This window comes from Mizuhopecten yessoensis, unplaced genomic scaffold (genome assembly GCF_002113885.1).
Source record: "Mizuhopecten yessoensis strain PY_sf001 unplaced genomic scaffold, ASM211388v2 scaffold6211, whole genome shotgun sequence".
Classification (NCBI taxonomy): Eukaryota; Metazoa; Mollusca; class Bivalvia; order Pectinida; family Pectinidae; genus Mizuhopecten; species Mizuhopecten yessoensis.
In genome coordinates, this window is record NW_018406436.1 from 662082 (window position 1) to 806260 (window position 144179).

Genomic DNA, 144179 nt, shown 5'->3' on the forward strand with positions numbered 1-144179 from the left:
ATTGAAAACTAGATATATATATGAATTGACTAGAACAATGTTTATGATCAATGTCTGTATTATGCAATGTGTGACACTATGGGTTTACCCAATAGTTAACTTAATTAATTAATGTGATAAATTTATGTTAGATTCATCCTATATTTGGATTGTAAGTCGTGCGCTAGTCGGGGTCAGTATTGGGTTAGGTAGCAGTAGCCTAAAGGGTATATGTAATACTTAGAGTAATTATAGTCACATATGTATGTACCAAATGTCTATGATGACAGGTTTATAGGTATGAGGACAGATGATAGCTGTGGGCAATGAGATAACATAGGTACTGGAAAACGTATTTAACAGTGTGCATCCCATATTCAGGGAGTCGGGCATCAGCCATGAAAGGAACAGGTCAATTTGGACCCAGGTTCAGACAGACAGAGTATGGGCTGTGTGGCCATGGTTCGGCACAGGCCTAGTTACTTAGCTCGAAGTCAGAGACACAACGTGAAGTATTACCATACGTAGGTGAAATGTTGTAACCACCTGTACATGTACTTGTAATGTGATTGTTGATGAACGTCTATGAATAAACACTACTATTATCAACCGTACGTGTGTTTACGGCTGCTGTGTTACAAATGTCTGTATACGTACTATGCAGTACCCAATAAACTTCAAAACTTTCAACATTGTATCTAACTGGGGTTTTTTCTTTTCACAACATAGTGTATTAACAATTAGAAATGGATTTCAGTTATCACTGACAAGACTCAGAAGTCTTAAAGACCAGCGGGGATTATTATGCCCCTAGCACAGCATGGTCATTTTTAAAACAATACATGATCTTTGATTCCGGAGTTGGGTTTCTTCTCCTTTGTGCTCCTTCTAGGTTGACTGTTCTGACCATGACGTTGCCTGATATTGGTTCGGGTTGGCACAATCTGTGGTGACAGGTTGGACTTTTCCTGTTTCCTTTCAGGCGACTCTGGTGATTCCACGGACGGCCACGGAATCTCCTCTTCAATAGATTCCGTGACATCCGGATACACTTTTCCTTTGAGACGCTCAGTTACTTTTTTCATCCGCAATGAGTTCCTGGTCACGTGCCCCGTAACCGTTGACATCGGACCCTTTTTTATAAATCACTGTCGCGGGTTTCGGCGAAAGTTTATTTCCTTTGTCGTCATATCTGACTAGCACCGTATCACCAACAGATATATCCTTACTGTTGTTACAATTCCTTTCATCAGCGTAAGATTTCATAGCAAATTTCTGGTCACTATCCCTTTCTCTCACAGAGACATCTGTCGCTAATGTTTTCAACAGTTCATAGTTGTGCATACTGGGAAGTTTTGTTTTGGTTCGCGACAAAAGATCAGACGGTAAGGCATTTTCCCTGTAGTGACGTGTGGCGTGGCATGATACTGACGTAGAAATTTGTATATTTCCTGTTTCCAATTCCTGTTTTCAAGGGTAGCAGCGCGTACAACTTTCATGAGTGGCTTATTGAAATCTTCAGCCTGAGCATTGACCCTAGGCCCCCGTGGAGTCACTCCTGTCATCAAACCCCATGCTTTCAGCATACCGCCGGAACTGTTCATAGTTGAAGGGACTTCCGTTGTCACTCTTCACTATCTTAGGTGTTCCAAACAAACTAAGTACCTTATCAAGTACCGGAATTGTCACGTTCGCCGACAGAGAGCGTGTTATCTCTACTACCGGGTATCGTGAGTATTCGTCTATGATGACCAATAAATACTCCCCTGTTGGCAATGGTCCACAGAAATCCATACTAATGTTCTCCCAAGGTCCTGTGGGAAGTCCGATATTTTCAGTGATTCCATGCTTTTCTTTTCCGTTGTAAGGATTTGACAGGCCATACAATCCTTAAATACTGTCTCCACCCTGGCATCAATTACAGGGAACCACACCTTTGATCAAAGGAATGTCTTGGTTTTAGCGATCCCCTGGTGCCCTTCATGTGCAAGACTTATTGCTGTCTCTCAACATGACAGGTATCACAGTTCTTGTATCCCTCAGTAGAATATTGTCAGAGTGTACCGTCAGTTCATCCCAGACTGCCCTTAATGCTGTCAACTCTTCCATGTCATACTTATCATCAGATCTCAGCTGTTTCATTTCATACCACCTCCCTGTCCTAGTATATTCTATAGCCTTTTGAAGAGTGGGACTTCCAAGAGTTGCTTCCCTTATCTGATCCAGTGATATAGCCTTTGGTACAGCCTCAGTCATGATGACGTTTACAAACTCCTCAGCTATCTTCTGTTCCTGTGAACTTTGTTTCAGAGGTCTGTCTTTTAGTGGATGTCTGGACATGTAATCACCTATATTGCTATCACCAGGCTCATACGTTATTGAAAACTTATAGGGTTGTAACCGTAGATTCCATCGCTCAATCCGGAGACTTGGCAGCTTGGTCTTTTGCTAGATGTTCTCAAGTGGTTTATGATCAGTGATCGCAGTGAAATTTGACAGTCCTCGTAGATATAGGTCAAAGTGTTCTCACGCCCACACAACTGCAAGCGCTTCTCGCTCTATCTGACTGTATCGCGACGCAACTGAAGTAAGAGCGCGACTCGCGTAACACACTATTTTATCCTGTACTAATACCGTTCCAAATCCAAATGGGCTGGAATCCACTCGGACCTCCACTGACTTGTCTGGATCATAATATGCCATGACTGTGTCGCTAGATAGGCTACGTTTCAGTTCAACAAAAGCTTTCTCGTGCTTCTCATTCCAAGTCCATGGTGCATATTTGTGTGTAAGCTCTCTCAGTGGTTCACATATATCAGCATATCCTTTAACGAATCTTGCACAATAATTCGCCATCCCCCTGAAGCTCCGCAGCTCCTTAACATTATGAGGTTCCTCAACTTCATCTACGGTTCTCACTTTCTCAGTGTTGGGTGAAATATCCTGTGCTCCAATTACCACACCAAAGAATGTTATTTTGTCCTTTCTGAATTTTGGACCATTTAAAGTTGGACCACTGTCACGCAGCCTTTGAAGTACTTTCTGTAGAGCTATATCATGCTCCTTCCTGTTCCGACCATACACAAGAATATCGTCTGAGATGTTCCGTGCCCCTTCAATGTTCCGTATGGCTTCCTGAAATAGCTCAGAGGCTGAAGATATATGTACCGAAATTGAGCCTCTTATATCTGTATATTTCCATGTGGGTGTTGAATGTTGTGATGTACCGTGACTCGGGCTCCAGCTTAAGTTGATAATAGCCACTACGCATATCCAATTGACTGAATACTTCTAAACCATTCAAATCCACAATGAGCTCTTCAATAGTAGGTAGAGTGTGTTGTTCCCTATATATGGCTTTGTTGACCTCCCTCATATCTATGCATAATCTATGCATCAGGATTCCTTTTGGGGGGCACATCTGGGTCTATGTGAAGCTTGACTTGTCGGTTTCGAAGCTTTTCTATCCCTTTAAATAGATATGGGAACTTACGTTCCACGTTCTCTAGCTCCTGGCGAACCTGATTCACTTTTATTTTAATCACCGACATATTGCTGGCTGTAGGGTAACCCATGATAGAGCCAAGATTCTTTCCTTTCACAACATAGAACTCTATAATGTCAAACTCTGACTTGGTATCGACATGTAAATTACAAGTCCCATTACTTTGAGAGTACCACTGTTACCATATGGAACTAGTCGTCCCTGGTTCTTAGTCTTCATCAGAGCGGGTCGTCCTATACAGTTATAGTCTGATTCGTCGAGAATGTTGACAGAGGATCCACTATCCACAAGGAGCTTAAGTTGTCTCCCCTCTGTGTTTACATTTATGAATGGCCCTTTTACAGCATAGACATGTTCATCGTTACCTGCTAGATTCACCCCATAGCAGTAACTATCATCACTGTCCTCCTTTGTCTCAGTGTCCACAGCGTTTGCTTTCCTTTTATACCTGTTTTCATTTGTCCCTTTTTCCTTGGACTCCTTTTACATTTTACGTAAGTGACCCTTCGTCTTACACCCGTGACACTCACGACCTCTTGCTGGACATGGACCATCTCTTTGTAGAAACTTACCTCCACAATTCCTAAACGAATTGTTACTGTTTTGGCGTTGTTGTCCTCTGCATCGATATCCTCCTCGAGTATTACCATTATTTTGTCGGCCTCCTCTTGACTGCCGAGACACATAATTTACCGACTGTCCTTCCATTGCCTGAGCTTGCGTATCGGAGAGTTCCATTGCTTTGCTGAGCTTGATAATATCCTCCAACCTTTTTTCCGGTTCCCTCAGTGCTCTTCTCCTGAGTTGATTTGAACGGCAATGTTGAATTAATTGTGATAAAATTTCTTCGTTTAATTCAGCGAAGTCAGTCTCTTGCCACTGTACGTAATTCATTTACAGATTCATCTAAGGATTGTCCCTCCTTTTGTTTACACGACCAAAATTTGTAGATTTCCATTTGTGTATTTTTCCTAGAAGGGAAATAATCTTCAAGCAGTTTTTTGGTATCCGCGTAGGACGTTCCTGTTGCAGGGGTTTTCTCCGCAAGGTGTACATCATATACTGTCTCACCAACATAATGCAGCAGCAATGCCCGTTTTTCTGTCATCATCATCCGTATCGTCAATTTCCATTGCTACGAACAGATTTTCCAAACGACCAGTCCATCGGTCCAACTTCGCTATCGAATGCCGGAAATATTGGCAAACGTTCCATGATCCCGTCCTCGTCGCCAATGTGATGTTATGTCGTGTATAGTGTGGATGGCATGGATAGATCAGCGAACACATATATATTAGCCATGGCACTACTCTGTATTTATTCTCACTTCCGGTTACATACATATTACGGATTGACATAATCTATAGGAATTCCATTAACGGAACGATACCACAAAAGGTATTTCCTGCTCGTCATGTGACATCTGTCACGAGTCTTTGTGTAAAATCCAAGAGAGTATTACGGTCAACTAGGATGAAATGAATAAGTCTTATTTATGTTGGTTTCTGAACCCTTTTAAGTTAGATAACAATGATGTTTTGAACAAACGTAGACTCACAACAAAGATTGAAGCCTTTCACATGAAATTACCCTAGCTAAGCAGTTTAGTTAGGAAAATGTGGACGAACAAATCAGACAACTGGACTGCCAACAACAATAAAATAGGAGCAGGTAAAATGTATTATCATGTGCTTAAACAAAAGGTAGCGAACCAATTGTACACGGGATAAAAAAAAATCATCTGGAGATGTGAAAACAACTGTTAATGGTCCAATAGGACGTGCTAAGACATAGTGGCATGCATATTATACAGGGGTAGATAATGAGAACAGTATAACGAAACGATATGGTATGTTTGGTAACCCGTTAGAGAACCATTAAGTATGTAATTTCACAACATGACGTTAAGCCACAAAATGAACAACATTACGATTCACAACGTATTAATGTGTACAAACAGCAATTAAGAGGAAATAAAACCTACAAGAATAAACATAAAGGTTTGTTTACAAGTCGGCAAGCGACGGGAAAACAGGATCACATGACAAATAAGAGACCGCAAAACATGTCAGGTCTGTTTGTAATGAACCCCTATAAACTCTTAACACGTGCCGCCGGACGAGCCGAGTTTTGTTTAACTCGATTTGAATGTTGGCATGACATCAAGACAACGCGGGAACACTTTTTCATCAGGAGAAGAAACTTTATCACTCCTATTTTTTTAAAAAGAAATGAACGCTAACGTTTGAAAACAAATGATATCGATTTAACGCTGCACTGGTTACTGAATTAAGCACTACCTGTACCATGCTCTCTAACGGCGCGACGTGACAACAAACAGGTCAGAGAGGAGTCGACGGATGACCTTTGTTTGACACCTGTCACTGTTAATTTGCATCGAGCACGTGACTTCTCTACTTCAATACCCTTTGACAAAATTTAAAAGATAAAATTAATCTGATTTCATGCATTGTGCCTGCACAGCACTCAATCCACGCGCATTGCACCGCTGCTTTCTATCTATTATCAACGAATTCAAGTTTGATTGACAAATTCAATTTTAATTGACACTATTTGATTTTAATTGACAAATTCAATTTTAATTGACACTATTTGCTCTGTTTGAAGTGCTTCCCAGCATTTGTTGTCAAATTCATTTCTCATTGTGAATTTTATTGGTTTTAAGACGTCTTTCAATGTCGTTTATTGACTGATAATGTGTTGCTTTTGACCTTAATTTCTTTAATTATTGCAGAGACATGAATGCGTTTGCCATATCTGGAATTAATTTGTCATTAATTGAAGTGCCATGTAAGAGAATAACTTAAGAATTAAACGTCCTATATCAATAGTTACATGTCCTGCATAGTAAAAGAGGAGTCTTTTCATATTGTAGTAAAATTGTTCAATGTTTTATTTATACATGGGGGCTAGTGTACAATCCAGTTTTGTGGTAAAATTTAAAATGTGTCATATTGACAATCACGTTTACAACTTCGGGAAATTCGGACAAAATCTTGTTACAAGCATTATTCGATGCACAATACGTATGAGTAAATTCACTAACAGGAGGCCCAAACATGTGTTTGTATTATAGGTGATTGCTAACTACCTTCGGAAATGGGCCTGGACCTAATAATAGTCCGAACCTAATCTAAACCTGGACCTGATAATAGTCCGACCCTCATCTAAACCTGGACCTGATAATAGTCCGACCCTCATTTAAAATCGTTTACATTTCTCCTATTACACGTCTTTTGTATCCAGTTAAGCGTCCTTTTAACATCAAATGTTATAAAAAGGTTGTATGATGTGTTCGTGAATGCTGGAGCGGGTATGCTGTTGTATTTCCCGCTTTGCAAGAGCGTGGATCTGATGCCGACTTTATAGTGCCACCTTACCATGCTGTGCCGACTTTATAGTGCTACCTTACCATGCTGTGCTGACTTTTGAGTGCTACCTTACCGTGGCGTGAACACTTTAGAGTACCATCTTACCATGACGTGAACACTTTAGAGTGCCATCTTACCATGCCGTGAACACGTTTGAGTGCTACCTTACCATGCTGTGCTGACTTTTGAGTGCTACCTTACCATGCCGTGAACACTTTAGAGTGCCATCTTACCATGCCGTGAACACTTTAGAGTGCTACCTAACCATGACGTGAACACTTTAGAGTGCTACCTTACCATGGCGTGCCGACTTTTGAGTGCCACTTTACCATGCCGTGCCGACTTAACAGTGCCGCCATACAATGCCGTGCCGATTTTAGGGTACCACCTTACCATGGCGTGCCGACTTTTAAATGCTACCTTACAATGCCGTGCCGACTTTAGGGTACCACCTTACCATGGCATGCCGACTTTAGAGTGCCATCTCACCATGACAAAGGCAAAACGGGTCATTAACGTTTACTATATATAACGGAACGTCTAGCAGAGAGCAGCAAGTACCATTTTTTTATTAGGCTTGTTTCCGTCAGGGGAGATATCTCAACCGTCATACACTCTCGGACGAACGCTTAATACCAAAGCAAATCGCAAGGTATTGCTAAGAAAGGCGTTAGTAAACAGAAAAGTAGTAAGGAATGAGAGAAATGTGAAAATCCCATTTTTTGCAATGGTTGCAACAGATGAATTCTGATCATATTATGTCCTCGATAAGAGGGCGAAAAAGCATATCTCCAATTCTGTACGGGGCTTCGCCATTAACTGCCACTCATGATAGCTGTCGATACCAGCAGGGATAATCTTTTCTGCATACTCGACTAGCAGGGGCGCCTCTTATTTTGTAATCTTAACAAATGAGGTACATTGACCATCTACATGTTACTTCCCACAGTTCATGAAGACAGGATTTCCAAAATCAGCAAACTGTTCACAGCGTTCGACTTTCAAGTAGGTTAAAAACAGGATCCCAGCTTGACACAAAAACATACCAATAGCTGACGAGACGAACTAACAAGATGAAAGGCACCATAACCCACCAGACAAAGCAATCCGCCCATTAATATTTAATCACAATAATCGTTATACCAGATCAGTTGTTTTGCCCGTATTTTGTTATGGACACATTACATGAAATAATGTCCACTGCCAGCGTGATTTAGTCGTCAGTTAAAGTATGAAATACACACAGAGGCACGATGTATTACGAATATTACGAAATTACTTTGGCTAAACGGTCCCAGCTTCATTATTTAATTATAGGCCAATATGGTTGTTGATAACCTACATATTCCCATTAAAGCATTTTTACAGGACGTGTAATTGACTCATATGTAATAATCCCGAAAAACGCTTGTGTTCTTCCTAATTTATTTGTACTTGAATATCGATAAAATGGAGGACATTTCACTTGAATCGCATCATCCTCCTATCAAATATACTTTAATCCAAACCATTTGGTAATAATGTTAGCCATGGATAGGTTCGTGTAATCTGGTGCTGTCACATCCAATTAACACCGAATTTGTTATATCTTATAATGGTACGGCCATACTCTTCCACACAACGCAAAGATAGTGTTCATAGTCCTAATACGATCAGACAGCTCTAGGTATCAAACTTTTACATATGAGATATCTCTGTTTTGAGATGGCAGTGCTAGTCAGAAATATAGAACGGAAAGGAATTGAAAGAGACAGAGTCCGGGGAATCAGCTTAAATTTGCGAGCTTGCACGATATATGTACTAATTTGTGCGAGCTAACACAGAACATGGTGTACTTAGTGAGAGTTAGCATGATCAATTAGTGCTTTGCAAGAGTTAACACGATACATGTAGTATTTTGTGAGAGTAAGCACGATACAAATAGTACTTAGAGTAATCACGATACAATTAGTACTTAGAGTAAGCACGATACAGTTAGTACTAAGTGAGAGCCAACACGATAACTGTAGTACTTTGTTAGAGATAGCAGGATACAAGTAGTTCTTAGTGAGAGCTTACACGATAACTGTAGTACTTTTTTAGAGTAAGCACAATACAAGTAGTACTTAGTGAGATTTAGAACGATAACTGTAGTACTTTGTTAGAGTTAGCGCGATACAAGTAGTTCTTAGTGAGAGCTTACACGATAACTGTAGTACTTTGTTAGAGTAAGCACAATACAAGTAGTACTTAGTGAGAGTTAGAACGATAACTGTAGTACTTTGTTAGAGTTAGCACGATACAAGTAGTTCTTAGTGAGAGCTTACACGATAACTGTAGTACTTTGTTAGAGTAAGCACGATACAAGTAGGACTTAGTGAGAGCTAACATGATAACTGCAGTAATTTGTTAGAGTAAGCACGATACAAGTGGTACTTAGTGAGAGCTAACACGATACCTGTAGTACTTTGTTAGAGTAAGCACGATACAAGTAGTACTTAGTGAGAGTTAGAACGATAACTGCAGTACTTTGTTAGAGTAAGCACAATACAAATAGTACTTTGTGAGAGCTAACACGATAACTGTAGTACTTTAATTTGTTGCCAGCTAGTTCAGTTTACACCTGGGAGGAAATGAAGCATAATACATCGTGTTTAAAATTGCAGAGGTTATTTTCAGATCGACGTTAGGCATCATGGTAAACTCGTGACCAGTCTATACTATATGAACTTACCCCGTTTTCACGACGAAAGTAAAGGTAACTTATGCCTGCTACGATAAATGATAACAGTTTGAAATATACGGTAGAAACTAGATTGCTAGATTGTCAGCTAATTAGATGAAAGAAGTACTTGGCGAACTCCTGTTTCCCATTACATTTGATTTATCTAAATGACTTCTCACACGGTGTCAGTACGTGGTAAATTCACGAGCTACTACTAATCTACCAGTGTTATAGGTTTTTACTTCACGTTTGTGTACGTCTGTATAGAATTTCGATATGTTGGAAGTCAAGGTTTTTTTCTGCTTAGATACATCAATGCCAATTTCATTTCAGTAATAATTACCATAACTTTAGTATGCATATACAATACCTACACCCATCTTTGTAGCCCAAAAACAAAAGATTCAAATATCCCTACCTCCCTACCGTGACGTAACCTATATCTCGATGACAGAGCCATGGAGTGATTTCCCTTCCTCTTCCTTTTATGGCGCCTGCTGCATGCTGACGCCCGGAGCTTGCTCCAATTCAAAACTTTGTTTTGTCGGTTTGGTTTGAGTGTCAACTCATATTTTTGCGCAGTTTGTGTGCCTTTTACCCATCTGCCCTTATTGATATAACTAATTGTTGTTGAAAATTATTTTTGTGCCTTTTACGGCCGGTTATTTTACTCCACGTGTGCCGGTGGTGTGCCACGGTCCGCCATTATCGTGGGTTAATTTCCGACCTCTGTTTATTTCGGTGACGGTTGTTTGTTTCGGCAAACGTTATTTATTTTAACCGTTTTCTGATTTATATTACGGGTGAAATTCTTTCTACGTTGCGTACTTTGTACTATCGTATTTTATCCTTATTTTCCCGTTTTATCTGCTTGTAAATTTTTTGTTTACGTTCGCTTTGGAGGGTATGTCTCGGTCGGGACAGCGACGAGGTAGTGCTCATGGGTGTTCCCATTTCTTTGTGGAACGGGACCCTCATGATGCCTGTCCCAGGTGTCGTCCTTGCAGTGAGGTTTCGCCTTGTGAACTTTGTTCACAGTCAAAATCTCAGGGCAAGGACTTCATTGTTCCAAAGCTACCCTCAACTTACCGTAAGACAGATTCGTCTGTTTCTTCCGGTAAGCGAGGGAAGCAGAGAGGTAGGGGTCGTGCCACCAGCTCTCTGGGGTCTGGTGGTACTGTCTCTGTTCCTGTCTCGGGGGGTCTTGCTTCGGCAAGTCCCTCTCGTGAGCAGGGGGTGGCCCTTCCTGTCCAGGAACTCCCTGGAGTAGGGGAGGGGCAGCCTGACCCTGGCTTGGCACAGCCAAGGGTCGAATTGGCCGGGAACGCCCGTAAGCTTTCGCGCTTGCCTTCGGGTAGGGACTACCGGCCGCCGGTCACTGACTCTGTCAGTGATCCCGGCATTCCAGGTGGTGCTGTCGTTGGGGACAGTCTTGGTGCCGGGCCTGTTCTTTCGGGTTCAGGTCCTGGTGTGACAACAGACTTTCTTTCGGGATTGTCTGTGTCTACCGGGATTAGTGACGCGCAGCTCACTAATCCCGGCATCAATGCTGGTCAGGCATACCCTCCCGGTCAGTTACCCGGACCCGGTCCTATTAGGTCCGGTCCCGAGTTTCATTCTTCTGGGAACCTGGGGGGTTTCCCCCCAGGGGTTGGGTTTGCTGGACAGGGGGCCGGTTTCCGGCCTCCGTTTTCCCCTGGCTTAGGGTATACGGGTGCCTGCGGGCAACCATCCTTGGGCCGCCCTTACCAGCCTGCGGATGGTTTTGGGTTGCGGCAGCATCCCGGCAGTTACGGGCTTAGCCCGTACATGTCCGGGTTTCCACCTGGAGGGAGTGGCGGTCCACCTTCGCCCTTTGGGCAAGTTGGCCAGCCCCAGTCTCAGGCAGGCCAGTTTGGCCAGTTCTGGGGTCACTCCCAGCCCGCGGGACCTTTCCCCTATCCTCCGGGATATGGGTTTAACCCCATGGCATTTCCGTCATGGAATCCTTGGGGTTTGGTCTCTCCCTCGCGGAGACGTGTTAGCANAGCGCTGGCAGCTTTACAGGTGTCATCCCTCGTCAATGTCTTGTTGGCTAGGCGGTTTTCAGTTTTGAAAAATCGCCCGGTCGATGAGCCTTACCGTTCCAGACTGTTGACTGCCCCCTTCTCAGGGTCCACTCTTTTTGGAGGGGCCCTTCCTTCTGTTCAGAAGGATTTGAAGGAGGACTCGGTCGCCTCTGCACTTCTGGTGAAGAGGATTCAGGCTGAGAAGGCCAGTACCTCGCAGGGGTCAGCGCCTCCTAAGAAGAAGGCTAAACCTTCGGCTTCGCAGTCCTCTGCGCAGCCCAAGTATAAGCCTCCCTTCAAGGGCAACAAATGGAAGGGTAAGAAGGGTAAGAACCCTCCTGGGAGTAAGAAGAAGGGTTCCTGACTCTCTTCTTCCCTCCTTGGTCGTGTCAGACGACGAGTTTGGCCGGGAGGACTGCAGTCCTCTCGGCTCAAGCTTAGGTCCTTCTCCCGCAGGATTAGGCTTCGGGTCAGCAGACGATTCTCTTGCCTGGCAAGGTCTCGATCTGCCTCGACCAGATCTTCCTGTGGGGGGTCGTCTTTCTGCTTTCCTTCCAGAGTGGAAGGAAATTACGGAAGACGCATGGACCTTGTCTGTGATCAAGGAGGGGTTAGGCATTCCGCTAGTGCGGGATCCGCCCTTAGCGTCAGAGCCAATCTTTTTTCCTCCACCGGGGGATCCGGAAAAGGCTCTGGCGCTCCAGGAGGAAGTAAGGACCATGCTTTCCAAGGGCGCGGTCGAGGAGGTTCCTATGTCGGGATGCACTCCCGGGTTCTACTCCAGAATGTTTCTGGTTCGGAAGAAGTCCGGGGCGTGGCGTCCCATCATAGATCTAAGTGCCTTCAACAAGCACGTAGATTCTCCTCACTTCAAGATGGAGACTCCTCGGGGTATTATCGCCTCCGTGAGAGAGGGAATGTGGGCGACTTCAGTAGATCTAAAGGACGCCTACTTCCACATCCCCATCAAGAAGTCGGCACGGAAGTACCTCCGTTTTACTTGCAACGGAAAGGTCTTCCAGTTCCGGGCCATGCCGTTCGGGCTCACGACTGCACCTTTGGTTTTCACCAAGCTGCTGCAGGTGGTCGTGGGATTCCTGCACTCTCGAGGAATAGATGTTCACATCTATTTCGACGACTCCCTCATGCTCCACCTAGTGAGAGAGTCTCTGGTACAGGTCACCCGGTTGGTTCTGAAACTCTTACTCAAGGTCGGCTTCATTCCTTCCAGAGAAAAGTCGGAGGTTTCCCCATCTCAGGATTTTGTTTTTCTGGGGAACCGTTTCAATACGGTTCAGGGCATCGCCCTTCCACCGATGGAGAAGTTCGAGAAGGCCAGGGCTTTTGCTCTGACCTTTATCGGCCGGTCTCAAGTCCAGGTACGTTGGTTTCTCAGTTTTCTGGGATATCTCAACGCCCTGGCCGATGTGGTCCCCTTAGGGAGACTTCACATCAGGCCTCTCCAGATGTTTCTCCTTGCCAACTGGGTCCCTTCTTCAAGGGATTGGGAAGCCTTGCTTCCTCTGAACCAGTCGGTCAAGGAGTACGCACGCTGGTGGACTCATCAGGACAATGTTCTCCGAGGGGTTCCTTTGTCCAAGCCAGTTCCCACTATGACCCTGTACACGGATGCATCCATGACAGGGTGGGGAGCTTATCTCGACGGGCGTTGCCAGTCGGGGGAGTGGTCTGGGGAACAGCTCTCGGAGCACAGCAATGTGCTCGAGATGAGGGCTGTTCTGTTGGCTCTGCAGTCTTTTCGGGAGATCCTGCATTCCAAGGTGGTTTGTGTGGCTACGGACAACACTACGGTTGTCGCGTATCTGGAGAGACAGGGGGGAACCAGGTCTCACACCCTGTGTGCCCTCGCTATCCGCATTCTGCTTCTATGTCAGGAAATGCAGTTGACAATTTGTGTCAAGCATCTGCCAGGCAGGTTGAATGTTCTGGCGGATACTCTTTCCAGGCGCCGCCAGCCGGTTTTGACAGAGTGGCAACTGAATCCCTCGATTTTCGTGGGAATTTGTCAGGTGTGGGACAGGCCTCACATAGACCTGTTCGCCACTTCACTGAACAATCAGTTGCCAACGTTTGTCTCTCCGGTACCAGATCCAAGGGCTTGGGCCGTGGACGCTCTGTCTCTGGATTGGGAGGGAATGCATGCATATGCATTCCCACCCTTCAACATGGTGGGCAGGGTGCTGCAGAAGTTTCGGGAGCATCAGTGTTCCCTCCTCCTGATAGCGCCCCTGTGGCCGAGGCAGCCTTGGTTTCCGGAGCTTTTGTCGCTTCTGGTGGAAGAGCCCCTGGCTCTTCCTCTCAGAGCGAACCTCCTTCGCCAGCCTCGTTCCAGGACGATGCACTCTCGTCCGGAGATCCTCCACCTTCACGCGTGGAAGCTATCTCAGGAGGCCTCGCTCAGGCGGGCTTTTCTAGGGACGTGTCAGATCGCATCGCTCGATCAATTAGGGCTTCCTCATCTGCCGTCTACCAGTCACGATGGAAGATTTACTGTGATTGGTGTGTCGGCAGGAAGGTTGATCCGATCAAGGCTACTGTCCAGGTGATTGCGGACTTCCTTCTTTGGCTGTTTAGGGACCGCAATCTTGCCCCTGGCACTATCGCTGGTTATCGCACGGCCATTGCTAGTGTTCTCTCTGTTCATGGTAGGTCGGAGGTAGGCTCGTCCTCCTCTCTTTCTGCCTTGATTAGGGGGTTTGGGTTGGACAGGCCTAGGGTCCGGCAGTTGGCTCCGCAGTGGAATTTGCCACTGGTGCTCGAATCGCTGATGCGGGCACCTTATGAGCCTTTAGCGTCTGCCTCCTTGAAGTTTGTTACTTACAAGGTGGTATTCCTTGTTGCCCTGGCCTCAGGTCGAAGGAGGAGTGAGATTCATGCCTTGTCTTCTCACCCCTCTTGCCTCCGATGGTCCAGGAATTACTCTGCCGTTACCCTTCTCACTGATCCTGCCTTTATGGCTAAGAATCAGGTTCCTGGCTTCTCGCCCGATCCGATTAAGATTCCGTCTTTGACTGCCTTCGTTGGAGCTGAGGAACGGGATAGGTTGCTCTGTCCCTGTCGGGCGCTTAGGTTTTACCTCGATAAAACCAGGGGGGGGCGAGGTCCTCGATCTCGTCTGTTTTTGCCCATTAAGCAGGGTCAACAGGATATCTCTTCTCAGTCAGTGTCTAGATGGATCTGTCAGGTCATCAAGTACGGTTACGACCACTCGGATGATCAGGTTCGGGCGTTGTATAAGGTGAGAGCTCATGAGATCAGGGCCCTTGCTGCGTCATGGGCCCTCCTCAATGGGTCCCCCTTTCAGGAGGTCATGTCCGCAGCTTTCTGGCGCGGACAGACTACCTTCACGGATTTTTATCTCCGGTCCTTGGCCTCTCATTCTGATGGATTGTATTCCCTTGGACCGGTGGTGGTTGCACAGTCTGTGGCTGTTCCTCCACAGTAATTCAGTGATTTTAAATAGTATGCTATCAGGCACCACGGTGGTACACCTGCTCGTTTCACGGGGAGGTTTTCCATTTTTTAATTACTTTCGGGGCTTTATTAGGGGGGTTCCTTGAACCTTTTCCCTACCTTGAGCATGTCTCGAGTTTGTTCCGTCAGCCTGGTCTGCCTGGATTCGAAGCCTCCACTACGGTAAGACGAATTCGCATACTAAAGTTATGGTAATTATTACTGAAATGAAATTGAGGTTTTTGAAGTAAAACCAATTTTCATGATGTAATACTTACCATAACTTTATGGAGTCCCACCCTGTATTCCTCCCCTTGCCTCCTCATCCTGGCTGCCTTTAGGCTCCATAAAAGGGGGTTTGAGGAAGGGAGATCACTCCGTGGCTCTGTCATCGAGATATAGGTTACGTCACGGTAGGGAGGTAGGGATATTTGAATCTTTTGTTTTTGGGCTACAAAGATGGGTGTAGGTATTGTATATGCATACTAAAGTTATGGTAAGTATTACATCATGAAAATTGGTTTTACTTCAAAAACCTCAAGCTATCTATTCAAAAGCGCAGTTTTGAAAATCTAATATTCTTATTCAGAAAAAAAAAATGTCTGACAGTGTCGAAAATATCCCAAAATTCTTAAAAATCATACATCTACCTTCATTCAACGTATACGTAGATACCGTAGGCCAGTGTACGACAATATCCTTGACCTTGTCCTCACAAGCATGAGTGTACATCGGAAGACCCGACGACATCATACACCTTTCAAACACTGTTAGCAATAAGGAGTCCTAGTTGCACTACGTGTCTATATCTAACAGTAAAATGTTCCCATTGTTTCGATAACCCAAATTCTTAATAGGTGCCTCCTTTATGTTAGTATTAACGTGGACAATCAGACCCCGATGTTGGCCGAAACTTGTAATTGAAATTGATTCTGGAACAAAAAGAATTATTTGCTCTTGCCAAAAGTTGAAAATTTGTAACTTTATAACAGGTTTGTACACACTTTTCATTCCCTTATCCGCTGTATTCTACACATATTTGGGAACGTAAATGAACGTAACACTGATACACACACAGGTGACTGTACCTTTAAATGTTGGTATTATATACAATAATTCAAAAATGAATTTCACTGCATCATACAGCTGTTTCGTCCTACTATTGAATTCATCGGTGATGTTAGGGCCAAAATGTTGGAGAAACAGTCACTTGTTGTGACGTGACTACAAACGATATATCCTAAGCTCTATTGGTAGAACACATGACTAGTTCTATGTGTTCGATCCCTGGCGGCGGTGCCTAGACGTCGGTTGCGTTGGCGTATGGCAATATTCTTGACCTTGTCCTCACAAGCACGAGACCCGACGACAGGGTTTTTCGAAGGGCTGGTTAAAAATATGTACATTTCTTACAGATAGGTAATACCGTTATATTCTAGTTAGCTAAATTTAGGATAACCTTGATTGAAGTCTCAAACAACAAACGTCAAACCTATGGCCATTTTTCACCTTTTGGTTGTTCCCTAATCATTTTCTTTTTGTTTGTGACTAAAAAAAAAAAAAAAAAAAAATGTTATGTCAATGCTAAATTCATAAACAAATTTAATTTTGATAACATTGTCTGTCCTGTTCAGTCAGTCGGGTGACAGGTGACTTGTATAAATGTATTGACACACATATAAGTCGTGTACAATTAGAAAATTTGTCAAAGAAAAAATAAAACATTTCTTTATATAAAACAGTATTGAAGACCATGTTGCAGGCAAAATATACGAACATTAAATTAAATTAGAGCACCGATTCCCAACGGCATTTGTATTTCATTACTTTCCAGAGGTTCTCCTGAAGATCTGTGACACAGCGAAATGCTATGGGAATCGATCTCCGAATAAGCCGGGAAACAACAAAAGGCTTTGGGAATCAGTCTCCTTGAGAATTTTCAATTTTCGTATCATACACCAGGGGCCAGAGGGGTTAAGTTAGCACCCCATGCTGCCAAAGTGTGCCTCATTTTATCATAAGTATGGACCTTCTAGAACATATTTCAGTTGGCCACCCCTCTGGGAAATCCACCGGGGATTTTTTGTGGGGTCATATATAACCTTACCTTGGCAAATAAATGTGATTTTGAATAAAGGGGGTAGGGGTCCAGAAAGTGTCCATCATCATCATATGAAAAATCCGATGGTATATATAGATCATGTATGCATCACTTAAAATTTTGGTATATAAAGTTTACAGTTTGCCCTCCACTCTAAAGGTCAAATCAAGGTCTAAGGTCAAATAACCTTTTATTAGGTTAGTGTAGTAGACATTATCTCTTGAGGTTAGTGACATAATTATTGAAGTGTATAGAATTAATGGTATAACTCTCAATGAATTGTTTTGTTTGAGTAGTTGCATATTATTAATTTTATACTTTGGATTTGTTGCTTTTTTTGTAGTATTCCTAATGTAGACGTAGATTTGATATTTGTTACTAATAATGAACTGAGGAAAATATTGTAGAATCAAGTTATATCCTTGATGTTACAGTTAATGTGTACTGCTGTGTACAATATCACCAGAATAATGTTCATATCTACTAGGTGACTCCAAAACTTTGATTTTATGAATAAGTTTGGAAAGTAAAACTGTGATATTTGTTACTATTAATGAACTGAAGAAATTTTGTAGAATCAAGTTATGTCCTTGATGTTACAGTAAAAGTGTACTGCTGTGTACAATATCACCAGAATAATGTTCGTATCTACTAGGTGACTCCAAAACTTTGATTTTATGAATAAGTTTGGAAAGTAAAACTGTGATGGAAAGCGTACTTACGTATGTTTCATAATGTAATGTGTAACAGGCAACTTTGGTCAGATTTGAAGAAAAGCTTCAAATGCAGTTCAGTGTGTTATAGAATGAGACTTTTTATATGACACAAACATGGTCCACTAGCTGTATTATTATGCCTCGTCTATATAACAGCAGATTTGATTGGATCATGTTGATTACATGACTTTAAAATAAAATATTTTGTTTCCCTCTCATTATAGTTTCCCCTGGTCATATTTCCTACATTTGGGGCCTCTATTATCCCTGAGTTTTTGATTGATTAAAACAGAAAAATCAATGATTTATATTATTATTTTGTAAATTAGTATATGTATTCCTGATCAATTATGTTTCCCTCAAGCTCTGCTGTTATTTATCTAAGGGAAACAAAGATTCATGTTTCCCTATATCAAAATGGAAAGAAATGTGCCGAATTTGATTTTCTTGTAAAATATACTTGCCAACTCTCCCTATTTTGGAGGGAGACCCAATTCGGACACTAAAATTGAGCATTTTCAACCACTGCATTTGCTATTCCTATTTTCTAAGCTCTGATGATTTCATTTGAAAGAACGGCTCTAGAGATGTCATTTTAAAAAGTTGTTTTCATTTAGGGTGTACATACACGCATTTTAGTTATGCTTTTAATTCTGAGCATGCATTTTCCATGATTTTTTTTTATTATGTTGGTAAAATTATGCTTTACACATGAATAAATTGACTGTGACCTTGTTTCCATTAACTGAGAGTTTTTTGAGAAAAGAACATTTGTGTCTAAATTTCACATGATGAACATACACAGAAACGATTACAATTAACTCCCTTGCTGAAGTATGAAAATGGGTATTTGAGTATAATGATACTCCATGTTGCTGTAATCAGGGATAATTTAAAGTCATTGCAGTGCTATATATGGTTTTGATTTTTAAATCTATTGTCTACTAAACATAGTGCTAATAATTAGAGACAGACAGTGAGATTGAGGATGTTTGATAGGGTGCTTGTAGTTACATTTATAGTACACACATATTTTCTATGTTTACAAAGCAATTTATCGTCAAGTGTAAAATAGGTTCTGCTGTTAAGGGCACAAAAATATAAGAATGAGTAGTTAGTTCAAAGTTCACTTGCATATTTCATTTTGGAACAAAAAACAAGGATGGCATATATTTGATATGCAGCTTATTATAATAGTTATTATTACTGAAGGAATCAAATGTCAAATTTAGTTCTTAAATCTATGATATTTTCCTGGATTTCTTTTCACTTTACAATTTGCCAAAACAAGACCGATTGTATAAACAAATTGATAGTAGTTTCCATTTTATTGTGAGTTTTGACTTTGTTTAATTTCTACAATTTATACTGCATCAGGAAAACTCCTTAAACTGTTAGTGAATAGTAGTTTCACATTAACAGTTTAGGTATTACTAAGTAAAGAAATCATAATCACTCGACACATATTCACAAAAAGTAGTTTTAAATATTTGTGTCATGAACAGACATGGTTTGTTTTTGTGTAGATGGGATACCTTTTGACGTTTGTGATAGTGAAATAATAAATGGATGTGTATTAATTAGAGAGGAAACATGTTGATCCTTTGTGTTTGTCTTTACTTTATTTCCTTCTTTAAGTATCGATTATTTGGATAGACGATCATGGTTTATCTTTTTGTATGCCATCATTTGTCATGCGGTAAAGAAATAATATAACAGTTATTTGGATTTGATAATGTCTGCCTCATAATCCATACGACCTCCAACAAATGTTCTTGCAATGCATCAGTGTTGTTGTATACGTAGTTATTTATGCATTGAGATATCAGATCACTGAATAATTAGTACACGGTTTATCCTATATCATAATTACATGTGAAGGGCTAAATTTACACTAGGCGAATATAGATTTTATCAGTGTAGGGCAAAAATTCCCAGTATATAATATTACTTCATTTTGGAAGTTAATATTCACACCATTGAATACAAAATAACTTATCACCATTCTGGTATGAACACATTCACAGATCCTGATAAAAAGGACATTATCCGTCCTGGACATAATGTATTAGGAACAATTTAGGACAATAATATTAAACAAAAATTAGATTCTCATGTTTGACTTTTGAATTTTGACCTTTGACCTTGATATGATCTTGGCAGTAGCGTCAAACAAAAATGTATAACTTTTGAAAGTATGGCCAATGCATACTCAACATATAACTACCATCCATTAATGGGACGAATGACTATAACATAAGTTACACCCATTTTTGCACCCCTACCCCCAGAATCTGTAATTCCATTCTATATAACAATATGCATAACAAAGTGGCCACCATTTCCCCACTCACTAAATTACAAGGAAATACTTCTACAAAATATTGATATGTTACCCATGGCACCAATGAAACAAGTTATTTGATCAATTTCTGTATTTTTGTTGAATGTACAATAAAGAATTAAGAGTGACTCGGAAAAAAACCGATACCTTTTACTGTTATTTGACCTTTGTCTTTGATTTGACCTTTAGAATGGAATTCAAACTGTAAACGTTATATACAGGATACAATCTGTTGTAGTTAGGTTGTTAAAAAAACATATGCATTTACTGTACAGCTCGGTTGTCTCACAACCTGAAAGGATGCAATGCCACACATGTTTGACATACTGTGATACAATGCCACACGTGCTTGACATATTGTGATACAATGCCACACGTGTTTGACATACTCGGATACAATGCCACACGTTTTTGACATACTGTGATACAATGCCACACGAGTTTGACATACTGTGATACAATGCCACACGAGTTTGACATACTGTGATACAATGCCACGCGTGTTTGACATACTTGGATACAATGCCACACACGTTTGACATACTGTGATACAATGCCACGCGTGTTTGACATACTTGGATACAATGCCACACACGTTTGACATACTGTGATACAATGCCACGCGTGTTTGACATACTTGGATACAATGCCACACGTGTTTGACATAATGTGATACAATGCCACACATGTTTGACACACTTGGATACAATGCCACACATGTTTGTCATACTGTGATACAATGCCACACATGTTTGACACACTGTGATACAATGCCACACATGTTTGACCTACTGTGATACAATGCCACACGTGTTTGACATAATGTGATACAATGCCACACGTGTTTGACATATTGTGAGACAATGCCACACATGTTTGACATACTGTGTTACAATGCCACACATGTTTGACATACTGCGATACAATGCCACACATGTTTGACATACTTTGATACAATGCCCCACATGTTTGACATACTGTGATACAATGCAACACATGTTTGACATACTGTGATACAACGCCACACATGTTTGACATACTGTGATAGAATGCCACACATGTTTGACATACTGTGCTACAATGCCACACGTGTTTGACATATTGTGATACAATACCACACGTGTTTGACATACTGTGATACAATACCACACGTGTTTGACATACTGTGATACAATGACACACATGTTTGACATACTGTTACTGAGGTCAGTTATTCCCACTGATCCTAAATAGTCAATATATCTCCGATCAGTCCTGGATACAATGCCACACGTGTTTGACATATTGTGATACAATGCAACACGTGTTTGACATACTTGGATACAATGCCACACACGTTTGACATACTGTGATACAATGCCACACAGGTTTGACATACTTGGATACAATGCCACCCATGTTTGACATACTGTGATACAATGCTACACATGTTTGACATACTGTGATACGATGCCACACATGTTTGACATACTGTGATACACTGCCACACATGTTTGACATACTGTGATAACATGCCACACATGTTTGACATACTTGGATAGAATGCCACACATGTTTGACATACTGTGCTACAATGCCACACGTGTTTGACATATTGTGAGACAATGCCACACATGTTTGACATACTTGGATAGAATGCCACACATGTTTGACATACTGTGCTACAATGCCACACGTGTTTGACATATTGTGAGACAATGCCACACATGTTTGACATACTGTGTTACAATGCCACACATGTTTGACATACTTGGATAGAATGCCACACATGTTTGACATACTGTGCTACAATGCCACACGTGTTTGACATATTGTGAGACAATGCCACACATGTTTGACATACTGCGATACAATGCCACACATGTTTGACATACTGCGATACAATGCCACACATGTTTGACATACTGGGATACAATGCCACACATGTTTGACATACTGTGATACAATGCCACACATGTTTGACATACTGTTACTGAGGTCAGTTATTCCCACTGATCCTAAATAGTCAATATATCTCCGATCAGTCCTGGAGGACGTCTCAGATGTACTTTTTTCTTATAATACAGTGTGCTATATTTCTTATCTCAAAAAACTCTCATCCACTGTTTTTCTACCCAGGTCATTTAGTGGAACATTTCCATGAGATGTTAACAAAGATGACAAGAAAGGACACGTTTGGGACCCATAGACGTGTTTGTTCTGTGAAGTAGGTCAAGCCATACACGGGTTTTCTCCCAGCTCTCTCGTGTTCGCCTTCAAACATTGTTGACATTATCTTGTTCTGTCTTTATTTGTGAATTTAATTGGAAGGTTTCATTTAAAAAAAAACTCTTAAATAGCTTTCATGGGCACAATACTCACATTTGTACGTGATGACGTTTGAGTAAGTGGAGGACAGGCTAGTAGTGAGAAAGGCTCAGTGGGAAGTTTGTCGTTAATTACAGCTGTGGGATTGTGCGATGCTTCGTTACGACAAACTGTACCGTATATGTTTGTGTTATCCGTCTGTCAATAACAATGTTGGTATGCCAAATACAAGATATAAAAATAAATGTGGAGAACGAAGGATTGAATCTCGGAAAAAAAGAAGCATTGGTTTATTATCAAGTTAGAACAAGTTGATGCTTGTTGATTTCGAGATAGCTTTTGACTCTGTTTCATGACCTGTCATATATGAAGTACTCAGATTTGTTAACTTTGGAGACAGCATTATAATTGGATCAAAACATTTAATAATCAAACCTAATCTGCAGTCATACAAAATGGCTTCCTATCAAACTGTATCCCTATCAAAAGCGGCTGTCGTCAAGGGGACCCGGTTTCATCTTATCTTTTCTTACTTGTGGCTGAAATCTTGGCTATACTGGAAAAAAAGTTTTATTCTAGATGGTTCTGAGAAATCATTCACCGAGGCTTTGGAAACTTTAGAAAAGTATGCTTTAATATCAGGCATGAAAGTAAACACAGACAAAACACAAGTTATATGGATAGGCTCAAAGAAATTTAGTGCAGATGTTTATCACCATCGATGGAAACTGAAATGGAATGGAACTTCAAAAACAAAATAACTGAGATAGAATTAATGTTAAAACAATGGTCTAGAAGAAATATCACTCCTATAGGAAGAATGGTAGTTCTTAAATCTCTCATAATCCCCAAAATAACACATATTTTCATTGCAATACCTAACCCGAGCAAAAACACAATTCAGTACTTAAACACTTCATTTTTCAAATTCATATGGCAGTCAAACACAGAAAAAATTAAAAGACAAACTCTAGTGAAACATTATAAAGACGGAGGATTAAAAATTATTGACTTAGATAAATTTATTACTAGCCTCAAATCAATTTCGATTAGACGGCATCTCACAGCAAAAACAAAAGAATGGATTAATTTGTTTAAAGCGGAAATAACTTGCACACACAATATATCACAATTCAATGTAGACCACTTTAAACTTCAAAACAACCAATAAATTCTGGAAAGATGTTCTTGAAGCTTGGGTAACCATCACAGAAAACAATCCTCCCAAATAACTTACACATTTTCAAGAATCAACACAATGGTATAACCCAAATATTTTAATAAAGAATTCCTCTTTCTTCTATTAAGACATGCATGTCAAAGGAGTAAAATTTGTAAATGACATTCTGCAAAATGATAACACTTTTCTCTCATTTAAAGAATTCAAACAGAAATATACTATACACTCAAACAACTTTCTCCAATATAGAAGCATCTGTGAATCAATAACAAAAGCTGCACATACACTGAATATAGACTTAACAAAATCAGAGAATTACCACCCCAGACCCTTCATTCCATTTCACCTACAAATAATAGTAAAATCCATCAAGGGAAGTACAGAATGTAAACCACACTATTGAATAAACAAAATACATATAAAAATACAGCAGAGCAACAATGGAAATCAGATGATAGATTTAGTGCAATTAATTTTAACCAAATATATCAATTACCCTTCCAAACCACAAAAATAACAAAACTCCAATAGTTCCAATATAAAATCCTGAACCGGATTATTACCACTTATTCGTAGTTAAAAACAATTGGTATTAAAGACCCTGATACTTGTTCACTCTGTAGAGCACACCCATACAAAATAGAACACTTATTTTGGAATTGCATCAGCACCCAACACTTATGGGGAAATCTTAGAAGATGGATTCATAATAAACTTGGTAAAAATATTGACCTTGATATAAGTACAATTCTATTCGGGGTCACAGGTTACATACACTAAATACAACATATTCTGTAATTAAAAAAAAAAGGAAATCTCTCAATAATAGGATTGAAAGTAAACCTAACTCAAACATTTACATACGAATTGACCTTGTTACAAAAAAACATGCAAATCCAAACATTCAACAAAACTTGGAACTTAAGTCCAAAAAAAATTTGAAAAAAATTTGAAAACCAAAGCCAAGTGAATGAACCTCAAACAGTTGGTCACCCATATACCCTTAAGAATTACACTAATTAAATATTGTTGACTTTTTTATATGTTTGTGTAGCCCTTTATACACATTAATATATACATGTGCTAATAACTTGCAAATATACATTGTGCTGTATACACCCAAAAAGGGTATAATGTACCCTGTTGAAATGTTTCAACTTCTAAAACATTGACCTCCCTAGATTGTGAGAAGTTACATGTATGTATTTGTTGAGTATAGTACATGTCTATATATATATATGTGAATATGGGGCAAAGAAGTAATTCCAACAGTGTGGACAAGTTTAGGTTGTCAAATTTTCGGAGCGATCCGCTCCTTTTTCAAGACACAGTGAAACAGAACAGTTACATGTACATATTATGCATATTCGGAACTAGTATAGAATTAGAAGTAAAGTATTATTTATTCTTGAAATTATTATTTTCAGACTATTTTTAATTTACCTTTATATTTTCGCCGATGGGCGTGGTCAATATTTGTGTCATTTAGTAGAGCGTATGAATTTATTCTCACTAGAATTCTTGTTTATATATTTAGAAATGGAGAACGTACCATTATAGTGTAAACCACATTTATATATTATTGCGTACGCCATTGTCCAGTTGGACCGCGCCTTTGAGAAGGAGGAGTCTCCATCTCAAGTAAACAAACCGTCAAAAACGCGAACACGTGGCCGGAGCCTGGTCGCAAAACGGCGCAAAATATAACAAAACGCTAAATTAAAAGCGTAGGAGGAAGAGGGCAAAGACGACTGCTTTTCAGCAGCAGGCTGCCCCTCCGACTTCCGCTCCGGCAGAACGTCGGAAATCTTCCTTCCGCGGTAGGGGTTCCCATAGGGGTCGAGGCAAAGCCAAATTTTCCAGAGGTAGGAAGGGTTCCTGACTCTTCCTTGCCCTTGCGAACTCCTTGTCCACTGTCTGTCGCCGCTCCCACGCCCTTGGGCGCGGGAGGCTCCGCCGATGTGGTTTGGGAAGGGCTAGATTGGCCCCTTCCGGACTTGCTAGTAGGCGGTCGGCTGTCCCATTTCGTTCCTCAGTGGAAAGAAATCACATCAGGCAGTTGGGCCCTAGGGGTTGTGTCCAAGGGTCTCTGCATCCCGCTTCTTCGGGATCCACCTCTGGCGCGAGAGCCTATCTTTTTCCCTTCTCCTTCCGATCCGGGAAAGGTGGAGGCTCTCAGGTCAGAGGTTCAGGCCATGATCGCGAAGGGCGCGATCGAGGAACTTTCACCGGACCAGTGGTCTCCAGGGTTTTACTCCCGGGTCTTCCTCGTGAAGAAGAAGTCCGGTGCCTGGAGGCCTATTATCGACCTCAGTACGTTCAACACGTATGTCGATTCCCCGCACTTCCAGATGGAAACGCCACGGCGCATCATTGCGTCAGTGCGTCCAGGGATGTGGGCTACGTCCATCGATCTGAAGGATGCTTACTTTCACATCCCGGTCAGGAGGTCGGCCAGGAAGTTCCTCAGGTTCACTTTCGAGCAGAAGGTTTACCAGTTTCGCGCTATGCCCTTCGGCCTCACTACGGCCCCCTTGGTTTTCACCAAGTTGTTGCAGGTAGTAGTGGGGCACCTCCACAGTCTCGGGGTAGATGCACACATCTACTTCGACGACTCCCTGTTGCTCCAAGTGGATCCAGTTATCCTGTCCCGGAGCACGAGGTCGGTTCTGGGCGTTCTGTGCCGCCTAGGGTTCATCCCTTCCAGGGAGAAGTCGGAGGTTCTCCCCTCTCAAGATTTTGTTTTCCTCGGTTATCGGTTCAGAACCGATCTGGGGTTTGTCCTTCCACCAGTGTCCAAGTTCGAGAAGGCCTCTCTGTTGGTCTCCGTTCTGGTCGGTGTGGAGCGAATTCAGGTCCGATGGTTCCTTCGGTTCCTCGGTTACCTGAATTCATTGGCGGATGTGGTTCCCTTGGGTCGGCTTCACATCCGTCCGCTCCAGCTGTTCCTTCTGTCAGTTTGGTCTCCGGCGTCTCGACAGTGGGATGTGTACATTCCTCTGCCGGAGTCGGTGAAGGAATCAGCTCGTTGGTGGACTCTCAAGAGCAATGTCTTGGCAGGAGTTCCTCTGGTTCGGGCATCTCCTGCTATGACCCTTTACACCGACGCGTCCATGACCGGTTGGGGTGCATACCTTTCCGGTCAGACGTCGGCGGGGGTGTGGTCAGGGGAACAGCTTTCAGAACACATCAATGTTCTGGAAATGCGTGCTGTTCTGTTGGCCCTTCGGGGTCTTCGACCCTCCCTGCAGGGCAAGGCCATTTGTCTGGCGACAGACAACTCCACTGTGGTGGCTTATCTGCAGCGCCAGGGGGGCACCCGTTCCCCGGCTCTGTGTGCTTTATCCACCCAGGTCCTGTTGCTGTGTCAGGAGATCAGTCTCGATCTCACGGTGAGGCACCTTCCAGGTCGTCTGAATGTTCTGGCCGACACTCTGTCTCGGTCTCGGAGCCCGGTTCTCACCGAATGGACCCTCAAGCGTTCGGTGTTCCGGTCTCTTTGCCTGGTTTGGGACAGACCCCATGTGGATCTGTTCGCCACGGCCCTGAACTTTCGGCTCCCTACGTTTGTGTCTCCGGTTCCAGACCCTATGGCCTTGGCGGTGGATGCTCTATCCCAGGACTGGTCGGGAATGTACGCGTATGCGTTTCCTCCCTTCAATCTGGTGGGCAGGGGGTTGGAGAAGATTCTTCTACACCCTTGTACTGTGTTGCTGGTTGCACCGCTCTGGCCTCGACAACCTTGGTTTCCTCTGTTGCTTCGGCTGTCGGTGGACTTCCCACGCGGCATCCCACCCCTGTGGGATCTGCTGTCTCAACCGAGGTCCCGGCAGTTCTACTCGGGACCAGAGCGGCTCCACCTTCACGGTTGGATGCTTTCTCGGGAAGGCTCACTCAGACGGGCTTTTCTCGAGATGTTGCCACTCGCATCGCAGGATCACTTAGACCTTCGTCTTCCGCCGTCTACCAATTTCGATGGTCCGCCTTCGGTGATTGGTGTGTCGGACGGTCGATTGATCCAGTCTCTGCCTCTGTTCCCGTTGTAGCCGACTTTCTTTTGTCTCTGTTCCGGGACAAAGGTCTGTCTCCGGGAACTATTGCAGGCTATCGTTCAGCCATTGCTAGTGTGCTGGCTATGGTAGCAAGTCTGTGGGCTCGGACGCTTCATTGTCTGCTCTCATTAGGGGCTTCTACGTTGAGAAGCCTCGTTCACGGCAATTGGTCCCTAGGTGGAATTTAGCACTTGTTCTAGATTCCTTGTTCAGGGCGCCATTCGAGCCCCTCCAGTCGACGGATCAGAAGTTTCTTACTTTCAAGACTGTGTTCTTGATAGCCTTTGCTTCCGGTCGCCGCAGAAGCGAGATTCATGCTTTCAGCAGATCTCTTTCTTGCCTTCGTTTTTCGGCTGGCCATTCTTCGGTCTCAGTGACCACTGATCCCTCCTTTTTAGCTAAGAACCAGGTTCCCGGTTTCACCCCAGGGCTTGTGGTTATCCCTTCTTTGGCTTCAACTCTGGATGGGGATTGTCCTGATCGCCTGCTCTGCCCAGTTCGGGCCTTGCGTTACTACTTGGCCAGAACAGAGGGGGGGGCGGGACACTCGTCTCGGCTGTTCCAGTCTCTCCAGCCCGGTCGCTCTGATATCTCTGCAGCGACCATCTCACGCTGGATTGTTCAGACTGTTCGAGCTGCGTATGAGTCGGCAGGGGATCAGTCCTTGCGGGTGTCAGGGGTTAGGGCTCATGAGGTTCGCGCTTTAGCTACTTCGTGGGCCTTATTTAATGGTTCTTCTTACGCTGAGGTCATGACAGCTGCTGTTTGGAGGGGTCATTCTACGTTTACGGAGTTCTATCTCCGATCTTTGTCGGGACAGTCTGACGGATTGTATTCTTTGGGCCCTCTTGTGGCTGCCCAGTCCGTTGTCTGTCCTCCCTCTTCTTTTGCATAAGCCTCATTATGTCTTCTCCGCGTGATCCGGAACGCTGGTCGTAATCAGGCTTTGTGTCACAAAAGGAAAGGGTATTTTGAATTTTTCCTCCGGGGGTATGGGTCCTATTGTTGGAACCCTTCATCGCTCCACGGAGACACCACTGCGGTAAGTCGAATTCGCATTATAATGACTGTGGTAACGTATTTTGAAATAGAATTGAGGTTTCTCTTGTGAAACCAATTTCTATTATAAATACTTACCACAGTCATTAGGTGAGTTCCCTCCCAGCCTCCCCTTGTCTCCTTGGCTCTCACTTTTTTGGGCTTTGGAATTATGAAGTGGGAAGCATGGCTTCGTGTCTTAAATCACGTGCGTGAATACTGCCGTCTGATTGGTGGGTTTCCCAGGGGTTCCCCATGGGGGGAAAAATTCTTTATTTACGTATGTAAAGAGCCAAGTAAGGTTGGAATATGCATTATAATGACTGTGGTAAGNGGGGATTCTTAATTTACGTATGTAAAGAGCCAAGTAAGTTTGGAATATGCCAAGACCACCCGGCCGATCGGAGGAGGTAGGTTCTGCGCCGGCTATGTGCTCCTCTGTCGATGGTGGTGATTCTGCCTCCAGAGGACCAAGTCCGCCTGTGCGCCCCCCACCAGTGGCAGTCTATGACTGCCACTTCCACCTGGATGCTCTGTTAGCGAAAGGCAGGGCAACCTCCTTCGCTGACTTAGCAGCTCAGGAGGAAGGTGGGGACGTAGTCCTTCTGGGCGGGGTGGCCAATTATGCCTATCCCGACAGCTGGTCTAGGCGCCAGGGCCAGATGGCTGGTGACCCAAGCGTCAAGGTGGCCATTGGCCTGCACCCTCATAAAGTGGGGAGGGGACGCCCCCTGATGGCTTTCCTGCAGCAGCTGCGGGACCCGGCCTGTACAGCTTTAGGGGAGGTAGGCATCGAACTGACCTCCAATTGTAGCTGTGCGGGCCGGTGTCCCAAACCTGCAGAATGCTGGCAGCAGGTCACCAGGGATCAGGTCACCACCTTGACCCCTGTCCTGCAAGGGGCTGTGGTTGAGGGTGGTGGCCGACCGGTGATTATTCACTGCAAAGATGGGGGCAGTGGCCGGGCAGCGCAGAAGGCCCTCGGATGTTTCCGAAGGGTGCCAGGGGCCTCCACGCTGGCGGTGCATTGGCACTGTTTCACTGGGTCTGTGGAGGATATTGAGGCTTGGCGGCAGCTGCTTCCGAACCTCCATATCGGGGTGACGGTTCTATCCCTAAGAGCCCCCTCCACGCGACTGGCCCTGGGAGGCATTGACCCTAGCAGATTACTGCTGAGTCGGATGCCCCCTACTTGGTGCCTACGGGAGCCGGGGTTGGAATCAACAGCCCCTGGCTCCTAAGGCACACTCTGGAGGAATTGGCCTCGCTCATGGGGGATAACTTGTACCTCCTGGCGAGCCAACTTAATGCCAATGCCAGGGGGTTCTACTCTTTCGAGTAAGGGACCTCCTGGCATAGCCAACTGTCGCCACCAGTAGTGTGGCACACCTGTAGTGTGGGGAGGGATTACTTCCCCACCAGCTTACTCCCGAACTCCGTGCAAGCAACCTTTCAGCACGTCAGAACTACGGTTGTAGTAAGGGGAGTGGGATACTCTCCTCCTTAACTCCAAACTCAAAGTGGGGGGCACTGAAGTAGCCCCCAGATTCGTCTGTGGCATTCACAGGCAGGGGAGGTTAAGCTTCCCTATTATCTTCCAAAACCAAGCCATCCTACATTGTTATACAAATTGGAAGGGCATTCTTTCCTTGGCCATTTTATTGACTCCCTGGGTCCCTATTGTGATAAGACAGCTCCCTTTATCAGTAGTTGGTAGGATAACACCTTAAATGGGGCCGTCTACAGGCAGCATGCCCATCAATGCAATTTGCAAAAAAACACTGTCGGATTGACCATCAGTGTTACCACATACCCCATAGCTGATATTGGGCCATGTCAAGGGGAGACTATTCTCATACTTATCAAGGCACGGGGTGACTGTGCCTATTGTGTGGATTATATCCATAGCCGTGGTGTTCCTTGGGGAGATAAGCCCAGCAAGACTAGAAGCTGTGGTTATTGAGGCCTAATTCAAACACTGGCCTCCATCACCATCCTCATCTCCAAATGGGTACGGTAGGACTGTACTTAACAAATTGTTACTTAAGGAGTTACTAAACAACTACTCGCTCAATTCTAGAAGGCGACAATGTGTTATCTACTTAAAGGGGTTCCGACCTTCACAAAATACTGTTCACTTAAGGGGGGATCTGACCTTCATAAAATACTGTTCACTTAAGGGGGGATCTGACCTTCACAAAACACTGTTTATTTAAGGGGGGTTTTGACCTCTCCATTAATCCACCTCTGGAGGGCCGACATCCGTCTGGCCGACTTAACGCGCCGGAATCGAGGGAACTTGCAGCCTGGCCCGGTAAATCGGTGGACCAGGTGGTGTTCGGTCCCAAAGAACACCACAAGATGGAGAGACTGCTGCGTCTCTCCATCCAGATTCTGTCGTATATAGACTACCTGACGGTTTGTCTATATAGGGTATCCGACCTGCCTGAGGGTCGGATTACCGAGACAGAGCAGGCCGACATCCAGGACAGAGTGACCTCTGCCCTGAACGGGGCATTGAGAGCGCTGGCAGCTTTACAGGTGTCATCCCTCGTCAATGTCTTGTTGGCTAGGCGGTTTTCAGTTTTGAAAAATCGCCCGGTCGATGAGCCTTACCGTTCCAGACTGTTGACTGCTCCCTTCTCAGGATCCACTCTTTTTGGAGGGGCCCTTCCTTCTGTTCAGAAGGATTTGAAGGAGGACTCGGTCGCCTCTGCACTTCTGGTGAAGAGGATTCAGGCTGAGAAGGCCAGTACCTCGCAGGGGTCAGCGCCTCCTAAGAAGAAGGCTAAACCTTCGGCTTCGCAGTTCTCTGCGCAGCCCAAGTATAAGCCTCCCTTCAAGGGCAACAAATGGAAGGGAGACGGGAGACTCTTCTGACGGAGTATCCTCTACATCATCTTGGTAAGGGTCTTTAGCAAAGTACACGCGTAGCCGAATAAGCCTGTAGAATGTGTCCATGTCTTCGATCAGCTCCGCATTGTTGGTGCTTTTGGGGATCGGACAAAAATTAAGACCCTTAGTAAGAAGAGCATGCTCTGGTTCTGTAAGGGGATGGTTTGATAGGTTGACGACTGTATTACTTACTCGTAGTGGTCTTGACAGTTTGGTATTAACGTCGGAACCTTCTCCCTCTTGTCTTTTTAACTGTGCGACGTGAGTTGATGTCAGTTTCCGGGAGATTGTGAAGCCCATCGCGGTGGAGTTTTTCATTTGTGTATGTCTAAGAGGTGTACGTTTGATGTTTTCGAAATGTTGAATCTTCTGAAGGTAGATGTTTCTATCATTCTCGGGTGTAACTGAAGTCAGGTGTTTTAAATTAAAGTTTACTATTACAAATGCCTTGAAGAAGATGTAGAAGTTTAGTTTGACAGACAAGTTTGATGTGGTCAAAGCGTGCAGTAGCAGATTCAGACATAAGACCAACATTGGGCGTGCACTTGAATCGTAAACCTTGGGGTACAATATTGTCCTGGATGTACGAGTTGTAGTTGCTAAGATGGTGCTGCAAGGTAACAACTCTCTGGGCTCCTCTTTTTGCTTTGTTGTAGATGGTTACTGGATCCATAGTAGTAAAATGAGAAGATATGTATATTATACATGAACATGTATAGCTCTGTATGCGAGTATATGTTTATAAACATGTGTATGTGTAACAGTGTACAAACGTGTGCATATCAGCATATAATACAAACAAGTTCTTACTAAGTAAAAAGATTTTTATTGTTTTCCTCTGTTTATATGTCAAATTGTAAACTTGTACAAGTATAACATATGACAATACCAAATTGTGTACTGTAACTATGATATATCACAATTCCAGTTTTTATACTGTATACATGTACCTATAATGTATTACAATGCCAAATTGTATACTGGATAATTTTAACTATAACATATATATCACAAAGCCAAATTGTGTACTGTTCAAGTATCATGTATCAAAATGCCAAATTTACTGTATAAGTATAACATCTCACAATTCAATTGTATAATTTATAACTATAACATATCACCCGGCCAAATTGTTTACTATATACCTATAACATATCGCAATGCCAAATAATATTATGTACAAGTAAAACATCTCACAATGCAAAATTATTTACTGTATAAGAATATTATATATCAATGTCAAATTGTATAGTGTATACCTTTAATGACTAATATCCTTACAGCATACAAGCGCATCTGCGTGTGTGTGTATGTGTGTGCATGTGTGTGGGTATGTATATATATATGTGCGTACATCCGTTTGTGCGTGCATGTTGGGATGTTTATGTATGTATGCATGTATGTAAATATGTATTCATGTATGTTATATATGTATGTATGTAAGTATGTATGTTATGTATGTATGTATGTATGTATGTATGTATGTATGTATGTATGTATGTATGTATGTATGTATGTATGTATGTATGTATGTATGTATGTATGTATGTTATATATGTATGATAAGTATGAGTGCATGAATGCATGCATGTTTGTGTTCATGTTTATGTACACATGTAACTGTAATACTATGTATTACGACAAAATGTGTATGTTTTTGTCTATGAAAAAAAAAAGTTAGAACATAGAGCTTTTAGTATCTTGACAGGGAACACAGATTTGTATATACCATTAATAATCATTTAGAAAGTATATGTTACATTGTAGGGTAAAAACAAGTAAACATATAATAGCTTCTATAGGAGTTGTAATGTCAAGTTGTTGACAGAATGGACTTCAGTGTCATGAAAATCAGACATTTAAATTCGATAAATACTGAAGCAGCTAGCTTTTATAAAATATTTTGTCTTTGTCTTATATATAGTTGATCACCTGCATACTCATTTAGTCAACATCGTCTTTTAAATCGTCATCTGGTTTTTTCGGAAGCTCCACAATCCACAGATACACTTTCAATTCCATTCATCCAGCTCGTTGACATTCCAATTGCATCATGGCCTGATGTGCTTAGCCGCTACACAACCGCTGTTTATCGGTCAGCTACCTTCGCTAACACGGACTGACTTTTTGTAACTAAAATATTTCACATGGTATTTTTGTTTTAAGTTAAGATCTATTGTCAATTTTAAAGATAATCAATACTGGTATGTATATTAAATGATTTAAAATGTGCAAAGTGGAATTGTTACCTAACTCTCTATATGAAAAGTAACAAAACAAGTTTGACTTTATTCATAGTGAAAATAGGGTTATTCATATACAGCCATGAATTAGTCAAAACTATTTTCATTTGAAGCTCCCGAACTAACACACGTTTCCTTAGCAAAGAACGCGTCCAAGCATGTATTTGATCTCGAGTAAAGCGCTTTGCGAACACTGACGTCGTTTTGTTTGCGAGCAGACGTTTCCGAAGATGGCTGTCGCTCAAAGAGAACGTTCTCAAGAAATATCAGATTTGGCCTAGGGTTTACTGGAATTAGTTGAAAACAGTTATTCTTGTAATACCAAAAAATGTGATTAAGGCAGCGGTAAGAATTCTAACGGCAAATTGCGATGCGAAGGAATCTTTATTCTTGGACTTCGAAATATTTGTAACTAACAAAACAGTTAATTCATGCCCTTTCAGTCAATACGGCCTTGGGGAATAGTTCACCAGGTTGGTCCCAACACCTCGAGAAAACACCATTAACATCGTATCATCTTTCCCGCGAAAAAAGCTGTTCAATTAATGATGTTTCCAGGACGGCGTATTTCTTTTTTATGTGAAAAATTAGGTTGCATTTCCATTTTCTTAAACGCATCGGAAGACCCGGCAATAACTAGGTGAGCGTTTATGATACGAGAACACTGATTTTTCTGTAACTGGAGCCAACTGACCGAAAGATGAGCAATACCCCCGGGTCTATTTCACCCTCTCTCGTGGCAGTGTATTTAGGAACTACGTATGTTGGAGTGCAACGCCTACTAGAAATTCATTCGCTGAGTCTGTCCACGGTAAAAGACGTAAATATTTGCCTTCTATGGAAAAAAAAAGATGGATTTAACTTTTTCCCGTTCGTGCTCCACACATCGCCGGCTATGTCGGTATAGCCGTGTTTCTCTGTATATGTATGGGGATCTGTGTTTACTACTGTTACAAGACAAACAAAAACCCTACATTGGAGAACAATTTCTTTGGGAACCGACGTCTTGTACTACTGCCTGTAGCAATGTCCTTTTTCGTGACATTTTCATAAAATGACTTCATATGACATTTGCTGTTTCGTGGGTGTAAAACCTAAGCAACAAAGCAAACAAGATATATTTAGTAAAAGATATTTAATCGATTTTGTTCTTACGTCACGAAACTGTCGTTTGTTTATTTCATTTTGAATATAGTAGTGCCAAATGCTGAATGTATATCCAGTAAAGCGATATTTAAATATTTCTATTTGTTAGGATTTTGGTAATTTTTCGTTTCTATTGTTTTCCAATATTTTTTCTTTTAATTTGGCACATTTATTTTTTTGAAGATTTTACTGTTCAATTAATATCTCTATGTCGATAGCATCCTAGGGGAAAATTACATAAAGCCTACACTACCAGATCACAAAACATATGAAAAAAGTATCCTTACCACCGAAAAAAAAAACTTCATTGGTCTTGATGTAGCATACAAGATAATAATACAAAAGTAATCTGGGTTTTTTCTAATTGTCCACCAGATGGGACTTTCAATGTTTGGAGCGTGTGGAGGACTGTTGGCAGGACTCTTCTTCCTTGGCGGAATGATACCGAAAGCAAACTGGATAGTGAATATGATCGGAATATCAGATTCGTTATCAGATTATATATAAAGAGTTATAAGTTTCGCACATTCAGGCGCGTCTACAATGTAAAATACATACAATTATTTGCATCACAATATCTATATAGAGTACATTTCAATTGAGGAATTGGAAAAGAGTGTTATAACGTGAAGTATATGTAGTTTTTTTAATATCCAAGGCAAAAAAAACAGGGATGACAGGTAAATGTGGTATTATTCAGCTAGATACTGAAGTTACTCTACCGGGTGTTTGTTTCTCACGAAATCTATAAGATACCATAATAGGGCTTCCCTTGGTTCAACGATATGCTTGTTCTGTATGTTCTGTAAGTTAACCTTTACTGTTTATTGGTGATATTAATGAATTGATACACTTGTGGTACATCGGTTTGCTTTTTTGACATTATCGGCGCCGTGTTGGCTCTTGTGTTCAACTTGTGGATTACGGTAGGGTCACAAATATACGGAGCGAAAACAGTAACATTAACACAGAACCCTACGGGTGACTGTTTCAACAACAACCTCACGACTACAATGAGCGAATCGTCGATGTACATTTTTAACACTATAATGTATACCACTCCATACGATGTAACACGACACTCAAGTATGTCACCAAATAGTCCAGTCACGTAAGAGCTAATATTGCACTCCATTCAAAATAGTGACAAGCTATTCAATCAATATTGTCATACCGTTGGCTTGCCTATATCAATCCAATATTTCTCTGATATCATTTAAGAACTATAAATCGTAGCCATTACCTATCTACAAAATATATAAACAGAATATGTCAAATGTTAACCCAATAAGAAAATATAGACTAATATCAAAGTCTGATGAGTAACAACGGCAGTACGGCCAAATACAGGCACTGGGTCGGAACGAGCAAGTGATGGCGGGGTACACAGTACGTGAGGGTACCCATTTATACTTCTTATTTGTTTTTAGAGCATCTTTTTCCTACAATTACCATTCAATAAATGTCCTTATCTTTCATTGTTATTTCGTCGGTATCAACAGCGCGTGCAATTATCATTTTAGTTGAATTATGATATCTTCGAAATTTATGCTTTCCGTGTACCAGAAACCGAACACGCAATCGTAAACGTCAATTTATGAAAATAGATAAGAGCGTTTTGATTGTTTCTTCAGTTCAAGAACGTTTTTGTCACGATCTCGTAAATTTGAGTCATTCATTTATTTGAACATTAATTTGAACAATATGTTTCAATGTTTAGGAGGCACGTAAAAGCAGGTATAGATTAGTTCATAAGCCAGTCACATTCATCGTAATGTTTGTTATATCAATGTTATGAACACGGAATGGTTAAAAAACAAAATAAAAAATACATTTTTTGTTCAACCAACCTACTGACCTGCGTCCACTCCTCTCTATAATGACGTGCGCATGACAGGAATGGGGATAAAACGCCAGAGAAGTCTAACCAAGTTTTGGCTGACCCCACCCACCAAAACGTCCGCAGTCGAGGCGAGTACATGTACCATGTTCGACACGTCACAGGGTCTGTACGTTTGTCAAGTGGTGGCAGATGCCAATAATTCTTTATTTAGTAAGATTTTGTGAATTCTGGGAACGATGCGTACCATAATTTGTGTGTAGATAGCTGTGGTGGCGTGAACTTTAACGGTGGCCTAACACATCCTCATGACTACTCGCACGTACACGTCCAACCGGTTACGGGGCTCACGTACCCAACACCCGTGCATAGCATTATACAGCCATGTGCGAGTGCGCCGTTTACACATGGACAATACAAACTATAAACTTGAATTTTCTTCTTTTAGATTTAAAGGGCCAAAAGGGCCCACATGTTTAGTGAACTGGCCATATGTCAAAACATGCGTCAATGACATGTTTTTGTACCACCTTTTTCATAAATTCTTACTTTGTTACCTTCCTGTAACATTATTCATTAATTATTTGATCAAATTTGTATTGGTATATTGGTATACATATAGTTGAAGGGGGAAAAATAGTGGATTTTTAACATTTTCAAAACTAGGCTTTCGCCAAAAATATTAAAAAAAATTGGTATAAGTTTTGTCCACCATTTTTTTTTACTTAAAAAATAGCTTCAATATGTGTTCTATCACAAGGTAAAATTTGAAAAGAATAGTTATCCGGGAAAATAGTTTTCGAACAACTTTAACGCTAATGGTGCAAAATGTTGGATTTGAGAAAAGTGTCTCCAGTTCACAAAAAAAAACACCTTAAAAAAGGGGTAATGCACAGCATAGTTACATAATTATTTGATCATAATAAGGTGTATATATAGTTTGATGTTAAATTTAGAAAACATTGTAATTCTATCATGCAGAAATAGCCTGAACAATATGTTTTTTCTTTATTTTTTATCAAATCCGAATATTTGTTGTGTTTTTCCAGCATTTAAATAATACTTGTCAATGAATATACTTAAATAATATTTGATTGCAAAATTGTTCTCATAGAGCATGAGAAAAATCAAGCCGTCACATCAACAAGTTCAGCTTATCAATGTATTAACCCTCAATAAGCCAATGTCTCTTTATTTTGCAAGTCAAAATCCAAATGTGTTATCAATAGTTGTTTAATAGGGACTAAAATAATAACTATATTGGTCTTTGTTGAACACTTGTTAACATATTAAGTAATTACACATATGAGTAAAACCTGGTGTCATTCCTCATTGTGCCTGCACATGTATTATTCAAATGAATAAAGGCCAAAAGGGCACCCTTGCTAATGTCTACATTTTATATTTAATATGTATAATAAGGCTGGTACTAAATTATTGAACACCTGAATATTGAAATACCATATACCTTAGGCATAGCTGACAACAAAAGACATAGTCAACTAGTGTATAGGTAAATGTAGTTCATATAACACATGTTATGCAGACCTATTATTTCATGGCAGAAACACAGTTTCCTTTTAGGGTCACCCAAACCAGGCAGTTTAATGGATAGAGAGTAGACAACTAGTTTACCATACACAAATATCGGCAACTTTGCTTACTTACAAAATATTATATATATATTTTTTTTTTATGTGAATATTTCCAACACTGTTGCGTTATGGCCTTTTACCAGGTATGGCCTTTTCCATAGCATATATAACATTAATTAATACTAAATTACCTCTACCTATTATAACATGTATATAATATTTTGTCATATTCACATAAAACATCATTATTTTCAAGTTAGTGTAGATTTATGTAAGTACACACTACCTATGTTCATAATGCTAGAAAACTATTTTTTCTAATTAGATTTATTCTGAAATTACTTGTGTGTATAGAGGATACATATAACCTATTTTCCAAATGGTTGTAAATGGTGGACAAAGGTTATGACATAATGGTTTGATGACTTAAACTTCAAAATTGTGATTTGATTAATTGAAAAATACTTATAATGATATATGATAATTATTGATGTGGAAATGAAGTAACAAATGTCTTCAAAACATCTGAGAGAAAATATGTCTCAAAATGTAGACAAGGGGTAACTTTGCGGTACTTGAAGATATGTAGTGTAAGAAAGTTAATTACAGGCTCTGTGGACCTTTAACATTTCACAACTGGAAAAGGAATGACATATTCAGGTATGTTTTAGTGTACTCTAAAATACTGCAAAATTTTAAAACAAATCGGAGGGTAGGTGGTTTTTGGAATCCCACCTTTGAAGAGTTTGAACAAAATCTAAACACTATGAGAACTGAGATACAAAACATCAAATCGAAAGTTGAAAAACAAGTCGAAATAATAGCCACAGATGAAGAACACCACCACATCACTGATGAAAGAGTCCAGTCTCTTGAACATCGACATTTTGAAATAGAAAGGGAGAATGGTGACTTAAAGGAAATTTTTCTAAAATTACAAACCCAACCGATGAGCCACAATTTGATTGAGGAAGAGGTTTTGAGAAACATTTTGAAGGAGCACCTAGAGATAGAAACGGACATCCAATTCCAATTGTTTTGGCATAAATTGATAACAAACAATAATAAAATAGCCAGCTATATGTTCAGAATAATGCTGCAAATCAATGAAGAGGGGTATAATCTTGAATAGATACATTCTGTGAAAACAATTTTAAATAATATAGGTACGAATTTTGTATGGACATTTTAACAGGTATATACAATGGAAAGACATCAATGGATTTTTTTAGTACAACAAAAACTTAAAGACCAATATCTCCAAAAATGGTATGCTGATATAGAAAATAGCAGCAGAGGTCAAACCTATTCCTTATTTAAATCAAAGTTTTGTCCCGAACCCTATTTACTGAAACTTAATAAAAAGGAACGCATACTAATGTACAGATTTAGAACTGAAAACTTTTAAATCCCAAGCTAGGAGGTGGATTGGAATACCTAGGGAAGAGATAATATGTAGTCTATGTCTTGAATCTGTTGGGGATGAATTCCATTACTTGTTAAAATGTCCAAACAACTCAGTTAGTGTATGAAGGGAAACATTTATTCCAGGATACTATACACGTAATCCTACGTTTTATAAAATGAAAGGTATGTTTAATATATGTCATGTTAAATTGTATAAAAATATTTGTATATTCCTTACTTCAATATTACAAAAGTAGAAATTGTATTATAATTTCTACATATTTATGTTAATGTGTATCACTGTTGCATTGTGTAATGTATGGCAGGTTTAAGGATGTACTCTTCTGAGGTTTCAGTCACGTTCAAGTCTCGTTTTGATCTGGTGTAACGGGTTTTTGTAATATTTAACAAATCATGATAGGTTTAATAGCAAACACACATCTGAAAAACATGTCAAAAAACTAGATGTCTGTTGTGTGTAGAACAATCTTTACAAGAATTTGAAAAAAATGACCAATTTGGCGGCCATTTTGAAAAAGTGTATTTATGTGAATTTCTTGCGCTTCACAAAGGGCAAAATTTCACCTTTTTTTACACTAGATTGATCACTTAAATTGTCATTGTGTCACCATTTTTAAATGTAGCAGGTTCAATTTTGCTGTACAACTTTATAATGTTCAATATGATTAAAATAATATGCAAAAAAGTGGAAAGTTATATATTATTGGTATTTTTTTTTACATATTAGGGTAACTGAAGCACTTTTGATTTTTGACCCCGAAAAAGGTGAAAAATAACGCATATAATAATGGGACAAAAAAAGAAGCACACCGACCCCCCCCCATTTTTGTGGCTGTTTTAGAAAGAGAAACACATTTTCTTTTTATTCATTGAATACTAAAAAAAGTTTAATACAGGAATTTTTTATATCAAACGTTTAATCTGCAAAAAAAATGGTGAAAAAATGTGCATTTTTTCATTAAAAAAACAGGGGTAGGGGTAACTAAAATCGCATTTCTGAGTAAAATGAATAAAATTAAGAAATTTTACTTCCATAATTTAAAAGAAAATAATATTTTTATCAATTCTACAAACATTCATACTTATCTGATAACACACTTGGAAGAAATTGTATGAATTTGTTCTGCAAATGGTCAAAACCCGAAAATTCAGCTAAAATCACCTAATGTGTTAAATTGGTATCTTTGACCGATCATAGCACAAAAACGAACACATGGACATATAATTGTTTTTGCATTTTCTACTATGCCATTATCTCCTTTTTCCAAAAATCAATATAAGAAAAAAAGTTTAATACAGGAAATTTTTGACTTCTCAGAGGTGTACATCCTTAAGTAAGTTATAAAGCAAGGTAAAAATATCAATTAAATATTATACTAACTATTTATTATATGTATACACTTGTATAAGATACACTATGTATTTTTGTAACATAGTGATCATAATGGTATTATGTAATGATGACCTGTTAAACACTTAACGTGTGTCCGAGTGTATAAATAGAACATTGAGCCCTAGACGAGGACACTTAAAACAATAGGTACCGCGCTTAAACTACCGCATGTCTTTCATTTTGTTCTGTGGTTTTCTCAGTTTCAGCTTTTGTTTTTTTTGTATCGTCTTAGATTTGAATTCCTTGTGTAGGGTATTCGGAATGTTGTATTTTTGGTAAATAATGATATAAAATGGAATATGAGTTTATGTAAAATTGGTATGAAATTAATAAAGAACATTCAAATGACAAATTCAAACGGCTTGATGTTTATTTGATACAATGTCTTATGGACCCTGCCATTGATTGTTATTATCTAGTCAAAGCTGCTAGACTATATATATAAAATATATGTCTATGATATATATAGAATCTATAAATATATATTCGCGTGTTTATATTTTGGCTTTAATTTACTCAACACGAAAAACCCGAACATTTCCACATCGTGAAAAGGTGGGGTCAACATTTGGCCCCCACTTTGATTTATTTTTTATTTTGTAGGCATAAGTAGATACATAAAAATGATCAATAACTGCATAAATAATTATTCATTATTACTACTGATAACCGTTGTGGACCTCCTTGCATAACAACAGGTTGAGTGACGGGGGTATCCTAACAAAATGACCGATAAATATCACAGGCGAATGTTCTTTTGAAAATTAATTATGATTGTGTACAGTGTATAAAATTACTATTATTTTGATACTAAATATGTCATATTGGTATACATGAAGTAAGCGTAGTGATACTTTTAATTAGAAAAACATGCAAATTTTTCACAAAATTTTAAATATAACTAACACTGTCAACTTGCCTTTATATAGTTAAAATGGTAGTCTATATTTTAAACATCTTTAAAAACTGCCTATATGTGTATTCTGTCTACAGAATCATTTGTATGCAATATCAAAACCGGTAAAGTACTTTTTTAGCATGCCAAACATGATCAATGCCCAATTTCACATAACCTTGAAGATTTGACTATCAATGTTTATTATGATAAATACCGATACATTTTCTGTTTATGTATCATACCAAAACACTTTATTATATTACGCATGTTTTAAAGTTATGTGCAGCAGTAATAACTCATGAATATGTATTCTGTCATAGTAAACTTTCCTCTGGAGAACTACTTAAGGTTGAGATTGTGTTATAGACAAAGCTATGTGCAATTATCTAAATATAATAAAATAATCTTAATAATAAAAATTATAGACACTTTAGTATACCCCCGCAACGAAGTGAGGGGTGAGTGGGTGGGGAGTATACTGGAATCAGCTTGTCGATCCGTCTATCTGTCAACTCATGCTAAAGTAGTGAACCAATTTCAACACAAGTTTCCAGATACGATAATGGCAACTAACACCTGAAAAGTTATGCATCAGGGTATTATTTTTTCATTCTGACCTTTTTTTTTACAACGTTATGGCCCTGTGTTGAAAAATCCTTGTCCGGACATGTCCTCCAAAACTAAGGGGTCAATTTCAACGAAAGTTTTCCAATATGGTAACTGCCCCCTGTCATTGTGCATCCAAGTAGTATGTTTTCATGTCGACCTTTTAAAAAGGAGTTATGGCGCTTTCTTGAAAAAAAACTTTGTCTGCCTCATAAACTTTTGGGCCAATTTCAATGAAAATTTGAAGATATGTCAATTATCCCCTGATGTCGTGCATCAAATTAGCATTTTTTTCGTTTCAACCCTTTTTAAGGAGTTATGGCTTTCTGTAAAAATCTTTGTCTTCACAACTCTTCTTTAACTACTAGAACGATTTCAGCAAAACTAGGTAATCTAGGCTAACAAGATTTGGAATGAAAGTATGGTTTGGCAATGGGAGGGAGTGCAAGAAGTATGTCAGTGACATATATACATAAAAAAATTACTGGTGGGAGACCATGGATTAAGCTTAAGCTTACAGTTCTGGTTTATATAGGAGCGGTGGTATTAGTTAATCTTTGGCTTACAGTTCTAGTTAGTATTTGTTTTGCCTTTTGCCCTTTCATTTAACAAAATATGAAGGGGTATTACACTATTTTAAATCGTTAACTCCAAACAAATAAAGCAAGGAAAGATATCCTTGTCTGACTCCCCATACAATTCTTTTTATTTCAGCACATTTGATTTTTGTGACCTTGAACGAAGGTCAAGGTTATTAACGTTTGCAACACTTGAACTCATTTACATGAACAACCTTCTTGCCAAATATCAAGACCGTAGGACCTTTAGTCATGAGGAAACACAAGTTAAAGGAAATGTGGAAAGAAAGCTGTTTTTCTTTTTTTGAACCAAAAGTGTTATATGACAAATTTACCGGTTGTCATTTTTTTTTGAAATTCCTGATGTTGAAAGATATTATTGGTAGCCAACTCTTCAGCAAGTACGAATAATAGACTAGTTTTAAAAGTATATAAATTAACGTGTCAAAAATGGAAATTTTCTCATTAGAAATGAAATTTCACATACTTTTCTGCTTAAATCTTAAATAAAAATAATTCTGCTTAAATCTTAAATAAAAAGAACAATCCTTTATTGAAATAGTGTAATATTCGGTATCAAAATAACAGTTTAAATACGTTGCACATGATGATGATGATATAATTTTATAGTAATTGTGTCATTTAAATGCTCTGTGAGGAATTGTATTACTGCACCTTTAACACCTACACAGGTGTAAGTCAATGAGGTCCCATTTATCATCGAATGAACTCTGAAATTTACTGTTCCTAATTTAAGCTTCCTATACCTATACCTTTTTGGATTTATCTTGTTTTGAAATTTCAAGCGGTGGCCGACGCTTATGTTAAATCTCCATAGGCGTTGACCCTACCTTTCTACTTTTACAGTATTCGTGTTGAAAAAGCATATTTTACCTGATATCAAACTAAAGTATTTCAACTAGGATCATATGTATCAATTAGTGTATTTCAAACGTTCTCTTACCATAACAGTGATTGGTACAAATGTTCCTCTCGAGGTACCGCTGTAGTTATACAGAAAGCATTGTACACAATAACAATTAATTTCGCATATTTTACCTGATATCAAACCAAACTATTTCAACTAGGATCATATGTATCAATTAGTGTATTTCGAACGTTCTCTTACCATAACAGTGTTTGGTACAAATGTTCCTTTCGAGATACCGATGCAGTCATAAAGAAAGCATAGTACACAATTACAAATAATTTCTGCTTCTAACTACCTTTCATTCCCTAACGCCTTGCTTGGCAACTCCTCATTTTTGGCTTTTTATGTTGAACGTTTGCCCATGAGAGGAAGGCAATTGGTTCTGTCCCAAGGCCGGGACATACCAAAGACCTTATAGTCCCTGCTTAACGTTCAGTATTTTCAATATATAAATTCTAGGCTATTTGTATTGGAAAGAAAACCCATGAAACAATATAATCTTTTAGCATTGATTGGGTAGAGATTTTATGTCAAGACTGTGTCAAGCTTTTAGGTGTAGCTATTGATTTCCTTCTTAACTTTGATGTACATATCTCTCGTTTATGTAGGAATGCATTCAAGCAATAAGCAGTTTTAAAAAGATTGGGTAGTCATCTTACAAAGAAAGGAAAGATTCCTATTTTTAAGTCTTTTATCCTATCTAATTTTAATTACTGTCCTTTGGCTTGGCACTTTTGTAACCTGACAAACACGAGAAAGATGGAGAAGATCCAAGAGAGGGCTCTATGTTTTATTGAAAATTACTACACGTCATCAGTTTTAGAAATTTTGAAAAGAAACAAGCTTGATTTTTTACATATTGCTCGTTTATAAAATATGGCCATAGAAACTTTCAAGATTATAAATGGCACTTCGCTATCATTTTTACATGATCCTATTGAACAAAGAAATGTTTTATATAATTTTAGAAGAGAGGACATTGAAGATTCCAAGGGTGAATACCACAATGTATGGCAAGAGATCGTTTAGATTTGAGGCGGCCCGGTTGTGGAACAGTCTGCCAATCGAGTACAGAAAGATAGAGGACTACCAGACTTTTCGTCCGCACCTTGGATGGCCAACTATGCTCTTGTACAATTTGCAGAAACACATAAGTGATATTCACCTCAGTAATTTATCTTTCATGATAATATTTCTACTGTATATGTGATATGCTATGTAATGGGTAAATTTGTGTCTCTCTTCCTTTTAAGTATTCTGTGAGTTTGTTGTTAAATTACTTAATATGTGTATGCCTATGTTTGTCGCAAGAATAACAGTGCAAATGTTATTTTGTTTGTAATATGCGACGGTAAATAAAATTTCTTGAATCTTGACCAACATACGCTGCCTCCAGCACACATACAACACACATTGAGGGACGTCCATAAATGACCTTAGCTGTTGATAGGACGTTAAACCATATTCAACCAACCATCCTCAACTTGCAAGCATAATCATATCACCACATCAGAGGCGGCGGCCTGCAATTTGGAACCGAAATAAAGTTTGTGATGTACACAGCAAAGTTTTCCAAACATTTAATAACGTTAAATGTTTAATGTTAATATAACATTAAGCGCAGCAGTAGTGTGAATTAGTCAAGTCTAAGGCGGCCTATGAGCGACAATTTGCATTCAATATTCACACCAACAGAGCGAGCTGCTCCTATATTATCTTTTTCACTAATGTTCAACAAAATAGAACGAAATCCTAGTCCGATTAGTCTCTTACCAGGAAGCCAGTCATCTTTGATATTAAAAAAAAAAAAAAGACTATTACAAATCACGAAGAAGGGAAACTCCCAAGTTTGATGGGCAACTTTATGATAAGCAGTAAGATAAAACCTGCATGCCCCCTCCACCTCGATGTGCATACCGACTAACTGTCGTTGCTAAGCTCACGAACTGAGCCAATATTCTATTATGTTGCTGTCTGGTTTAATTTCATACACTCTTCATCAGAAGCACGGCTTGTCATTATAAATTACAAGGAGTCCGGGTTTTCTGCGACAGTAACGTGAAATTTTCAAAATTAACCATGCGGAAGTTCCTCCAAGATTGTTTCTACGGGACTATCACGGAAGTTAGCAATACTGCCAACTCATCACATTTGAACATGATATAATTTTCGTCAAAATTCGTTTTTTCAGCTAGGCATATAGTAATAAAAAAACCAGTATACAAACTAAGGTGTTGCAAGGGTCAAAACTCTGTAACCAAGATAAATGCCTATCCATTGCACATTTAAATGAAAAGTAGTGATTGGTTGTACGCTAACATGTAGTGGGAAAGTAAGAATATTTATTGTGATTATTGTATTAGGAAAATCCGTAAAAGCAGTATTGTCTCTGCTTCGTTAAGGGATACAGTAATTGGTTTGATGCTTGTGTACTGACACTGTAAACCGAGTCCTTGATCCGAGCTGATAAACCAATAGAACAGGTAAATACATGTGTTTCCGCCCACTGCCATGCATGTAAGAAAAAATCTGCCTCTGTTATTATTTTTATTAAGTATGGAAAGACTAATGACACTTTACCGCTTTGAACATGCCCGTATCCATACCTCGTCATACTCCCGTAGGGTATACCTTAAAAGTACTGTCACGCGCTTGATGTGGACAGGGAATTATCTCCCACCACTACCCACAGAAAGTCAAGCCAAGGTGTAACTAATGTTCAATTTCTTAACAGTGTAACAAAGGCATTTCAGTGCGTTTCTCACCAAATTACATCACTTCAGGTTTGGTGGAAGAATTGGCATGCTGTGTCCCTATAGCGACTAATGCGGGGACCGCTGAAGAATCGTAGCTTTTATTCTGTCTTTTGCTTTGGGTCATTAAATAAACCATACTTGATATGCACACCATGCAATACTTTTCTGTCTTTCTGTGATATTCTTTCTGTTGTGTCCCACTAGGCACCCGTATACATATGACCTTAGCTGTGAGGAGAATGTTAAACCCCACACAAACCCTATATATTATCGTGAACTGGGGATGAGTTGATCCCTACATTTGTGTGTGATCAATTAATGCTAGTGGTGTCTTAATACGTTGTGTTTGTTTGTTAATAATTCTTCCCTTTCACACACATTCTTAATTCTTTTGAATAAATAACAACGCAACTTAAAGTGTATTTTAACGTTTAATCGAGACATGTGCACAATATAAACTCTTAGAATGTGATCACAAATATAACATTTCCATCATTCCTTCAATAGATACTGTACAAAGCAATATTTCATGTTATTAACATGTTGACCAATAGCTAACACTTATAGTTTAAACGGACTGATTGGACTGATAATTCCTCGAAACATCATTATAACGTAGTAGTAACGTCCACAGGCAGGCAATCCACGTACACATTTGCTTTCATTCATCGGCATCACACAATTCAACAATCATCGTCTCACAAAGCTGCCTTATAGATTAATCAACTGATTATGTTATCTGTCAACATAGCACCGACACATCTTGTAATCACAACAGGTCGTGTATTACAATATCACGACAGTCTACCGTCACTGTGTCACCTCCAGGTGATAAGGTTAAATATCCATATGCTGAGCAAAAACTTATTTTTATTTCAGATAACTGTTTATTGGTAATTAAATAATAAATGATGTATGAATTATATTTCTTGTAATTTTTTTCGGAAAGCAGTACATTATGAAATGTATGTTGAACTGTTTTTTTATATGTACGTCTTTCCCGTGAAAAGAAGTGCACAGGTCGGAATGTAATACCACAAGGAACGAGTACTCTCCAACTGTTGTAATAATGACTCAAGTGTTAATGAAGATATAACAGCAATACGGAACTTAATTCTACACAGTAATCTGTCTTAATAACAATATTCAATATAACATAATCTCATAAAATCAGGGAAAATAACGATAATTACTAGACAAGAATAAGTTAATGAAATTAACTGCAAATGATTTGGATGGAAAACGTCTGGGAAACCTCAGGCCAGGCCTTGTTCATCTCGCAGGTTAAAAAAGAATTTCTTACTTCCACCTATGTATATGAATACAGAACCGATTTCTAAAAAACCTTGAAACTGTATTTGACAAATAAAAACTGTGTTACACATGCCTGTTGGTTCCAGTATTGCTATTAGTTTATGCAGTTTTCGCTCACAGGATCTGTTACAAGTTTATTTTGAATTTGGGCCAATATTTCTGATGCTATGCTGATTTACTGGCAGAGTTCTCTTGGGCTCGTTTACTAAAGTTTACGATGTTGTCTATTGCCTTCATGAGTCCATCTCCCGTCACAGCGCATGTGCATTGTATGGTACATAGCCTACCAGTGACGTCATACAGTCCGAGTCCATCAAGCAATGCTCTTTCCGTTAACACATCTGTAAAATAAGCATAAGTTAGAGTTTATTTAGGTGGCTTCATAAATACTGATAGATACCTACTGACACACTATCAAACAGTAAGTATTATGTTAAATAAAAAACAATTATTTCCCATACAAGGGAGGGAAGCACATCCATTGTCCAATTATCGCAACGTTTGACACATCGTACTGTTAACTTGTTCAGTATTAAAATGTTCTAATAGTGTATTCTGTGAACCTTTTCCTCGACCCATCATCACATAAGTTGACGTTTTATTATGAAGGTATCTACATAAAAAGCTATATAATTTAAAAAAAAAGAATAAAGCTGTACCAATATTGTGGGTGTTACGTCATCACTTGCTGTGTAATAGAAATACGATAGAAATGTACTGCCCACTTACACCGAAAACACCATATTCATTTTATATGGTTATAACTTTGCAACATATGGCATTTTTTAAGACGACTTATCTTGTAAAATAATAGATAAAACAAAAGAAAACAACGAGTGCGTTTTTGTTTTATTGTAACATCCAGTTAACTAGGTTAATATGATAGCATTACATATGCACTCTATTCGTACAGAGATTGTTTAGGTTCTACTCCCTGACACATAACCTATAGCGGCCTTGTCATCCGGGTTCTAAGGAACATACTAAATGGTGGAGTCTTCCTGAGACGGCAAGGAACAACGTTTACTTCTCTATTCTTAATATAGAGACAGTAACAAAAAGCCCTGTATCGGGATTAGTAACATCATTAGTTTATATTAAATCGCAACTAGACAATACACACCGGCTAATGGCTCGCGCTGTTTATGGCCGGTCCCGTCTGAAACCCTATTACGGTTTATGCCTTTTTCTATCAGTAGCTGAAGTTTTTCATTGACACAGATCCAGTGTGGCTAATAAACAGTCGGAATACTCTAAATACAAGAGGCGTAGAATTGATGATTTGTCTCCCTGTTTTGTGTACTGACAATTAAATGGAACTTTTCTTATCTGTGTTTTTGTACAGTTGCTTGTTTGTAATTCATTCTAGGCTTGAATGGAACTTTTCACACATTACCAGAGATAGAAATGGCGAAAATCATTCCATGTCTGATAAAAAATAAACAGTAGGATACCCTGTCCAGTAACGCCTGTTTGAGTATACTTATAAATATTTCGGGGCAAAATGTTGGTTTGGTTGAAGTGACAAGTTTGATAATCAATATTAATATAAACAAAGCTTTGTTTTCAGCTCTACATCAAACTGATATTTTATAAAACTTCATCGATTTTTGTGTTGTTCGTTATTAATCAATTCAGAGTGATCGTACGACTAACATTTTGGTTAAGCTTAAATTAGATTCTTTTTCGCCGATGTCTGTCCGTCTATCAGGAGAACGAAGGACGCCCATCTGTAATCAATCACGTTCTATTCTTCAAGATTTTCTTCTTTGTTTTCCTTATGTAAAGGTCAGCAAGTCAAGGAAGCCAGTCGTGGACTTGGACCGTTTATGACCGTTTGTATTTATGAAACTGACGTGGTTCGTGGAAAGTCAGATACTGGTAATTGTAATTTGGTTGGAAATTCGCTAGGGACTGACACGGTAAATGAAAGATATTTTTTAGACTGCCATTCTGCCATTCTGTTGACCGCTTCAGTTTTAAAAACTGCGTTGCTTTACTCAAGAAGTGAGATGGGGTGCGGTATGACACGAGTATTTAATGACAACATTGCGTCTATAAAATTGTCACTACATTTTATGTTACAAAGAAGTATCAAAATCTTACCATTTAACGACTAAGCTTACATGATGAGATCTGGCAGAGAACTGGCACGATACTGCCCAACGTTCGATAGTTCTTTACGATATGATCTAGTAAAGTTGCGTGGTAATCTGGACCCTTTCGCGTATTCGGTTCAATCGGTTTGTCTATTTATAAATGTAACATTTTCGGGTATGAATCCTGGATGACTTGCAACTGTTTATATAGGCCTTGCAGAACATAAACGAACACCCCTGGTCCAACCGGTTCAACCGTTTGGATCGCGATAAACGAATGCGGACCTGATGTTCCTGTTGGTATCGATGAGACACGGAGCCACCACCCAAAGTACACCTTAAAACGACAGAGCTGCCTACCTAGTGCTGACCATAGCTAGTGTACGACCAGGGACATCTGCTCATTCACATGTTGCGCCAAACCATGAGATCAAAAAAGCTCAGAAAAAACTGAAGAGCATCAACATTGGAGGAATCAACAACACGCCAGGACAGATCGCGTATTGTAATGACCATCTTCGATATAATGGTGACCCAAGTTGAAAGACGACAACTTGTAAAAAAAATAGCAATGTTTGTTTCAGAAGCTATTCTACTTAAACGGCGAAAGGATGGTTATAAACTGTATTATGTACCAGCAGCTTTAATAAAACATGACATGCTACATGCGCGAAAACCATTGTCTTCATAGTTACGACTTGTTTTGATTAGAAGAGATACACCAGCATCACGACTACCATACCGATGATGACGCCATGTCCTTGTTGTACAGCTGGAGTAACAATGTAGCCATCGGTGATTGCACAAACAGACTGAATTAAGATTCAGTCATAGCTCATATCTAAGTCCACGATACGTAGTGAACTATTGTACCGAGCGACGGCTTAGGATAATAATATGCAACATAAAAGTCGTAATCGGATTTATCGTCACTAACTTTGTTGTGTAGGAGCGTGGCCATGTTCCTGCATCTTGGCTGTACATGAGTTGTGATGAGGGGGACCTCCACTAGAGCAGACTATTCCTGTACGTATTGGTGGTGGACAAAATGTAGTCCGCTCTCATACCGTGTTCCTTAGCAACATTGATTTTATTGTACACAATACCCTTTCCGCACGGTATTTTTTTCCTTGCTAATTCTCTGCCCTTCAGTGCTGCAATGTTAAATGCGCGTTAGAACTTTACTTATGGACAGATAAAGCATGTAGGTGCCCGGGAAACACACCAGCTTTGAACTAACGGAAACACCTACCAATGTACAGCACTGTGGTATTTAACACCACACATAGTTTTAGAAATCTAATTGTAAAACTACATGTATTTCAAATATGGCAAAACATACAACCACAGTAGCGCAATACAGACCGACGGAATCACAACATAATTATATCGGGCACAGTATAGCTAATTACTTAATACCTTCAATATGTGTGTATTTTTAATAAAAACAAGTAACACAGGATTTAAATGTCCAATAGGTTTTTCAACAATAATCATGACAATTTCCTGAAAAAGACTGACATGTGTACAAATCTATGTAGGAAAGGGAAACCTGTCATGATCTTTACTGGAGCTCGCCCAACTAAGTTTTAACCACAACAACCTTAATAATTAGAGGAAATAGCAGAGCACATGAAGTTCACATCCCCGGAGGGGCCACAGAAGTTCGTTCTCACGCTATGAAACCCCTATCGTAAAGACAACACCACATCCGTAATACATTGCCGCTATCAAGACATTTCATTTTTTTTCCATTTGACATTTTGCTGTTACATTTCAAGCGCATGGACTATGTGTAACCATGAATTACTGTGAGAACGATACCACAGTTTAATCGACGTTTATACTTGGTAGTGTAGTGTCCTTACTTTCAATTCAGATGCGGGTAACGATCATACTTAATTGGTGTATAGAAATTCAGACCAATTACCCATTTATTTAATTGTTTTAGTAGCGTACAGTACTGTCAGGGAATAACATTACATATCAAGTAGCCCATCTGTTTCTGTGTTTCAAAAATATCTTATACCATATTATCTCTATATGTTATAGCAGAAAAATGTTAACCACAATTAAATTTTGGAAATTGAAATTTGAAAAAGATATTGAACATAGCTTAAAAGCAAGCTCAAGTTAAAGAAATTAACATTCATAGTTTTTTAAAGAGAGAAGTTTCTATTACAAATTAAATAGCAATATTAGTTTATAACTACCTGATCAAAACGGGGTATTTTATGGATGAAAAAACACTTTCTCGTACTAAAGACAATAAAGCTTCAAAATTGGCCAGTAGGCCTGTTTTTGAGCCAATTTAAAAGGTCAAAGAGAAGGATACATGTTCAGCAAGTCATTTTTCTGTAAGATATTTACGCACATAACAGAATCGAAAATTAAATAGGTTTTTAGTTGAATGTGCACTTAAAAAGATCTCCTAACCAGTCGAGATGACCAACTTTTATTTTAAAGCTACATCGGTCATGTATGAGAATTTATTAAGAATAGCGTATTTTAATCAGACATTTACCAATATTGCTATTGATTTTAGCTTAGTGTATTTTCAATCTTTAACAAGAGGCCTATGGGCCTTAACGGTCACCTGATATATTTATACAGAGAGTTGATTTTGTTTTTAACATGAACAGACATATTATTCAAGGTGACAAAAAAAACAATAAAACCACCCTATTCACTATCTAGCATACAGATTTAAGACTGAAAAGTATTTAAAACAAGCACCTCAGATTCTAAACAAGGAAAATGAATAAAGTTTAGCACACTGACTCCTTTGGGTCCCACCCTATAGCCCTTGGGGGTAGGACTGGCTCAAAATTTTCAAAGTATCAAACTGTCAACTCAGGGTTATAATTCAAATCAAGTTATAAACATGTAATATTCAAAGTATCATTTGCCATTAAAAACCATAATAAATGTTCCCCCCCCCCTTCTTCACCAGGGGGTAAACGTGAGACCCTAGGGTCATATACCTTAAGACCCTTCCATCTATGAAGAGTGTTTGATTCTACCATATCTGGGTCTTGAGAAGAAGATTTTTGAAATTTCAGTCAATTCGACCCTTTTTGGCCCCACCCATCAACCCCAGGAGGTCAGTCAGGGCTCATATGTGCATACCATCAAACTGCTATCCAATACTGATAATGTTAACCTAAATTGAATTACTTTTAATGGAAATTAAACAAATGTTGGTCCAAAATGTGATTTCCCTATATAAACTATAGTAAAGTTTGCCCCTCCCCGAGGGTAAACGTGAGACCCCAGAGTCACAATTCACAATTGTGGTAAAGCACCTTAAGACCCTTCCATCTATGAAGAGTATTTCATTCTACCATATCTGGGCCTTGAGAAGAACTTTTTTGAAATTTTAGTCAATTTGACCCTTTTTGGCCCCGCCCCTCAGGCCCCTGGAGGCTGGGGACCAAATCAGCCACTATTTTTGTTGACCTTTGGCCATGGAAGGTTTCTGCAAAATTTAATTTCAAGAAGTCGAAAATGTAAATTGTTTACGGACGCACGACGGACGACGGCGGACAAAAGGCGATCGCAATAGGTCACTTGAGACGTTGTCTCAGGTGACCTAAAAATGCATCAAAAACAAATATTTTTAATGTGAGATAACTTTAAGCCATATTGGTAATTCCTTTATTTGGTCAATACGGTGAACCCTATTTGGCAAGTCTATGTTGTACATTGGTTGGTTTTTTCCTTACCAAATAACCAAAACGATATAGATATTACTCTTCAAAGTTGGTCAAAAAAGTGGTTTTGATTATTTCCCTGACTTGTTTCTTTTGGCCGAAGGTTGATTGTGATACACCTTTCTCTGCTATAATGTAGATAATAACCATTTTAAATAAAAGAATAAATAAACGAACAAACAAAATAAATCTGGTTACAATTTGTTTGATATTTGGGCAATTTCCCGGGTAGAATGACAGGCTCACTTTCTAAACCAATACGCATAATAATAAGTGTTTTACCACGGAGTACCAATCCGCTCTAACGAAGCTACCGATCGTAGTCATGATATTTCAGTGCCGGCAAAGATCAAAGATATGTTTACTCTGCTTAGATCGTTTGTGACAGAAAACATATCAAAACTCTTTGACAGAAAACAACATGTAGGGAGCAACAAGAAGTAAGGAACACACTACCGGCGCCACATTTAGTCAGGAAACACGTGTGTTCATGAACTTTCCTTCAGAAACATCCGGTTTCGTCCCAGGCTTTGGGCAATGGTTTATGATTTCCTTTACTTTCTTGTCTGTATCGCTTACAATATACCCTTTCTCAAACGGTCGCCTGCCGGGATGTTACTTATAAGTAATCATGTTGTATCAAGTCTTTTACTGATACTCATACATGTAGTCTGTACTACTTTATTTCCTTCATTCAGGCATTGACGTGTTCAATAGGTACGTGATGAACTGTGTTCAGATAATAGCATTGTTACCAGTACATGTAACAGCGTATATTACAGTCGCTGATAATCGGCATATAAATACTACCATGGGGATCCATTATGTAGTTTGATTTGACGACAGAAACACCATATCTCTTTACAATACAAGTATGTATCTTTAAAAGAACGGATCTATCAATATGTGAGTTGTCAGGAATCCAGCATCAACGACTGTTCCTCAGCTTGTATCATACAGCTCTACCAAGTGAACTTACTTTTTAATTTACATCGTACACGATTGATTCACAAATCAAGGGAGATAATCAGAGAAAACAAATGGCGAACATTTGTCGACTAGTAGATGTTATAGTGATACTGTACGGAGTCCGTGATAATTTGATATGGACACACTTATCAGGAGCCTTCCCGATAGTGCAGAGATCCATTCCCAGTGAAGGCATATCGCCATTCCCTCTGTCTTGTTCAATTTACTAGTAAGAGGTAATTGGAATTGTAGTTCATGGTCATCGCTGCCATTAACGATAGTGTCTTGGCCGAATAGGTTGGGGTGAGCACTCCTATACCACGCGATCTTAGACATCTTCTATTAGTTCACTATCAGTTTTACTATCAAAGTCATCTTGCACACTAGAATATTGGCAATGTACTGTATCATGGGGATCTATTGTCCATTTCAATTACAAATCCATGCGTACGTAGCAAAATGAGAAAAAGATTATTTCTGAACGTTAAACGGGCGACAGGGAACAATTACAGTGCTTCATGTAGAGTGACAACTGTAGCATCGACCTTCTGATACTGCATCGGGCTAACTGCACGCGATGGTTACTGAATAATCAACTTTAAAGTTTAAAATGATTGCATTCCCTCAACAATCTGCAAGAAACATGTGTATATGTACACTAAAAACCGTTTGTGGATACGGCTGCTTGGGTTGAGGCGACCCGGATTTAGTCTAACCCTCGAGCTCCCTTTGGAAACTTTCATTTTAGATATTTCATTAATTAAACAAAACAAATATGTATACACATATTCCACTTACAGTTACAGTAATGTATTTTACCAGACGTAAATCAGTATTATATGAGCGTAGTTATTGTACTCGTAGTTATCATCGTGGCTAATACTTTGGTTCTATTTAGATCTCTGCTCTGCATATTGAAAATAGGATTTCCTGTCTATTTTTAGTTTGCTGTGTTTTACCTAGTCTAGTATATATATAAACAGCCACAGACCGTTTACAAATGGTTCTATATATAGATGTAATCTGACAATACAACATATTACGAATTATGTTAATACTCCTATATGTCCCCTACCAGAAGCACGACATTGTCACGTCTGGCCAGTGTAGGAAAACTTGCAAACGACTTAAATGGGAATAGTTTTTCCTTATTTTGAATTTATTTTGCTAAAAAAAATGTTCTGCACTTTTAAAATAACGGCAGGTTACTGAGGAAATGATGAAGAAAAATGGCATTTTAATGGTTCTATTACGAAATTGTTATAAGCTGTTGAACATAATCGCATAGAAACAATGTTATGGCTTTGCACTACATTTGGTTTTTCATCCAAATGTTTCTCTCATCTATCAAACTCTAAATGTTTGCGTAAAGTCTAGAGTCAGTTATAGATATTGTATTAATACTATTTTTGTGACGTGGTTTGATAAACTTATATATTGTTATTTTAAGCATATTTTCACAAATTGATTGCAAGCTAGTATTTAATACGTTATCCTCACTTTTAGATAGTTTCATGGGAGAGATTGATTATTGTTGCGATTTAAGAGAGCCAGTTATGTGTCCTCCTAGCCTACGAGGAAAGTTATCACCGTCAATAACAAATTCATCTTAGTCATTCCCAGTTTTGTTTAGTGTGTCCAGATTGATTGTAGAAAAGATGTCTAGTGCAGGGACTCCCTGTCTACCTTAACAAATATATTTCCGAGTAATTGTTGATTGAGAAGTATATAATAGAAAAGTCGATACCCTCTAGATTGGGTCATGAGCAAATAAAACGCTTCTTTGAAAACATCTGTCAAGCATTTTCTGGAAGTATTTAACAATTGCATACCAATTTTCTAGTTCAGAAAAGAATCTAATATTCTATAAAATGTTTCCACAAATTAAATTTGAATACAAATATCAATAGCAGCAATATCCATTTCTCCGACATTTGTATCGTTGCAGTTGTCATTTTATATATAAGATATTATATCAAAATGATTTTATTAACTGTTTTGTCCTTTTTATTTTCTGAATAATTGCGGTTTTGTTTTCACATCCCCTGGGAAAACAGCCTCAATATCAGTTTTTAAATTAACTTAAGCGGCTGATGCATACACATAGAGTTCAAATATTCCAAACGCATTGTTATTTATTTTCCAGTCCTGTGTACGGAGTATGTGTTGCAGATAATTGAATAATCAATTAAATCTTAATTCCGAACTGTCTGCAAGCAGTAATTTAAACCAATCAATCTGATTTATTAATTCACTCGAAGAGTGCAGTCTTGCAATTTTGTCTAAGTTATAGACATGATTGAAGCCGTTGAGATTCCCTCTACTGCTAATCTATGTAAAGAGGAGTATTTTGAAATAAAATCACTTGTTTCTATACAGTTTCTTACGTTGTTGATCTCTACCAGTCTGCAGAATTTGTTGCCAAAATAAAATATTTAAATCATTGAAGTATCTAACCCATCAAACTATATCTACGCATTTTGTTGACAAATAAAACAAGTAAAACCTCCATCCTTACACACGATAACAATGAGTTATGCTCTGTCACTATCAGTCTGTATGATACTTCTGTACATATGCCCTTTCTGAAATATATGAAACATTGGATTCTGTTACTCAGACGAACTGGGGTTTAAATTCGCACAACACTTTAGATAGTCAGGACTTTAGCTAATCTAGCTCTGTTGTCGCTCATAATTGGTTCTGCTAAATAGTATCGGAGGGACAACAAGTTTGACAGATTTATGTTTTGAAATGCTTTGCCTTTATGTAATATAAGCACTAAATAGAGGTTATTTGAGATTTTTCCTTTCATATCGGCTATGTGTTGGACATTATATGTTTCCTACCCCTGATCAGCTACAAGTTAATTACACTTGGATCATCAATCAATCATTGAGTCAGGATTGTCACTTTTATATATCATGACTTGTGATAACCGGACAACGGACCCGCCAGGAACACCCTCCGAGACAACATTCATCCTGAGGGAAGTTTTAACGTGTCTGCTATTCGAACGAACAACGCCGGAAAATCGTCATATTGGCAGGGCTGCATCCCCGTAGATTGCGACATTTATATCTATGTGATATTTCAACTGTCATATTTGATATAAAGAACAGGACATGCGTCTCGTAGGGTATGTGCGTCAATGTGACTATTGCCATGATTGAACTTCATATGAGCAGGATCTAATATCCTCGTGAAAATGACTTGCATATTGATAAGTTTCCCGTAATATATTTATTGTAAAACAACTATTGTCATAAAACAAAAGAAATGCGTCTTACAAATAGCATAGTTCGGTCCCTTGGTTAGTATTGAGAACATGCAGTAAAAATGAATCTGGATATGAAAGCACGTCAGCTTTTGCAATATCAGAAAAATCATTGAATTGTTTTTTACAGCTTCCGCTGGCCAAAAATCACCTGTTTGGCTTAATATTCCCCTCGCCTTCCGGTAAGAAAATATGAAATTTAAACTGATCCTTGGAACATATGGTACTTGCATAAACTCTATTTACAGTAACTCTGGTAATAGGTTTCCTCAGATAAATGTCGCAGTGTAAGCCGTTACTAGTGTTTCGGACATTATCGGATGACGTGCAATCAAGCAGCTACATGACAACTGCCCCAACTTGACTATCTTGTATATCTATAAGCACGCTGTCGTCCAAGCAAATGTTTATCTTATGGCCAAACAATCGGGATCTAGTTGAAGAACCAGAGACAAGAAGAGGAATAATGCATGTTGTTATCTAAAGGGTATATAGATTCTATATCAAAATTATACAATTACCTCATTACTATAACATTGGAGCAATGTATTTGGTATATTTTACAGCAGTTTAGACCAGACACGAATACTTGAAATCAGCAAAGCATATTTAAAAATATGAAGTAGCATAATTTAGTCTATTGATCTAAAATACGCCCTATTATACTATGGATTAAGCGAAATAATGAGTCAGATAATCATATTAACCTGTGAATTAGTAGTAAACCTTTATAAAAGATGTATGTGTGTGCTGCCTCCTTTCTAATTGAGTGTCTATTTATGATCAAATTAAACATACCAGTTCATGGGGGGTTTTTTTTTGGGGGGGGGGGGTTAAAAGAAAAAGAAAAACACAATTCGAAATAACTATTTTGTATATAAACATTTCAAAACATTAATAAGGCTTATCATCATTTTTCTTTTCTTTTTTAATTTTGAGCTTAAGAATGATTAATTTTATATAAGCTCTCAAATAAAGCAGGTCTATGCACATGCATATTGAATTCTTTAAAGAACTGAAAAAACTACCCATGGCATTTTTCTAAGTGAAATGTTCCCTATCGAAAGTACACCTTGTCTATGATTTTATATACTCTTAAATGTTAAACCTCACCTTACTTTAAATGTCCCCTAGCTTGCACAAAGTACTTGACGATCACCTTTTGTGGCGGCTGTATATGCATTTGTCTTTAATTGAAACATTTAAAGCGACTTTCTTATCTATATCTAAATGCTGAACGAATCATTTTGGCTCTCAGGGATTTAATGTTATTGATTGTGTAGTACCAGTGACGTTTTAAATTGTCTCGGTTCCCCCACACTCTACTTAATGTAAGCAGTGAAGCTCGTCCCAAACCTCGCCTAATCGGTGCTTACTGCGCCAATCTTTGCCTTATATTTTTTACAGTGTACCACTGGAGTGTCGACAACGGAGGTATGACGTCACCAAGAGGGATTAACTATAAGTACATCGGAAGAGGGTAGATCAACGTGGCATAAAGTAAATTGCATCAGCAAAAATTGCAAGTATCATAAAATGTCGTTTTGACGACGCGCTATCCACATTCGACCTTTCTATTGGCAAGTTTAAGTTTGATCAGTTTAACATTGAACACGTTAGTATTGACCAGTACACCGAATTCGATTAATCTCTGTGATTTTCATTTTATCCTGTTTGATACTGTAAAACTCGTCTATCAGGAACAATGAGTTCGTTATAAGTTCTATCAAACCTCAAATGATTTCTACAACCTTTTTCGCTGCCTTCTAAAATCCTATCCTGTCACAATTGCAAAGGAAACATTTCAGGTATTCTTTCTAATGATCCCCTCGATGTTCCCACGATATTGCACGAAATGTCAAGGTAAAGTGGTTGGTTTTTGCAGCCATGTTATAATGTTCAGACGTTACCGAACATTAGGGCTACATGCGGTTTGACGTCATCGTCTTTGTTGGTAAGGAAGGCAATGGGTTCTGTTCCTAGGCCGTGACATACCAATGTCTTTGAAAATGGTGGTTGTTATTCCCTGTTTAACTTTTAGCGTTTAGGGAAATGGCAACAACTGTTTCACCCGCTGTCAGTATCATGTTACCGGGCGGAAGGCTGTGCCGGGTGCCTTCGGCATGGTATTTCAGGTCGGATAGCACTATTAAGTTGGCATCAGATCCGTACTATTAAAAGGAGGCAAATACACCAACATATGTGTGTTGTGTAAGCGTGCATGTATGTATGTGTGCTGGATGCAGAGTATGTTGGTGTACTTGCCTCCTTGTGATAGCGTTGATCTGATGCCGTCTTTATAGTCCTATCCCACTGAAACACGAAGGCACCCATCACAGCATTCAGCCCGATCACATGTTGCCATTTCCAACAATGCTGAATGTTCAGCAGGGAATGACCATTTACCACTTTTCAGGACTTTGGTATTAAGCGTTCTTTAGATTGTGCAAACCTTTTAGATAGAATGTACCTCATTACTGGATGTAAACTCATTATCTGGTGTTGCTTATTGGATGTAAACTCATTATCTGTTGTTGCAGTGTTTCGGGAGAGAAACAAATTAAGCCATCTGAAAACTTTTATTATCATCATATATGCGAAATGTTGGTGACGTCATCAATACTGGTTAGAAATATAAAAACGTTGTTAACATGAGCGGAAAAGGGTCGATCAGTTTTGTCTAAACTAACCGAAAAAGTCGATCAGTTTTGTCTAGACTAACCGAAAAGGGTCGATCAGTTTTGTCTAAACTAACCGAAAAAGGTAAATCAGTTTTGTCTTAAACTAACCGAAAAAGGTCGATCAGTTTTGTCTAAACTAATCGTAAAAGGTAGCTCAGTTTTGTCTTAACTAACCGAAAAAGAGGGTAACTTTGGTTACCTTACTTGGGGACCTAGACGCCATCTATTAAGTGTTGTAGAAAGCTTAGCGTTTTCTTTTTTTGACAATGACGAAACCATGTAAACCTAGGACGAATCTCAGAAATATAACGTTCCTAAAGAGAAAGGCGATGTAGTGACAACGAAGCTGGAAGACACAATAACAAGCAGAATATTCAAAACGAAAAATAGATATAGAATGTTTTATTATGAGATTAGCATGGCAACATTTAAAACAGGTCTGAAGTCTATCAACTCACATCTCTCGAAACCCAAAACACAGAGGAACATGATTGTTTAAGAGGAATAGGGATGTTATTATGAGGAAAAGGAAATTTCAACGTTTATCATATAACATAGAAGTACGACGCTCCAATTTGTCTTGCTTCTTGCTGTAAGTAAAATTGAGTTAATCAGCTAATGTAGAGGAAGGTGAGGCGTGTTCGATTTCATATTTAGGAGGGTATGTACGGTCGCCGTTATTATGAAGAAACAACACATCCTCAATATATTAGAAAGTGAATTTGAAGGACTTCTTCACATGAATTAATAAGATTTTCGATAACTTCAATATTAATTAATAACAAAATCAAATATGCCAGGAGAAACATTGTCCCCATGGATATACCAACAGCTTGCTGAAAATAATATCATACCAACGAACTTAGTAAGGACAACCGGTAATGCAGTCATACTCAAGATTTCATCCTCAGTGTAATACTTTGGCCTCACATATTAGCAGGGGGAAAAGTGTTTCCTTCAGAGTGGTGTGATTTATGGGGCAGTGGACAGAGTGGAAAAGAACAATGTTCTGATAGGGTGGACACGTGTGTTTATGATAGGATGTACAATATTGATCAAAATAACTTTTCAGCTCTTCCAAACCCACATTCTTTTTTCAAACAAGCGTAATTATTGTTTTGCAAATAATATGTTAATATAATTGCATTTGACGAAAAACGTCAAGATATTGAAGACTGTGTTCGTCAACATATCTAATGTATCATGTTTTCTTTTTGTTCGTTCAGTTTGATGGTAAGAATAACTCAACTCCGTGTACCCATCATGAAAAGCTTTCGTACGCATAAATAATCCTAGAAAACTATTTTACATCTTCCTTGGAGAATACAAATGAAAATTTACACGGTATTCAAGTTGCAGGCAGACGCAAGATTAAAACTTATTTTCGTAATTTTGTAAAGTTGGAGTAGGCAATATATATATATATATGCGTGCGTAAAAAATTACTAGAGTTTCTTAGTACCTTTGTAGAACTTTTATCTCCTTAGAGGTTCCTCAGGGGAAATGATAGATGTATATACATAAACAATAACGTTAATCAAAGCCTGCTCAACGTGGAGAGAAACGCAAGTTTATGTTAAACAATAATTACCAAGTATTTGTCGAATAGCAAACAAAACTAAGACAGTGTTATTTAAAGGTACTTAATCTTTCCTCGGGTTAACGGTATTCGAGAATTCAGGAATTTATGTACATCAAAAAAACAGAACTGAAAAATTTATAATTCAGGTTAAGAAGATTGTATATATCACTCTAACACAAACAATAATTTAAACTAGTAAAACTGCAGAATTTATACCTTAGTGTTTTTGCATACACCATGCCTTCATGAACATTTGATTTGATTTGTTTGTGTTTTACGTCCTATTAACAGTTATAGTCGTTTAAGGACGTGCCAGGTGTTGGTGGTGGGGGAAGGCCGGAGTTCCAGGAAAAACCACCGACCTACGGCCAGTACCTGGCGACTGCCCCACGTAGGTCTCAAACCCGCGACTCAGTGGTAGAGGGCTAGTGGTAGCAGAATGTCAGACGTTCAAAATAGTGAACCTGCATGACTTATACCTTAGGTCGAATATATTTGCATACGCATTGCCTACAATAATGAACAATAACTCAAACAATTGAATATCAATTTGTAAGCTAAAACCGCATAAACACATGGAAGACCCGGGGTCAGCTCTGTGTAGCTAGAAACTTGTTTCAAGTGAACAAAAACATATATCTCCCCTTTTTAGCCAATAGACAAACTTCGGTATACAAAATTGACAAAGGGTCGTATCTCTTTATATAGTGGGACTCGAGACCCGAACTTAAAATGCAACACTCCTACTTCCCAAGATACATAACTATAGCAAGTTTGGTCAGCGTTGGTGAAATAACAAGGAACTTATGCCGTGGACAAACTTCGGTGTTAAAAATAAACAAATAAGGGCTATAACTCTATACAAGATACAAGAAAAAAAATTATAGTCGTATATATGAAAACATAAACAATAGCTCTGAGAGCTATTATTACGACAAAACATAAGAAAAATATCACAGCAAGGTAACAAAGATATAAAACTACTATTGCTAAGTATGAGAGAATTAATTAAACATAATAGTTAAAAGTACATAGATAAGAGCAAGCACAAATACATGCAAAACTGTTGGGTGACTTAAAGCACATGTCTATATATGTATATATCATAATATAGCAAAGTGTAAAAATTTACCGAATAAGCATTATTATAGTACAATCTAAAATATACAATCTATATATAGTGGGGCACAAGTCCCGATTTCAGTGCGAGAGATTCCGCCTTTACAAGATACATGTATATGGTAAGTTTGGTCAACATATGTGAAATAACATGGAACACATGCTCCGGACAAACTTCGGTATTAAAATTAAACAAAGGGCATTAACTCTGTATATAGCGGGGCACGAGAGCTAATTCTAGTGCACTGCATACCTTCTGTGATTGATGCAGGTATACTTCAAGATTGATTAAGATATCTTTAACGGTTTAGAAGTTATGCTGTGGACAAACTTCGATATAAAAATATAAACAAAGGGCTATAACACTGTATATAGTGGGGCACAAAACCCGATGTTAGTGCGAGAGATTCTGCCTTTCAAAGATACATAAATATGGTAAGTTAAGTCAACGTAGGTGAAATAACATGGAACTTATGCTCCGGACAAACTGCGGTATTAAAGAAAAATATGGCCATAACTCTGTATAAAGTGTGACACGAGACCTAATTCCAGTGCACTGCACACCTTCTGTTGGTGATGCAGATATACTTCAAGTTTGATCAAGATATCTTTAACGGTTTAATATTTACGGGCCGGACAAGAATTTACTGAAAATGTTGCACTTATCTGACCTTTGATCTTCTGGTGAAGGTTACAGTGACCTAATTCCAGTGCACTGCACACCTTCTGTGGGTGATGCATGTATACCTCAAGTTTCATCAAGATATCTTTAACGGCTTGAAATGTATGGCCCGGACAAGTTGGGATTAGAAGAACCAGAAGATGAACCAGTACTTATATAATATGTCTTCCTTCATTCGAAGGGGAGACGTAATAAACAGTGAATAAACACGACAAGTGTAGGGCGGATAGCCTTATTTATTTGATCATCTTTTCTTCGCATCTTCCATACGCACAAGACATCTTTCGAAATGGTATTATTTTTTTGGTGTTTTGTCAGCTGAGCTTAGACAGCAATTTATGTCAGCTGAGCTTAGACAGCAATGTATGTCAGCTGACTAGATAGCTATGTAATGTTGCTAACTGGTCTCATTACTTTATTCATAATGTTACATCATAATAAGCGAAGGACTAATCAAAATATGCTTTGTTACATTTAATTGAATAATAAGTCATTTCTGATTTCATTTTCCTTATTTATAAACGTCGTTGTTTTTTTTAATGATAGTGTAATTCCCCGACAATTTTGACAATTGTTTTTATTCTCATAAACAATACAGTGTAGAGAATACATTTATACAAATGGGTGACAATAATACATGGTGGAACAAGATGGACATTAGTATTGTAAATTAATTATGTCATTAATATTGGTAATAAATTTAGCCAATGATGTCAATTCATGTTGTGTTACATAATTGAATAATGTATGATATTTAAATGTGTTTGGTCTTTCATAATAATATCTGGACATATGTTTTCGACTACTATTGAGAATTGGTTGATGTGTACACGTAAACAGATAATGAAATTCGTCGCCAATTTCTCTTAAATAACATAAACTACATAATCTATTTTCAAGTGGTATATTGAACTACCTACCATTTTCAATTGGTAACTTAGTATTACATGTTCTAAACTTACAATACGCTTTGGCTAGTTTCGGATGGAGTTCTAGTAAGTACTTTTCTAAACAAAGTTCGTACTTATATATTCTATAATTGGTTCCTTTCGGAGAAGTATAAATTTCATTTCTCCAGTTTGATATAAATTTTCCTTTTAGTTTATAAAATATGGTACTTTTTAGCCAATGTATACTTCGTAACTCTTGACTATTAAATATATGTATCAGACTGCATTCTTCAAAAATACTTTTCACATATTTTAGCCATGATGATTCATAATTTGATAAAATTGCTAACAGTTTATTACTTAATTTATTCTGGTTGTGTTTTGTCAATTAAGCCCAAAATCCGACCATTCTTTCTTTGACATTAATATCTAGCGGAAACCTTCCAAGTTCTCCGTATATCATAAAGTTCGGTGTAGACGTTTTAACATTAAGTATGTGTTTGTAAAATTTTAAATGTAAACGTTCGATAAGTTTATGTTACAGAAACCCCAAACTTGACATCCATATAAAACTATAGGTTTGATGGCTTTGTCAAATATGTCAAGTTGACAATCTATTGACAAATTATGATCCCTACATTTGGAAATAGCACCATACATTGCTTTTAAACCTTTACCATACATTTGTTTAATATTAAACTGTTTCAAACCAGTTTTAGTAAAATAAACCCCAAGATATTTAAAATCCTTAGCTATTCCTATAACAGTACCATTGCATGTAAAATTAAGGCCATCAGGAAATCTTTTTCTACCAAATACCATGATTTTAGTTTTGCTGATATTGACTTTAAGATGCCATAGGTTGGAATATTCGAAAAATACATCTACTTGCTTTTGCAAATCCTCTGCCGTGTCTGATAGTAGTATAGTGTCATCAGCGTATAGCATAACATAAAGCTTCATATATACATGTAAATCCTCTTCTAGCTGGTCGTTTATATTAGACAGACCTTTACAGTAACGTGATTTCATAAAATCTTCTAAATCATTAAGAAAAAGTGAAAGAAAAAACGGGGAAAGATTATCGCCTTGCCGGACCCCAGAACTACATGGGAATACATTCGAGGATACGCCATCTTTCATCACTCTAGCCTTAATGTCATTGTACATGTTTGTAATAATTCGCAAACATTTTCCATCTATATTACTAAAAGAAGTTTGTTCCAAAGGCCTATTCTCCAAACACTATCAAAAGCCTTTTTAAAATCTTTTAATGTTTTGATGGTTCAATTAATGCAGAAAGTGAAAATATATGGTCAATAGTGGAGTGATTTCTTCGAAACTCTGCTTGATTTTCGAGAATGAGTTCTACATTATCTGCATATTTATTTAATCGTTCATTAATTACAGGTATAAACAATTTAGCTAGACAGCTAACCAAAGTAATTGGACGATAGTTAGTGGCATCATACAAACTAACATTGTTCTTAAAAACAGGGATGATGTTTCCCAGGAGCCAAGTCTCAGGCACGTGACCAATGTTAAAAATATAATTGAATAATTCAACATATAATGGCATCATTAAATCAATTGTTGACTTAATATATTCGTTACATAGGATGTCGTCACCAACAGCCTTATTATTCTTTAACATTTTAACACATTTCATTATTTCGTTCGGCAGTATTGGCTCATTTATAAAATCATTAGTTTCCAGTTTTGACAGCTCAGTAAGATCATCAATAGAAAACACATGATTATCCTCACCTTCAATTTTTTTGTTAAAACAGGAATTAAAAAAGTTAAAAAGATCTTCAATACCAGCCTTACAAGTACTTTTTTTGGAACTTCCTGTATTAAATATTTTCCAGTATTCTTTTGGATTTCTTGACCTTAGTGTCCGGAGTTTATTTTTAATCTCTAATTTATGCTTGATGACACAACGATTAGGTGTTTTTTTATACAACCGTTCCTTTACATACATTTCCTCTTTGAGGTAAGCATTAACAAACTTTTTGTATAACCGTTTGGCTTTTCTATAATTTAAATAAGTTACATTGTTCCCTGTTTGATCATTTAAAGTGTTTTTTTAACAAATTCTGACCTCATTTCAGAGTATAACAGGTATTTCATTACAATACGGTAGTCTCAATCTCTCTGTACAGATAAAGTGTTAGGTATATCCCTTCTTCCCGCCTCTACATTACCCCTGTTTGGGAGTTTTGATTGTTCAAATAGTAATTTCATCAAGATAATTATCAAGATCCGCATACAGGTACATAGTTCATGTAATAAAAATATGCTTATCACTCATGTTAATATCAATTTCGTTCGTGTGATCATGATTTGGAGAACAAATTATGAAATTCACTTCGAATCTCAGCAACAGAAAACAGTTGAATATATATGGGGGGGGGGNCTTATCAAACAAATGGCGCACATGTATCGGTTATAATATACATTTTTATTGTTTATTTCTTATTTACAGTTACCGAACCCGACAGTTTATAGCGTCGTTGTGGTACTATGGGAGGTTTGGTCCCGTGGCTTGTAGATAATCCCCGAAAATCCAGGCCTAGATAATAATACTCCTGTTACAGTCGATCCTCTTGTTAGCCGAGTAAACAGATCTTAGTCGGAGTAAAGTGGATGTTTAACTTCTTACAGTCATGTATCATGTTGTCATATTAACTTAATAATGCTCCTGCTCTAGGCAAGAAAATCAGCCCAAACCGGATTTTTTTGTTTTGATCTGACATGAAATCGATTTTATGAGGGCGGTAATGTATAACTGATATGTGTTATGACCAGTTGTTTACCTCGTGATGTACCCATTAAAACACGTGACATCAATGTAATGCACGTGCTATGTGTTTACTAGTAATTACATATCTATACATACCAGGTTTGTCCCGCTTGTTGGCTAGTATAACAACAGGCACGTGGTCAAGTTCTCTATGTCTTAGCAAAGTTTGTAGCACGTCCCTGGCCTCAGGTAGTCGCTCTCTACTAGAGCTGTCCACCACGAAAATGATACCTGAAGGAAATCGAAATCGAAAAACTTGGCTTAAGTGAATAAGCATGTGTTGATTAAAAGCAATAACAGACATATTTGACACGCAATTTCCCGAAATACTTATACAACCTAAAGCAACTGACGGATTACAAAAAAATGCAACATTCCTGTGAATTTTCGTCGCCATTCCGCCAGGCTAAGGTTTACTTATGTTCCAGACTACTGTAATCTGATTGCCAAGGTGTTCCGAAGGGATGCATTCCAGTAAAATAGTCGGATCTAACTATATCTATCTTTATTGAGATATAGAAAACAGAGTAAAACCAAAGTGTCTGTTGTGTTTCTTAGAGAAATAAACTCGCCAAAAAAATCTTCACAAGATTATCCCTCGCACACATTTGAGATACATGTACATTTGTATGGGTTCATATAGCACAACCAGTGAAGTGTCTCTGTGAGACGTTCCGATGACTTGTACGACATGTGCTCTTGTCACATACATCAGACAAACATTGAAACGTCATACATAAATAATTTACTGTTTGAGCTATATATTACCCTGTGTGCAGTTCTACACTCACCAAAATATACAGAAAATGTTTAGACATTCATGTCTTAACTAGGCTGAATATGTACTTTTTCATTAACTAGTTCAACTTTTCTTCAATAGCGTACTTTCAATCACTAAGCTGACCCCTTTTCACTTTACTTTGATTTAGCTACCTTGGGCCTGGAAGAGATAGTGTTTCCACAGTCCCCGGATGGACTTGTGCCCGCCCATGTCCCAGACGGTGAGCTCATCACCACGATGCTGGATTGTCTCCACGTTAAATCCAAGGGTCTGGGTGGTGGTGAAAAAGTTTCGATGCAGAAGTTGATACAGAATAGTCGTTTTACCTGGGGGGATAAATACGTGACAGTATAGTTATGGTTTCCATTGACTGAGGCAAGAGTAGGCACAAAGAAGGATAACTCCTACCTTAAAGTCCAGTACAGTATTGTATCGAAAGAGAAAACTTTCCTTTGTAATCAACCCTTTTGTATTGAGGAACCGAAAGCAATATTCTCCAGGGTGTTAATTTTCTGTATAATCATCCAATGCTGGTCTTAAAAGTTCAATGGAGCTAAGGTGGACAAAGTCCCTATATAGACATTACGATATAGAAATTGTCTAAGCAACACCAATGTGTATTAATACTTAAATTACTTTTTATTATTCAATAAATATGTTTAAAGCTGTATGAAAGAATTTACCAATAAAACTACCTAATAAATAAATTGAAATCGCGAGTACGTCCTGTTCAGATGAAAATATTAACGATGTTTATGTATAACAATGCTGTATCAGATGGACACCAGCTCTAGTAGGACTTGTACACACGACCAACAGACAAATGATGACCAACAAGTAGTGATTCAGATTGAAATTTAACAACCGACTTGGATATATTTATTTTAATGATAGTTCTTGAAAGTAAAAAATAAATAGTGATATTAACATGGTGAAAATGGCAACGTTCAACTCGCGGACATTTGTTATAATGACAGTATGAAATTACCAATCACATTTAATTGGTTTTATTTTTATTTTGTTAAACGTCTTAACAGCCAAGGTCATTTAAGGAAGTGCCTCCATATATTCCATAAATGTAATGTTTGCGTGCATGTGTGCATGCATGCTGAATACAAGGTATGTTGGTGTATTTGCCTCCTTACAGTAGCGCGGGTCTGACGCCGAATTTAGAGAGCTACCTCACTAAAATACCATGCCAAATGCATCCAGCATAATATTCCGCCCTATCACATTATACTGACAACGGGTGACGAACTTTAAGTGGGACATAACAACCACCATTTTTGAGGACTTTGGTATGTCCTGGCCAAGGACAGACTCAATTGCCTTCCTCACTTGGGCGATCTCTTAACACCAATACGAACAATGTGGTATTACCAATTATATAATATAGAGGTGTTTTAAGTCATAGCATATTGTACTACTAAATAAGTTACACCAGACATTGTAGTAATGTATCAGTTATCACCCCTGCAGGTGGGGGGTCAGGAAAAGAATACACCTGCTGTTACCCCCTGCATGTATTGTAGGAGGCGACTAGTGTGGGAACCCCTAAAGAATTGGGGATTTGCGTTGGTGTCCTTTATTTGGAGACACAAAAGTGAATAGAATAAATTTGCTGCCCCATTGCAATATTTGGGATTTTTTTTACTTCTAACTACCTTTTATTTCCTAGCGCCTTGCTTGTCAACACCTCACTGTTGGCTTGAATTTTGAGCGTTCGACCAGTTAAGGAAGGCAATGGGTTTTGTTCATATTTTAGAGATTGTAATACTTGTACCTTTTACATGTGACACAATAATAAACTGTTCCCAGGCTGGGACATACCAGAGTCCTTATAAATGGTAGTTGTTATTCCCTGCTTAACATTCAGCATTAAGGGGAATGGCAACAACTGGTTCACCCATTGTCAGTATAATGTGACCGGGTGGAATGCTGTGCTTAGTGCCTTTGGCATGGTATTTCAGTGAGATAGCACTATAAAGTTGGCATCAGATCCGCGCTATAACAAGGAGGCAAGCACACCAACATACCCTGTCTCCTGCATACACACACGCAAGCACGCATAGACTACATGCATGGAGGCACGTCCTTAGATGACCTTAGCTGTTATAATCGGCGTTGTCATATGTATCTAGTGATATGTAAGGAACGTGTACCTGAGCCGTCGAGCCCCGCCATGATGAGCCTGAGGGACCGGCCCCCGGTGTAGGACGTATCGCTTTGATTGCACCCCATATCACATGGTCACACAGATCACATGGTCACACAGATTGTTGCCCGACCCGTCTACCAAACTGCCCACGTTCATACGAACCGTCCCACGTAGGAATACGTTGTTGACGTCACTAGATCACCGTTGACGGCGAGGAATTGCCCAGTATGCCATTGTTTTGGATACAGCTAAGCTTCTCACAGCTGTTCCATTTACTGTTTAATCTGAACTATTTTCGTCTCAATTCACACAAATACTGTACCATGTGATGGTATATTTATGTACAAATATACCATACATTGTGTATCCAAAATCACCACTGAAAGTATATCCTGTCCATGGCTTTAGGTTCAACGTGTTATAAAGTCCTTCCCTAAACGTATGCAAGCTTGATTGTAACGTATCATCCATAAAATAACTGTTTCTTTAGCTTCACGTCTACTCAGAAAGCCATACCTGTCTTTGAGTAGTCCTTCTGTACACACGATACTACCCACGTCCTTGCCACACTCGAAGTTAATATTCCTTAAAAAATTCCATGTTTTAAAATAACACCAATAAAATACCAACTGTGATGACAGTCAAGTAATGAAAGTTGATTGCAGAACTGTATCTGCATTGAGGGGTTGCCCGGGTCCACAAAACGTCTATTATTGTGAATCCACATACACATCCTTTGATGAATAACACATTCTCGTTGTTTATACCTAGGTAGGTATACACTGTGATAGGGTTACAGGTATATAGAGCCACCCTAACCTACACACACTGAATAAAGCCTTTTGTCGGATAATCTTTATTCCGCGGATAATACAAACATAAGACGAGTTTACATTTAAACATTACAACAGCCGGTCCTGTAAGTGAAGTTAAGTTGGGTGACAATAAGAAGCTTAAATTATTAACAAGTTAATGAGGGTTTCGAATGGTAAAATCTCACGCTTGGTAACCAAACACACGGCACAGAACACATATACGTGACCTTTCCGATATTTAGTCAGCGGACCGTATTTTATGACAGCTAGCTTAGTTCAAGCCTTATCCTGAACCGACCCTGTTAATTGATCGGCAATAAATAAACGAACTTCACTTTCAATTATCATGTGTTTAAAGGGACGTTCTCAGTATGTGTCGGTACTAGTCTTAATGCTGCTATCTGAATCTAACAATGATACATAATAAAACACAACGATATATATACCACAGCTAGCATTACAATCAAAGATAGCAAATTAAAGAACTTAGCGCTAAGGGTCAAGCAAACGTGCAGCAAGTTAAATATTATAATAAGGGACCTGAGTAATATCTATATTGATATCTATGCCAATATGGCAAAAACAAAAATTGACAGAATACATGCTAATATATCATTATTAAAAACAACAAAGAAAACGAATAAAGATATATAAGTAGCAGTATTCCGTCTTTGCGTATTGCAGAGTTATCTTCTCTTGAGAACAGGTATTGATTGTTACGTCATTTGTTTGTGAGAGTAACGTCATCAATTTTTGAGAAAACGACGTAATTTTCTCACACAAACCAATGACGTAACAATCAATACCTGTTCCCAAGAGAAGATAACTCTGCAATACGCAAAGACGGAATATAATGTAATGAAAGAACACTAAAAATGAAAGAATAAATACCAATAAAATGAAAGTAAGCATTACATGCGTAAGAGTAAAATGTGCAGATGTAGCCACACAGGTAAACCATTTACCAATGTTTTTCTCCTTCCCATACCACTCCAACAACACAGGTGGCTTATTCTAGCTAGATAGGGCGCTATATCAAATGTCGTATTTTATTATTATCATTGATATTAGAACAATCACAGGTTCATTCTGTAACTGTTCCACATCCCGGCGGCCTCGAAACGATAATATTTCTTACCGTACCCGATGGTTCTAACCTGAGGAATACTAAATATGTTTCCATGTCTGAAATGTTTATCCTAATTCTGTATCTTCACCAGGTCAGTAATGTATTGTGGAGGAAGACAAGACATTACTGGAAAATAGTTTTTAAAAACATCTACAGCCATACATAAAACATGGAGAAGAGAATGCTTTTATAAGTGGTAGTTGTGATTACGTGTTATTAATTTTGATGAAATCAAATACAATCTTGTGCAATTCATTTTGATTATATCAAATCCATACCAAAATAAAATCTGTTTAAACAAGCACTAAATCATCCAAAACTTATTCAATGCACAGATGATACATGATTTAGCTATGCAAAGTTAACCGCTTCCGGAAAAAGAACTTTATGCCTCGTATAACAAAAAAATGTATCGATCGAAAGTGTGTTCACCCGAAATAGAATAGACAACCATATATATGTACATTAAGATGATTGATCTCTGCTATGTAACTATATACGTGTACGATGTAATTGTGATATATGACACTATAATAACTTGACTTGACTATAATGTAAGAGCGTCGATAGTAAACTTTGACACTTTATCCAACACGGAAGTGTACAGACAATATGATATACCGTTATGTATGAATCCATGACAGTATTATAGAGTTGTCTTTCTTCCTTTGTATTCCCATATAATTCCGATTATATTAAACATTGTGTATATATTAAGTTTCGGTAAGGGGTCTACCGTAAAATGGAAATTAAATGGCATATTGGTCGGACTAGCAATGTGTCATTCTATACAATAAAAGGGGACAGTAGGCATTACCTATGACACTTCTCGATTTAGATATCAATATGAGTAATTAAACTTCCCGACCAATGATGGTGTTACAGGTTACAAAACTTAGATACTTAAATGTTTTCCAATCAGAAACTGTCAGGGTATTTTCATCATATTGTTATAGTAATCGGGGACTAATCATGACGCGTCGTCAGTTTAAATCGACATGGCATTTTACAGATTAATATTGTTTGTACTCTGATCCGTTACACCTACCTACATAAGACAGGTAGAGAGAGAGATTCAAGGACATATCAATAACAGGCTCAATGACAATATAGAGGACCCCATGTACTGTCGCAAAATACAACAGCCTATGAGGAAAGTGACTTGGTGTGGAGGACATGTGACTTCAATTAGAAGGGGAGTCTAGATCTACGTTAAGGAAATTTTGATTTTTTATGCGTAATCCTGTATTTGGAGAATGTCTAAAAAAAAAAAAAAAAAATCATCAGTTTAATTTTTTGATCGTTTTCATTGTAAAAAAGTTTATTATTTTATATAATATTTAACTGTCATTTTTATTTGTCATTCTTTTTTCCATGCTCAGCAATTTTTATTATATTTTCTATAGACCTGACCAGGGGGTGGATCCAGAATTTGTTCAGAGAATTTTTGAAGATTAACAGTAATGTCTACCTTTCGTGTAAGGTTAAGCATGGAAAAATAAAACTGTGTCAAGTTAATCTGAAGTACAATATAGATTTGCCACAATTTTGCATAGGATTGTTTAGTGAAATTAATGAGCCATCAATATGGTCTAAAAGCCTCCTGAGATTGAGAATATTGGCTTATGTTCGTCATAATTTTCACACACAAATAATCCACCTTTTAAGTAAGTCAGGCGGTCTGATTTGGCCATCCTGACAATCTCTAATTTTTAGTCATCTTCATTCAAAAAATAGCTCTACTTAGAAGCAACTTATCGTTAAGCATTCCTTGTGGGGGTTTATGTTTCACAACGTTCAAAACCGACTCAAACATTGCTCTAAATCAGCCCTTCTGGCCAACTCTGATGGCTAATTATCTTAAAAGTGTGGATATACCTCTCACTCTAGTCTACAGTCATCGGAAAGTAAGAATAGTCACAATTACATTCCTTCGACGACTGTCTCTGAACACTCCTTTGTCACCCAATTAAGAAAACAAGGTAGTAAAAGTAATTTGAAAATAAAAATATTGAAAAAAAAAATATTGAAAAAAATATACGAGTGTGCCTCTCCACTTGAAATTGCATTTCAATTCTTTATCCGCAATAGCTACATATCCTTATTAATGACGATTTAGCCGTTAAAATGTTATAAGAACAGGTCTAACTTATCTCTCGTGCTTTACTTCTTTTCTCTCCCCAAAGTCCAGTCGTTATAACCAACATGTATACAGTTAAAAGAACCGAGAGAACACCGAAATGGGAATAATACAATAGCTCCAACTAAAAAGAAGTGGAATTAAGGTAAGATATACAGGGAGATGAACAAATACAGGGTGAATAAGTCCACTTATTCTGCAAGGGTTCGCGGCCTCATATTAAGAATAGGGTTAGTGACAACATAATTACGAGGCATATATATGAGCATAATGAAAAAATTAAAAAAATTATGTCCCACAAGTAAATAATATCTTACCGCCCAGCAATACGTATCGCCCAGCAATACGTATCGCCCTGTGGCCTTTCTATTTATCAAGTACATGTACCACGGGGGTAATCCCGATACTCGCTATTTCGCTTACGTCAGAGTAATACTCGCTGTTTGGATTACGTCGGAGCAAAACGTTGGTTTTGCGCCAAATACGGCTTACGGCAGAGTAAGATGCTCCCATGATGGAAGAACGTGAGAGGTATTTATGTGCTTTCTTGTATAAATACTGAAAACTTGCCATTGTAACTCAGTCTTTATACCATAAGTATGTCTTAAGCTGCTATATCAATATTTATTCTTTTAAATTGAATTGGTTTTGACTGAATTATCATATATATATACCGACTTCAGTTTACATACAGCTTCGTGGAGATTTGAATGTAATTATTTAATTAAATCACTTTTACACAACACATGTCTTGGCCAATGACCCATCAACAAAACAACATTGAAGTCTGAACTTAACACAAGTGTTAGCGATATTTTTATCAAATTATACAGTTGATATATATATGCTGATACGGATAACGACCCTGGATTACGTTCATTTATAAACTGGAATGATACGGATTACGTTAATATCACATATATTTCATTCAGCTCGGACATGTATGGTGTGACTATCAAAAGACAATGACTAAACAAATTTTGTATGTTTCCTACTTAGCTACTTATTAATAAGGGGCAGACACTCTTATTTCAGGGGAGGGAGTTCGAAACGCTCGGTGACGCGACCTCACAACCTTTAATAACTAGAACTGTTAGCCAAAGGCTAACTAATACCCTGCTCCTATATAAATCATATAGGAGCAGGGTATTAGTAAACCTTCGGACCAGGTGAGCTAAAAACAGGAACAAGAGGCACAGGGGCCTTAGCCGTCACCCGAGTTATATCATAGGTACTGATAGCTTTATTTTATTGTTTAGATGTGATGTGGAAATCAGCATGTAAACTAAGTGAAATACAATACTTGTCATGTCATCAAAGGATAAGAATTTGAAAATATTGGTAAATGTTCCCTTTGGGGCCCCGCCCTAGCCCCTGGGGATGGGGCAGGAATCCCAATTTTACAAAGTAATACTCTCATTTACCAAAGATGATTCTGACTAAGTTTGAGTAATTTTCTGCTGAAAATGGATAAAATATATACCCAAAAGTGTTATTTCCTTATATAAACTATAGTAAACTTTACCCCCTCCCCAAGGGAGAACGGATAGCTCGGGGGTCCTGAAATTTACAATTTAAATAAAGCCCCTGATGACCTTTGCATCCATGCAGAGAAAATGACTGTAGTACCTCTGAGTCTGGAGAAGAAGATTTTTGAAATATTGGTTAATTTTCCCTTTTGGGCCCCGCCCTGGCCCCTATGGTTGGGGTAGGAATCCCAATTTTACAATTTGGTAGCCTCATATACCAAGGATGATTCTAACCAAGTTTGAAGAAAATTTCATCCACTGGTTCTTGAGAAGAAGTTGATAATGTAAATTATTTTGAACACTGAATTTGAAGGAGGAACAATGTGGTACGGTATCACCGTATGGTAACTATATATTTGTCTGATTTATGTATTGAATATTAAATCACAAACATCCAGTGGATTATAAACAGATTTATTTAATAAAACATTACATAAATGTATTCAGAAGTATTTGTTGCCAACACTTCTTCAACATAGCTGTTAGAAAAGTAAATTCTTTCACTGCTTGCATGAAAAAAAATCAAACTTTGCACATAACAACAAAATTTGATCCCTTTCTCAATACTAACGTTAAGGTTGAGAGCCCCATGACGCTCCTTCTACATGCAGGTCTTCCGGATTTTAAGTGTGTTATACCATTTTGAAGTTATGTTTTGAGTAATGTTGCAGTAAAGTATTCCTATAATAGATAGAGGCTATGGACACAATCCTCCCTTGATAATTAAGAGGTCTTTGGGTGGAATCCCTCTGGCTTCGATATTTGTTTTAGAAAAAGGAAATCATAATTATACTTCTTTTGTGCTGAACACTTTTGTATAGTAAATCGGCAGTAAACCTCAAGTCAGAAAAAGTAAAACAATTGGAACTCTTTTTTTTGTCAGAGTTACAATTCAGTGTGCTGGGACTCCTTAACCACATAATGTTTACAGTATTGGTTTACCACAATATTTTGCTTTGTTTTTTTATATTATGTAAAAAAATACACATTCACACCTTAATGAATTTGCAATTTATATTAAATTAGGTCCGATGATGTAAATGATTAGAAAAGCTCATTCTCATACTGAACTTGTGGATTCATTTTACAACGAAACCTGCAAAAATTTAAACTGCCACAAAAATACACATGCAAACAGCATGCATGTTACCATGACTACTGTGGAATATGCATGTCCCTATCATTAAAATTAGGTCCCTGATGTCATGAAATGTTAATGGTCAGACAATAGAATATGGCTAGAAACAGGCCCCCAAGCTCATTTCAATCAAATAGCAACACACAAATCAATGTGATAATAAGATATTTTTCAGTCAATTTAAAGGTTAATTAAATCTGCATTAATGGTAACAAAAAAAATCAATGTGAAATCACACATTAACACTATAATGTACTAACATTGCAAAGCAATTGCTCAAAGTTTATACATTACGTTACGTGATCTTATCTGATTTTATTACAAAACTTTTGCTACTGTGGTGCCTTGAAAATGACAAAACATATGCATGTTGGTTATGTTATGAAAACCTAAAATAGGTAAAAACAGCCTGAAATCTGTAAGAACATATCTTATACAGATAAGAACATTTGTGCTCTATTAAAAATATCTAGTATGTCTGGGAGGGTTTTAACGGAAAACAACTTTTATTTCTTAATACAATTAATTTGCGAAAATTTCTTCAAGCATGATTTAACCACATACATTTCACATGATTTATGAAAAATATTAAGTCAATAATTTCATGTCTTTAAGGTTAAGAAAATCTAGGGACTAGATTCGACATAAACATAAAATCTATTACAGCTAAAAACGATAAGGCTGCATGGAAATATCTATACTAGTGCTAATTATAAAGTGGTGTACTCAATAAAACCTGCCCTCCTTACAACTTGTGCCCATGCACGCACAGCCAGCCACCCAACCACTCTTACAACAGAATCTCTGGTCACACACATAGATAAACTTTCATGTTATCAACCCTTAACTTGCCCTCGGCTCCCTAACCCTACTCCAACTCTGATAAACCCCAGAATCACTTACCCTTTTTAGTCAAGCATGGGAGTTGTAATGTATAGTTGGTAACTTTTGAAGGGAATCAAATTTTGCTTTATTTACAGTTACCAAAGATAGCATGAAATTAAATACCCAGCAAACTTTATGACCATGAATATACTGAGAAAAAGAGAAGATCCGTTTAATATCCATTTACAGCTGAATAATGGAGAAGGCATCAAATTAATATCGTCTTTTACATTATTTTGATAAAACACTTTTTAGAAAATCTCATCACCCAAATGCAAATGTGCTGCACACAATACAAAGGTCAATAGTACTGGTTGAAATTTTGAAGTTTAGAAATCAACCATATAATAGACCAGTCAATTTCTATTTGTGCAAATTCTTAACTAAAATAAAATACATTAAGTGCCCCCATCACATTGTACAATGACAACAGATTAATTCATTAATTAATCTCTGCCATGACATAAAACATCAAATATCAATGAAAATCTAATCACACTACATCTTGAATCACGCTTCAGCTTCTTATCCATCATAATCGGTTATCACACTTATTTTATGTCGAGACTATTCAAATTCATTTTTTATACACACAATGAAAGATTTTGTAAAATAATTGCCAACCAAATTCTTTTATCAACAACAACTATGTTCAATTATTTCCATGCTAAACTACCAAAGCATGAAAAATTCTGCTTACTGTATCAATTATGTATTTATCTGTTTTTATATTGGCAAATAACATTATAAACAAAACTGTATGAATATTTAGGCAAAATGATGACATAGGTCTCCTTGAAGTCCGTCGTGTGGAGTGGGATGAATGACCTGATTTTGATAAGATGAAGTGAAATGTTAATGAAACACTGCCGAACTTCACGTCAACCCAAACCGTTCTGCACGCTTCTTTTTCTTGGCCTGAAGTAAATGGGATCAGTAGAAGAGTGAGACATAGTATCAGATGATATTTTAGTGGCTCTGTCTCAATTGGTACGAGGACACACTTTACTTTTTAACAATATTTGTCACGGGTAACATGACATTTGATCAATGGATCTGTATTGTGTACAATTTACTTGACCTCCTTTCATATGATTTCCAAACTTTCTGAATGAATTAATCAAGAGGATTGTCCATTTTCGTTTTTAATACAATCTGTCTTATAGTTTCAAACTTACATCAACCTCTGATGCATCTACAGCACTTGTGGTTACGCCAAATCTTTCTTTCCTCTTCAGTAATTTGCCTTGATTCTCCGTCTGTAAACATTCATCAGTGACATTTATCAGTAGGTAAATTATTCTTGTAAATATAGAGGATATTTAATGGTGTCTTCAGTAATAACAAATATATTTCACAAGTGTGGCTAATATTTTGATATTTTTTCACGAGTGCGCAGCAATATTAATTGTATATTTATGAAAATACTTAAGTGTGTGTACCAAACATTTGCCATAACGACCACTTATTCTACCGTCGCTTCATTTGAATCTAAACAAAACACTGTTGCCTTTGAATGCAGCGAATAGGAGATACCGTTATGATTGGTCAATACCAAAAAGCGATATTTTCAGTGTGCAAATATCACTTCTGATATATGTCACAGAGTGAAAGATTTTGGTTTCATCACGTAGATAGAATCCGAGATTTCACTGGCAAAAATGTAACAAAAATTTGTATTTGTACATATTGCCTATGAAATTTAATAATACATGTATTCATAAAGCAAGGATATGGAATAGGGATTGAATTCTTATCAACTGATACTTCAATTAACTGTCACTTCCCCAAATGACACTTTTTGTAAAATCTTAGATATTTACTATATGCTAACTTTTAGGAATTATACAATTTGCTGAAAGCCTTAAGCCAAACCCAGACATACATATACACTGGGATTGAAATGTTGTTAGTGACCTTGGCTTTGTAATACCACTAGTAGAGCTGATGGATCCGGCTTCACAAACCTTCCTATTTAGTGTGAACGAAGATTTTCTCCTTATTATATAACCTTTATTTATCTTAGAACAATTATGAAACAAGCTCCTTATAATATAACCTTTATTTATTTTAGAACAATTATGAAACAAGTTTTTACAACTTATACTAATCACATTTTTTGGCCCGGATTTTAGAGGGTGGGAGGTGTCTTAATATGGGAGGAAACCAGAGTACCCGGAGAAAACCCATGTGATCGGGCCGGTGACCCCATTTCTTTTTTCACGTCCGCTCAGGGAATCAAACACTGGCTGCCTTGACCACAGATTTTCTCCTTACTTTACAATGCCTTCCTTATGAGAAATTAGGAGAGAAAAATCCTAATCATGATGTTTTGTAAAACCAGAGCAAGAACATAGTACCAATCTAATTTCCATTTTTTTCTTTTAATTAAATAAAGCATTGCATCTGTCACCTTCATTGTAGGAATCAACAGGTGGATAAATTTCAAATTTTCCAAAAGTTTAACAATAAAGGTACACTGCTATGTTTAGGACACTACAAACGTCTTCGACATTTACAAATACTTCCACATTATATAACTCGTCTCACAATAAAAACTATTTTTGTGAAGTCACACTGTGTTAAATCACCGAAACAAAAATAAGATCATATCAGTTTTCACTTTCATGAAATTAGGACCTGTGCTCTAATCACATACAAGTTACCACTATGGAGATCAGTGAATTTAATCATCTAAGTTGTTGTTTCCCTGAATTAGGCTATGAAGTAAACAAATGTTTAACAATAACCAATGTCATTAATAGGCCACTCCCCCTTACATTAGACAGACTGGTCGAGGTGATTGCACCAAATCTCTCAGCTCGCTTCTTTAACTTCTGGGTCTCATCCACCTGTAATACAGACAACAGGTAATATAAATTCTACTAGTACATATACCATAATAACAACTGAGAGATCCCTGTTATTTTTTTCACTTCAAAACACAATAAATGTATACGTATAACATCAAATTTTCCTTTACACAATAACAATGTACATAGTATGTGTTGCAATGTTTCAAAACAGACTGTTCCCTTTGTCAAGCTACCCAATAAATGAATATTGTTCACATTAATAAGGAATAAAATATAAATAGACTGTAAAAAAAAAGATGTATTTCCAATGCTGAATTCCCTGCATCTCCTTTTATTTAACACTTTTGTGGTAATCAGAAATAGATGATAACCTTGGTGAGAACTGTTGATGTGACCGTTCCAAATCTCTCTGCTCGCTTCTTCAGTTTGTCCATGTCTGCAGCCTAGATAAACACAATAAGTCTGTTTATAATACAGCCACATAACAGATAAATCTTACCTTGAAATCTACAATAAATAGTTTTGTAAGGTAGCATGTTTAAACTTCCCCTTCACTATCATAGAATAACTGGCCATGGGTACTCTTTTAAAAACTGGAAAATGATCAAGTTCAATCTCAAATAATAACAAAGCTTTAGAAATGAAATATAGCTATAATGACTGTAATTGAATCCAATGATTGTCAGCCTGGATGATAGACTTACCGGTGCAGGCGATATTTTATCTCCTCCTTTGGCAGTTACCTCGCTTGTTCCAAACCTAGGTGAAATAATTGCACTGTAAATTGGTATTTTTTCCTGAATTTGCATAACAATAATGCTTTTACATTTCTTTTAAAGACCTGACACATGTATATATATATATATATATATATATATAAAACAAGAGACAACAGTTTCTTCGGATTTCCTAGCATTTTTTCCTCTTTAGAGGTTCATCACGGGAACTGATATAAAATGTATATATATACTTGTGATTAAAAAATGACATTACGTTTTTGAGGCTTTGAGTTACAAAATATCTATTGTTGGAAAGTTTCAATTTATATCATTTAAGTGGACATAAGTCTGACAAACATTTAGAGATTTTGAGATATTATAAGATGCTACATATTAACAAATATGTGCATAAATGTACTACTATATAGCACAATTAAGGATGGGAGTGGGTAATGAACAGGGGGGTTCTGTTATATCAGATCTTATTTTCTCTGAAACCAGTAACAGGTATTTTCTGAAACAAGTAACAGGAATTCTCTGAAACAAGTAACAGGAATTCTCTGAAACAAGTAACAGGAATCGTGATACTGCAGCTGTTAAATCACCCTAATGTGAAGATAGCCATTAAAAAATCACAACATCCCAAATGTTCATACAGAATATGTACATGTACAATGTACTTTCAATTTTATGTGTCTGTTGTTGTTTTGATGTCAAGTTCATCACGATCTTCAACAGCCAATTTTATAAATCAAAGTTATGAAACATCTTGATTCCTCTGACTGCATTCAAATTTTATAGATCAAAATAATGATTCACCTCGATTCCTATAACTGCGTTCAAATTCTTTTTTAGATAAAAATTATAAAACTCCTGGATTTCTGTGTCGATTACTGAATCACTTAAAATTAATACCAAAACACTTCTGATAGTTCTTCTGGATGCCCATATCTGCTTTGAATATCAATACTGAAAATATTTGCAGAATTGGAAATATCTTTCAATCAAAGTTTTGCTGTTTTCTATTTTTGTAAAAAGAGTGGTTTTATTGCTGTCAGAATGGTGGAAAGTTCAAAAGTATTATATGCCAAACAATGCACAACACATGCTATTAGTTGTAGGCAATGTCTGTCTCGTTCACAGAATCAACAATACCTCTCAGCCCTTAGCTGTTTCTTTACTTCCGGGTTGACTGCACCAAATTTCTGTACTCTCATCTTCAATCTCTGGATCAAATGTAATAAATGTTCGTTAGGGATGCAAAATAATCACCTCTTTATCAACATGCAAAAAATTGTTTTGTAGAATGGGGTGGCATGAACCTCCGAGTGGATCAATCTGTTTGTTAGGGGTTTACCGTTTAACATCCTCGCAACAACCATGGACATATGAGAGGATTTTTTCTTCACAGTAATTTCTGATGCAGTGATACCATTTACATAAAACAAGTGTAAATCATGAAATGACATGATTAAGTCGGCATTTAAAATTTCTAACACAACTTAGTTAATGATAACAAAACATAGGGCTTCAATATCTAGTTATGTGTTTGATTCTGATTGTGTATTTAGCAAAATTCACATTGCCTTAGCTTGCTGAATAAGAAAGATTGATAATCAAAATATGGCTTATCAACATTAGAGTGTCACTGTGACATCATTGGGAGATCAGCTTGACTTACATCATTTTCATCGATAGCTTTTGTTGACACGGGTTTATCATCAGAGTCTGGAGCAGTGATTTGTTCCTTTATTTTGCTGACAGTGACACTGCAAATCAGAAAATTATCTCACATATATTTTTTTAGTAAATTCATGTCAACTTCAAGAAAATTTCCAAAAAGCACAACCAAGATTTTGAATATTTTCAAAAACCTAGGTTTAGATTTATAGAGCACCCCACAGAAAGTCAGAAACTGACTTAACTGATGACATATTTTAACTTGTGTAAAAATCTTGTCAATTCTTTTAAAAAGAATTATAAACTTTTGCACAAAGATAGAAATATTTTATAAAATCTATGGATTGTTTGAATAAATTAAACATTTTATAAACATTACATATAAACACAATCGCATGTCCACCAGGATTTATACCTGAAAACGTTACATTTAAAACCAGACAAACCGTTTGTTATGCAAAAACAGGCCCAGAGTAAAGATTCTGTCTTTAATAATGAGAACATTCAAACTGATTGCTGACAGTACTTTGTCATAAACAGCTGAAGATTAGGTGACTTAACTATCTTTCAAAAGTACCAGTAACAAGATGCTCAAAGTGCCTTAACGATCACATGAGTTCAAAAAAGTTGAGAATGTCTAAACCATTTATATGGCACTCAATTGAGTTAAATGATCCAGGTTTTCAATTATCAAATATTTGCAAGGTCATTCAGTGCAGTCATTCTTGAGAACAAGTTAAAATTGTCTCAACAAATCATCAGAGGCAAGGATTACAATCTTGAATTTTTGGATTGGCATCAAAAGTAAGAACACTGGTTCTTGAAATCAAATGGAATAATTGTACCAAGTTAAGAGTCATTTGCTTGAGACTTTCTACAGAGGAAGTCGAAAATGTCCCAGCCAATCAGATGCCAGGGTGGCCATCTTGAATTTTTTGATTGGCATGAAAAATAACAACACTTTGTCAGGACATTATAAGGAATACTTACACCAAGTTTGAAGTCAATAGCACAAGTAATTCTGAAGAAGTCGAAATGTGCAACTGTTTAAAAGACGATGACGGATGGCAAAAGCTCACATGAGCAATCATGTGATTTAATAAATGTCTCCATATAGTACACAATTTCAGAGAGAGTTACCTTTCCTTCGGGGCTGTGTCATCTTCTCCTAAGACCTGATCAAGCTGTATAAACAACAAAATATATCTATAGTAATTCAGAGATTCACCAAACACCTCAACATCAACCATCTACACCATCTTATTTATACCTAGACTTGTGTTGTTTGTACCAGTAAAATAAAGTCAGAAATGACTTATGATCACTTCACTGCGGATATCAATGTGGTAAAATGTAAAGTTCAAGCTATAAGGCAAAAACAACCATAGTTTATTTGTATACATGTAGTTATTGCAAATTAACATTTTTTAAGAACTTATTACAATCATATATCAGAATTTTAACTCTACTATTTTTAGCATTTTCTAAACCATATTATGATATTATAATTTTCACTTAGTTTTCGGCTTTTCTTGTGTATGAATTGAGTCAATCTGTAATTTATTATTGTTATCAGTGGGCTCAATCAACCGATTCTCAAATTATAATTGAAATATTTTCAAATTATTCACATATATAACCTAAGCATTGAAACATAAGAACAACATACTGCATCCTCCACAGAATCATCAGCCACATCAGCAACGTCCTCCTCTACCTTGTCCTCACCTGCAATACACAAGTACTCGATCTTAGTCAATATCATAATTCAACTTGATTTATTTCAAAAATATTATGCAAAAAACATTTTCAAATGAAGTTTATATTTAAAAAAAAACACACCTGTGTTGGCTTGGATAGAAGTCAGTTTGCAGCCAGAAGGGGGGATTTCATTTGAGAAGAAACTGGATACCCGGATATAATTGACATTGCTGGGAAGGAGCCCCCATATCTTTACACAACTACTCTAGCTTGTCAAACCCTGACTGCCTCAAGCTTGACGAAAGGTGAGTGTGTCAGTTATGGTATATTGAAATCTTAACTCTTGAAACACATGTCACATACATGCATAAAAATAACCAAGTCGTTGAAGCACAGAAAGTAGGTCAAATACAGCATTCAGAAGGACATTCCCCGCTGCATAATTGAAGCTCATACAATCCATGTTCATCAATAGTGTTCAAGATATGGACTGAGCAATTCTTCTTAACATGTAATGGACAGATGGACAGAACCACCTTTATGAGAACTCATTACATCTCTTAGTCAAGGGACTCAACAACTTTATGAGAACTCATTACATCTCTTAGTAAAGGGACTCACCAAAGATTTTGAAAAAGATGTCCTGGCTCGGCTGAAAATAATTCTAACAAGAGGCCCAACGGGCCTGCATCGCTCACCTGGTATTTATATCACACTTGTAATCTTAAAAGTTGACTAAAATACAGCTACGGGCAGAATATCAGTGTTTGATTCATAAGAACCTATTAAAAGATTTAAACATATGACGCATGTGACCTTGAATGTCGAACAAGGACATTAGGTTGAAAGTGGGTCAAGGTCATTCATTTGAACAAATTTGGTAGCCTTTCATAATATCAGTACCCTGGGCCTTTTACGACATTTGGACCCTGTGACCTTGAAAATTGGTCAAGGTCATTCATTTGAACAAATTTGGTAGCTCTTCATCCCAGCATGCTACAGGTCCAATATCAGTACCCTGGGCCTTTTGGTTATTGAGAAGTCGTTATAAGATATTTACATATGTGATCCCTGTGACCTTGAAAGTGGGTCAAGGTCATTCATTTGAACAAAATTGGTAGCCCATCATCCCAGCATGATACAGGCCCAATATCAGTACCCTGGGTCTTTCAGTTTTTGATAAGAAGTTGTTTGAAGATTTTGCAACATGTGACCCATGTGACATTGAAAGTGAGTCAAGGTCATTCATTTGAACAAACTTGGTAGCACTTCAACCCAGCATGCTACAGGCTCAATATCAGTAACCTGGGCCTGTTGGTTATTGAAAAGAAGTCGTTTAAAAGTAAAATATTGACGACGGACGACGCACAACGGCATACGCTCACTTGGCCCTTCGTGCCAGGTGAGCTAAAAAAAATACTGTATATATGTAATGTGATAATGTCAAAGGATTATAATTATAAGAGTGTTTATAACTAGAACACTGACAGGTCAGTAAGGGCCCCGCCTTGTGGTAATATATCCCCCATAATCATCAAGAAGCAATCTGCCCATATAGCTGAGCTTGACGTTTGACCTTCAAAAAGAATCGCAAGGAAGCAATTTGAAAATATACATTTTACATGTACTATGATGAGAGTCTTGTTTCCTTCCACCCCCATATTTGCTGGGCTAACAGAAATGTAAATACCTGTGCAATACTCATTTGTTAGTTTTGATTTGTTTTATTTCACCTTATATACCTCCTTCATCAAGAGCCAGGGTCAAAGTCAGAGATCCACTTTGTCTTTGACCTTTGGACCGAAATGACCTTGACCATTAACCCTGATCTTTGGTCAGTTGACTTATTCTTTAATTCCGACCAACTTTGGCTTCATAATATCATAACAAAATGTTCATCAGTGAAAAATACAAAACTTGACCTTGACCCTTTGGACCCTGTAACCTAAACCTAAGGTCAGTTGACTCTGTTTTAAGTTCTGTACAAGTTTGCTACATAATAACATAAAATGACCTTGACCTTAAGTCAGTTGACTCCTTTTTAAATTCGGACCAACTTTGCTTCATAATGTCATAACAAAATGTTCATCAGTGAAAAGATACAAAACTTGACCTTGACCCAGTGACCTTGCCCTTTGGTCAAATGACTCCTTGTTTAATTCCCACAAACATTGCTTCACAGTGTCATAATTATAATTAAATGTTCACCTGCAAAAAAAAACACTTAATTTTACCTTGACCTTTGACCGAGTGACCTTGGGTCAGATGACTCTTTGTTAAATTCCGACAAACTTTGCTTCATAAAGTCATAACAAAATGTTCATCAGGGAAAAGATACAAAATTTGACCGTGACCTTTGGTCAATTGACCCCTTGTTTAATTCTGACCAACATTGCTGCATAATGTCATAACAAAATGTTCACCAGTGAAAAGATACAAAATTTAACCTTGACCTTTGACCCAATGACCTTGACATTTGGTCAGGTTGACTCCTTGTTTAATTCTGATCAACTTTGCTTCATCATATCATAACAAAATATTCATCAGTGAAAAGATGCAAAATTTGACCTTGACCTTCGAACCTAATGACCTTTGACCTTGACTTTTTACCTCAATGTGGTTTTTTTGTGAACTGAACATCTTGACAAAGTTTCATGTACATCGGTCAATAAATACCAAAGTTATCAGCCAGGAACAAAATTTGTGATTACTATAGGGCACCGATACAAGCCCTAATTATGATAATTTAACACCATTTCATCTCTAAAATGTATAAATAACAAGGCTTTTATCTTTAATTAGTACAACATGGCTATATATGTACATACCTGAACCCTCAGAAACCTCAGCTTTAAGCCTTTGAATCAAGTCTTTCTTGGTACCAGTTGTCGGTAGGTTACGAGACTTGCATTCCTTCTTCAAATCTGGGACCTGAATCAAACATTATGACATCAACATTAGGCACTATATATATATGTAACCTCTTGCATCTTGATGCAAGCTCAAATGAATGTTTTAAATCAGATTCTAGTATAATTATTGAATTAAATACTCTACATGGGTCAGTTCAACCATTTTGTCCAGGTTTATCAATGTTTATGCAAGCCCCTTCATTATGTATGCAGGTAACAATCTTCTTGGAAAAGTATTTGAATAGTAGCAATTTTACATTTTACATTTCCGAATAGTTATTTTATTCATGTTTAAGTCATCTGGTGGGAATTCCCTGTCAATGTACTTTTAGCGACAAGTATTTTGTGTAACTGGTTTGACCACAGGGTTTTAACCCAAGCATACGGGTATGTATATATATAGGGGTCAGTAGGAGGGGCATACCAGAGTATACCCAGCGTTTCGCAGGAAATAATCAGTTTGTTAGCTGGCTGTCAAGTTTAAGACTCTATGGAGACCTTTTTGTGCCCGGAGAAGTTGGGCTAGGATGAAGATCTAGGCTAGTAATCCTACATTGGTTAGTCAGTGGGTATCGTTTTGTTGTAGTGTTACTGTAAATCATCCAAGTCTTATGTCGTACATGTATGGGAACGTGTAGCGTGACAAGAGGTACTGTTAGGGGACCTTGTTGAGATGTGTTTTGTCATGCATTAGTCTGTGCTTGTAATATTGCTAGTGTCGTGTGTAATAAAACCTTCCACTTTATTTGTTTGTTATGTTGTGCATCATGTTATATAATAACTAACTGGATGGTGGATCTGGGAAAACAAATAGCCACTATAACTTTTACAGAATAATAGCTTAGTCTGTAACACTAACAGGTGAAAATGCACCAAAATGCAACCAGGTTATATATATATCTAGATGATCTGTATCAGAATTGGGGGGGGGGGGGGGGGGGGGGGGGGGGGGGGGCTTCACTTAGTCTCGATTTTGTTAGCCTTGCGGGCACAGGCAACGTCTTCCGTCGTGAAATAAATTGGTTTGCAGTGTTCGAATTTACAGTTGTTTCATCTAAAATGTTTCCCACTTTCACTGACCATAAAAAATGGATTCCAAAACAGATCAAAATCATATATTTTCGTTTTGTTATCTGTTCAGACTAAAGTATTGCATACATGTTGCATATAAGGTCATATTTATTTCAGATTAATCAAATGATTAGTGTAAGAATACAAGCAACAACACTGCGCCTGATAGAATATGTTTACCAACATATGATCAGCTGATCTAAGGATGTGTTCTTCAGTTGCGGACACAAACATCGATCAAATGATGGAATCAAACCAATTACCGGATGAATAAAAGTGTGCTACCGCATGCGCACATTTTCAAAACATTACAAGGTCAAAGAAAATATTTAATTAGCGATGCAATATTACAACATTTACCTTCATCTTTGCTATTTCAGCAAGGAAATCTTCTGATGCGTTCGCCATGCTGAGGTTTTCTGCCGCTTGGTAGGATCACGATCTCAACAACGCTTGTAAAGCATTGCCTTCCAATCAAAACGTTCTAATGATTTTCTATAATTTTTCCTTTTTGTCCAGAAGAGTTCCATAAACACATGTGTAGAATGTTTTGAGTTAAATGAAAAGTTTGAATATATAGTTCGGTGGTATATCTCTGAAATAGCAATAATGGCTACTGCGGAATCCATCGAAAGAGACGGTGTTATCCGAGATGAAAAGACAGGTGTGAAATGAAAACCAATATTCATTTGATGTGTATTTGTTGAAGCATCTTCTCATCTTGACCAGGCTGTGGGCTCCTTAACAATCTTATTATTCAGGTCCACTTACTACACTCAGTAGATTGAGCTATATAGCTATTAAGACCTATATAGCTATATTCACCTATAAATTATAGTTGTATTGAGCTCTATTTTCTCAGATTTCAATTTTCATTAAATTAAAGCAAAGTCGCATAAAACAATAAGGTTTATGGTAATGTTGACTACAAAAAGTATACATTTAGATGTTTCTTTTCATTTTTCATAATTGTAAAATTTCCGATTTTTTTACATCATTATTAATAAAAAAAAATAAAGAATACTTATATTTAATGTCTTTTGTTATCAACATAATGATAAAATCTTCTTTCTAAAGCGAATTTGTTTCGTTTTCCTTATCAAAGAAAATCACATGTAAATACCGGGTAGCTCCAAAGACCTATTTCAGATAGGTCAATAGAGCTGTTATATGTCTTTACAGCTACATAGCTCAATCGGCAGAGTGTACTGGACCTGTTATTTATATGGACAGTCACGTGAAATAAAACGCATAAATTTCTTCAACATCATGATAGAGGGCCCTATTCTTTCAATGAATACAATGATGCTCATTTGTGGAAAAAAGTTTTTAAAAAAATAGACAATTTTTGTGCACAATTGTACCTCTTTTATTATTTATTGGATCAGGTTGAAAATATAATGTCCTTTTCCACTTAAAGTGTTAAAGAACTTTATGTGCTTTTATTTCACCTAATTCTCCATTTCAACAGTAATGTAACAGGGGAGGAAAAATATTTTCCAACCTCACACAGGCATAAACTGCTGTTGAGTTAAAACAAAAACAACAAAAAATGGTCCACCAAAAGCTCATGAGATATAGACTATCATCCATGTAAAGTCATCTTATATAAAATAATATATCATAAACTGTAATTTGGGTCAAAAGTCTTAAAATATATCATAGGTGTGCCTATGCAGTCTCTTGAGATATCGCAGATTGTTATTGAGTATATAATTCATTAATCCAAACATGCTCTAAGTCTTATAATATTGCAGATTGTAATTGAGAAATATGTTCAAAGTGGGAACTTTCAGGATATGTGTAAACTTTCACAAAATTGATTTTGTATTGTTTGTGGCCCAAAGTCATATTTATGAGAAAGACTGGAATAAAATGAAGACTCGCTACACCAGTAGTCATGTATACTCAAGGTAGACTATATGCATGTCAATATATGTCATTTCAAGGTTTCTGAGCTATTTATATTTTGTAAATAACTCTCACTCTCGAAAACCCTAAACTTGTACGTATACTGTCTAAAAGAAGAACTTTTTTGGTGTGAAATCAGTTTTGTGAATGTTAAGTGTATTTCCATAGTTTATCTAAAATGGCTACTGATGATGAAGTTTTTGTTTATATTAAAAGTATAATTAATTTATTTTCCAGGTGAGTATTATATACCAGCATCTCAGAGGCCTGATGGTACTTGGCGAAAACCAAGGAAGGTCAAGGATGGTTATGTACCACAGGAGGAAATGCCAACGTAAGCAGACAAAAGTTACAGTTGAATTGTTTTCTGAAGGAAATTTTCGTCAGTTTGGTGTATTTTTCTGAAATATGTTAACAAGAGCTTATTTTAAGAAATTCTCTCAATGTAAGCATCTAAAATATACTGTTTCTGTTAGGTTTACCTTTAACCCTTTCACCACTGTAGACATAATGGACTCATCCATATCAATGCATGGTAATGTCTACAAAAGTTTCATAGGGGTGAAAGGGGTTAATAACAGAGAAATAATAATTGGTTATAATGTTTTGTGTACTGTCAAATCGCAGGTATGAAAATCGTGGTGTTCAGTGGATAAAGAGTAAATCATCCCTCCCTCCAGGAATGAACCCGGACGATATTACTCCGAAGGACAAGGACACGTCTCAGGTTGACCCCTTCGCAGGAATGTCTAAGGCTGCTAAGAAAAATGCTAAAAGGAAAGAAAAGAAGAAACAGCAAGGTCATGCTGGAAATATAGAATCTGTGACCAGGTCATTAGCTGATTCCTCACTCTCAAAGGACCAATCAGAGTCATTGAAACAAAGCTCGAACCAATCAGAGGCGCCAATAGAAGATAAAGCTGAAATCGAAAAGAAAATCAGAAATCTGAAGAAGAAATTAAGACAGATTGAGGATCTCGAAAGTAAAATAAAGTCAGGTGAAATCAAGGAACCTGCCAAAGAACAGTTGGAAAAAGTAGCAAAGAAATCATCATTGTTGAGTGACATAGAGGACTTAGAACTGGACCTAGTTGATGTGTGAAACAGTTGTGTTGTACAGAATACATTGAATCATGTTGTACCATGGCGGTACATACCTAGATTAAACTATTCATCGAAGCCCTGGTACTTGTCTGATACTGTCAGTCTTGTCTAAGTCACTATCACATTTTACAATACACTCTTCTTTACCATTACACTGTACCGAATTGCCAGGATTGTAGTTTGGAATGTATTGTTTATTTAACAGTTAATATGTGTAAAAGTGAAGCGTCAAATTGTCACTTGACCCAGTTTTGCAAGATTTGAAAAAAAGTTGTTAGTAAATTTGAGGCATTTTTTAGACTGGACAATGTTGGTGACCTAATTGTAAACACAATTGATTATATTTATTTGGAGTCCCACCTTAATCACACTTTCTACTTATTCTTTATTTTTTTATCAAATCCCTATACAGGTATTATTCTTTTACATAGGGACTAGTGCAAATATTCTTGATGAGAGAAATGAAATGAATATGATCTTTGATGAGCTCACATACTGTAAGGGTTAGAGTAAATTGTAAGGCAACAAACATGTAATAATAACTTATATGGTATAGTTATATGGAAGCAAAATGAATTTTTTTCTTTTGATAAATAAATTACTGATACTGAAAAATATACTCTTTAACTGTTTTTTGTAAACTTACACACAAAACATTGTAATAGTGAGTTATTTCCCTTTGAAGACAGCACCAGATGAAGTGTGGTAAACGGAGGTAACTAGATGACTTTGATACCTGTACATGTATCCTTATAATTCATATGGATACTGAGTATAACATATCAGTACAGGGTGATTCACTGACTTAAATTTACATCTCCCATGTTAGTTCAAGTACCAAACTATGTAGTTATTATAATTATTAATTACTTGATTCTTAACAGCCTAACAACACTAATGAGGTCAATAGGGCCAATAAAAACAGATAAAACATCTTAGAGGAAATTACATCAAATGAACGTAAAAGGTAAACAACAAACTTCAACTGAAAAATTGTAAAAGTGGCTATGGTTAGTTATCTTTTTGAACAGATCAACAGTTTTTAGGTAGGTTAGAATTGTAGAGATGCTGATTGTTGCGTAAAGTTATTTGAGATTTGTTATTTTTTCAAAAGTTATGGCAAAATGTTGAAATAGTTTAATAGCCAAATATAACATTTTATGAAATATTTGAACATGTACTTAATTAGGGAAACTTACTGCCGACACCAAAATACAATATAAACCCCTGGTCCAGTGATTATGATTCTGAATTATTTGCAATACCGGGAATAAAATGTAACAGAAAATAATTTTGGGTCATGTCCAGGGGGCCTGCAATCGCTTTTCATCTGTTGTGCATTGTCCGTAAACTCTTAACAATTTTTGACATTTGATGGTGCGGCGTCCATCGTCCATCTGGCCGGCCGGCGTCAATATTTTACATTAAACAACTTCTTCTGAATAACCAAAATGCCCAGGGTGATGATATTTGGCCAGTAGCATGCGGGGATGAAGGGCTACCAAGTTTGTTCAAATGAATGACCTTCATCCATTATCAAGGTCATAGGGGTCAATTGTCTTAAAAAATCTTTAAACAGCTTCTTCTGAATAACTAAGAGACCCAGGATAATGATATTAGGCCAGTAGCATGCTAGGTGAAGGGCTACCAAGTTTGTTCAAATGAATGACCTTGAAACATATTCAAGGTCACAGTGGTCAAATATGTTTGAAACATTTAAACAAGTTCTTCTGAATAACCAAGAGGCCTAGGATAATGCTATTTGGTCAGTAATTTGCTGGGATCAAGGGCTACAAAGTTTGTTTAAATGAATGACCTTTACCTAAATTTAAGGTCACATGGGTCAAATATGTTTAAAGCCTTTAAACAATTTCTTCTGAATAACCAAAAGGCCTAGGGTTATGATATTTGGCAAGTAACATGCTAGGATGAAGGGCTACTAAGTTTGTTTAAATGAATGACCTTGACAAATATTCAAGGTCACAATGGTGAAATATGTTTAAAATCTTTAAACAACTTCTTCTCAAAAATTGAAAGTCCTAGTGATATTCAAGTAGTAGCATACTAGAATAAAGGGCTACAAAGTTTGTTCAATTGAATGACCTTGACTCATATTCAAGGTCACAGGGGTCATATATGATTTTAACCTTTAAACAACTTCTTCTGAATAACTAAGAGGCCTAGGGTTATGATGTTTGGCCAGTAGCATGTTGGGATGAAGGGCTACCAAATTTGTTCAAATGAATGACCTTCATCCATTTTTCAAGGTCACAGGGGTCAATTGTCTTAAAAAATCTTTAAACAACTTCTTTTCAATGACTAAGGATAATTGATATTTGGCATGTAACATGTTAGGATGAAGGGCTACCAAGTTTGTTCAAATGAATGGCCTTTACTAATATTCAAGGTCACAGAGGTCAAATATGTTAAAAGCTTTATACAACTTCTTCTGAATAACCAAAATGCCCAGGGTCAGATGATATTTGACCAGTATCCTGTTGGGGTGAAGGGTTACCAAGTTTGTTCAAATGAACGACCTTCACTTATATTCAAGGTCACAGGGGTCAATTGTTAAAAAAAAAAAAACTTTAAACAACTTCTTCTGAATAACCAAAAGGCCCAAGATGATGATATTTGGCCAGTAGCATGCTAGAATGAAGGGCTACCAAGTTTGTTCAATTGAATGATCTTGAATTATATTCAAAGTCACAGGGTTCAGATATGTTAAAATCTTTAAAAAAAACTTCTTCTGCATCACCATAAGGCCTAGAATGTTGATATCTGTCAGTAGCATGCTGGGATTAAGAACTACCAAGTTTATTCAAGTGAATGACCTTGATTATAGTCGAGGTCACAGGGGTCAAATGTAATTAAAATCTTTAAATGATTTCTTCTGAATAACCATGAGGCCCAGAATGTTGATATTAACCAGTAGCATGCTTCGATGACGGCCAACAAGCTTTTTTATTTGAATGACCTTTACCCACTTTCGAGGTCACATTTACTCAAATATGTTCAAACATTTAAATGATCCAACTTCAATAAACAAAAGGATAGGTAGGTGATGTTTTGCAAGTTGCATCCTGAGATAAAGGGCTATAAGATTTGTTCAACATAATGACCTTGTTCGACTTTCAAGGTCACAGGAGTGAAATGTTTTTTAAGGTTACACATGTGAGATGTATACCAGGTGAGCGATGCAGGCCCATTGGGCCTCTTGATCATGTCTGATAAGATATCCTAATCCTTATATACAGAGAGAGAAAAAATCCAAAGATTTGGATGGTAGGAAACGCCATTATATCAGGGGTTTGATCATGTGCATTGGTACACTCTGTAGGCAGCATTCCTCTATGACAAGCAAATCATAAAGTTAAATGGATTAGTTTGTTTTCCAATGCCAAACTTCCGACCAGATTATGACATAAAAAAAATCTAAGTTAAAGAAAATTAACCCAAGCGGGGCGGGAGGACATGGAGATTTTGTGTATTTGTGCAGTGCGCACATATTTTTCTGAGCGCAACAAAAGCAATGACTAAATGAAACTAATATTTTGGTTTACACTTCAAGTGAAGGCTACACTACTTCTAATGTTTTGTTTTGAAACCAAAGATGGAATAAGTTGCATCCATGTGGCTGACCTTACACAGCACACCATCATTAGTAAACATCTGGTATACAGGTTGTATTTATTAGCTCACCTTGCCCATATTCAAGGTCACAGGGGTCAATTGTCTTGAAAAACTTTAAACGACTTCTGTATAACCAAAAGGTCCAGGGTGATGATATTTTGCCAGAAGGATGTTGGCATGAAGGACTACGACCTTCGTCCATATTCAAGGTCACAGGGGTCAATTTTCTTGATAAACTTTAAACGACTTCTTCTGTAAAGCCAAAAGGTCCAGGGTGATGATATTTGGCCAGTAACATGCAGGGATGAAGGGCTACCAAGATTGTTCAAACAAATGACCTTCACTCATATTCAAGGTCAAAGGAGTCAATTGTCTTAAAAACCTTTAAACGACTTATTCTGTATAACCAAAAGGTCCAGGGTGATGATATTCGGCCAGTAGCATGCAGGGATGAAGGGCTACGAAGTTTGGTTAAATGAATGACTTTTGTCCATATTCAAGGTCACGGGGTCAATTGTCTTGAAAACCTTAAAACAACTTCTGTATAACCAAAAGGTCCAGGGTGATGATATTTGGCATGAAGGGCTACCAAGTTTGTTCAAACAAATGACCTTCACTAATATTAAAGGTCAAAGGAGCCAATTGTCTTAAAAACCTTTCAACGACCTCTTCTGGTATAACCAATAGCCACAGAGTGATGAAATTTGGTCAGTAGCATGCGGGGATGAAGGGCTGTCAAGTTTGTTCAAACGAATGACCTTCGTCCATATTCAAGGTCACAGGGGTCAATTGTCTTGAAAAACTTTAAGCAGCTTCTGTAAAACCAAAAGGTCCAGGGTGATGGTATTTGATCAGAAGGATGTTGGCATGAAGGACTGCCAAGTTTGTTCAAACAAATGACCTTTACTCATATTTAAGGTCACAGGGGTCAATTGTCTTAAAAACCATTAAATGCATTCTTTCATATAACCAAAATGTCCAGGGTGATGATATTTGGCCAGAAGGATGTTGGCATGAAGCGCTACCAAGTTTGTTCAAACAAATGACCTACACTCATATTCAAGGTCAAAGGGGTCAAATATGTTGAAATCTATTTCAAACGGTATTAGCAGCCACTCTAAAACCATATTGAAGTGATCAGTAGGAGTCTCCAGTGGCCATATAATACCGTGTCATAGCTAGGCGAAGCCCAGGCTCTCGGGCTTTTATCCGGAAGGTGTCCTCCTTTTCAATACGAGGACCAACGCGTTCTACTAGCTCCATGAACATCTCCGGGGTGACACACAAGAAGGTTGTAAACGTATTCACATCTTCACGATACAGTTCTTGCATTAGGTGTTCATACTGCCCATAAAGAGGTCTCCTCAACGACCATGGTCGAACCCAGAATCTCTTCCTGTTCCTCACCATCAAAGTCATAGCTTCCAGAAGTACTACCTCCTCCAAAGCTTCTTCATGGTGGTCTTGTTCGTTGTTGAACATGGTGATGACTGACACAGAAATGCTGTTGCAGTGCAGCTTATATACTACATGACCTACGTGACCAAAATAAATAAAAATATGTCGTATGAAGGTCTTGCTCAGTCGTATGGAGATCGTAATGATTCGTGTTTAATCGTATGGCGGTCGTGTTGATTCGTGTTAAGTCGTATGACAGTCGTGTTTGGTCGTATGACAGTCGTATTGGGGTCGTGTAAAACGAGGTTAAATCGTGTTGTATCGTATGAATATCTTTTGACGGTCGTATGTGTGTTCAGTCGTATGAGTGTCGTTTTTGGTCGTATGAGGGTTGTGTTTGGTTAAGAAATTTGCATAAACCACAAAGTCGAGCACGAATCAACACGATTTTTCAACTTTCTTAAATCATGTTCGCAATTTCTTAAATCGTGTATGTGAGATAGGGGCTTTAAAGGCTCAAGAAAGCAGTCACCGTTTTAAGAAATAAAAAAAATTGAATGTGTTTTCATCAAAATCAAAAATTATTCTTTATCCAGAATATACAGGTCAAGTACAAATTCCGAAAATCTCGATTTTTTTTCACAGTCAAAAATAACTAAACTGACATGGAACAACCTACTAGAGGATTTTGTGAGAGCTTAAAATGACAATAGTGTTACAAACTGTTCAGACAACCACTTCAAGAATCATCGAGCAGTGTTTGACATTGACATTCAGCTAGGAGAATGGTGCAGCAATAAACACGAAACCGACGAAACTACGACAGTGTCGGATGAAGAAGAGCTGGACATAGAGGCTCAATCAGGACCTGCGTTCAGAATCAATAATTTACAACCATACATACACTACACGCATGCATATTACACAAACAATACTAAACCAAACTAAACCAAACCTGTTCGCCCTTTTTTGAAACGAAACCTCATAATAAGAGAACGAATGCGTTCCTTCTGTTTGATATGAGGAGTGGCGTAAATAATGTTCATGTAACTTGTGCCCAATCCTTTTGCTTTTTGACAAAAAAATATGTTTAAAAAGGAGTAGTAGTGAAAAGGCACAGTGTGCGCCACCTTGCTGAGCCGTCCTTAAATGACCATAGCTGTTGATAGGACGTTAAACAATACTAAACCAAACCTTGCTGATGAGACAAGAAGACTACTTCGAACCTTTTTTGTACATCAAACGATTCTCGCGGTCTCATACCTGTAAATTTGACTGGCTTTGAAGTCGGGTGTTTCTCCTCTGTAATCTTCAAAAGACACGACTCAGCCTGGCGATTGGTCTGGTTTTCTTTACCTGAGACCAATCAAACATCTATCTTTGTGCATTCAATTTTGTCATGACATATACCAAGGGTGCAGAGAGCGTAACCGAGCGTAACCCCTGGAGTATCGAGGGGGATTCTCGGAATGGATTCCCTAACTTTGATTACAATTTTCCGGACAACAAACTTGTTCACCATTGTGTTATTACCATTGTTAAATGTAAGCTTGAAAGTCGTATTGCATTTATGTTTAGTACATGGTCTTTTGTGACTGTGAAAAATCGAGAATTTCGGTATTTTGTACTTGACCTGTATATTCTGGATATAGTACATGTATCATTTTTGTTTTATTTTGATGAAAACACATTTCAATTTCTTGAACTTACATTGACTTAAAATGTACAGGCACGTGCTTACTCGAGCCTAAGGCAGCCACGCTACTGTTAGTTGACTAAATAACCATTTTAATAGAAAACTTTGCGCGACCCTACCAGGATGACAGTGAATTACGAAAGAGACATTTTTGCTTCATATCATTGTAACAGGTTAGTTGAATATTGTTTACATCTGTTGTCAGTCATATATATACGTCTAGACCTGGCTCTACCATCACTTTCTAACATCCGGGTTGATAAACGCAGTATTATTTTTACATTCGGCACACCTCGGCTGATCTCCATCTGACCGAGGCTGTCTGTCAGATGGGGAAACTATTCCGTATGTAAGACAGTATTTTAGAGAGGTTTGCCGAATGTTATTTTTAAACACAGGCGTAGGCTTTTCGGTGAATGATTGGGTCATGACCATGTTATGTGCCTAAGTGTCAACCGAATACACATAACTTACGCATACTGTCTCTTATATACACAATGTATTAGGCTTAATGTGGTAATATATAGACGGCATATTACAGGGTAAAAACCTCTGATAGTCAACAGAGGAATTTATTCGGTTATTATGTATATACATGTATATTATATAATGATATGTTAAGATTAATATTATCTGCCTTTGTTATCAGAACATAACCAAGACAATCTGTAGACAAAGTAAGATTGTGTGTGCTTTATCACATATATGACAATTTATTCTAATTTGTTTCCTGAATCTCTAGATAAATACATATGAAACAGTTTTGACTGTTTTCCAATACAATTTACAAGGCAATCATAGACTGCAGGTCAATAGTTAAAATATTGCCTTTTTGAATATTGACTGGCAAACTGATTGGCTAACTGCGGCGTACAACAACCAGTTAAATTTATATTACCGTTCGATAGTTTTGACTGTTGCCGCCAGCTTCGGCAATACAAACTCAAACTCGATCAAAATAAGACAGAAAATATGAACAAATGAAAGACTTACAAGGATACCTAGAGTGTACTTCTTTTGCTTCATTGACGACATTCACAGTGTAAATCTAGGTTCCAATAAAGTAATGTCATGTCTCCGAATTGAGAAGCTGGTTAGTGACATCGAAACAACATGACACACGAACTCTCTTTGTACAGACGTCATGTACATACCACCCTCTATTTGATTATCTTCTTGCGGAATGTAAAATGGTCATTGTAAGCAATTTTTGTACAATAATTTTAACTAATACTACTATCCATTTATTGTAAAGCGCTTTAGAGTAATTTTACAAATTATATAGGACGCTATATAAATGTTGTATATTATCATAATTATTACTTATGAGCATAATCAGTTGCATTGATCTTTATATCTGACAAGGAAGTAGCATATTTTATCATCAGCAATATCAGTGTACAATAGCTGACAATACTGTTATCCTCGGTTGTTTGCGATGTTTATTTCCTTGTCTGAATTTACTGTAACACATGCATATGGTCTCCATCCACTGAAGTGGGTACACACGTACAATTTCAGCGTCACCCAATAGGATTTTATCTAAGCAAACATCGGTCTGTTTCACACGTACATTAAGTACTTTGATTTTATTATGTGCTACTTCGGCGATGCTCTTCAGCTATAAATATAATTCCTGTATTTCCGCCACAACTTCTCAGATGCATTCACTGTGGGCGTGATAATGCACTAAGTGTAATTTGTTTATGATTATTTGTTCTAGTAGCAAGACTTTGGTATTGTGAGACAACTACGAAACACACCAGGTATTATCGGGTGAATTTTAAACATTCATAGGATGGCAGCACCAAGAGCACAGGTGGTGTGTCGACCACACGGATATAGCAAGTGTCCATCACACACCGGTCAGAAGTTGTCGTTATGCTGTATAAATTGTGATACACTTGTATGTGTACGATGTGTTACATCTAGATTTCACAGAGGTCATGAGTTCGAAGACTTGAGTGAGGCAGTGCAGAGAGAAACTGAGAAATTACAACAAATCCTCAACACCAACGAAAACAGTGATCTCGTTCAGATAAAAAACGATGTGAGTAGTATAAAAATAGAGATGGCCAAGAATAAAGTCAAACACGACAACATTTCTGCTTTGATCAAGTTGAGAGTGCGTGAAATAAAGGAGGAAGCTGACAAGCAGGCGGAGATTTTGCTCGGTGATTGTGAGGAGAACGAGACAGAGAATCATGGTAGGTTGCTGGACTATCAGGCTAGACTTGAGAATCAGCAGAGAGATTGTGAGGAACAAATAAATATGTTAAAAATGACACTTCAGTCTGGGAATGAGATCGGAGTGTTCGACACTAGACATAGTACTAAAAGTTTCGTTCTGGGATCCGCTCCTCTTAAACTAGCAGCGTATCAACCATCTACATCTGTATCTGAAGTGGTCAGTATGGCGCTCGGATCTTTGGTTTGGCCAATGAAGCAGTCAAAAGGTAAGTACAGAGTGTGGTTCTAAGACTACATATTCAGGACAGTGAGGGATGATTTACATTATAGGCTTTGTATTATAACAATAAACGAAATCTAATAATCATATTGAATAATGGTTCTAAACTGGTTCTATAATATCGACTGCTGACGGACAAATTTACCTCAAAAGATTTCCAAAAATGCAGGTTGATGAACAATATGGACAATTTTTATGGTCGCTATTATGCTCGCAGTAGGAAAGATGTTATTTCCTCGTGTGATGCTCCTTAGAGTACCTTGTGGTTTTGTTACATCATTACTCGAGTTCTTGATGTCAGAACGTGACATTACTTGGATTTGACCTATATTTACATCGCAGATGTCGTCGATGAAACAGAAGACGCTGACCTTTCCGGAACACCTGGTCTTTTCTCCTTGTACATTTGCAGTTGTCTTCATTATGGCTTGTCAAACGTTGCAATATTCAAAATTTTATATTTGAATCCAATAATTGTAAATATATGTGCAATATGTTTTATTTGTATTCAATAATTGTAAATATATGTTCAATAAAAAATATATATGTTCAATAAAAAAATATATACATGCAATAAAAATATATTTATGCTCAATAATATATATATATATGAAATAAAATACAAATTTGTTCGAAAAAATGTTTATTCGACAATAAAATAATTGTTCGACAAAAGTTTATATGTTAAATAAAAAAATATTTGTTTTCAATACAAAATGTATTTGTGCACATATGTGCAATAAAAATATATTGCTTTGATAATTTGCATTCTGGGAAAGCATCGTTTGACGGGGAAATCGAAAGTATAATCTCGATCCTAAAACGCTTAAAATTCGTTAGGTCTACACACTACACATCTATGGACTTCATGTATCCCTTTAAGCCATGTATGTATGCCTAAACTATCAATAATGAAATAATGACTTATCACTTGTCGCTCATAAAGAAGTAAATACACAGGTAATTTATTACTTACAGCAACGGGAACATCTATTGGTATATGTTCTCGAATTAAACACTAGGCCATGTGATGGAACACAGTTGGTATTTACACACAAACAGACCCTCTCCCTCCCTCCTCCCCTTTATTTCCCTTTCTCTCATATCTTTATTATATATATGTTTTAGCTGTGGTCTGAGTCTCATTTCGAATTCTGGAGGGCCACTGCATTGCCAAAAACAACAGAAAGCAAAGCAGAATTTGACAAATTGTCACACACAGTTGACAAAAACAAACTGTTTTTGGAGTTGCTGACAGCATAACGTCAAGGAACCTCTGACAAAGTTGAATGACTTAAGTGCATTTGACTGCTATGGTCAATCGTACCTTCCCCAACCACTTTGCTCATCAAAACATGTATCAAAAAGATGTCATGAAGTTAGGAATAGCATACACATGTTCTATACATGTATGAAGATACCTAATAATTTTATAGAAGACATTCATGTAGGACCTCCATGCTACCAGGTAATTCCTTTAATTTTCATACCAGTTAAATGAAAAAACAGGTGTTTACTTCCATGAAAAAAATCAGTTTGCTTTAGAATATCCTAATTTTCTTCAAAACATGCCCATAAGGAGTTTTCAAATTAAAAAAAAATTTCGATGTCATACTGTCAAGTTTTTGGTTAAGGTCACAGGTAAATTCAAATGTAAATTTATACCAGGGGATCATCTTTAGGTCCCTTGGTCCTCTTGTTTTCAAAAGGTCATATAGGTAAACATTTAATGCATAGTGAGCTTTAAAAATCTTCTTACAATTCAAGTCCAAGGGTTTCAAAATATGATTATACCTAGTGGTCAGTTTTCAACCCAGGCTAATATGCAATTTGAAAATCCTCTTCTTTAACATTGTGAGATCTAGGGGATCAATAACTGGCATGCATGAAGTCTTAACGATGCAGATTCAGGTTTGTTCAAACACGAACTGTAAGCCAAAGGCGAACTTATAACCACCTGGGATGTTATAATAAGGACCTGTTTCCATAGGCACTACCTGGGATGTTATGATACGGACTTATTTCCATAAGCACTACCTGAGTCCTTATTGCACCTGACAATCACAAATAATGCTTAAATAGCACTTCAGTCGTCATCGAGGACATTCAGAAAAGTATGTATAAAAGATATGTCCACGAACTTTGGTTCATTATATTCTCTCACATATTGAAGTAAGTGGAAATCTGTTTTCTGGAGGTCCCAAATTATAAAACTAAATGAAACCTAGTATACCAGTGGTGGGATTTTGTCTGCTTCCATTATGAAATTTGGCCCACTGAATGTTTTGTCAACAGCCTTCTCTGAAATGGAGAAAACACAAAGACTGCAAGTATTAATTAATGCAGTATGCTCTAAAGCTCATGGTTTAACAGGATACATTTATTTAAACTCCCTATTCCTTTTGGCCTACATTGAATTTTCGCTCTTTTGGTCTACGCTGAACCCTAACCTCATGTTTTAACTGGATAACATTTTTGAAACTCAATAGTTATTTTTGGCCTTTTTGGACTATGTTGTATTTTGAATTCCTTTGTATTGCTTCATCGCAAAGTCCGGGGACCTTTTTTGAACAAACCTGAACCTGCATCATTAGGACTTCATGCATGCCAATTATTGATCCCCTGGATCTCACAATGTTAAAGGAGAGGACTTTCAAATTGTTTTTTAGCCTGGGTTGACGCTTGACCACTAGGTATAATCGTGTTTTGAATCCTGGGGCTTCAATTGAATGACTTTGAATCCAATACTAGGCAATCAGGGATGCAAAATGAAAAAGCCACTTGTCCAAAGAGTTGTTAGAAGATTATTTAACCCCATATGTATCTTGGCCTGTAAACCTTTACCCATATGTAGTGTCTTGGTCAAAAGTGGTTTTTGAAAACAAGATGACCAAGGGGTCTGAATATATTCACGTGGTGTAAATTTACATTTGAATGGACATGCGACCTTATAATCAAATACTTGACCTTACGACACAGATTGTTTTTCAAATTGATCATTGCTTCATTAACTACAATTTCTCAATGTGCACGTCATACACTAATTTATACTATTATCAGGTATCTTCATACAGGTATAGAACATGTGTATATCATTCCTAAGTTCATCTTTTTGCTACATGTTATGCTGAGTGAAGCGCTTCAAAAAGTCATTTTAAGGACACGGTTACTTCCAGGTACAGTGTGGTCAGCGTTTTTATTGAGTTGTCACATTTCAAATCAAGTGCTGTACTCTGGTAGATAATAGTATGGTGTAATGCTGGGAGTCCAGGATTGAGTTGGGTTAGGTTGGGTGGGTTCGGAATGGGAATGTGTTTAAAGAATAAGGGACGCAGTGGCCTGTATAGCTCACCTATTATTCAAGAGGCCCCAGGTCCAATTTATTCATTTTTTTATAAAAAAAGTTTTTCAAATATTTAAACGCACTGGATCCTTGTGACATTGAAAGTGAATCAAGATTTTAACGGTTTTATTTGACACCTGCAGTCTAAACACACTGTCAGTCACTTATATCACTTATTTAAAAATAAAACCTAAATGGCATGCATGGTAGACGTTTATGACAAAAATCTTTTATTTTACACCAATAAAGAAACAAGTTATTTTAACTTCTACTAATCACTCTTGTTAAAGGGCGGGGGTCTTAATGTTGGAGGAAGCTCGAGAACCCGGAGAAACCCACGTGGTTGAGCAGTTGACCCGTTACCTTTCCACATCCAATCGAGGAATCGAACCCCAGTCGCCTTGGTGACAGGCGAATGTGTTTTCCACTGCGCCACCTGACCACCAAGGACTATTGGTTATTTAAAAGATGGTATACATCCGTCACAAATATCCGTCTCCTAGCCTAATACTGGGTGTTATTATAAATCAGTATCCATTAGTCATTATATTTATAGTGTAAATATAAGCGCGCGCGAGTTCGGGGCTAATTTGGCTTAGTCTTAGGTGTGCTATGACCCTTATCAGTATAGCATATGCATTTAAGACATTTTAATCGAATCCCTGTTGTCTGTCTAAGAGTTCTAGCTGTCCATCCAAATGTATCTGTCTCTCGAATTAAAAAAGGAGGGTTCTTCCATACATGTATGTAGNGATATTGCCGCGCTGCTGTAAGTTATGAATTATCTATGTTTTCACCTTTTTTAGCATATGAGCGACAATTGATCAGTCAGTATTGATAGTTTAGGCTTACATACATGGCTTGAAGGGATACAAGAAGGTTAAATATTTATAGTGTATACGACATTGTTGTAGATCTAACGAATTTTACTTCGTTTGTCTGAAGTGTAAATGAAGCGTTTTAGGATCGAGATTGTACATTTCGTTTTCCCTATCGTCTAATCAAACACCCCGTTACAGCAAGCTGCCGTTGTGGTCACACAATGCTTTCCAAGAATGCAAACTGTCGAATACAAATATTTATATTGCACATACATACATGTTATTAAATACTGATATTTTTTAATTGAACTTATGTGTTTTCGAATACATTTTTTTTTTCAAACGAATATATTTTTATTGCACAAAAATTATTTTATTGAACATAAATATTTCTAATTGCATATAAATGTATAATTTTTTTATTGAACATGCATTTTGTTTATTGGAAATTTATTGAATATAGATATAAAATTTTGAGTACGAATTTTTTGTGTAAAAATCGCAAAACTCCGTATTCTTTTGTCGTTTTTTTCAGAACAAAGGCCGACATCAAGACCATTGAGTAAGTTTTTTTCAGCATTTCTGTAGTATTCAACCATTGGTAAACTTTAAGATAATTCTTTATTGGAACAAATGAGTCACTGATACTTTGTATGTTGGCTTTAAGATCTTAATAATTTTTTGTTGTCGCAAACTTTGATATTTAGCACGCTGCGTACCTAATCTGTATAGTATTGGTATGCGTTGTCACATACTTATTACTGATATACATATACATATGTATTTTATTTTCGAATACATTTTTTTTCAAACCAATATATTTGTATTGCACAAATATTACTTCTATTGAACCTAAATATTTTTTATTGCATATACATGTAAAAAATAAATATTGAACATGTATGTTTTTTATTGAACATTTATTGTATACAGATATAAAATTTAAAACATAAATATAAAAATATTGAAAATTGAAACGTTTGAAAAATCATACTCCATGCAAATCTTTCCTTTGTTCATATAATTTTATAGCTTTATTAATTTTGAGTTCGAATATTTGTAAAAAAGTTCGCAAAATTCGGTATTCTTTTGTCGTTTTTTTCAAAACAAAGGCCGACATCATGACCATTGAGTAAGTTTTTTCCAGCATATCTGTAGTATTCAAATATTGGTAAACGTTTAAGATAATTCTTTAATGGAACAAATGAGTCACTGATACTTTGTAAGCTGGCTTTAAGAACTTAATAACTTTTTGTTGTCGAAAACTTTGATATTTGGCACGCTGCGTACCTAATCTGTATAGTATTGGTATGCATTGTCACATACTTGCTACTTGTAATACCCCTCCTGCCTCGATAAATCGCAAAAATAACACTTGTCTAACATATTGTATCTTGATTTGCATCGAGACTCGTTTGACTTCGTTAGATTTAAAACATATATATTCAACGTTTAGTTGTTGTTTTTCCAAAATGTTTGTTCTATCATCCTTTTTTTCATGTAGTTTTGTTTTATAACGACATATCCGAGAATATAAGAGTTTTCCTTGTTCTAATAACTCAAATAATTACATCGTATAATTTATTCCTTTTTTCTCTCCTAACGTAGACACTACGTATGAGGGGGGAAATACCCGCAATATTTTTTGGGTCTCGTTCCGCTCGTTAAATTCATTCTATTTCAAAATATAAAATACAATGTAAAACGTTTCGCTAATTATAATGCAAAAATGTTAACAATAACTCAACAAATATTTCATAACTTAAAGTTATGTTTTATTATGTTTTCTGAAAACGTGGACACTACTGGGTTCATGGGCATCGTTTTACTAATTAAAATAAGCACAGTATCTAGCTTACGATAACACAACTATATTGAGCAATTAAAGAAAGTTTAATTATAAATACCTATTAAGGAAGTTTACGCAATGCAGAAAATGTGTTGACAAATAGTAGTAGGCAGCAGTAGCTCTCTAACGTCACCACAACTTTTGTCAGAAGAAATGTCGACTAAATATTAATAAATTAGAAGTAAGACAAAATTAATATCTCACAATATCGTGATACTAAGTCAACATTTTCGAGGCAATAATGAGGTCAATAATGTAATCTTTCCTATTCGAAGGCTGGTTTGAAATTTTATTGATTACGTTAGAATTTTTAGATGAGTTTTTTTAAACAATTAAAACTTACTAAGGAATACTCTAATTTGAAAAATATTATTCCTAGAATGAATTTTTTGCAGTTGTATTTTGCATCACTGACATCGATCAATTCTTTGGTACTTTTTTCAGAACACAATCCAACAGCTGAACGATGGCGTAAGTAAATAAATAAATAAATAAAAAAATAAATAAAAAAATAATCAATGTATTTAACTATTTAACTATTTGGCCATTCATATGATCTTCAAACACACATAGTAGATTATAAGGGGAAAGTAAAGAGATGTTTCAATGCCTCGGTGTTATAACCTCATGTTATGACATCAAACTAATATAAAAATGGAAAACCTCAGCTGTCGTATTGGAAAATATGTATAAAAGTAGAAAAAAAATACCAATAAATTGTATTCAGTTATATTTTGCATTACCGACATTGTTTGCTTTTGTTTTTCAGAACAATGGCCAAAAGCAGAACGACTGCGTAAGTGTTTCCAACATTATCTAATATCCAGCAATTGACTTGGGGTAACAAATAATTCTTCGGAACAAATGACAACCAATGTACATTGAGTTTGACAGCAAGAGCAGAGCAAACACATAAATAAAGTTACGTGTATGAAGCAGTTCAATTTAACCGACACATTTTTATATATCGACAATGATTTTACTCGAGAAAGTCCTGGGTCCCATAGGATCTTGTTTAGCTATTAAGACGATGATTTTACTCGAGAAAAGTTCTGGGTCCCATAGGATCTTGTTTAGCTATTTAGACGATGATTTTACTCGAGAAAAGTTCTGGGTCCCATAGGTTCTTGTTTAGCTATTTAGACAATGATTTTACTCGAGAAAAGTTCTGGGTCCCATAGGATCTTTTTCAGCTATTCAATGCTGAATCTTATTCATCACAGAGCATTAATGTTTTGTTAACCTGTATTTGGCAGAACTTAGATAATATAAAACAAAGCTTACACATCATAAACCCAATCCACAAAATCAGTACTGCACAAGGGTTAGAGTTTCAAGCATCTAATGTAGACCATTGATGAACAAAGGAACAATTTACAGGATGTATGTTCGGACTTATTTTGATCTGTAATAAGTAATATTAGATTTTTAGGGCTTTCAATCAACACTCGGTAACCGTGTTACTACCAGATATTTGCAAATCCAGCAATGCCTCGAATACTCAAATGGAAAATGGATTTTTCTTCCAATAACATTCTACGTACACGTGGAAGGCTTCTCCTGACGCAGGCATGGTCTCCGTTTCAACACAAAACACATACCATTCATGATCTTATTTTTATTTATTTCGTTTTTTATTTTAGATATTGGTATAAAAACTTCTATGACCTCATATTCTTCGCATGGAATTGCTCCAAAACATGGCTTCATGGTCCAGAACGTTCCTTTCTTATACAAAGTGTTCAAACAGAAAACAACATCCTGCTGTTTTTCGCGTTGTTTTTAATGAGCTTGGTTGTATGAATTATGAACTCCACATCATTTGGTTACAATCAGGTTATTACCATATTATTGATAGATGACCTAAAGATTTCTATTTTTCAATGACAATAGGTAAATTTGCTATGCCCCGTATACTGTCTGTAATACAATCTGGTCTGCACAACTCCTACATTATCGTGAAATTCAATGGTGCAGTCAGTTCACTCTGCAGTCGTGCACGTGCGTTTATTGGAGTTAATCCCCTTAATATAAATTGTTCGCAACCACTCTACTTTAAAATAACTATTTAAACGGTTCTTGGCACAGGGACGGAAGGATGTGTATGACAGGGTGTGTATGTGGGGGTATAAGTCTGCCATTCTTGCATCAGTTCTAGTTATGATTTGTTATATTGTTATTTATTGTTATTGTTTTACCTTTTAGAGGCAGCAAGTCGTATCGTGTCGGGCGGAAATGGTACGTTTTCTAAATATTATTCTTGTTTCTAGTTATTAACAATGGTTAGCATAACAAACTGCAGTACATCATCAGTAATCTTTATACATTGTAATTGAAATAACAGTAACATGCAAAATTAAAGGGTAAAATATAACAGACGGTAAAGTTGGTTATTATATTAATGTGTTTATAGTTAAACACCTTATCATATCAACACTTACTTATCAGTATCAACATAAATGTTCAGTATTCGACATTAAGGATGTACACCTCTGAGAAGTCAAATATTTCCTGTATTAAACTTTTTTTCTTATATGGATTTTTGGAAAAAGGAGTTAATGGCATAGTAGAAAATGCAAAAAAAATAAAAATATGTCCGTGTGTTCGTTTTTGTGCTATGATCGGCCAAAGATACCAATTTAACACAACATGTGATTTTAGGTGATTTTGGGGGTTTTGTCCATTTGCAGAACAAATTTATACAATTTCTTTCAAGTGTGTTATCAGATGTGTATGAATGTTTGTAGAATTGATGAAAATATTATTTTCTTTTAAATTATGGAAGCAACATTTTTTAATCTTATTCTTTTAACTCAGAAAGCCGATTTTAGTTACTGCTACCCCCTATTTTTGAATGAAAAAATATTCATTTTTTTACCATTTTTTGCAGTTTAAACGCTTGATAAAAAAAGTTCTGCTATTAAACTTTTTTTAATATTTAATGAATTAAATGAAAATGTGTTTCTCTTTCTAAAATATCTACAAAAATGGGGGTGTCAGTGTCCTTCATTTTTGTCCCATTATCATTTGTGTTATTTTTTTTTTTATCTTTTTCGGGGTCGAAAAATCAAAAGTGCTTCAGTTACACTAAATATGTAAAAAAAACCCATCAATAATGTATAATTTTCCAGTTTGTTGCATATTATTTTTATCATATTGAACATTATAAAGTTGTACAGTAAAATTGAACCTGCTACAACTAAAAATGGCGACACAATGACAATTTAAGTGATCAATCTAGTGTCAAAAAAGGTGAAACTTTGGCCTTTTTTGAAGCGCAAGAAATACACACTAATACACATTTTCAAAATGACCGCCGAGTTGGTAATTTATTTTTAAATTCTTGTAAAAAAAGTTTTACAAGCAACAGGCATCTAGTTTTTTGACATATTTTTCAGATGCGTGTTTGCTAATAAACTTTATCATAATTTGTTAACTATTACAAAAACCCATTACACCAGATCAAAACGAGACTTAAACGTGATTGAAACCTCAGAAGAGTACATCCTTAAGCCCAAAGTGTTGACATATTTTATCTAAATCAGTTTCGTTTTCATAGAACGTTTTCCAATAAAGCGAGTTATGAATGTTTGATGGCTCGAAATTGAAGGCCCAAATATTGACATGTTTTACCTAAATCAGTTAACGTCTTCCAATAAAGTTAATAATAAAGTCGAGAAAAAAGTAGACAATTTATTATCATTATAAAGTAGACACTGGAAGTTGTGTCTAAAGTCTTAAAAAAGGACGTCATTTGAACACTTTAAACTTTAATTTTAATTTGATGAACATCAACACTTTCCTATCATACATACCCATGTATATTGAGTAGACAACACTCAATCTTTATTATGCATATATGTTTAAAAAGATTGACTTTGTCTACTTTCTAACTCCATCAGTTCCTATTTGTCAAGAAAATGCACAATGACAAATCAGGAAACTAACATTGCTAAGGTCAATAATCTTGCTTATGATAATTCCGAGTAGACTAAACATATGTTTTATTTTTTCAGAACCAAGGAAGCACCGACGACGCCGTAAGTTTTACAAACGTTTCTTTTCCGATGGCCATTTTGACAAATATTCAAGTTTACATCAGAAAATTAATAGGCTCTGTACTTAGTGTTTGCATTTAAGCTATATACAATCAAGAGCATATCAAAATACGGTAGTATTGATGAATAGCTAAATATACAGGACGGCAATTTATATAGCAACAGATCATCATCAAACCTATAATTATTGTGTTTTGTTGTGCATTATACATTTAGAAATATCACACTTTGATCACCTTTTAATTCCTGTTATATATATAAAAAAAAAATGTAATGCAACTAACCCATTATAATGTTTGTTCAAAAACAGCACCAAGAAACGAATCTAGGGAGAAATGTAAGTTTTATTGTCTTTTACGAGTACTTATTACTGAGCCAAACAAAACCAACCAGCACAGTCATTTAAATAAGAAAATTTGCAGCATCAATATTTTCATATAATATGAACATTGCGCACTTAATCACTAGGAAATAACTGTAAAACGCTTGAAAAAATCAAACGGTGATATTCCGGATAACCAGTTGAATATTGGAGATGACTTAATCAAGCGCTTGTAATTATATGCTCGCTTATCCGTAATGGTGCATATGTTTCCCCTAAATACACATTCACATGCACATTCGCATCCTGCGGTCTGTATTTAGGGCAGTGATATTTTATATAAATGTATCACTGTTTGACAGATAAAACTGGCATTTCAATTTTATAGTTGGTTAAATGTGATCATGACGACGTACATAAAAGAAATACAAGGAGAACAATAGCAAAATGTATACAATGATATTAATTGTATTGATTATTTTGATCCTTTTGTTTCTTTTGTAGTTTTAGCAGAATTCACCAACAATTTTGTAAGTTTTACAAACATTTTTTAATTGTCGTGTAAAATATAAAGGCTAACAGATCGTTCTTCATTAGAAAAATAACAGCATTTGATTTGACATTGAAACTTGAAAACTCAAGAGGATATTTAACCACATTAAACGACGTAGTTCAGTCTTGCCTTACGTTGGATTATCACACTGATTATGATTTGGGGAAGTCATGGGCCTCATCATATCATATGTATTGTTTTGTGTGTTTATTATATAGATTTATATCACCGTGTATTTAATTGTTTTCTTACAATAAACCATGTTCTTCATACTCAACAAATATCCGAAATATTAATGTAAAACATATTTCTATGTTGAAAAAGCTATTTTATCAACAAGTTATAAGAATGTATATTTTAGCAAATACGTAGAATCATGGTCAGAAATATAAACGATGTAAACACTGGTAATCATTCAGAACATAAGAAGAATTCGCGTTCGCGTTTTTATTTTTATTTTTTTGATAATACGTACACATATTCTCTGTTTTGTCTTTCAAACACAGGATCGATTGACGGATCTGATGCAAATAGGTATGTATTACGAACATTTACTAAAATACCTTGCAATTGGTCCCAATTCTAGCCCAGTCAAATCGATTCAGGATATAAAAAGCGATGTACTGAGATGTTTAACCTTTTAACTCTTTTTACCTAATGAAACTTTTTTGGTAATTGTATTACTTATTTTAACTTATTTTTAGGGTTTATTTTTTTTTTGTCAGGCGAGGAGACGACATAAATGTTAGTTTTACAGGCATTTTTAAAGTATCATGTTATTTAAGAAGTGTTAAAAATGTGCCACCATTGTAAAAAAATAATTGTTTTACATTCCATAATATTTTAAAGCTTTATAAAAGCAAAACATGTCAATATTGTTATTCAGTAGTTTCTCAAGCTGTTTTCCGTCGACATACTGATATTGTTCTCTGTACTTTATGGAACAGTAAATTTATATTCCATGTAAATCATTTTTGTTCATATTTTTTATCGATTTTGAGTTCGAGTTATGGTTTTGTTGTCACTTTGGTGTTCTCCTTTTGACCGTTCGATTATACGCTTTATCTGTACTTTACGACTTAATGTTATAACAGTGGCTTTCTTTGAAGGTTACGTGTTTAAATTAAGTTACAATGTTACAAGTAAGATACAGAAGATGAGGTGTAGATATTTAGCCTTAAGCTTTAGTTTGCTTATTTTTAAGATTGTTGAAATTTTGACCCTGACCCTCTTTAAAGGTCAGAGGAGTCAGTTATGTATCCCTAATTCATCGAATAACAAGGGAACGATACATGCCCAATGGGCCTCTTGTTATGAGTTTATAGCACATCTGCTTTGAAGTCATCGTGCACTATACAAATTTCACTTTATACATACGATTTGGCAGAAATACTGACAAATATCTATATCAGTATACCTTCAAAAGAAAACATTTCGGTGACATTATATCATACCGTAGGTAAATGTCACATATGAAGCTGAAGTAATCCCAAGACATACAAAACAAAGGAAGTGAGTATTTACAAATTAAGCACGTCGTCGATGTAGAAAGCCAAGCAAAGTAAATGTTTACTGCACCATACCGTATCAAAGAATGACACTCCATAGGTAAAAAATAAAAATGTAAAATGTATCGAAAAATGTTTCCTCATAATACTGGTTGCAACACTAACTCATCAATTAGGCAATCCGTTAGGCAGATGTGTAAAAATCGTCATTTGTGCTCCTTTTATGTAACATATTATTCATAGTGTATTATATAACTAACCCATTGTTTCATGTGTCCAACCCAGCATCAAGTGACGAAGACTCTGATACAGGAGGTATGTTTAGTGGTTATTAATTAACACAACTTGATCAAGCGCGGAGGAGAGATTAATTGATATATTAAGAAGCTATCTGTTTCAATAATTCGATATAAAACTGTGACGTCTTATGATGACATCAAACTATTTCAAAAAGGTCAATATCATACCTTCTCTAGCCGTGCTATTTCAGAAAACATTCCCATAAGTGCATGTGTGTATTGGTTAAGAAAATAGCAGCTCGTGATCATGATTGAACGATTTACGGCCATTAATTAGCATACAGGGCCCAGTTGTTCAAAAGATGATTAGCTTAATCAGTGATTAGCGGAAATTTTAATTAAAACACAACCATTGAATTAGTTACAACTTTCCAGATATCAAATGTTTAGTTAAGTGAGTTAACATGCAAAAATGAATATTGACGAAATTATTAAAGGTTGAGAAATGTCGTTAAACAGTGACTAAGCTAACCACCTTTTGGACAATTGGGCCCTGGTCTCATTTCTATCTCAACATTTTCTCTATTTGTATAGAGAAGACGTTACCTGAAAACTAACATCGCTAACGTAAACCATTTTCGGTTGTTGTATTACTGATTTCGACTTATTTTTTGGGTCATTATTTAAGAACAGAGACGACAACGTTTATCAAGTGTCCTGTAATTAAAAATAGGAAAGATATTAATTTCAATTTGTACGTTAGTATTGACATTGACGCTGTACAACAGTATATGATAGCATAGCATAACACATTAGTATTGTCAGGGAATTGTTAAAATATTAATTTAGCAGGCGTTTTTTGAACGTGCATGTTTTTAAATTCCAGATATAATGAACAATACGAGATCATATTTAATTTAAATATATATGTCAGAATGGTTGTTGTTTTAATACCTTTTGTTACTGGATGTGCAAGTACTATATTAACGTGTATTGATCTGTTTTTACAAATGTGTATAAAGAATTGTTCGGTTTTGCTTTGACGATATAACCATTTTACTCATAGGTACTGTCAATAGCTGCATGCTTATTTGCCATAAGAACCATGAAAACAAATGTCTTCATTCGACACACTGAGATATTTCCCTTCCTTTTCCGTGATAAGTGGCTAACATTGTATTTGTGATATTTAGGAGGGTATGTGTTCACAGAACTGCGGTAATAAAACTTTCAGAACCAACCAAAAAATATTTTCAACAACAGTATTTATTGCATTTTCTAAATATGCAATTACCAAACTGCCTCCGACAGTCCTTTTCGGGGGAAATCCGTTGAGCCTATATCGACATGTGCCCAGGGGTAAAAATTAAGCACCCAGTTTCATTCTGTATGATCGTAATACTGTAATAGGTAAAATGTTTGACACAATTACACAAATACACTGTAGGGGTCGGTTGTCTCATAGCAAATATTCATTTGTTTCATATAATTTACATCACAATGAGTCGCGTATTTTTTGGATGTCAAGGCACACGCAGACATGTGTTTCGTGAAGTTAACAATATAAGTTCCTTTGGGTATTAAAATATCGAGTTATATCAATTTTATAATCCTGTTTGAAAATGAAACATTGACAACATTTAAAAGATCGAAATTGAAACAAGTATTCGTAACTTAAACTTTCATCTTGTTAATATTACTGACTTTGACTGATCCTCCGATTAATCTTCTATAGCAATCAATCATTAGACAGAAAGATTTATCAATTAATTACATGTTGTAGGCCAGTAAAATTGCATGTATATTTCGTATTTATAAGATTATGAATAAATGTTTTAAAATACAGAACCTCTCTCTTATGGTTGAAAAAAAAATGAAAAATTAACACAGGAATCTACCGTGGAGTTTTAAACTTTTATTACCATTATCATTACAAGTTAACCATAACTGATATTTTCATGTAAATATTACTAGAATAAACTCGGCAGCAAGGTCACAGTCAACCTTGGGCACATCAGAGTCAACCACCTTGCTGTGTACAATATTTAGACGATTTGTGTTGAGGTTTACAATTCCTCAGAATTCCTATCAGTAATAAGCATATAATTTATAAACATATTTTTTTCATAATATATATGTTCGGAATGAAAACCTCAGACAATCGTTTAAGCAATATGTTCAGTAGAAATGTCGCCTTAATGTAATTAATTTGCAATTCAATTCAGGGTAGTTCTACTTTTTTTTAAGTATGAATCCTGATCAACATTTGCGCAATTCCCACAACCCCTGATCATAACCAAAGCCCTATATAGTTCCCCACTGTATTACGTACCGTATGGCATCACAATATTGTATCTCTTATGTATAAGACCATAAACAGATATTATAAAGAAGAATAGTTTAATTCTCATGGACAATAGTTGTCGTTGTTATAACTTTGTTTTAACTCATCCCGTGATGTATCTTTCAATTGCAGCATCGAAAGACGATGTTAATGATGAACGTAAGTTTTAAAACATTAATCTGAATCAATACATTTTTTTAAACGTCGATATTTTATCCCATTTACCGATTTTAACTATCTCATAAATATGTCACTTTGTTTATTGTCGTTTCAATGTTATTGTGACACAAGTTGGAATTTTTCAGTTATTTCTTGTAATGGAATCATCAGCATATATATACTCCTAGATATTATATTGCAGAAAACATTCTCATTAGAGATCATATGTATGGAATTATAAAACATATTATAATAGATTGCTTTTGGGTCCAACGTTTATTATTATACTTGTCTTAAATCCATCTAACTTTATTTGTTGTAGAATGTGTAGAAATATTTAATCTAAAAACTAATTTTAGGAAAATATTTTCAGTTACTGTATTACTGATTTCGATTGGTTGTTTTAATCTTTTTTTGTAGTAGAGGAAATAATTCGACGACACCTCAACAGTAAGTTTTACAAACCTTTTTCAAATGCTTTGTCATTCCCAAAGGGTAGCACATTTAGCCTTCATTAGAAAAATGACAACCTCTCTACATAAAGGTTGACATTGAAACTTTATAAAAGAAAAAGTATAGCACGTTCACATAATGTTACGAAGAAGTTCAATAGCCGAAGGTTTCTGCATCTTTTTGATTCTGATGGGTTCATAATTATGTATATATCATCTTTACTTTGTTTTTAATATCCTTTACATTGGAGAATACCTAATTGATATTCATCGTCTGTCTGTATGTGCTTCCTAGCCTTTTATATTTTCATCTGCGATATCTTGAAGCTAATATTATTGCGTCGGCTTGTATATATATACACTGTATGCAATACTCTCGATGTGTCCAATGGACGAATATCACGGGGTCATTTGCCCCAGTAAAATAGTATACCTCAGTGCAATAAACATACTAAGTTCAGTTAATATCAATGAACTCCCATAAATATTATTTTCTATTTTAATAACAAATGTTTCCTGGGTTGATGTTATTTGTAAAAACAGCACCTTTTGCCGGGGCTGTGTTGTATAGGATGTACAAGAATTATTGAAACATTAATCTACTAATCGAATATAACTCCCCGTGTTCTGAGAGATTAAATGAATCACCAAACAAACCCCGTTGGTGCTGCTATGGAAAATTTGTCAGCATGAATTACCAAAAGGAAATAATCTTAGTTGTATGAGAAGGTAGAATACTTCTCTTTGCATTATGACTATGATCGACCACAGTGTATGTTTCATGGGCGACTATTTATTTCTTTGTTCATGGTGTTTTATGTAATCGTTCAGGTTTCTGTCTTGAAAAGGGGGCGAATTGCCTCTAAAAAGTTGACAAATTCCTTCGGCTGCATTGTAGCTATTATACACTTACTTGCTTATGTATCTATTTAAGTAATACGCATCCAGCGAATATGTGTTTGTTCGGATCCAGTGTTAATATTGGATCATTCAGCTCTGATTAGAAATTAATAGCACATTGTTTTGTTTTTAAGGGCACATATTTATTTAATTGAAAATACACAAAAAATCATTTTTTTGAAAACAATTGTCAGTTTTGTGTTATACTGACAAATGCAGTGCTTCCTTACGAATTTAAATAAATTTACTAAGCTAAAATGATAGTTACGAAGAATTTGAATATGATTTGGTTATTTTCTTAGGAGGCACGGTAGTCTAGTGGTTGAACGCCGGGCTCGTGATATGAAGAAACGAAAAGATAAGAAGCATGTCGACGAAAAAAAGTTGGGCCTCTAGGATGCTTGGCAAGGAAATGTGTACTCATTAAATAAATCGTTCTGCAAATAACTAAATCATAACACACCTAACAGAATTGTAGCAGTGATGAAAACTAAGGAATGCTATAGAACATATTAGTCTAGGAATGGTCAAAGGCATATCTGGTATTGAGGAAATCCCATACCAATCGAAAGAACTCAATATTTTTGAAACTCTAACTAATGATATATCTGTTAATAAAATGTGCTTTTATTTTCTAAACAAAACATTTTGCTATTAATTTGTAATCTGGGCTGTATAAATATATATATTTAGCTGGTAAGTATATACTGTAAGGACACGTTTCTTTGTCCTTATAGATAATTAAAAGCGGATGAAATAGCCGTTCTGATGATGTCGTTGCCGATTGCCGTTTCCTGGCTGGTCCTTAAACAGGAGTTCGGATACCAATGGTTGAATGTGTTTAAACAAGAGTTCGAATATCCATGGTTAAATGTGTTTGAACAGGAGTTCGGATACCCATGGTTGAATGTGTTTAAACAGGAGTTCAAATACCTATGGTTGAATGTGTTTGAACAGGAGTTCGGATACCCATGGTTGAATGTGTTTGAAAAAGAGTTCGGATACCCATGGTTGAATGTGTTTGGACAGGAGTTCGGATACCCATGGTTGAATGTGTTTGAACAGGAGTTCGGATACCCATGGTTGAATGTGTTTGATCATTTGGAAGTCCGGGAAGAAATAATGCATTCATAGTGTACTGATTTCGTACAGGGAAACATGTTATTTCATTCCCTTTAGGAATTAAAAAATAATTAAAATCATTCATATGCATAACTTTGAAGTGTACTATTGTATAGCATTGATTAAACGTTTAGCAAGACCAACTAACGAACGGCGGAGCGTTTCTTCACGTCACCTTTTTTATCAGCCGTCTGTAAACAGTTTGCCTGTCCGCAGGTTCCTGACGACATTCTTTACAATTAGTAACATGTATATCGTTTGTAGTTTAATCATCTATATATATAATCTGAGATTCACACATAATTATCATGTTTTATACCTTTAAGCAGGGCACTTTTGAAACAATATCAGCTTAGTTTGTTTGCCTCATTTACAGGAAAATAGCTTCCTCTCATTCATTTTTCACCATTCATCTTTTTAGGTATAACCTTTTTGATATAGCTTCAGATATTCTTGCCGGTTAGCTAAAAGCTACTATAATTTGAACTATGGGAAGCGGTGTGGTTAACTTACAGTTTTTACGTTTTAGCTTTATCAAAAGTTTCATATTGTTTTCCATTTCAATTTTTCCCATGTACAATTTAGGCAAATCTGTATTGTTCATTATTGGATTTACCTACAATTTTAATTCCTTGTACTCTATCTTACAGTAAAGATATAAACTACACTTTTAATTCCTTGTACTCTATCTTACTGTAAAGATATAAACTACACTTTTACTTCCTTGTACTCTATCTTACAGTAAAGATATAAACAACACTTTTAATTCCTTGTACTCTATCTTACAGTAAAGATATAAACTACACTTTTAATTCCTTGTACTCTATCTTACAGTAAAGATATAAACTACACTTTTAATTCCTTGTACTCTATCTTACAGTAAAGATATAAACTACACTTTTAATTCCTTGTACTCTATCTTACAGTAAAGATATAAACTACACTTTTAATTCCTTGTACTCTATCTTACAGTAAAGATATAAACTACACTTTTAATTCCTTGTACTCTATCTTACAGTAAAGATATAAACTACACTTTTAATTCCTTGTACTCTATCTTACAGTAAAGATATAAACTACACTTTTAATTCCTTGTACTCTATCTTACAGTAAAGATATAAACTACACTTTTAATTCCTTGTACTCTATCTTACAGTAAAGATATAAACTACACTTTTAATTCCTTGTACTCTATCTTACAGTAAAGATATAAACTACACTTTTAATTCCTTGTACTCTATCTTACAGTAAAGATATAAACTACACTTTTAATTCCTTGTACTCTATCTTACAGTAAAGATATAAACTACACTTTTAATTCCTTGTACTCTATCTTACAGTAAAGATATAAACTACACTTTTAATTCCTTGTACTCTATCTTACAGTAAAGATATAAACTACACTTTTAATTCCTTGTACTCTATCTTACAGTAAAGATATAAACTACACTTTTAATTCCTTGTACTCTATCTTACAGTAAAGATATAAACTACACTTTTAATTCCTTGTACTCTATCTTACAGTAAAGATATAAACTACACTTTTAATTCCTTGTACTCTATCTTACAGTAAAGATATAAACTACACTTTTAATTCCTTGTACTCTATCTTACAGTAAAGATATAAACTACACTTTTAATTCCTTGTACTCTATCTTACAGTAAAGATATAAACTACACTTTTAATTCCTTGTACTCTATCTTACAGTAAAGATATAAACTACACTTTTAATTCCTTGTACTCTATCTTACAGTAAAGATATAAACTACACTTTTAATTCCTTGTACTCTATCTTACAGTAAAGATATAAACTACACTTTTAATTCCTTGTACTCTATCTTACAGTAAAGATATAAACTACACTTTTAATTCCTTGTACTCTATCTTACAGTAAAGATATAAACTACACTTTTAATTCCTTGTACTCTATCTTACAGTAAAGATATAAACTACACTTTTAATTCCTTGTACTCTATCTTACAGTAAAGATATAAACTACACTTTTAATTCCTTGTACTCTATCTTACAGTAAAGATATAAACTACACTTTTAATTCCTTGTACTCTATCTTACAGTAAAGATATAAACTACACTTTTAATTCCTTGTACTCTATCTTACAGTAAAGATATAAACTACACTTTTAATTCCTTGTACTCTATCTTACAGTAAAGATATAAACTACACTTTTAATTCCTTGTACTCTATCTTACAGTAAAGATATAAACTACACTTTCAATTCCTTGTACTCTATCTTACAGTAAAGATATAAACTAAACTTCCATGTTGGTCAAATATGCAATTCGGAAAATATAATAAAACATATTCTGTTGCGATTAATTAGTTGATGTTTCAGCTATTGTTCGGGTAGGGTGATTGGACTACGGGACTGTAAGAATGTTCAAGACAACTGACTGTATTTATCGTTTCGACTCGTGGTGCCGATTTATTCTTTGCTTGTTAATGTTGTCGGATTTGTTTTATTCACCTAAATCAAAAACGTGGGAGATTTCCGCCAAGAAAAATTAACCAGTAAGAAGAGTATTGTTAACCTTGCCAATGCTTGCTAGGCTTTAGATAACGATTAATTCCTTATATTTACATCTCTCCCTTGTTCAGCTTAGTAAACGATGACTGCGTATAAATGAGCGTATACGCAATGAAACGCAATGAAAATAAGGCTCGGCGGAAATATTCCTGTTTTAAATATGGCACCGTTCACGCTTCAGCGACATAACTGTTCGATGACAGCCATTATTTGGTTCCTTCAACATCTAGAAACATGGAACATATTCGGTATCCATAATGTCTGATTATATAACAAAGGAATGCTGGCAAACGTCTTATTACATGGATGAACATTCAAAATTCTTTGACTGTAAAGTAAACAATGGCAGCTTCCTTTTGCGACGTTCGACCGCGTCGCTACCAGCGCAGTTAGTCTAAGCATAGACCTAAATTTACTTTAGGTCTCTGGTCCTAGTGTGTAAATGCGTGTACATAACGACCGTTATAAATGAATAGATAAGTTCTAAGTGCTACTAATAATATTCAATCATAAATTTAAATGCGACGAATAGAGAAAAATAGTGTTGTTCACTGCGTATTTTCTAAATTTACCCAAATATCAATGTAGATTCACCGGAGCTATATCATCCTAGCAACCACGGCTATCGTGGTTACCATCGAAGCAACTCGTTTCGATTGTCTTTTTCTTTGCAAAGCATTTTATCATTATTTAAGATGTAAATAAAAGGATTGACCTTCATTTTGACGGCGTATACGGTAGTATGAACGCAGTTGACAACGAACATATTATTTATGGAGCGCGTAACCGTATGTGCCGTCAAAATGCAGGTCAATCCTAAATATTTTATGTTTAATTATTTAAAATGATATTATGTTTGATATGACATGTTATTCATTTCATATCACATGTAGCGTGATTCCTTATAATTCATTTATAATTTCTTTTTACATTAAAACATAAAATAACAATGCATTAACTAACTATAGTAACACATATATAATCTAGTTCATTGGTGCTTAATCGGTCTGCTATGTGTATTCTATACTATTTTTAGTGCATTAAGATATAAACGTTGAATTGTGTCTATTATTTATCATATAAACATATAACTAGTGCATATTTCTATATTTTTCATACAATAACATGAAATCGATGTCATATTGATCTATCATTAAACAATTAGTCGAGGAAAAGTTTAACGCATTTCCAAATTAATAGTTACGTTAATTTGTGTGTCAGGTTATAATACGTCATCTTTTCCCCTGCATATCCTTTCTTGATATTACTGATGCAACACCAAAAACGTGAAAATGGTACATTGTTCCGTAAATGAGCTCTTGAAGCATAGACATTTTTTTAGCTATAACTTGCATTTTACTAGGCTGATCTGGTTCAAACTATGGATATTTATTCAGAGAACCTTAGGTCACAATACTAGAAGAACAAATAAGGTATAATCATTCCTTATTTTTATTTATATGTGTACGTTAAAATGTATATGTTTATGAAATTGCATTTCATTATTTTGCCCGATTTCTTTGTTACATTGATCTTGTTCATTATAAAATTACTATACCAGGCATGTCATGAACTTTTGTATAGTTTATAATTTAATGCGGATCCTTTTCACATAACACAATTTCTTTTCTAGGTAACCCCCATTTCTCTACCCCCCNTTTTGTTGAAAGAGATCACTGATTCTTCAAAATGATGGTTTGTCGTTTTTGTAAACAAGTATGTTGAAATTTTGAAAGCATTTAAAATGTGCCTGTATAAATACAGAAATGTCAAAATGAAGGCATGTCAGAAATGAGTGTGCATGCCTATATAATAAGGAGAGAAATATTGACGGATCCATGGAGAGTTTGCTATGTCATGAGACTTGTTTTCTTCAAAGATGAGGAATTTGGTCAGAATGTTAGAAATCTCCCTTTCCTGGTCAGATCTTCCGTAGATCTCGGACATTACCACTGAATACATGCATTTAAAACCGTGAAATTACTTTAGTAGCGAAATAATTATTTTTAAATGTTTACTTTTAATTTATTCAATTCATTAAATATTCAATGTATATATGTTTGTAATTAACAATAACTTGTTTTGATTGCCATTACGATTTTCTATTTCATTTATGAGCATATTCACATGGTAAGTGCCAGGCCTACTATATGAAAAAAAACTTTCACCAAATGACATACCTTGGGAGGGAGCTGAGGGGAACAATATTTATCCAATGATAGAACAGTAATAAATATACTTCAATCGTTATTCACATGTCTGTTTTATTTCATCATAATACATTCTATTTACATTAAACCTATTTGCATAAAACATGTTATTTACAAAAAAACATCTTACTTGAAGTTACATTTTACAAATTTACAAATGTAAAAGTTTTGTACACAAATAGCTGCAGTAAGATCAATTACTGACCTCGTTTATGATAAGGATTTGATTGAATAATATACATAATAGGGGAACAGTAAACTGATATCCAGCAAGGAACTCTGTCACATCACCACCATATCCAGCAAAAAACTACTGACCATCCATCACGGCAAACAAATTAATGTTCATGTTAGTAAGTACATATTGTAGGTCAGACTAAAACAGATACATTTGATGAACTAGATAAATCTGTTAGGTATGTCTTAAGGCTTCCCCAAAGGAGATAAGAAAACAAGTTGCTTATGTAAAACAAATAATTGCTGAAATGCACCTTTCCATAACTGTATATGAGTCCGTGCCTTGTTACCTGAAGGACCGCAATAATATATTATCATCAATATTCTAAATAAAACGAGTTGAAATGGTAAATAACTAAAAATAATAACAACTTCATTAAATGTCTGATCTACCAGCAAACTACAAAATGACAATCATTCATATTTCAAGTGAACCATTGGGAATATTGCTTAACGTTTTGTAAGGCGAGATATGGGATTCACTAAAGATGCATAATACAGTGTGTTGAGCTAATTGTTGACATGAAAATAAATGTATACATATATAGATACATATGTATATGTACATGTAACTGTTCTGTTTTACTGTGTTTTGATAAAGGAGCGGATCGCTCCGAAAATTTGACAACCTAAACTTGTCCACACTGTCGGAATTACTTCTTTGCCCCATATATAGATACATATTTATAGAGATCTACTTCAATCAGATTCCGTAATCTTACTTAAACTAGTGTAAACTTCTTTCAGGCTTTTTCAAACGGGCATATTTATGAAGAAGTTACTTAATAGTAATAATAATTTGAGGTTCTTACATACCGCTTTATCACAACTTAGTTCATAGGTCTTCTCAAAGCAGTTCACAAATTATTAGCTGTTGTTATAGGGCCTTTGCAACCAGCCAATATCTTTCTCCCTGGGGAGCATACAGCCGGAGCTGCCATTTCGGCACTAACAGCTAGCATTCAACAATTAAAGCGCTGCCCAACCACATACTCATTTACAGCTGAGTAGACTGGAACAAGGGAAGTAAAGTATCTTGCTCAAAGATACAACACAGTGCCGTGCCGTGACTCGAACCCGCAACCCTTTGGTCGCGAGTCCGGCGTCCTACCACTAGACTACCGTGCCTCCACTTAAAATCAGTTCCTAGATCAGGGTTTATATAGACATCACGAATGACAACTAATATTGAAATCTGTTACATGATTGATATTTAAATGAATGAATGACAAGCAACTTTTACAGGAGTGAATAAATGAGCAAATCAGTTTACAGAAAGACAAATTCATAATGATGGTAAGAATGAATGTGATGGGAAAAAAAAGAATAAATAAAAGATTGGCAGAAAGGTGAAGTATGTGAATAATGGACAATATGTAAGTTGATGTGATGTAATATGTACAATTTATACAATTTATACAACCAAGATGATAGGTTCAATACAAATAAATGAATATAACCATTAACAACAATACATTAATAATTCCAACACACAGATTACAGTACAGATCACTAACACGATTTTCCCAAACATCGTCGAAAATATTTCAAAAACTGTTTAGGGAATAATGAGCACACCAAATACTGAACTTTATTGTGAAACCTGAAGAAGATATTATCCTATTAATAAACTTCACACCAAACTATGTACTTATGTGGCGATTTATGTCCCCAACTTATTTTTAGAAGAGATTTCATATTACACTACAAAACAAAACAAAATGTTCTCTTACTTATTACATTAAACAACATTGAGGCCATAAGCTTTTTATCATTGAACTCATTCACCCCTAAAGACACATTTGAACTCCTCCAATTCAAAGTTTGGAATAGCTCAACATGACATTTCAGGGGTGAATGAGTTAACACCTATTACCTACATCTTAAAAATAAAAATCTTTGATCTCATTGTCCTCAATTAATCGGCCTCTACTCTCAGCAATGTGTTGTTTCAAAGAAATGTTATTCCTTTACTTTTTTCTAAATAAATTCGACACAGAACTGCCCTCTTATTTTCTCATCCCAAGCTTTTATAATACTTTAATACAGAAAATGCTTGCCCTTCACTGTAATTTTGTCTTTGACCAACATCAAATATGATTACAAACTTTCTGATACTTATAAAGTAAATAAAATCTTGAACACATGGCCTTATATATATCGAAAGATGTGAAGGTGAAGATCTAGACTAATGACAACACTTAGTATTAAAGTATTGATATAATCTTCAGATGTCATGTTCATTGCAGTCCATATGTAATCTAGTGATGTTCATGATAAACAATTGAAACCATATTTCAAATCTGTCCCCCTCCCCCTCCCCACTACAATTTTCAGAAAAAATCCTAACACAATACACATAATTTTTGTCATTGCTGTCTCTTACAATGCAGACCTAAACGGGTTTATAGATATATCTAACTTGTTATCTAAATGCTGAAGAAAATTAAGAATATCTACCAGGTAAGTTCTTTTTAACAAATGTGTAGAAACAAACTCTCAGCGACTATTTCATTGATAATTCTACAAAGTCATAGACACAAAACACCTCTCTCCTCCCCTTGTCTACAATTCACCATAGTTTACCTCTGTAGAATTGTCTGGGGCCATTGAGTATAGCACTAATACTGTGACATGCCCTTTGAGATACATAAATCATCTGAAATACTGTATCACAGCAAGAAGGCTCTCAGGAATACTTCCTTTGAGAGGCAGAACTCGTAGGTAAGTGTTTTAAGTAATTGAAAACACAGCCATTATTCCTGAACAAAATGGTTTGTAGATTTCATCAATGCTTGGGAATATGGGTCGCCCATGGTGGTCACGTATCTGGGTGGGATGGTACAATAAAGTTATAATGCCGTTTCTGGGTCATAGTTGGACGGTGACCAAACAAGATATGGAACATCGTATAAGAGGTGTGTCCATGGTGATGGCACTTTAGAGCCATGGATGCCACGCTGGGTCCATGCGGCACAAGTTGTCATGGCTATTGGCAGCGGCAACTAGAGTACTCACGCTGCTTTCTGCCCCATCAAACTTTGCCAGATCTGAAAAATAAAGTTTGCATTCAGGTACTATGTGTTGAAATTTAAACTATGTTTGAATTAAAATTTCAAGGGATTGTTACTGACAATGATCTGTATGTGTTATCTACAACCCTTCTCTGTGTAACGAGAGATACCTCTTTATAATTATTATGTGAGTTGTGAGTCGAATCTGTTTTAAGCGACCTCCCAAGGCAAATTTAAAAACTGGGCGTTAAATAAAAGCAGTTATTTAATCAAGTTCCACCATAATTTTAAAGAATTACTCGACCAACAAACCTAGTTCACAACACTATAAACAGACGTTTAGGTGTCGGCACATCAATAGCTTTACGACATGATGACAAAATTATTTCGTCTTTGTTCACTAGATTAGGTGAAGCAATCACTAGGAGGGCCTTCGTCATACATGGTAATGTTTGCTTAATTAAGTCACACAGCATTTCATATTCTGTTTAAAAATGGTCTCTGAATATTATCAAATGTGGTCTTTTAACATAATCTTTGGAGTCAGTAATGGGTGGTTGCTGGTTGTGATGGACAGATGGTCACTTAATATATGTACAGAAAATTACAAAGTAAAAACGGTCGGGAGGAATGAAAAGTGGTCGCATAAAACAGATGGTCATTTAATGGAAGTTGAGTAGTTCTCGTGCATAGCCCAATGTAACACTAGTACTCCCTTTATACATTTGGTATGTATTTTATGGTGTATGTATATCTATGTAACCTTAGTATTAATTTTCATTTGTCAGTAATAGTTGTGTGAAGTCTGTATAACGTGGATACTTACTTTGTAGGCGAGTAGTGATTGCCTGCACAGCTTTGCTGACCATGACAATCAGCTGCTCTCCATCCATATCCGACGGGTCACTCCCAGGAGTTGTCTCCTCTTGTTTCTACAAGTCAAAAATGCATTCAGATAAGATCAAATATAGAATTCCTACAGGCTAAAACAACCTTCAGTCTGACTTAAACTGCTGAAATATTGATATTTACATCATAATAAGATCACTTCTAGTTCATCGATTAATTGATTTTTTAAATAAAATTTTCACCCAATCAGGGAAGTCATTATGATTCAAATTTTGTTAACTATCTTCTTTACTGCAAACGGGCATGAAAAAATGACTACAGAGGTAGGTGTTTATTCAGATAAAAGACATAAAGGGTGCTTATAGGTATGGGGAAGCTAATTATGGCAAATACAATATCTGTCAAGGGGCAGGAATCGTAAAATAGTAAGACATTTTGCAAAATGTGTAGAGAACAAGGCCCCTTTGGTGTATCCTGTTCAACCAGATGAAACGGTTGAACCTGAAAGAAAACGAGAGGAGTGGATCTGAACCGAGGCTGACCTCAGGAATATTCAGCACATGTAGATTGAGGGGTCCAGACGTGCCTGATCGAAACTAAAATGCTGACTATTGCTACTTTGCATTATTTCTTTATAAAACAAGGTCAAGCCACATGTGTATTTTAATATACGTTATATAATTTATTGGATGCGTGAAAGAAGGACATAATATTCTTGATATATTGTTATTTATTTTCCGAAACTGTGCATTTATTAGCTCTGCTCATAATTCGGTCAAGTGCGTTCATTTATTGTGGAATATTTCTGCGACACCTGACGCATTTCAACCGGGATATGCAAATGTAACCCAATACATTTGTTATCTTATGTGAATGTAGATGTTATTACTAGGTTGTACCTTTTTGTGCCAAGTGATGTACTCATCACGTAGGATAGTGCGTAGGAAGCTGGGCAGCTTATACTGGGGTTGGACGAGACAGCGGGCAGCTGCCACCATGGAGGCTGTCAGAGGCCCTGTCACACTTGTTGTAGTCAGGAAGTCTGCAATGTTAGGACTGAGGCGGAATGGAACAGGGCGGTTTGCATCCAAGTCACCTGGTGGTATCAAACATAATGTGGTACTCAAGCATTCTGTAGAGCATTTAAATTCATAGTAAAGTTGTCATATTAACTGTATAGTAGTTTATATTTACTGTATACAGGTTGTATTACCTGTATTGTTTATTGTATAGTGGTTTATATTTACTGTATACAGGTTGTATTAACTGTATAGTGGTTATATTTACTGTATAGCAGTTAATATTTACTGTATAGTGGTTTATATTTACTGAATAGTGGTTTATATACACTGTATGGTGGTTATCACACACTACTAATGAAGAAATTTTGTCTTACCTGATTGGTCATCAATGTCAAACTTGAAGTAAGAGATATTTAGGTAGCCACAGTCCTGGTGGAGGTACATCATGTCAGGGTTCATCCTTGTCAGGTGGAGTACATACTCCGCAAACCCCATCAGTGCTAGTTGTATCGTCATCTGTAACAAAAGGCCAAGTTTACTCCACAGGATATTAACATATTCTTAACCATGATTGCTATGGAGAACAGCCATTGTGAAGGTGTCAAGCTAGAGCGTTCACCAAATTAATTCAAATAAAGAAGAAAACCCCGTTATAAACTAGAATACAAAACCCCATTATAAACTAGAATACAAAAGCCCACTTTGTTTCCATTCTTTCTAGTTGCATCAATGTTTGCCAATATCTATTGATTTTTCTACAGTAAAGTAATTTATATCTAAAAAAGGTACATTATGGATGTATGAAGAATCGTCTAGTATTAGAATGAATCTTGGTTGGATTTCTTCACTGGATTGAATTCTTCACTGGATTTCTTTACTGACCGTTTTCCTGAAGGTCCAGTAATCTGTGGCGGTGAGGAAGGTATGGAGAGCCCACTCCTTGAGAAGTCCACGTGGTACCATGTTTGTCTGGACCTCCTTCAGTACATCACGTAATACTTGGTGACTCGCTTGTGCGCCTCGTGCCTGAACTGTTGCCAGTCGCTCATAGTACCGAGCAATCGGGGCATCATGCTCAATACCTCGCTTAGCACATCTCTGTACAGTAAAAAGTAGAATGTGGGAAAATATTCTCCAAAGCAACTTGTTTGTAATATCTAGGATATTATATCATATCAGAACTTTTTCTTATCTTAAATGATATACTATGCCAGGACCTCACACTTTTTACAGTGATATGCTGTGTCTGGGGAGTGGGGCCTCACACTTTTACAATGATATGCTATGCCAGGACCTCACACTTTTTACAATGATATGCTGTGTCTGGGGCCTCACACTTTTTACAATGATATGCTGAGTCTGGGGCCTCACACTTTTTACAATGATATGCTGTGTCTGGGGCAATGAAATTGTACCTGTTTGTAGACATCCAAGAGGGATATAGACGCAGGGTTATCTTCCACAAGGCGCATTTGTGGGGAGATAGCAACCACACGAGGGATGGTGAAATACAGCAGGCGTCGACAAGTCTCCTGTATCAGACAACAATCCATTGTTTGAATAAAACTTGTAAAACTTCTAGTGTTTATTGAACTGGTGGAAAAATGCTTGTTAACATTTAGTGTACAGTATACTAGGAACTGTTGGCCGCAGTTAACTTATTGCTCTCCATAAACTGGGCAAACTTATCATTAAAAACTTACAGTGAAGAGTGATTTTTACAATGCAGGCAAATATTGAACTTAGACAAACTTTCCTAGTTTGCAGTAACAAGGCCTATTCACAAATAACAATTATCATGCATGAGATGACTCCTCACCTTCTGCTTTGTGAGGAAGTGATTAAGCATGCGTAACAGCTGCAGGACACGCTCTTCACGCCGCGACTCTGTCAGACATGCATCATTGACCACCAGGTAAGGGTACACCTGTAAAAACAAAAGGGACAAACTAAGGCAACAACTCTTTATAAGTAAATTTATACAAAGAGTAATGAAGCTACTTAATATCTAAAATAAATTAGCTAAAAGAATTATTGAAATGGGTTGTTATCGTATAAATTGTATCATGTGTCATATTATGTCTGTACTATGTCCATCAATGTATACCATGTAATATGTGACCTCTTGTTACGCACATATACGTGTGGCGTGAGTGTAAAAATAAAACTTGAAAACTTGAAAACTTGAAACTTTGTTTTGTGATTGAAGTGAGATGAATTCTGTGAAAACTACGGTAGTAAAGGTTACCTGATAGTTCCTCAACTGCGAATAGTCAATGTCACTGACTGACCAGTAGGGCAAAATTGTTAAGATGAATATTTCTGTGTCATCAATTATCAATTGCTGCATAAGTGTGTGACCTCTGACCTTCTTGATTAACCTACCTTGCCATTGTGACCTCGGATGTAGAGTCGACGTGCAGCCGTGTTGTGTTTCTGGACAATCTCCACCCTTGGCATAAAGCGTGCTATTCTTACATAGTAGTGGCTATGCTGTGAAAATGAACAGGGATGAATCATGTAATACACCAACCAACTACACTAAGCCATTGTGACAGCCATTATGTCAATCTCAGCAAACTGACTGTGTATATGTACAGTAAACTGTACTTAGATGTTCATTTATATGAGTTGTAGCCTAGCTAGCTACTCTTGATATCTGGCTCAGTATCTAATAATTATAGTGGAGTCAATACACACCCATTGTGACTTACTAGTAATCACGACTGGGATTTGATATTTTCACAAAGAAATATTCAGATCAGGATCATTTAAGTTTTGCTGGTCAGACACAAATCGATTCACACATATATTTAGTTGTAAAATTTAGTAAGAAAAAAACACAGAATTCTTGAATTATTGTTATTAATCTGTCACAAAACTATAAAACTGCATTTGAAGGTTTGCTTGACCAATTTCCAGTCACAAAGTGTTCATTAATCATGAAATGTTTCTGTGCCACCTGGACCGTTTCAACCTGGGACATGCGAAAGCAACCTTACACAGGGGAAGTAAACAGCTTACTTTTGGAAGCAGGAATTCTCCTGGCAGTTCTACTTCAGCAGTGTGTTGGGAAAAGTTACTGAGGAAGCGACACTTCTCCTCAATCAGGAAAGACCTACAAACAAAAAGCAGCCGCATCAGGGGAGGTAGCTCAGAAATCATATTACAGAAACAAATATAGAAAAGCTTATCAAAACAGGAGAATAACTGACAACTAACTGTTACATTTTTTGTTTAAATATATCTTGCAGGTTTAAAAAATAATTATTTCAGAAATTGCTTTTACTACATTGTATATCAGTTACACTTATATATCATGAGTTATTTCCCTTTAGTGTTAACAACCTACTTCGGCAATAGCTTGGTCTTCGCCTCAAGGATTTTGATCCACTTCTTGAGTTTGCTGATAAGGTTGTGTAACTTGGTTGACCCAGGAACACTAAAATCACAATAAACATCATTTTAGTACTTCTGAAAATTTAGTACAGCTCTTTCAAAACTTGTATATTTCTCCACTTCATTCATTTATTAAAAAAACCTGGCTGAAAATTGTAGGTTTTACCTGAAGTCAAAGTCTGTGGTAAACTGGCTCTTCATCTTCTGGAATACTGGGTCCTGTGCAGTGGCCTGAGCACGACGTGCCAGAGATTCGGAGGCTGCTGAGGAGAAGGTTGTGGTCACACTGGACACATTCTCTATCCCCACACCAAACGTACTGACCAGCTTCTTCATGAAGTTCAGGGTGTGGGGTGTGATGGTTGCATCAGCCACTATAACAGAGGTCATACAAAGGTCAAGTAGAGGTAAACAGTTAAATAAACACTAAAATATAGTCCATGTAAGAGATGAATTTTAACTGAATGGAAATAAAAAAAAGTTGCCATACCTGCTCCTCTGTTCTCGAATGCGACAGCATAACACTTGGCCAGTCCCTGTCGGAGCTGTCGAAGGACTTCTTCATACCAGTTCTCACGGAACCAAACCATCTACAAACAAGCCATTCAGATTGATATGTCTCGCCTATGCCCCGCTTTGACCATCAATGCACATATCGGAGAAACTAACTTTCCCGGTAAACGCAAAACTTAATGTTGATTGAAATGCTGACAAAGTCGATGGACCATGAAAGGTAGGCTGCATCCCGCATTTGATGCATGGGTTGAGATCTACTACCAAAGATGCATCTATGGTCCAAGTTTGGTTGGTCTAGCATTTGCACTTTCAGTGAAACTAACTTAAACGCAAAAACGTAATGTTGACGCCGTCGCCGTAAAAGCAACACCTTAGTCTCGCTTCCCACCTCGTGGCAGCGAGACAAAAAACATGTTATTTTACTGAATAACCATAAACAATAGAGAACGCTATAAATACAGACTGTAATTAAAACTGAACAATTCAAATAATCAATTATTTTAGTAACTTGAACCTGAAAACTCTTTTCTTTCATAATCTTTCAGAATGTATAAGTTGGGAGTATAGATATAGACTGACCTGGTCTACGATCCCCTCCAGAGAGCTGAGAATGGTAGGATGACAGTCACGCTGGATGTGCATGATCTTGCTACAGCGCCACATAGGTGCAGGTGCCCTGATTGGCCCTGCATCTCCCTGGGCGTTGGAGTTTTGTCTAGACGAGGACTGGGAGGTCTGTTGTGTTGGTTGTACACTGTTGTCTGTACCACTGCTGTCTGTAAAACAATACAAAACACTCCTGCTTTACCATTCTTTTCATTCCTTCTCATCCTCAAGGATTGGGGTTAATTATCAATATTCATAATAAGTGAACACATTATTGCTATAACTAGAAGATAGATTTATTACTGAAGTACAAATTGTCAAAACTCAAATGGGCCATAATGGTGCCCAACAATGAAAGGCATTATTTCCTTAAGATGGGGGGGAGCTATTACCGGGCAACACCAGATGGAAAGAGGAAGGAAAAGGAAGTAGGCTTGTCACTCTACTATCCCTTGTCTTATGCTCTGTAATAATAGAGGCATTCCCATTATAAGAACAGCCAGCAGTCAAAAACGAACTCAAAACAAGTATTACACTTATGTATTCTGCACACCTCCCACTTTGGGCATTAAATTTCTCAAAAAAAAGTGCCCAAATTACACGAGTTTTTACGGTACTAGCAGTTCAAACATAAAGCTGTAACATTAGTTAGGAGAAACACACCTGGAGTGCCTGGCGTAGCGGGTGCCGAGGGTGTGGGCGGGTTAGACGCTGTGGTGGTGGTCGCGGATGTCGTTGATGAAGCTGCCACAGATGTTGAGGTTTGACCAGACGTCGTTCGTCCTTGAGATAGGCTGAATTCTCCACTCTTGACTATGAAGGAAACGTATGTAATATAATTATGTTTATCTAACTCTTAAACAAATTAATTGTGAAACACAGTATCTATCTTGAATGTGAAGTACAGTATACTTACAGCGCTCCCTCTGTTCTATTTTGAGTGTGAGGTATAGAGTGCGGATAGGGAAGTACACAGCCTGCGGGTACATGCGTCCAACTTGATGTAGAAGATTAATGATAAGTCGGCCCTCATTTCTCACCAAACACGTCAACAGCTGAGGAATCCTGCAAAATAATTCACTCAACATATAACATAAAGTTTTAGTCTGTGTATTAATGCTACACAAGGACTCTGCATCTTGAAATGTTATTATTTTTGTAACTGAAACCATTAGCAGCATTTATTTTCTTGAAAAGATCACTTGAATGATACAAATTCTTCATCAATTCATTTCAGTAGATTGATCATATTGCTAAATCTAGTTCAATGGAGTTAAACTTATGAAACATGTTCGTTTTTAAATTGTTGCCAGTCAATTTCACACTCACCATGGTAGCCACTGTATGGGCGGTACCCCAACACAGTATTTGTCAACAGCCTCTGCCAGTGTCGTTTTTTCATCATCGTATGTCAGAAGCCACAGCACCTTGGCGAGGTATTTCCGTGACTTGCTCTCATTTTGATGACGACAGGCGTGCAGGAAGCATGTGATGGCGGAGACACCGAGGTTCATTCGTCTGCAGATACATGACAAAGGTTATATGATAGACAGGTTCACAGATATCCGTAAGTAGATTCTCAAAATTACAGAGGGATGACTTTGAACAAAATTAATAACTATAGCAAGGAACTGTTTTTTCCTATAAAGCCTTAAGGCACTCAATAAAACAATTCTTATATAATTTTACATATAATCTTGTTGAATTCCCAAATCAAACATGCTGCACTGCGCATATCAAGCAAAATTTAAGCCATTTTTGGTCACCTCATGGCCTTCACACTGAAAACCTCAGCAGGGGAACTTACTTTTCCCGCGTGAACACTGTCTCCAGGTAGTCTCCCCAGAGTGCCCAGGCCTTCACCAGTGTGTCATGCATCTGGACAGCTGCTGAGAAGGCCTTGTTGGCATCATCTGAGCGCCCCACCTGGGCTAGAAACATGCCTTTCAGAGCGTAAAACTCGGCTGTGAACTCCTTGGTGAAGTACTTGAGATTCGTTGACTCTATCACCTCCAAACCCTGCACACAAGTTTAATTAAAATGTTACATAATGTTAATTATCAAGACAGATAATGTGTAGAAAACATCTTTGTAATGTTATTGTTCAACTTCCAACAACTATAGCTCCTAGACGTGCAGCATATCAAGCTAAAATGTATGACACAGATGTCCATGTTATTTCTAGAATTTGATATCCACTTACCAGAATATTTTTGGTGACCTTCTAAATGGTAAATGTAAATGGTCAATAAGCCAACTTATTTTTCTGCACAATTTCAAACTTTATTTTAATCCATTTCAATAATTATGTATATATACTGATCATGCTTTAAACATATTTGTCCTTGACAGCAGACACAATGACCAATAGACATACTGACCAGCAGACCAATATCTCAGTAGACACAATGACTAATAGACATACAGACCAGCAGACCAATATCTCAGTAGACACAATGACCAATAGACATACTGACTAGCAGACCAATATCTCAGCAGACACAATGACCAATAGACATACTGACTAGCAGACCAATATCTCAGCAGACACAATGACCAATAGACATACTGACCAGCAGACCAATATCTCAGCAGACACAATGACTAATAGGCATACTGACCAGCAGACCAATATCTCAGCAGACATAATGACCAATAGACATACAGACCAGCAGACCAATATCTCAGTAGACATAATGACTAATAGGCATACTGACCAGCAGACCAATATCTCAGTAGACACAATGACCAATAGACATACAGACCAGCAGACCAATATCTCAGCAGACACAATGACTAATAGGCATACTGACCAGCAGACCAATATCTCAGCAGACACAATGACTAATAGGCATACAGACCAGCAGACCAATATCTCAGTAGACACAATGACCAATAGACATACAGACCAGCAGACCAATATCTCAGTAGACACAATGACCAATAGACATACTGACCAGCAGACCAATATCTCAGAATAACCAGATAGTATACTGGTCAGCTGGTACACTGACCAGTACGTACCTCATTGAGTTCTGTCTTGCCCATCGATCCAGACATCTGTAAGTAACACTTGACTTGCTGGCGGATTTTCTGGAAACAATCTACAATGGGCACGCTGGGTATCGTGTGAATTCTGTGGAGACAACAATTAACCTTTACTTAGTTCACAGGCACAAAAAGACATGGAAGTGTTTTACATTTTTGTTTTTTGGCTTTTAAAAACATCTTATATCCTAGCAAAACAGCTAAGAAGTCTGAACTTTAAATGGAATTGATATACTTAACAACAAAATCTTAAAGTTCAGCATCTGACATTCATAGACAGATTGTTTCAAAATTTTGATACAGTACTTCATTTTAGCTACCACAAAGAGCTAGTGGGGCCCTCTTATTTATCTCTTGGGTAGGCTGAAGTATTTGAATTTTGTGTTTACTGCTTCAAGACTTTACAGTGATAGTCAAAATGTGTTTTTACTGACAAATACACAAATATCAACCTTAGTAAAGGCCAATATCTTTCTACATATTTTTTGATGTAACAATTTGTCTGCGTCTCCCCCTCTACCATTCCACTTCAGAGAGTTCCTCATGAAAGATTACTATTGAATTGTAATTGTGGAATAGCCCTCTTAATATCGTCTTTGTAGATGAAAACATCAAGGCTTATTTCATGAATCTCACATGAAATGGAAATTAATTTGAAGTTGTATGTACGTTGCACATGAGAACTATTTTGATCATTACTTGAACCTTCATTAAGCAGCCACCGGTCTTAAGTAGTCAACAGCATGCTCTCCTGTAGGTGACCATTTAACACAGGATTTATTGTAGATAGGAGGCAATACTGACCTGCTCAGTGAGTCCAGACACACGCCTGTCAGGTTGTGTTTGCGGGCAATCTTTCCGAAGTGTATGATAGCCTGAGCGGAGGCGTGCACGCCCAACATTGAGTGGTTACTGTTTTGCTAAAATCATGAAAATAAAAAATATGTGAAAGGTGTAAAATTTGAACAGCGAAACCAACTGTCTACTAGTACCAGTAAGCAGATGGCTTAATTACACAGGTTCTCCTTACAAAGAAATGTGACCACAGGACCTGGTGAAAGCTCTGGTTTATGCAGGTGTCCACATTACACGGGTTCAATTCAAACAGAAATGTTACCGTGGAAACAAAGAGCTGTACATACATTTCCTATATCAATCACAAACTTTCCATATACATGTAGGACCTGTTTCTTACTTTCATTTTACACTGTTATGTAATGAAACACTTAATGTTAGTGATCAATTATACTCATTTTCTGTTAAAAGATACCAAAGTATGAACATTCCTGATAATATAGTGTTTTCTGTCAATGACAATCTCTAAGTCATACTCTTGTCTATGTGTCATTACTGCAACCCCAATCAAACACTTACTGGATCCTGCTGTGAGTGGTTGTCATAGTGATCAACTATAAACTGGTAGTGATGCTGTCTCCAGGTAAAGATGTCACTCCAGTGAGACAGATCATCGGATATCATTGGCAGACGATTTCTAAAAATAGAAATACAGAGTTTGCTAAATTGTAGTATTCAAGATATCTTTTCTCTTTAAGAAAGGAAAATTCTAAATTTAAAATCACACTGATCTATATCATCTAAAACATTGTGATTTGTCTAGGTGCAATACGTCTTTTGCTAAGCATTTTTCTAACAGTATACATCCTTTTATTATAATATCACCATACATTATTTGACCATGACTGCAACATTATATAACCTTGCACCCTACCTCCATGTTTTGACGATGGCTTTCATGTCGTGGAGACTGGAGCTGCGAGTGATGTTTGCGGGTTGGAGTCCTTGGTTTATCTGGGCGGCCTCCTGTAGCTCCATGATCTGCTGAGCAGCCTGTAAAACACATTACAATAAGTCAGTCAATCATTGAGCAGCGGCGTAAAATTCTGTATTTCAAGTACTAGCCTGCAGACACATTTTGAAAAATTCTTGCAGTCCAAAACATATTTCAAAAGTAAATATTGAAAATTTTCATAAGCCCAGGGCACTTATTCATGGTGTTCTCATGCTCAAGCATGTATTTCCTGCTCAAGCCTGATGTTTTGTTCTCGTTATAAATTTATTAAAACATCTTACGTTTTTAGGAAAAATGTGAAGAGGTTTAAAGCCGAATACTGTTTTCAATGTTTTCAGTTGACAGTTTGATCATTTTTATTGATTTAAACAAGTTGCAAGAAAATTGGTTTGAGCACAGAATCCATGCTTGAGCATGAGAACGGTTTCATGAATAAGGCCCCTGTTGTAAAATTCCTAAGTTCTGAGTGTCAGTCTAGTAGGATTCTATATTCATGTGAAAGTTCACTTAAACCTAAAACATACTAATTCCAGAGAAATTTGTCAAAAATGAAGGAAATAATGTTGTTCTGAAGAGTTCTTAGACAGGTGGATTGTATAGCCTGGGATGGGTATGGCTGTTCATGTTACCTGTAACAGGGGGACGTGGATGTGGGATACGATGCTGGGTAGACGTCGCCATTCCTTGATAGCCAGGTTACTAGACACCTCTACCAGTCTCTCAATCTGTGGACAAAACATCTATATAGTTGAGCCAGTCAAAACTCACAATTAGAACAAATTCAAATGTCATTTCAGTATGACATTAGGACTGTTATCCATTTTAAGAGTTGAAACAACTAGTGAATACATTTATACATGCACCAGTTCATATGATAGTGAAAATGTTTGCGAAGTTTTGATGAAATGCACCTTACATTGGAAGATTAGAAGACTTGATAAAGCTTTCGTTTGGCAAACCAAGGGCCATAACTCTTGAATGTCAAAGGAAACATCATAGTGTTTACACATGGACATGTCTATGTGATGGGCAAAACCTATATTAAGTTCTATTAAAACTTTAACAGTATTTAAGGAGTTGTCTAGACAACATTACGACAGCATAAATCATTTCATGAGGGGCTATAAGTCTTTGAAAGGGGTTGAAAATAACTTGATTCCTGTTTAATGCCTAATTCCAGAATGCCCCCTTAATTCTGTTACAGTGCTGTAAAGGAACACACCCAAATGATCTACTTTATGCACATCTTCCTCTCTATAAATCTGTAAGTAAGACTACGTTACCATGGTGACAGTGTTGAGGTGATGGTCATCAGGCTGACATATGGCGATGTAACCACGGTAAAGGTTCACCTTCCAGGCCATTTCTTTAGGACACGACAGCTCAACCTGGAATGTACGATGAGAGAATTTTATAGAGCACTACTGGACTACTTCTCTTGACTGTAACATGTATACCATATTGAATCAATCCAAGGAACTTATTTTTTCATTTTTTTTAATGAGTCTCACAATCTAGATGAACTAGGCCCCTTTTGCATATCCGGTTCAACTGGTTTGTCTGTTCTAAATGTAACATTTTCGTGTATTAATCCTGGCGACCTGCACATTTTTTATGCAGGCCTTACAAGGCTTTGTCAAGGCTCGCCTGAAAGCAGCATCAGATTACTAGGCCCAACCTTATTTCATAAACAAACAACTCTGGTCCAACCCATTCAATTTGATAAATGAACGTGGCCCTAGGTATCTACTCATGCTTACCTGTGCAAGGGCATCCTTCATGAGTGCCCAGTTAGGGACTCGCCAGGCACTCTCCAGAACCAGGTGGGGATTGGTGTTACCCTTGGCCCCTGCATACTCCTTCAGTAGGTCCCACTGGTTCAGCTCCTTAGAGCACCTGTCAAAAATGCAGGGGAGAAATATCAACAGGCATTCTTTTTTACTGGGTAACAAAATTAGTGAAGCATATTCAAGAGGGAAAATGCATGAGGAGAAATATCACCAATCCTTTTTGTCAATGATGGCAGACCTTCCACCCCATCAATAACGATATGAAAATTCCATTTATAAACTGTTATTAAAAATCAATCACTGAAAAGCATTACATGTAAAAATCATCTAAAAACATGTGAAACTCAATGTGTGATCTCGTGACTTGATTTAGCATACTACTGAATTCTGTATAAAACATCTGATGTTGAGGCATACAACATTATCTCCTGTGTGATGGATGTACAGACATGAATTAACATACAGTGGGATAAGGTAACACATAAATAAATACTCTAACCCTGCTTATCCAGCCACCACTAATCTGGCTGATTTACTATTCAGACAGTTTTTATAGGACATATTAGACTCCTATAAGCAATATGGTCCCAGTAGCTCAGCCATCTCACACCCTTCCCAGTTTTACCAGGAACAAACATGGCTGGTAAAGTACTTGGGGCGTTATGGGTCATTTCCGGCCTCAAAAAAAGTAAAAAAAATCAACTTAAATTTATTTACCAATTTCTGTTATAAACATCATATTTGTTAATTGGGGCTATTTTTTTGGTGCAGATTTTTTCCAATGCGCATGTGAAGATGCCCTACCATAGCAAATAAATTGCATTGCTATGCCGAAATAGCCAAAATATGGTGTTGTCGGACTGTTTAATGCAGAAATGAAAGCCTCTGCATGTGACAAACAAAAATTCCTTTCTACGTCTACGAATGAACACTGGGATGACAATGTTTAAGCATGTCAAATATTTATTTGTTTGTTGTATGTGGAGGCTTTAAAAACTAGAAAATGTCTTTAAGACATAAATGCCCCCGCTCATGGATGGGATGGGACGTGACGATAGCACATCTTTAACCAAATAGCGCACAGCAAACGATATTCACGCATTTCATTAGAAATTCCAGGTTTATGTCTCTCTTTGCAATGCCATATCTCCAAAACCAGTTGTCGAATGAATTTAAAATGTCATATTTGCGTACTTCCTTTATTCCAGATTACAAATTTGATAACTAAATCTAAATCCCAAATGAGGCCGGAAATAACCCTAAACGCCCCTAGTTCTTTGGCTGTGGACTACACTGTATACAGATGGCTAATACATAAACCTGTATTTCTTTATGTGGTTACTGAGAAGGAGGGGAAATAATGGACTCACCGTATCCAGCGCTCCTCCCACAAGCGATACTCGGGCAGGACTGATGGGGAGGCAGGGCCCGAGTTGTGATCAGAACGTGCTTTACTCATCGCCTACAAAAACAAATTTACATACAAGTAAGAATAGTCCACAGTCATGCAATGTGTCCTCACTTGTTAGCTTAGCTTCTATGGAATCTTCTTCAAACTAATCTCATTAAGAAACTAACAGTTAGTTTTCATTTATATAACAGAACATATAAGCAATACTTACCTGTTCGTAAGATGCCTGAGCTTGTTCAAAGAAGCCATGCTGTTCATAGGATAGAGCGATATTGGTCTCAGCAAACTTAGCCCGCTTCTGCCACAGGCCGGCACACATGTCCTCCTCCTTGAGCAGGGAGTACAGTTCACAGAGGGCATCCAGAGTCTCCTGTATCAAACAAATGAGGCCACAGGTAAAATGGAGTTTACAAAATAAAAATATATTTTGAAAACAATTATGCAGACTTTTTATAGGGGTCTGGTATTTTTTATAAATTATATTTGAAACTTTGTTGCAGGAGAGCTGTTTTCCGTATAAGATATATCTGTACATGACCTACAAGATTTCTACTTGGAGGAGCAATTTACCTGTTGTGGGGAAGTGACCGGTTCAAACTCGTACTCGCTGGCCAGCCTATTTTTCACTTGGACTGCTGGACCATTCTCAAATGCAATCTGTTCCAGTTGGAGACAGGCTCTGTGCCATAGATTGTGTGTTCGGCCAAGGTACTGCAACAATGAGTTCATAGAGTCAAATGTTTTCTCAAACAATTCTGCACATTTGACCAACTTTGCAGGGTTTTGTATGTTAATCTTATAAATACAGACTAATGAACAGGATGACCTTGTTCCTTTGTTAAAGGCAAATCCATAAGGGCATAACATCTAGGGAGCTAAATCAAACCTGTGGTTTCATGTAAAAACCACAGATCTTCTTCAGGATGAAATGAAACAGAGCTCGTTTAGAGACAAATATACATACTTTGAGAACATATGGACATAAATGTACCGAGGGTACACAGTGAGACAGACCTCCAGACCATGTATTAAGATTAGAGGGAGGGGAAGGGGTTAGGAATATCTACACTTACCTTGAGGACACATGGACGTATATGTACCTGAGATACACAGTGAGACAGATCTCCAGAACATGTATTAAGATTAGAGGGAGGGGAAGGGGGTTAGGAATGTCTACACTTACCTTGAGGACACATGGACGTATATGTACCGGGGGTACACAGTGAGACAGACCTCCAGAACATGTATTAAGATTAGAGGGAGGGGAAGGGGGTTGGGGATGTCTACACTCACCTTGAGGACATATGGACGTATATGTACCTGGAGTACACAGTGAGACAGACCTCCAGAACATGTATTAAGATTAGAGGGAGGGGAAGGGGGTTAGGAATAACTACACTTACCTTAAGGACACATGGACGTATATGTACCTGAGATACACAGTGAGACAGACCTCCAGAACATGTATTAAGATTAGAGGGAGCGGAAGGGGGTTAGGAATATCTACACTTACCTTGAGGACACAAGGAAGTATATGTACCGGGGGTACACAGTGAGACAGACCTCCAGAATATGTATTAAGATGAGAGGGAGGGGAAGGGGGTTAGGAATACCTACACTTACCTTGAGGACACATGGATGTATATGTACCTGGGGTACACAGTGAGATAGATCTCCAGAACATGTATTAAGATTAGAGGGAGGGGAAGGGTGTTAGGGATGTCTACACTCACTTTGAGGACACATGGATGTATATGTACCTGGGGTACACAGTGAGACAGACCTCCAGAACATGTATTAAGATAAGAGGGAGGGGAAGGGTGTTAGGAATACCTACACTTACCTTGAGGACACATGGACGTATATGTACCTGGGGTACACAGTGATACAGACCTCCAGAACATGTATTAAGAATAGTGGGAGTGGAAGGGGGTTAGGAATACCTACACTTACCTTGAGGACACATGGACATATGTGTACCTGGAGTACACAGTGAGACAGACCTCCAGAACATGTATTAAGATTAGAGGGAGGGGAAGGGGGTTAGGAATACCTACACTTACCTTAAGGACACATGGACGTA

The 144179-nt window shown here is 36.9% G+C and overlaps 7 protein-coding genes across 11 annotated transcripts in view; 4 read left to right on the forward strand and 3 right to left on the reverse strand.

The window, feature by feature from the left end:
* Positions 1-5100: 5100 nt before the first annotated feature.
* Positions 5101-28697, forward strand: LOC110451837. Its single transcript, XM_021500046.1, has 4 exons — positions 5101-5155; positions 7826-7881; positions 25787-27746; positions 28201-28697. The coding sequence occupies exons 1-4, from the start codon at positions 5101-5103 to the stop codon at positions 28695-28697; spliced, it is 2568 nt and encodes an 855-aa protein (XP_021355721.1).
* A 523-nt stretch (positions 28698-29220) lies between these two features.
* On the forward strand, positions 29221-30081 carry LOC110451838 (putative deoxyribonuclease TATDN2). The gene has a single exon (XM_021500047.1). The coding sequence runs from the start codon at positions 29221-29223 to the stop codon at positions 30079-30081; it is 861 nt and encodes a 286-aa protein (XP_021355722.1).
* Positions 30082-47572: 17491 nt separating this feature from the next.
* On the reverse strand, positions 47573-72015 carry LOC110451834 (ADP-ribosylation factor-like). The gene is made up of 4 exons (XM_021500045.1): positions 71225-72015; positions 69215-69388; positions 68378-68512; positions 47573-48804 (listed from the first exon to the last, which is right to left on the reverse strand). Exons 1-4 carry the CDS (start codon positions 71301-71303, stop codon positions 48629-48631), a joined length of 564 nt encoding a protein of 187 aa, XP_021355720.1. The 5' UTR covers positions 71304-72015; the 3' UTR covers positions 47573-48628.
* Positions 72016-77231: 5216 nt separating this feature from the next.
* LOC110451816 (SAP domain-containing ribonucleoprotein-like) lies at positions 77232-90215 on the reverse strand. The gene is made up of 11 exons (XM_021500009.1): positions 90116-90215; positions 88601-88703; positions 85741-85799; positions 85212-85255; positions 84073-84160; positions 83547-83617; positions 82377-82431; positions 82044-82115; positions 81637-81708; positions 80035-80115; positions 77232-79774 (listed from the first exon to the last, which is right to left on the reverse strand). Exons 1-11 carry the CDS (start codon positions 90161-90163, stop codon positions 79733-79735), a joined length of 735 nt encoding a protein of 244 aa, XP_021355684.1. The 5' UTR covers positions 90164-90215; the 3' UTR covers positions 77232-79732.
* A 53-nt stretch (positions 90216-90268) lies between these two features.
* On the forward strand, positions 90269-93403 carry LOC110451832 (partner of Y14 and mago-like). The gene is made up of 3 exons (XM_021500042.1): positions 90269-90419; positions 91904-92000; positions 92294-93403. Exons 1-3 carry the CDS (start codon positions 90365-90367, stop codon positions 92766-92768), a joined length of 627 nt encoding a protein of 208 aa, XP_021355717.1. The 5' UTR covers positions 90269-90364; the 3' UTR covers positions 92769-93403.
* A 6192-nt stretch (positions 93404-99595) lies between these two features.
* On the forward strand, positions 99596-123833 carry LOC110451817 (tripartite motif-containing protein 59-like). 5 transcript variants are annotated; one of them, XM_021500011.1, is made up of 14 exons: positions 99596-99670; positions 101221-101953; positions 106667-106693; positions 108425-108451; positions 108750-108776; positions 110186-110218; positions 111997-112020; positions 112349-112375; positions 112865-112890; positions 113420-113447; positions 114707-114736; positions 117137-117163; positions 117584-117613; positions 119253-123833. In XM_021500011.1, exons 2-14 carry the CDS (start codon positions 101296-101298, stop codon positions 119258-119260), a joined length of 972 nt encoding a protein of 323 aa, XP_021355686.1. In that variant the 5' UTR covers positions 99596-99670; positions 101221-101295; the 3' UTR covers positions 119261-123833. The 5 variants fall into 5 exon arrangements, with proteins under 5 accessions (XP_021355686.1, XP_021355685.1, XP_021355688.1 ...); XM_021500010.1 differs by lacking the exon at positions 99596-99670 and having other exon boundaries at positions 101090-101953; XM_021500013.1 differs by lacking the exons at positions 99596-99670; positions 113420-113447 and having other exon boundaries at positions 101090-101953.
* Positions 123834-125693: 1860 nt separating this feature from the next.
* Positions 125694-144179, reverse strand: part of LOC110451818 (transformation/transcription domain-associated protein-like) — a 62962-nt gene continuing 44476 nt past the window's right edge. The window contains exons 60-87 of the mRNA XM_021500015.1: positions 144160-144179; positions 142667-142807; positions 142308-142466; positions 142056-142147; positions 140656-140791; positions 140179-140283; positions 139525-139620; positions 138815-138933; positions 138460-138577; positions 137890-138005; positions 137062-137173; positions 135845-136056; positions 135367-135555; positions 134954-135102; positions 134701-134850; positions 134011-134207; positions 133406-133505; positions 133082-133289; positions 132869-132958; positions 132541-132634; positions 131902-132009; positions 131336-131443; positions 130932-131048; positions 130399-130614; positions 129891-130032; positions 129394-129590; positions 128472-128577; positions 125694-127681 (exon numbers count right to left, since the gene is read on the reverse strand). The exon at positions 144160-144179 is cut by the window's right edge and continues 124 nt beyond it. Of these exons, the coding sequence (XP_021355690.1) occupies positions 127572-127681; positions 128472-128577; positions 129394-129590; positions 129891-130032; positions 130399-130614; positions 130932-131048; positions 131336-131443; positions 131902-132009; positions 132541-132634; positions 132869-132958; positions 133082-133289; positions 133406-133505; positions 134011-134207; positions 134701-134850; positions 134954-135102; positions 135367-135555; positions 135845-136056; positions 137062-137173; positions 137890-138005; positions 138460-138577; positions 138815-138933; positions 139525-139620; positions 140179-140283; positions 140656-140791; positions 142056-142147; positions 142308-142466; positions 142667-142807; positions 144160-144179 (3707 nt within the window). The 3' untranslated portion in view covers positions 125694-127571. The remainder of the gene's footprint in view (positions 127682-128471; positions 128578-129393; positions 129591-129890; positions 130033-130398; positions 130615-130931; positions 131049-131335; positions 131444-131901; positions 132010-132540; positions 132635-132868; positions 132959-133081; positions 133290-133405; positions 133506-134010; positions 134208-134700; positions 134851-134953; positions 135103-135366; positions 135556-135844; positions 136057-137061; positions 137174-137889; positions 138006-138459; positions 138578-138814; positions 138934-139524; positions 139621-140178; positions 140284-140655; positions 140792-142055; positions 142148-142307; positions 142467-142666; positions 142808-144159) is intronic.

Excerpts from the sequence above, each read along its gene's own strand:
- LOC110451837 (XM_021500046.1), top strand. The coding sequence starts at position 5,101 with ATGTGGACGAACAAATCAGACAACTGGACTGCCAACAACAATAAAATA. Across the intron at positions 5,156-7,825 it reads CAACAATAAAATAGGAGCAG|TTCATGAAGACAGGATTTCC; the intron begins GTAAAATGTATT and ends TACTTCCCACAG. Across the intron at positions 27,747-28,200 it reads TGGTCCGCCTTCGGTGATTG|CTAAGAACCAGGTTCCCGGT; the intron begins GTGTGTCGGACG and ends CCTCCTTTTTAG.
- LOC110451838 (XM_021500047.1), top strand. The coding sequence starts at position 29,221 with ATGCCAAGACCACCCGGCCGATCGGAGGAGGTAGGTTCTGCGCCGGCT.
- LOC110451834 (XM_021500045.1), bottom strand. The coding sequence starts at position 71,303 with ATGGGGTGCAATCAAAGCGATACGTCCTACACCGGGGGCCGGTCCCTC. Across the intron at positions 68,513-69,214 it reads CTATCTCTTCCAGGCCCAAG|GTATCATTTTCGTGGTGGAC; the intron begins GTAGCTAAATCA and ends GATTTCCTTCAG. Across the intron at positions 48,805-68,377 it reads CAACAAGCGGGACAAACCTG|ATGTGTTAACGGAAAGAGCA; the intron begins GTATGTATAGAT and ends CTTATTTTACAG.
- LOC110451816 (XM_021500009.1), bottom strand. The coding sequence starts at position 90,163 with ATGGCGAACGCATCAGAAGATTTCCTTGCTGAAATAGCAAAGATGAAG. Across the intron at positions 83,618-84,072 it reads AAGCTATCGATGAAAATGAT|AGATTGAAGATGAGAGTACA; the intron begins GTAAGTCAAGCT and ends CATTTGATCCAG. Across the intron at positions 80,116-81,636 it reads CCTCGACCAGTCTGTCTAAT|ACGGAGAATCAAGGCAAATT; the intron begins GTAAGGGGGAGT and ends GAATGTTTACAG.
- LOC110451832 (XM_021500042.1), top strand. The coding sequence starts at position 90,365 with ATGGCTACTGCGGAATCCATCGAAAGAGACGGTGTTATCCGAGATGAA. Across the intron at positions 90,420-91,903 it reads TATCCGAGATGAAAAGACAG|GTGAGTATTATATACCAGCA; the intron begins GTGTGAAATGAA and ends TTTATTTTCCAG. Across the intron at positions 92,001-92,293 it reads CCACAGGAGGAAATGCCAAC|GTATGAAAATCGTGGTGTTC; the intron begins GTAAGCAGACAA and ends GTCAAATCGCAG.
- LOC110451817 (XM_021500011.1), top strand. The coding sequence starts at position 101,296 with ATGGCAGCACCAAGAGCACAGGTGGTGTGTCGACCACACGGATATAGC. Across the intron at positions 106,694-108,424 it reads GCCGACATCAAGACCATTGA|AACACAATCCAACAGCTGAA; the intron begins GTAAGTTTTTTT and ends TACTTTTTTCAG. Across the intron at positions 112,891-113,419 it reads CAGAATTCACCAACAATTTT|GATCGATTGACGGATCTGAT; the intron begins GTAAGTTTTACA and ends TTTCAAACACAG.